Genomic DNA, 139,403 nt, shown 5'->3' on the forward strand with positions numbered 1-139,403 from the left:
GTGTGTGTGTGCGCGCACACGAGTCAGTTGCTCAGTCATGTCTGACTCTTGTGACCCCAAGGACTGGGGCCTGCCAGGCTCCTCTGTCTAGGGGATTATCCTGGCAGGAACACTGAGCGGGTTGCCATCTCCTCCTTCAAGGGGTCTCCCCGACCCAGGGGTCGAGCCTGTGTCTCCTGTGTCTCCTGCTCTGGCAGCAGGCTCTTTACCGCGGTGCTACCAGGGAAGCCCCGTGTTGTATGTATCCTCCTTCAAATAGTGGATACTTCTGCTTTGTTATTGTCAACTTGCTTTGAATACTTTTGGCCCTTTGCACTTCCATGTGAATTTTACAATTGGTTTCTTGGTTTCTACCAAAAAGTCCACCGAGAATTCGCCTGGGATTATGCTGAATCTTAGTAAAATTTGAGAAGAGGCACCTCCACTGTTTCATGTCTTCACGTCTCTACTTTCTTTTAGCAATCTTTGGCCATTTTCACTGGACCAGCCTTGCACCTCTTTCGTAGATTTAGTCTTGCAGGCTCAGATGGTAAACAATCCACCCGCAGTGCAGGAGACCCAGGTTCAGCCCCTGGGTCGGGAAGATCCCCTGGAGGAGGGCATGGCAACCCACTCCAGTATTCTTGTCTGGAGAATCCCATGGACAGAGGAGCCTGGCGGGCTACAGTCAGTGGGGTCGCAAAGAGCTGGACATGACTGAGTGACTAATACTTTCACTTTTTCACTGTTTCATTCTTTTTAATGTTCCTGTAACTGATTGTTTTCAATTCCAGTTTCCAGTCACTCATTGCTAGTGTACTAAAAATGGTTTTATATGAACTTGTATGCTACAACCTTGTTAAGCTCACTTGTCTGTCTTGTTAGCCTTTTTTGTAGATTCTATCAGATTCCATCAGATTTTTTATATAGATGGATGGCCACGGCAAACGTGAAAAAGACAGTCTTACTTCATTTCCGATACGCATGCCTTTCGTTTCTTTTTGTTGGCTCCTCGCGCCGGCCGGCTCTGCAGTACAACGCTGACCAGGAGTGGGGCAGCGTATACCCACGTCCCTGTTCTCAGGGGCAGCCAGGCTTCTTCCGCCAGGGGGTGTTTTCTGTGTGTCCTTTAGCCGAAGGAAGTCACCTTCTATTCCAAATGTGTAACATAAATACTTGGCCTCCTGATGCGAAGAGCTGACTCATTAGAAAAGACCCTGATGCTGGGAAAGATGGAAGGCAGGAGGAGAAGGGGACGACAGAGGATGAGATGGTTGGATGGCATCACCGACTCAATGGATGTGAGTCTGAGTAAACTCCAGGAGTTGGTGATGGACAGGGAGGCCTGGCGTGCTGCAGTCCATGGGGTCAAAGAGAGTCGGACACAACTCAGCGACTGAACTGAACTGAATAAAAATACATGCTGGGTTCTCTCAAAGCTTTTATGGTCTCTATTGACATGATCATGTGATTTTTTTCATTTTTAGCTTTTTTTTTTTTTTTTAGGGACCCCATGAACTGCAGCCTACTAGGCTCCTCTGTCCATGGGATTTTCCAGGCAAGAGTACTGGAGTGGGTTGCCATTGCCTTCTCCTCATTCTTAGCTTATTAATGTGATAAATTACATCAATTGCTTTTAAAATGTTAACCAACTTTGCATTCCTGGGATAAATTTGCCTTGGTCATAATATATGATTCTGTGTATATATTATTGGATGCAATTTGCTAAATTCTTGTTTAAAATGTTTTCACCCATTCATAAGAGAGGTTAATCTGTACTTCCTTTCTGTGATGTCTGTGTCTGGTTTTGGTATCAGGAAAATGCTGGCTAGAATGAGTTGAAAAATATTCCTTCCTCTTCTATTTTCCGGAAGAGTCTGGGTATAACTGGTATTATTCCTTCCTTAGGTTTTTAGTAGAATTTTCCAGTGAAGCCACCTGGGCCTGAATTTGTTGTTTGAAGAGGTTTCAGTTCAGTTTCTCTACTGGATATAGGGTGTCACTCAGAAAAGAGAATCTTTCTCATCTTGAGCTTTGGTATTTCATGTCTTTCAAGGAATTTGTTCTTTGTAGCTAAGTTGCTGAGCTTATTGACATGAAGTTATCCAGACCGTTTCCTGTTTTCCTTTTAGTATCTGTGGGAATCGAGAGTGGTGTCATCTCTCTCATTCCTGATATTGGTAGTACGGACCGGCTTTGCCCAAACATTATCTCCTACAAAACAGTGAAGACGTGCTGAGTCGACGTCTCCAGTAGCTACTTCACGTTCTCTCTGGAGCCCCCACACCCCCCGCCCTCCTTCCCTCTGCTCGTACCATCCGGTCCTGCACCCAGTTGGGCCCCTGGGATGGCTGAGCGAGGTGGGGCCAGGTGTGGCTGCAGTCAATGAAGCTCAGTCCAGTTCAGTTGCTCAGTCGCGTCCAACTCTTTGGGACCCCATGGACTGCAGCACACCAGGCCTCCCTGTCCATCACCAACTCCCGGAGTCTACCCAAACTCATGTCCATCGAGTCGGTGATGCCATCCAGCCATCTCATCCTCTGTTGTCCCCTTCTCCTCCTGCCTTCAGTCTTTCCCAGCATCAGGGTCTTTTCCAGTGAGTCAGCTCTTTGCATCAGGTGGCCAAAGTATTGGAGCTTCAGCTTCAGCATCAGTCCTTCCAGTGAATATTCAGGACTGATTTCCTTTAGGATGGACTGGTTGGATCTCCTTGCAGTCCAAGGGACTCAAGAGTCTTCTCCAACACCATAGTTCAAAAGCATCAATTCTTCAGTGCTCAGCTTTCTTTACAGTCCAACTCTCACACCCATACATGACTACTGGAAAGACCAAAAGACGAAATTAAATGGCTTAAGTAAATCAGCAGTTTACTTTCTCAGGTAGAAGATGTCAGGAGGCATGAGGTCAGCAGAGACCCCAGAGCCCGCTCTCTTTCTGCTTCAGCATGCTCAGTGTGCAGTGTCTGTCTTCAGAGTCACAGTCTGGCTGCTGCAGCCCCAACTAGTGCATCTGCATCCCAGCCAAGAGGAAGGGAAGAGCAGAGGTTAAGGGGTGAGCACCTGCGTCTGTTCCCCTTTAAAGCACATTCCTTAAGTCCTACTTGGGTACCTCCGCTCCACTTCGTGGCCACACCTGCAGCTCCAGTTTCACCTGCTTCTCCCTTCAGCCTGTCTCCTGGGGTCCCACCAAGCCCACTCATTCCTCAGCTCAACTCCACACCAGACTTCTGCACCCCATCTCCTTCCCACCAGAGGCTCAGAGGAGTATCCTCACTCCCCATCACTCTACAGGCCCCAAGAAAAGGGGCTCACCCAGGGTCTCCCAAAGTTGGTGCCCCAGCAGGGTGACCCCCCCCAGCCACTATTCCCGCCCAGAGCTCTAGCTGGCCCCGTCCACCTGGCTCTCTGAAGATGACATTCCAAGAGACTGGTTGCAGGGTCCAGGGCCACCCAGTAAGCAGCTGGATGAGTCATCCCACAGGAGGGTGCCAGGCGCTCCTGGGCCCTGCTGCCCGCGGGGGTTCTCTCAACCACGCCCCCATCACAGGCCAGACATGGCGCCGAGCACGGGGATTCAGCAAAGGGTCCTTCTGTCTGCCGAGAACAGTGCTTTAGTCCCCAGCGCAGTTCCCTTGTCCCCACCTCCCGGAGGGCAGGCACTGCTGACCCTTGACCTTGCTCATCTCCTGGGCTGAGGGCACGCCGGGACAAATGACCCAGAGCACGGGCACCATCCCATCCTACCCTCGGATCGCCAGGCGGGAAAGACCCAGAGGAAGTCCTGGATGATGCTACAGTGGCCCCCCACCTTCTCCCACCACCCCCAGCCCCCTGCTCACAGGCGACAAGACTGAGGGTCCCAGAAACGGCCTGTCCAGGCTGACGTGGCCACAGGCCTCTCTGCGAGCAGAGGGGCGTCCACACCGAAGGCTCCTCTGCCCCTGGTGGCCTCCAGGCCTCCCTGCCCGGGAAGGCCCTTCCTCGCCCTGCAGGTGAGAACTTGTTAAGTTGCTCGAAGGCGCTTCTGTCCTGCCCAGAACCCTCACTCTCCACCCGCGCGCCCCCCGCCGCCCCCCGGGTCGGGAGGACCTTGACAGGCTTCCTGCCCCCGTTCGCCCTAACACCCAGCTGCAACCTGGACAGACAGAGTCAGGCCAGAGAGTCCAGCGCAGGAAAAGGGCGCTGTCGAGGCGAAGAGATTCCTGAATGCGGCTCAGTTCTTGGAAGTCACTTTTTCCTTCCTTCTCCCCAGGCACCCGCCCTCTTCACATCCTGCCAAACGTCTGTGCCTCGTGTAAGCCCTGAGCCATGGAGCCGCCTCCCAACACGGGCTTGCTGTTGACGTGGCCCCCGAGCCTGGCCACCACCAGGAGGGCGAGAGAGCCCACGCAGGGGGACAGCTGAACTGCCTGGGCCCAGCCTCCAGCGGGCAGGTCTTTGGGGGTTTTCTGGGCCGGGGGACTGGAGATGGAGCAGGGCAGACCCCCACAGTGGCAGCTGGGGCTCCCCTCTGTTGTCTGGCCCCAGGGGTGCACAGAGCCTGCAGGACTTCCACCCCAGAGCCCGCCCCCAGCAGGCCTGCCTACCCCCTCCTCCCTGCAGATGGGACACGCTGCCCTGGTACCCACCTGTGCAGGTGTGGGCAGAGGGTCTGACCCAGGTTGCTCAGACCGCGTGGCAAGGCCAGGTGTCTGATCCCAGGGTCTGCATCCTCTCCAGCCGTGGCCTCTTGGGGGCTGAAAACAGGCTCTGAAGGAGCAGGAACCCAGGAGAGTGTCCACATCGGAGGATACCTGAGCTGGAAGGACCAGAGAGGCCCTGGCCCGCGTGGTCCTCAGGAGAGGACTCGGAGGCCCTCTCACGGCAGGCTGGTGGCAGGGATGGGGCTCACCTGCCGCTGACTCCAGAACCCAGGAGACCCCGCACTTGGCCGGCCCCTCCCTCTGCTCCCTGGCGCTGGGGGAAGGGAGACAACTTCTCCAGGGCCTGGCCCTGATCACCGCTGGAGAGAAATGAACTTCAAAGTACATTTGTGGATGAATCATTGCACCAGGAAACCTCGAAAACTGCCCGTGTCTGCTGAAGGCTCTGTCCTGCTGTCTCCTTTATGAAATCCTGGAAAGAACTCTGCTAATGGTCCGTGTGGAACAAACGCTCTGCGGCCACAATGCCGGGGCCACCCAACCCGTGGAGCCGCGCAGAGGGCTGCCCGGTAACGATGGCCAAGCCCCCAGGACTCAGCACCTTCTGCGGTTGCTTTTCAAGTGCGTTCTCTTCGCAGACAGTAACAGGCTGGGTGACAGGGCCTTGCCGTCAAGAAGAGGCTCCGTTCTCACACCAACCGCCTCGTGAAACGTTTAAAACCTGCCAGGAGAGGGAGGCAGAGCTTCTCAAGGAATCGCTCAGTGTGCTGGTCACACCCTTGCAAGATTTGTTGTCAGTCAGTCACCAAGTGATGTCAGGCTCTTCGCGGCCCCATGGACCACAGCACGCCAGGCTTCTCTGCCCCTCACCGTCTGCAGGAGTTTTGCCCAAGTGCATGTCCATTGAATCGGTGACGCCACCCAACCATTTCAACCTCAGTAACCAGCACTACTGAGCAATTTCTTGAGAAGTTGCAAGGTTACGTTATTGCAAATGTCACTAGGGACCCCACACAGGGTAACACAGTGCACGGTACATGAGATGTTCCTGGTTCAATATCTTTTAAAAAGTTTTTTTTAATTTAAATATTACAAAAACAATTTTACAACATTGTGTGGGTTTCTGCCATGCAACAATGCAAGCCACCCGTAATTATACATATGTCCCCTCCCTCCCTCGCCTGCCTCCCCTCCCCCCACCCCAGGTCATCACAGGGCATCAGACTGGACTCCCTGTGCTACATAGCAACTCACCAGCGGCCCAGCTTACGCCTGATGTATATGCTGGTGTGTACGCGTCATATATATGTCAGTGCTACTTTCTCCATCTGTCCCACTCTCTCCCTCCTGTTGAACTGAAGGAAGAAAGCAGGGAGGGTGGCAAAGAGGAAGGAAGGAAGGAAAGAAGGGAGGGAGGGAGCGTGAATGGATGGACGGACGCTGATGGGTGGATAAAAAGATGAACCGATGAGTGGGTGGGTGGATGGATGGGTGGATGGGTGGATGGATGGGTGGATGGATGGATGGATGGATGGATGGTGGGTGGGTGGATGGGTGGATGGGTGGGTGGATGGATGGGTGGATGGGTGGATGGGTGGATGGATGGGTGAGTGGATGGATGGAGTGGGTGAGTGGATGGATGGATGAGTGGGTGGGTGGATGGATGGATGAGTGGGTGGGTGGATGGGTGGATGAGTGGATGGCTGGGTGGATGAGTGGGTGGGTGGATGGGTGGATGAGTGGATGGCTGGGTGGATGGGTGGGTGGGTGGATGGGTGGATGAGTGGATGGCTGGGTGGATGAGTGGGTGGGTGGATGGGTGGATGAGTGGATGGCTGGGTGGATGAGTGGGTGGGTGGATGGGTGGATGAGTGGATGGCTGGGTGGATGAGTGGGTGGGTGGATGGGTGGATGAGTGGATGGCTGGGTGGGTGCATGGATGAGTGGGTGGGTGGATGGGTGAGTGGGTGAATGGATGAGTGGGTGGGTGCATGGATGAGTGGATGGGTGAGTGGGTGGATGAGTGGATGGATGGGTGGATGGATGAGTGGGTGGATGGCTAAACAGGTAGATGAGTGAATGGATATAGATGGATGAATGGGTGGATGGGTGGATGAGTGGATGGCTGGGTGGATGAGTGGGTGGGTGGGTGGATGAGTGGGTGAATGGATGAGTGGGTGGGTGCATGGATGAGTGGGTGGGTGGATGGGTGGATGGGTGGATGAGTGGATGGATGGGTGGATGGATGAGTGGGTGGATGGCTAAACAGGTAGATGAGTGGATGGACATAGATGGATGAATGGGTGGACAGAAGGATGATGAATGGCTGGAAAGATGGATAACTGTGAGGATAGATCCTGTGTCCCAACAATGTGCATTTGTTCATTGAGGCATTCATTCCATTAAAACGAACATTTACTGAGCACCTATTAAGCACTGAATCCATTCTAAACACTGTGGATGCAGGGGTAATCAGGAAAGACAGACACCGTGTCTATCTTTCTGGAATTCACAGCCCGGAGCTTCAAAAGGGGAGCAAGAAGCCAGGCTCCATTTCCACAGAAGAAATGCAGAAGGCAGTTTTCCTATTTACATAAGCCAGTGAAGTCCAACCTTGACTGAGTACATCAGCATTTGTGTCGTGAGCTCAGTCGTAACAAAAGGCAGCGTGGTGCACTGAAGGAGCCGGCACTCTGGGGGCTGACTGGGTTAAATCAGCGCTTTGATGATCAGGTTAAATCAGCGCTTTGACGCTCGCCTGCTGTGTAGCATGGGCAGCTCAGTTCATTTCTCTTGGTCTCAGTTTCTTCACCGACACCATGAAAGTGAAAGTGAAAGTGGCTCAGTCGTGTCTGACTCTTTGTGACCCATGGACTATACAGTCCATGGGATTCTCCAGGCCAGAATACTGGAGTGGGTAGCCTTTCCCTTCTCCAGGGGATCTTCCCAACCCAGGGATCAAACTCAGGTCTCCCACATTGCAGGCGGATTCTTTACCAGCTGAGCTATCAGGGAAGCCCATAGAAGTAACTGTCCCCATTTGCAGGGCTGTCGTGAAACCCCCTGCCCGCAGGCAGCTCACAGACGGAAACCCACTCCAGTATTCTCGCCTAGAGAATCTTTCCGTCCAAGGCCCCCCTCCCCGTCCCCCACCCCGGCAACCATCCAATTGCTTACAATTTGCTGTTTTTCATGCTGCTGGGCTGCCCTGGGCTATCGGAGTGGCAAGGAGCAAGCCCTACTCCCCCTTTCCTCCCTACTCCTCATTTCTCTCGTCGGCCCTCCTGCCCAAGTTGTAAAGAAGCGTGAAACTCCCTCAGAAGGCTAAGAAACTAAAAGTCACGACAGGGTCAAAGGGAAAGAATTGAAACTTGTCCAATCAGTCTGATATCACACGGTCCAAGGGGAGCCGCCTCCCAAAGCTAAGGCCTCTTTCCCACCGTTTTATCTTCGGAGGCAGCCTCTCCGCCTGCAAACCTCTGCCCACGTCCCCACCACCTCTCAGGGTCACACCGGACGCGGCCCCGGCCCTCTCCCGGGAGCTCTGTGACCTGAACTGCACCAGGCCTGCAGCTCTGCAGGGCCCCCAGCCTCCGGGACACTCAGGCCTCTCAGCTCCAGGCAATTCGCCATACTCGGCCAAGGACGAGCCATCTTCCTGAGGCTGACCCCACGGGGCCAGTGTGACCCCGAGTTGGCCCTGGCCCAGAGCCACCTGCAAACCGTTGCTGCTGGTCGGGAAAAAAGACGCAGAAATCAAGAGTCGACAGAAACGTTTGTGACAGTTTGACAAAGTGACCTCATGTCTGTTGTTAAATTTTATTTTCAAATCATTTTTTCTGCTTTTGACAGTGCTGGGTCTTCGTCATTGCAAGAACTTTTCATTGCAGCAAGCAAGGGCTGCTCTCGAGCGGGGGTTCGGGGGCCTGTCATCAAGGCGGCTTCTCGTTGTGGAGTAGTGGACCCTGGGCACGTGGCCTTTGGTAGTCGCGGCTCCGGCTCCCAGCCCTGGTGCCCAGGCTCAGCAGCCGTGGTGCCCGGGCTTCGCTGCTCCATGGCGTGCGGGATCTTCCGGGATCAGGGATGGAACCTATGACCCCCCTACACTGGAAGGTGGACCCCTTACTCCGGAGCCACCAGGGAAGCCCTGTTGCTAATTTTTTTTAAATAACGATTTTTAAATGGGCCTGCCTTTTGAATGACTCTCTTTGTATTTCATTTTCTAACAGTTTATTATATTTTAAAGTATTGGTCTGACAGATTGGGAATTTTTTAAAAATGGTTCTTCCCTACAGATCATTGAGAAGGGCTGGTCAGAACATATGCGGGAAGGAGAGTCTATTTTCCTGAGGGTCTTCCTCAGGGTCTATTCTCCTCCCTGCCACCATGTGCGGACTCAGGGTCTCTCCTTTTCAAACAGAGCCAGGTTCCTTCCTGTCGGCCCACCCCGCCCCCACCCCCAAGCTCCCCAGCTCCAGGACCTACTGGGAATAAAAATCAGCTTAATATCAAGAGTCCTCCTCAACAGCTGCTCCCTGTAACCTCAGAAGTCCCAGCAAACCTTCATGATGACCGTGCAAGAGGTCGTCAGAAGGGCGTGGAGGCCAGGCTGTCAGCAGCAGAGGCTGGGGGGCAGGGTCTGTCCCTTCTGTCTGCAGAGGAGGAGCCGGCCTCTCCACCACTCACTTGACTTCAGTAGAAGAAAAGCAGACTGTTTACAAATAGAAGATAATGTTGGTGCAGATGGCAGCCCCGAGTGGAGCGGGGGTGGGGAGACACAGGCAGCCTGCAGTGTATTCCTGGTCACGAGACCCGAGTCCAAACAAGCGGCTGTGCGGGTCAGCGTGTCAGCCCCCAGGGGTGCTTCAGTCCCCTGCAGGCTGTGGCCGTGGTCCTGCCTGTTGTTCTCTGAGATCCAAGACAGCCCGACCATTTCAATAAACGGTCTCGTGCAAAACAAGCCTGGCGTGCTGCCGTCCATGGGGTTGCAGAGTCGGAGACGATTCAGCGACTGAACAACAGCAAGACAACACTGTCTCCTGCCTGCTCTGAGCTCCTGCCGTGCGCCGGGCTCTGGTCAAGGGTGCGGAGCAGGTGTAGCGCCCTGGAGACACGGGAACGGAGGATCAGAGAAGAGACGTGTTTTTACCCGACTCACAGAGCACGTAACAAGCCTTAGTGCTGAGACTGGGACTCACAGTGCTGGTGGCAAAATCTTGCGTGTTTTTAGCCAAAAGGCCCATCTCACAAGCACAGTAAAGCTGGCCCAGAGCGTGGGGGTCCTGGCTGCGACGTAAGCCAGTCTATCAAGCATCAGCCGGACAAGTGTTTCTTGAGCAGCCAGGACGTGCCAGGCCCTGGGCTGGACCCCGGGGGTACAGGCAGGCAGAACACACCATCCTGCTTCCAGAACCAAAAGTGAACCAGCTCAGACCAACCCACCCAGGGAGGGGATATTTGAGCCAAGGCTGAGGGGAGCAGAGAGTGAGCAGCCTGAGTACTTTGGGAAGATGAATGCGGCAGCGCCAACGCCCAGCCCCAGCTTGAGGTTCATACCAGGGTCACCTCCCCCTGGAAGCCTTCGCTGATTCGTCCCTCCCCAGCCTGGGTCAGGCACTCCTCCGGCCCCCATGGCTCTGTGTTACTGTCTTATTGTCTCTCTGAGTCCCCAGCAGCCTGGCAGCAGCTTGGGGACAGGGGTGCGTCTGCAGTACCGTTTCAGAGCCCGGCGCTGAGCGAGAACCCAGGCTGCCAGTCAACAGGCACCCCTCACTGGTCGGGGAGCTCCTAACGGTCAGCTTGGCAGGGCTCCGCTCGGATTCTTCAAGATCGCTTCCTCCGAGCCTAGAATGGGAGCCAGCCCAGGGCAGGCGTTCCGAGTTGTTGTTCGGTTGCTAAGTTGTGTCTGACTCTGTGTGACCCCATGGACTGCAGCAGGCCAGGCTTCCCTGTCCGTCATCATCTCCTGGAGTTTATGATGCCATCCAACCACCTCCTCCTGCCCTCAATCTTTCCCAGCATCAGAGTCTTTTCCAATGAGTTGGCTCTTCATATCAGGTGGCCAAAGTATTGGAGCTTCAGCTTCAGCATCAGTCCTTCCAATGAATACCCAGGACTGATCTCCTTCAGGATGGACTGGTTGGATCTCCTTGCAGTCCAAGGGACTCCCAACAGTCTTCTCCAAACCACAGTTCAAAAGCATCAATTCTTGGGTGCTCAGCTTTCTTCACAGTCCAACTCTCACATCCATACATGACCACTGGAAAAACCATAGCCTTGACTAGACGGACCTTTGTGGACCTATTTCTTAAGTAGATAGATGGCTTACCCTTCCTGACTGAACAGCTGAATGAGGTCTCATGAAGAGGCCACACGCCTGGAGCCACCACCCACATCAGAAATCACAGACGGGCACCCGTGCTCTGAGGCCTCCGCCCGCCTCCCGCAGGTACCACAGCCCCCCCAAGAGTAAGCGCATCCTTCCCACCAAGATGGCCTTGCCTGGGCGGGACCTTCGCAAAGGCAGCACGTGACATGAGTCTCCGTCCGGCTGCCCACGCAGCCCTGCGCTCAGGACCCGCCCAGGCGGTGCGGGGTGCCAGGCTGTCGCACTCCTTCTCCGCGGTCCTGTGGCAGGCGTGTCAGCCACTCGCCGTTGGGAGTCACTCAAGGGGCTTCCAGTGGTCGGCCGCTGTGCGTGCTTCTGCTGGGCATCCACAATGGGAGTGGACATGCTGAGTCATAGCCCCGCAGATGCTGCCAGATGGGGCAACCCGAACTTTGGCTCAAAGCGCCGGAACCAGCTTCCCCCAGCAGTGACCACCCGTCCGTACATCTCAGGTCTTCATTCCAGCAGGCGGTTACTGACCCTCGGGGTGGTTCGATCTATACTTCCCCAAGGATGAAAAAGCTGAGCACCTCTCCCATTCATCGATCGTCTGAATATCCTCTTCGCTGCAGTGTCTTACGTGTCTGCTTTATCTGCCTTTTTTCCTTCATGATTCACAGTTCTTTATTCTAGATTCAGATTTTGTTTTTTTGGTAACATCTCCATCTTTGGCTCGTGGGTTCCTGGTTCGGAGCCTAGAAGAGGACCCCGCCCGGAGCAGGCGTTCTGAGCTGTTGTTGTTCAGTGGTGAAGTCTAGGCGGACTCTCTGCGACTGCAGAGCCTGCGCAGGGCTCAGGGCGCCATGGCCCCTGCTCACGGCAGGGCTGGGCAGGCCCCGTTCCTCCTCTTTCAGAGGGAATTGCCCTCTTTAGGGCCTCCCCTGGGGAGCCCGTTCCCCCGTCCAGCCCAGGGCACCAGGGGTACAAAAGGGGCCCTTGCTGCCAGCTGGGCTGGCCGGCCGGCACTGCTCTCACAGCTCCCGAGGCCACCCGAGACCCCCTTCTTGCCTGACCCCTGGCCCTGCCCAGTCCTGACATCACCACGATCCCACCTCACACTCCGCGTCTCAGGGCCCCAGACCCCTGCTAAGCCCAGGATGAGTGTGGAGGTTACCAGCGCCTGCCTGGTGTATATTGCATGCCCCTTGCACTGGGTGACCCAGAGATCAGCGGCTGCGGCCGGCCCTCAGCTGTCATGCCCGCCGGGGCACACAGGGCTGGGGGTCAAAATCTACTGAGCAGCACAGGCTGAAGCCGTGGGCGCCCCTCCCGCCTCCCCTCCTTGGGCTCCCTTCACGGGCGGCGCTGGTCCTCAGGGCGGTGCAGAAGCCCTGCTGCGAAGCCTCTAGTTCAGATTTAGGATTGCTTTGTGCTCCTTTGGTTAACGCCAGGAGAGGTGCGATCACAAAAACCTCAGGCTTATCTGCTTTCTGGTTTCCGTGGAAACTCCAAAGGCTCTGGGTCAGGTGCTGCGGACAGAAGTAGCTGTCTGGGCCCCCTCTGAGCCAGCCAGCTGCCAGCCCTTGAGGGCATCGCGGGATGGTGTGAGGCTGGTGGGCCGCAGCCTGGGCTGGGAAGGGGCAAGGGCCCCAGAGGACCTGGGCCCTGGAGGTGACTGGCCTGGAGAGGGGCTCTTCCCCCCACTTTACAGGTGAGCAAATGGAGGCTCAGAGAGGGGAAGGGAAACCTGCCCAGGCCTGGCGGGCTGGTCTCAGGGCCCCGGGGAAGCCCGTGTTGCGAGCACATTGCTGGAAGTCACGTCACTGTGGTTGTCCCTCTTACCCAAGCTGTGTGACCTCGCTCAGGGCTGGTGGGGTTGAGAAAGGCCTCCCCTCCACCTGCTGGGCCCGGGGCTGGAGCGTCCACCTGCACGCCGCTTACCGGAGCCATCTTCCGGTGTGTGGGAGGCCTCACCCTGGCTGCGGAGGGGGCTCTGGGGCTCCTGCTGCCTTCACCCACCCAGTGCCAACCCAAGGCCACTGGCAGAGCCCTCAGCACCTCCCGCCCCCTCAGCCCCCAGATGCAGGTCAGCAGCAGCGTGAGTTGCCGGGACGTCACCTTCTTGCCTCTCCCAGCCCCGTGCAGCTCCACTGCAGGGATTTGGTGCTGGAGGCAGGTGGGCGGTGTGAGGGGTGCGCTGTCCCCGGAAGCGGTGAGGTCACAGCTCCAGTCCTGCTGGGCCGCAGGCTGACCCCTTGACCGGGCGCCGGGTGGGCTCCGAGGGCAGCTCCACCGGCTGCTGTGAGGGGAAGCCCGCTGGCGCCAAGCCTCCCCTGCTCCAGCCCCAGGCTGCAGCCAGGCCCTCAGCGAGCCCTTGAGCTGGGGTTTTCACTGGTGCCAGGGAAGGGCTCCCAACACCCCCAGCTGGGCCCCTGCCGGCGCCTGGGGAGCGGGAGGAGGCGGGCAGGCGCTGAGGTGGGGCTCTGAGAGGAAGCGCCTGGCCTGCTTCCCCGGGCACGTCCCCACTCCCCCGGCTCCACTTGCAGGGGCAGGGACCCCAGCAGGGGGAGGGACCTGAGGTTAAACCAGGCTAAGGGAGTGCTGAGCGCCCTGGGGCGCTGGCCAAGGATGGCTGGCTCTGACCACGGTCCTCCCCGCCCCCAGGCAGCCGCCGGGCGGGCTGAGAGCCGGGTTCTGCTTTGTTTTTAGTGGCGTCGAGACCTCGTGGTTTAAACAGACCGTTTAAGAAACGGGGAGTTTCAGTAAAAGCCGCCTTCTGGGGCACTAATGTTCTAGAGAAATCGTTCCAACCCCCTGCTGTTGAAGTCAAGAACAGGCTGTCTGGCTCTGTGACCACCCCCACTGCCCCCGTGGCTCCTGGATGTCCCTCCGGGCGCCCCTCTCCTTGGGAAGGACCTGTGAGGGCAGCGAGCCCTCTCTCTTCGTGACCTGTGTGCACTCCAGCCAGCCGGCCTCAGTGTGGCCTTTTACTGTGTGGCCTGAGGCAAGTGTCTCACCCTCTCTGTCTCTGACGTCTACAGTGCTACCTCTCCAGGGCCACAGAGGAGCCTGGGGAGGTCCCCGCCCACCCCACAGCGGACAAGCCGGAGCCAAGCCCGCAGCACGGCCGGCTGACCCCCGTGCAGGACACGTGCCCACGAGCTGTCTTCCTGGGCAGGGGAGGCGCGCCCTGCCCCTCGCCAGTGGGCACGGGACGCTGCCCAGGGACCCCACACCCTACATCTCCTGCTGAGTCCCACATGGTGAATCTGTTCTTGAAGCTGGTTCCCTGGGGTCAGATCCTCAGGCCTGGTCCCATCGGCTGTGGGCCAGGCAGGTCTGAGGTTGGGACTCACAGTAAGAACTCCATCAGTGCTTCCATGCTGACTCAAGACAGGCAAGAACGTGACTGTAGTGTGGGAGACCAAGATAGGTCGGAGAAACATCAACAACCTCAGATATGTGGGTGATACTACTCGAATGGAAGAAAGTGAAGAGAACTAAAGCGCCACTTGATGAGGGTGAAGGACAGTGAAAGAGCCAGCTTAAGACTAAATATTAAAAAAATAAACTAAGATCATGGCATCTAGCCCCATTACCGCATGGCAAATAGAAGGGGAAAGGTGGAAGTAGTGACAGATTTCCTCTTCTTGGGCTCTAAAATCACTGTGGATGGTGACTGCAGCCATGAAATCAGAAGATGATTGCTTCTTGGCAGGAAAGCTATGACAAACCTAGACAGTGTGTTGAAAAGCAGAGACATTACTCTGCCAACAAAGGTCTGTATAGTCAAGGCTATGGTCTTCCCAGTGGTCACATACGGTTGTGAGAGCTGGACCGTAAAGAAGGCAGAACACCAAGAGAATTCACGCCTTTGAACTGTGGTGCAGGATTGGACTCCTGAAAGTCCCCTGGACAGCAAGGAGATCAAACCAGTCAATCTTAAGGGAGATCAACCCTGAATACTCACTGGAAGGACTGATGCTGAAGCTCCAATATTTTGGTCATCTGATGTGAACAGATGACTCACTGGAAAAGTCCCTGATGCTGGGAAAGATCGAGGGCAGAAGGAGAAGAGGGTGTCAGAGGATGAGATGGCTGGACAGCATCACCAATGCAATGAACATGAACTTGGGCAAAGTCCGGGAGACAGTGAGGGGCAGGGGAGCCTGGTGTGCTGCAGCCCATGGGCTTGCGGAGGTGGACACGACTGAACAACATCAGTACAGTACATCAACAGTACCTCCACCAGGAGGGAGTACTGAGTCTCAGGTGGCTGGAGGCTGGGCCTGTGCTGGGTGGACCATGTGAGCCCCCACCTTCACACGGCTGGTGTTCACATTCCCACCTCACAGACAGTGAAACTGAGGCTCCCTAGCCTGCTCGAGGCAGAGAGCTAAGAGAGGGGGCCCACACTCAGAAGGTCAGCTTGGGCTGGTCTGGCTTTCTCAGCACTGAGTTGGTGGCCTTTGTGCGCCGAGCCTGTGCCCACTGCCTCTCTGGTGGACGGTACACCTGGCCAATGACGCCCAGGCGCAGGGTAAGCAGCAGAAAGGCCCCGCACCCGGGGCAAACGCCCAGCAGCTCTCACCCAGGTAAAGCTGCCCGGATGCGCCAGGCGGCAGCGGCAGGAACTTCAGCTCTGCGGCCTCGAGGATGGACACCCGCCTCTGGGAACAACAGCTCAGAGGCGGAGCGGGGCTCAGAGACTGAGGACCTGGGCTCCTCCCAGCTGCCCTTGCCCCCAGCAAGCCAGCTCTGCCCATTCCTGGAGCCTGGCCGGGCACCTGCTGGCTGGCCTGTGCTTGACCCCATGGCAGTGGCGGGGACTTCTAGTTGATCAGAGGATTCCTGAGAGCGGGCCCTCACACCTCTCAGCAGCCCCCTCCTTAGGCTGCCCAGAGCGGAAAGCAGTGGGTGCTTTCTCATCCCGTGTGAATGAACCCAGAGTCCTGCATGAGGCACCCTCCACAGGGAAAGGCCGATCGACACGGTCCCTGAAAATCAGGGGGCACAACAGTGTTACTGACACGACCTTTTGTGTAAAACTGTAAACACACTTTACAACAGAAGTACATCATCAGGATCCTTTTTTTACCCCTGGAGTCAAAAGTCAACAGTATCTGTGGGGAGAAGACCTAGAGCAGGAGGAGGCCGACCCCAGAGTGGCTAGTAGTGGGGGCTTGAGGAGCCAAGAAGGCCCAGTGAAGTCCTTCCCGCACCTGAGGCCGTGGCTCTGTCTGCTGTAAAGACGCAGAGAGTGCATAAGAGCGAACCCAGCACTCAAGGCGGAGGGCCAGGAGGATCCCAGCATCGGCAGGGCGTGGTCGCGCCCCGCGAGAACCTGGAGGAAGGAGGGGCCCACGACCTCGACCTCGACCTCGACCGCGGCCAGAACTCAGGGGAGTTGGGAGCTTGCCCCTCGCAGGGTGGAGCCGCTCACAGAGCCGGCTTTTTCTTCCTGGTGCGTGGGGCCGGCCGCAGCTCACCCGGCCCGTGGGCGAACGGGCAGCAGTCTGCCGGCAGGACGCAGCCGTCGGGGTGATGCGCGAAGAACCAGCAGATGCGGGTTTTGAAGGTGTCGGGGGACAGCCTCCGCTTCGCCTCCGGTTCCTCCTGCTTCTGCGGCCTCTCCTCCCTCCAGTCGCGGATGCGCACGCGCCCGTTCAAAACTGTGGTTGGAACAAAGAGAAGAAACGCGCCCAGTTAGCTGCAGGCTCCCAGGGGGATGCGGTGGATGCAGGCATCCCAGAAGGCGTGGCAGGGAGAGGGAGATCAAGCCCCTTACCGCCCAGGCCTGCAGTCTCCCCTAAAGCGGGGCTGGAGGCAGGGGTGAGGGGGAGCGAGGGCAGGGTGGAGGCGTGGGGCTGGGGGTGGTCAGGAGGAGCTGCCGGACACCATGGCGAGGGGTGAGAAGCCTGAGGCCCTGGTGCTGACGAGACCAGCGTGACCACGAGGGCTGACCAGCTGGGTGACCGGCAATGGCACCGACTTGAGGGATGGGGCGACCACGAGCGTGGTCCTGATGCAGGCAGGACGTCGGGACATCTGCCACGCGGTGCTGACCCCTGAGGACCCGCGGCCACATCACAATCAGGAGGCAGAGTGAAACGGGGCAGGGTCCTTTCCAGCAGGTGAAGACCAGGGGTGGGGCTTACAACCAGAGGAAGTGGGGGCTCACGGCAGCCCCGGTGGCAGGGGCAGGGGCAGCATGCTGCGATGCGGTGACGGGTGCTGGGTGGCGGGGCGACCACAGAGATGGGCAGCTGGAGGGCCCCAGGGAGGGGTGCGCCTGTCAGCTGACTGCCCGCCTAGCGGGCTCCTGAGCTGGTGCCCTGACTGGCTGAAGCTGCCCCGGGAGCTTCCCCGGCTGTCGCCCTGTCCTGAGAAGTCAACATCCCCATGGAAATTAAGTAAAGCAGCCAAGCCCTGGTGGTTTCCCCTGGAAGTGCTAAAACCACGTGGAGACGCAACCATTCTGGGAGAAATAAAGGACACTCATTGAATAAATCTGGCTCCCCGACCTCTAAGGAAAACTTCAAAGTGGAAATGAAAGCTTGAATTTCCCCTGCAGATTGCCTCGTGTTATGGTGATGATGGGACTGCCTATCTCTGGAGATTGACGATTTACTAAAACTGTCCTTCGAAGCCAGAGGAAGGAAGCACAGAGGCGCCTGTGTGTGTGGAGGACACAATGGGGGGATTCAGCCTCCGGCATGGCAGGCAAGCACCTCTGAAGGGCCGGGAGGCAGCCGGAGAGCTTGGCTCCCCGGCACGCAGGAAACCACAGCCTTCACGGCGTGCCCACAGCAGCACCTCCTGGCGCAGCTGGGAATGACATGGCCCGGCCGGAGCAGGGTGCCCAGGGCACCCCCAAATTCCAGCAGTGTGCATCTGAAAGACGGGGGGGGTGCCCCTCACTGCCTGGATGGAGTGCAAGGTGCCCCCAGACTCCAGCAGTGTATATCCGAAAGACGGGGGGCCCTCACTGCCTGGACAGGGTGCAAAACACCCCCAGACTCCAGCAGTGTGCATCCGACAGGGTCCCCCCCACTCCCTGAACAGGCTAGAGAGAAATCTGGGGGAAGACAGTGAGGGGTTTGCTTAGACCAAAGCTGGGGAGAGACCCCCACCATCCAGGGGGTGGCTGGTCCCTGCCCCTTAGGGCCGGCCAGCTCAAGGCAGGCCCTCCACTGGCCACGTTTCTGCAGCAGTCCCTGCAGGGTCGGGAGAAGGGGCCCAGCCAGGACTTGTAAGGCTGGGAGAGTGGGCGCTCAGGACGAGGGGCGGCCCTGGAGACGGCAGAGGCCAGGGCGCCCCGGGGGCCGGGATGGCCGGTGGCCCCTCTGCCCCCAGGACACGGCCGCCTCTGTGCCCTCCCGCCCCCTGCCTGGGCGGGCCTGTGCCCCGCGTGTGCGCCCCGCCAGCAGCTCTGGGGCCAGACCAGCAGCCTCTCCCCGGATGGAAACACAGCCCTGATTTTCAGGGCATCACAGGCAGGAAACGCGCCCTGCCAACTCACTCTGCCCCCATCCCGAGCCTGCGGACTCACAAACCCACCACTCCACCCCTCCGCTGTTTCTGACCACAGACGTTGCCTGAACCAAAGTGTCCTGAGGAAGCAGCACAAGAGTCTCCCAGAAACTCTGTGGTGCTTTACTCACTCAGTCATGTCCGACTCTGTGACCCCGTGGACTGTAGCCCGCCAGGCTCCTCTGTCCATGGGATTCTCCGGGCAAGAATATTGGAGTGGGTTGGTGTTTCCTTCTCCAGCAGATCTTCTGGATCTTCTGGACCCCGGAATCAAACCGGGGTCTCCTGCATTGCAGGCAGATAATCTTTACAGACTGAGCTATGATGGAAGCCCAAGAATACTGCAGTGGGCAGCCTATCCCTTCTCCAGCGGATCTTCCCGACCCAGGAATCGAACTGGGGTCTCCTGCATGGCAGGCAGATTCTTTATCAGCTGGGCCGTCAGGGAAGCCCCAGAAACTCTCTGCGGAGGTAAATTTACTGGGTGCTGGGGTGCGCACAGCAGCACCGGTTTTGGGGCCCGTCCCGCCCGGGTGACCAGCCCCCCAACTCGTCGGACACCCTGCGCTGAGGCCTGGTCTCCCCAGCTGGGTCCGCATCCTCAAGGCTGGGCGAGGACTCCAGCCCGGCCCGCGAGAGGCTCAGAGCAGGCAGAACTGAAGGATCCAAGACTGTCTTCACCCCCTCACTCGTGTTAATTGTGACTGGAAAACCAGCCATGTTAGTTTAAAAAAAAATCTCCTACAGAGAAAAGCCTGAGCTCAGGGCATATTTTTTGCGTGACCAGGAGCAGCGTGTTTACTGGGGCTCAATCCCCAGGCCTCTGACTCAGAAGTGTTTCCAAAAATAAATGAACATGCCCCTCAATGCCAACCACACAGAAAGCAATCACGCACACGAGTATTTATGATGGGCGACAAAGGACACTATTTCATGAAATCAAACCAAAAACGCACTGGGAAGAGCAGAGGGCAGAGTAGCACCCGGCACTGTGAGTTCTCAGGTGCCGAAGCTCCGTGCAGTGGAGCCCGGCCAGTGGGAATGCCCCCCGCGTCTCCACTCACCAGTGGCTGCCCGCCACAAGCCCCCCAAGCCGCAGCTCCACTGCAGGGCCCCCAACGTCGCAGCAGGAGCGCTTAGTCCAAGTGGAGATGAAAACAGCCCCGGAACGCCAGCCAGGTCACCCAGAGGCACCACGGGCGTCAACACCCGCGCGCTCCTCCTGGGGGGGCTTACAGGCTGCGGGAGGAGCCGGAGGTTGTGCTCCAGCCCTGCAGGACCCCCCTGCCCACCCCACCTGCACCCCCACCCCCACCCTGTGAGACCTCCTCCATGGGAGGCAACAAAGGTGGGCTGGGAGGGGCACTCGCCCTACCTGGGGCACGGATGGCTGCCGTGTCCCCACCCGGGACCTGCGGGCCAGAGCTGAGGGGGCAGAGGCCCCGGGGGCTGCAGCCCGCCAGCCCCACCCACGCCCACCCCCTGCCCCTTCCCACACGCTGCTCCCCCTGCCCCTTCCCACACGCCCACCCCCTGCCCCTTCCCACACGCTGCTCCCCCTGCCCCTTCCCACACGCTGCTCCCCCTGCCCCTTCCCACACGCCCACCCCCTGCCCAAGATGCTCCTCCTTGTCCCGGTCACCATGACCAGCTGAGACGCCGTGTCCCAAGCTGAAGCCTCCCTGACAGGCCTCCCTGGGCGGGGACGTCATCCACAACACAGGGCGATGCAAGGGGCCGCCCACTGTCTTTAAAGCCACACACAAAGCATTTAGGGGTGGAGAGTATGTCAGCTGGGGTATACTTTAAAATACTTCCAGAAAGACAGAAAGCACACACAACTAACCACGGACCCTCTGGCTGAGGGGTCCGCAGAATCTCCGTCGTGTGGCTGAAGGTGAACAGGCCCCCTCTGAACCCCGGTGCCGTGTACACATCTGTGACGCTCCCCCTAGCAGACCGCAGGGAGGGCGGGGCCGGCTCCCCACCCTGCAGAGCCTGCAGCCGGCGTGGAGGAGCACGCGGGCCCAGGCCCCCCTCCTCTGCTCGCCTGGAACCGGGGCGGCAGTGCAGGGCTGGGGACTTGGGCACAGGGGGTGGGGGGCCCTCTGCTAGGCCCAGGCCTGGCTGGGAGCTCAGGGTGCTTCCAGTCTAGAGGCAGCCAGAGGCCAAAGCAAAGCAGGTACCCAAGCTCCCCCGCAGGGCTGGCGCCGGGGTGCACGGCGCGCCTCACCTTGGAACACCTGCGGGCTGTTCCTCAGCAGCGTCTGCAGGCCGCCGCACTCCCGCTTCAGCCTCTGCAGCGTCTCCCGGTCCAGCTCCCCGGCCACCTCCGCCAAGGACAGGCTCCCTGTGGGAGACGGGGTTGCCCCCAAACACGAGAGCTGTGACTGAGCCCGCAGCTCCTCCGCGGGCAGAGCTGTCGGAACTCCCCCTGCCAGCCTGTGCGCCCCGAGTCTGACCCAGCAGGACCGCCCGGCCCCCGGGCACGGCCAGTCGGCCCGCCGTGGAGCGCGGCTCCAGCACAGGCTGCCGCTCGGGGCGCGGAGGGCAGGCCCGTCCGCCAGCACCCCTCAGGCCCCACTGGGGGCCGGGAGAAATGAAGCACAGGCTCAGGAGGCCCTGCTGCTCCCGGGGCTGCCCTTCGGGGGCTCCCCGATGCAGGCTCACACACGTGGCCCCGCACACCGCCTCTGGCCGGCCCTTCCGTGTGCGTGTCCCGACCCCACCTCGGGGCAGGCCCACCCCCTTCCACCCCGTGTCCCCTCGGCCAGGCTGCAGACGGCAGACACCAGGCCCTGGGTCAACGAGCCCTGGGGACAGACCTACTCACTGGTCACAGAGGGCTCACATACACGGGGGTCCTGGGCCCGGGTCACCAGTTCCCGTGACTAAGGTGGGGAGCCTGCAGCTGCGGGGCTAGGGTGCCCCCACCGACACCAGGCAGACTTCTTGCTGCTGGCCAGGCAGCCAGAACGCCTCAGGGTGGGCCGACCCTCGGAGACCCACGTGGGGAGGGTGGCCGCCTGGCTCGCTGCCATCTCCTGCATGAGGGCAGGCCTGAGACCCCATCCTTGGAGCCACCACCACCCCATATCCCCGCCTGAGCCCAGAAGAGACCCCGTCCTCACTTACTCACAGGGCATCCCACCCAGGCAGAGGCCAGCACCTCCTGGGCACAATCATATAAAAGGGCCCCCCAGAGGAACGGGCCATCCTGGGAACTAAGGGCCAAAAGCCTTACTTTCAGCATGGCCCGCAGGCCTGGAGGCTCTGGGCCCTTCGAGGCCTCACGTGGAGTCCACCCTCCGCTTCCTCCCTCTCCAGCCTGGCCTGCCTCTGCCAGGTGCCCTCAGGAAGGGAGTGCTGACCCCCGAGCTCCTCAGAGCCCCTGGGCCTCGTCTGCAGTTACGTGACGGTCAGCCACCTGAACTGGGCCCCCAAGAGGCTCTCCCAGCCAGACGGCCACAGGGTCGGGGATCCCTGGAGAGGACAGGCTCGATGGTGCGACCACGACGCACAGACACGGGGGATGGGAGGGGTGTAGGGACGAAGAAAGAAACTCAGTGCAACTCGCTCCATGCCAGGGGTCAGGGGAGACCCACTGTTCACCACCGCTGGTCTGGCCCAACCACGGGGCTGGTGGGCAGCACCCCCGACTGATGGCGGGGCCCCGGTCTCCTCCCCAGCAGCCTCGCAGAGCTCTCCAGGGGAGACAGGTGCCTTCCATCAGCCCGTCTGAACACTCCTGACAACCTGATCCCTCGCTCTCTAAGTAAGGAAGTAAGTGCTAGTCGCTTAGTTGTGCCCGACCCCTTGCGACCGAAACCCGGGTCTCCTGCACTGCAGGCAGATTCTTTACTGACTGAGCTACCAGGGAAGCCCCTGGCCCTTTCGAGAGCCACAGATTCCAGCCGGCTACTCACCCTATGAGAGCAATCAGATACAAATGTCTCCCTTTCATCACGACTGACTTTTGCGTTTTGGGATTTCAGAGACAAGTCAATTATCAGAGCAAAACATTTCCCAAATCTTCCCGAATATTCCTGGGGCGGGGGCACTTCTCTGGCAGCCAGCAACCTGGCTTTCTGTTTGGATCATTTCGGCAGACAGAAAAATGAGGACCTCTGGACCTTGAGACTTCCCTGTGACCTCAGCTTCCTCCTCTGAGGCACGAAGTTCTGTGTGTTAATAGGAACTACAAGGAAGAGGGTAAGAAGCTTCCCTGTTTCCTTAAATACACTTAATTAAAACTGACCATACAGTTTCAAGGTGACTCAGATGATAAAGAATCTGCCTGCAATGCAGGAGCTGCAGGAGACGTGGGGTTCAATCCCTGGGTCAGGAAGATCCTCTGGAGGAGGGCATGGCAACCCACTCCAGTATTCTTGCCTGGAGAATCCCATGGGCAGAGGAGCCTGGCGGGCTGCAGTCAGACACAACTGAGTGACTAAGCCACGTACACACGGTTTCTACCACTGAACCACCAATGCAATACACACGGTTTCAAACTTGGTCTGAAGAAGAGAACAAGTTAAGAAGCTCCTGCCTGGCACCCGGCGGGAAGCCCGGGCTGGTGGTTACCTCCTCGATTCCAGGCCTGCGCACTCCCGCCTGGAGGACTTCTCCTTCCCAACAGCAAGTGCGCCACTTGCAAAACCACTCGGTCAACAAACTCTCGAGGAAGGGCAGCACAGTTCCTCAGGCGCTCGGCTTTTTCCCTGGGGTGAAATCCAGACAGCCAGGGTCCTTCGGCCGGGGCTCTGGGCCCTTGCTGACTGGCATCAGCCTCCGTGGCGTGCCCGGGCCGGGCGTCCAGGGCTCCGGGTCCCGGAGCAGCCCCGGGGGGCGGGGGGGCAGAACCCCCGCTGCAGGGGCTCTTGGGGCGGCCCCGCCTACTGCTAATGTAGTGGGTCCTCTCCTCGTCCACGGAAGCCTCTCTGGTGGGCGGGTATGTCCTGGACTTCCCGATGAGACAGACCTGCAGGTGGAGGGCAGAGAAGTGCTGTAACAGGTCCCAGCGGTGCTTCCCCATGGAATCCTCTCGTCCTGGAGAACAAACTCCTCAAGTCTCAGGGACCTATCTTGACAGGGGTCCTTATTTTACAAACGAATACCAGCATCAGTGACCTCAAAATAAACTAAAAGCAAAAGTCCACAGAAAACCTCACCACTCAGACTCCCACAGAGCCTAACAAACACATACAGACCAGGGTTGCCTTTACTGAGCCGACCAGTCCCGCCCCATCTTAAACACTTTGCCCCTCGCCCCACACACAGACCCTGACGGGAACCCCCAGAGCTCGTGAGAGGCAGCCTCGCCGGGGGGGCGCAGGGAGCATGGGTGCTCCCAGCAGAGCACCGGGCACCGCATGGATGGCCCATTCACGCTGCACGTCCCGCCCTGCGCGTCCAGACCCGGGATGCCCTGGAGCGAGAGGCCCGGTCTGCAGATGCCACCGCAGGGACAGCGTCTCTGGACGTCCTCCGCGGGCCTGACCCTGATGCCTCCAGTCACATCGGAGCCCCCTCACTGCTCTGCAGCTGAGCCGCCTGCTAACTGTGCCACCCTGGGCAGGTGACGACCTCTGCGTGCGTGGAGTGAGCGCACCGGACACGCATTCAGTCCTTGATTAACGGCTGCTGCGTGTGGACACCCATGCTTAAATCCAACCCCGAACCACACAATCTATATGGAAACTGAGGCACGGAGCGGTTGAGTGAGGGCCTGTGGTCTCCAGCTGCCAGTAACAGCAAAGGCAAACACCAAAACTGTAGGATCTCCGGAAACACACGACCCAAACTCTGCACGCGTGCGTGCCATGTCACTTTAGTCATGTCCGAGTCTTTTGTGACCCCATAGACTGCAGCCCGCCAGGCTCTACCCATGGAATTCTCCAGGCAAGAACGCTGGACTGGGTGGCCATTGCCTTCTCCAGGGGATCTTTCCGACAAAGGGATAGAACCTGGGTCTCTCATGTTTCCTGCGTTGCCAGGAGGGTTCTTTTACCTCTGGCGCCACCTGGAAAGTCCAAACTCTAGCCAAATTTAACTCCCACCTCAGAAGGCTGTGACTTGCCAAGAAAGAGGGCATTTGAGAGGACGACATGCAGGCTCTCAGGTGAGTCCTAGAGGACGTTTCCAAAAGGATTCTGAGCCGAGATAGCACGGGTGCGCCTGAAGCCGCCTGAGGGGCCCAGCACCCCCGGGGCAGCAGCTCGTCCCGCTGGGCAGTGCCTGCGCTGGGCCTGAGTGCGCTGCCAGCAAGTGCCGGGGCCCAGAGTTAAGCTCCGTCTCCACCCTTTCACTGCTGTCAGGCCACGAAGCTGAGATCTGGATGACTGGGTTTTGTGTGTGTGCTTTTCTAAAAGCACCGACAGCCTAGAGTCTCAAGGAAGAAAGTGGTCAGAGGTTAACACAAACCCGATGTCAACACTTGCCCTGACGCCCAGAGGTTCAAGCCCCCTGAGCGGTGAGCAGGTCAGCCCCGACTGTCTGGTGGGGTGACAGGCAGTGCAAGGGTCAGTTTCTCCCTGAACAAATTCCTTTCAAGTAAATCAGAATTAATGAGGCTTTTAAAGAGAAAATCTGAAATCACTCTGAAGTTCGGAAGCAATTTTAGCCCATTCTTTGGGAGTCTAAGTCCATGGTGTCACAGAGTCGGACACGACTGAGCAACTGAACTGAACTTAAGTCAGAACTTAAAGCGTTCAGCCTCTGGCAGCACCAAGGCCAGAAACCAAAGCCAAGCTGATGCCGACTCTGGGAGGCGCCCTAGGGCCAGTTGCCGCCTCTGGGGAGAAGATGGGGGTCAGGTGAGGGCTCCTGCAGGGGCCACTGGCCTGGAGACGAGGGTCCTGAATGCCTGCGAGGGAGGGACGCAGGCACGTCCACCGCAGGCACAGAGTGGGCCCTGGAAACCGCTGGCGCTGGGGGCCGCCGGGTCAGAACCCACACCTCTGGGGTGACGGGCATCACCGAATTGTCTACGATTCTGTGACAAGGACGGCCCCGGTGGCCGGCACACACCCGCTTGGTGGAAGGGATCCGCAGGCAGTCCTCCTCCACGTGGAAGCCACAGGCCGAGCCCACCTCCGTGATGAAGTCCAGGTACCCGCGGTACTGCGTCTTGCTGCTCTGCGTCCGCTGGAACTTCCCGACGAAGTCAAAGAAGCAGCAGGGCAGGACGAAGAAGCGGCAGTCATAGGAAGACCTTCAGACACAAAAAGTCAAAGTCCTGAAGAGGCCCAGTGAGGAAACGGCCGCAGAGAGCCGCATGGCAAGGTGTATGGGGCAAAACGCAAGGATGTGCTACTGGATGATGATGTTTTTCATGTAAAAAAAATGAACTGCAGCCTTCCCCAGCTTAAATTCTAGACACAATGTAGCATAGTACCTTTTCAAAAAAAATATGAATGTAATTACTTTTATAAAAAATATTTTTTCTATTGCACTTGTGATCATCAGATGGAACCTCAAACTTCCTGATGCACTTGGAGATTGCAGCTGTGGATACGAAACCTCAGAGGTAGGCACCACAAGATTATGGTTTGCTGCTTGGCCGATGTTATTCTTAAAAAGTCCGTATTATGCTTCGTGAAGTAAAGTCGGACAGAGAAAGACAAATACTGTGTGCTATCACTTGTATGCTGAATCAAAAAAAAAATGAAAATAACAACAAAAAAGGCAGACTCACAGATATATGAAACGAAGTAGTGGTCACCACTGGGGAGAGAGCAAGGGTTGGTGGTGGGGGGAGCAAGGTAGGGGTGGGGGAGAAAAGAGAACAGAACACTGTGTACAAGTTAAACAAGAGACAGGATATGCTGTGCAGTACAGCATTTTATGATATTTTATTACATAAAATATTTTATATTTATATAGTTTATATCATATATTTTATGCTAACTACAAACAGAGCACAACCAATGAAAATTTTTAATCACTATGTTGTACACCTGAAACTAGCACTGTAAATGAACTGAACCAACAGAGCGTCTTTATACTGACAGGCAATCCCTCCTGCCATGAGAAAACGTCCCAGGAAAAACACATTTCAACACTGGGTACAAACACGATAGAACAAAGCACAACAAAAATACAATGTGAACGTGTGAACCACCTATGTTACTTTATATTTTTAAATTTAATTCAACATAGCCAATATGCCACCATCTCAACAAGGTGAACCAGCCACGTTTAAGTGCTCCACGGCCACGAGCAGCCAGAAGCTATGCGTCTGGACAGTGAGACTGAGGCAGCGGAACATCCCCAGCCACCACGGTGCCAACACGTCCAGCGACTCACCTGGCCGCGATGACTGGTATCCATGGCGTCAGCTCATCGGAATGATTACCGATTAGCCAGTCGACGTCAGGGAAGAGGGTCTCATCATTTGGTGTGATCGCACTTTCCTAAAAGAAAGACGCAGAGCAAGACTGAGCGTCTGGCCCGCGGAAGCAGAGCTCGGGAGGAGACAGGGCGCAGCCCCTGCAGCACCACAGCTGCCCGGGCGGCTCTCGGCGCCTCGGGGCCGTGGGTCTCCCCTGCAGAAGGTGAGAAGCTGGGCCGGAGTGAGGAACGTGTGTGCCCAGCCCAGGCCCGCCTGAGGGCATGGGAAATGGCAACTTCGAGCATCAGAGCATCAGCACCCGAGGAGCGAACAGCACCCTTCTGAGAGCTCATCAGCTTCTCATAATTAAAAACACCCTTTTCACATGAAGGAGATGGGGGACGTGTGAACTGCTTTACTTTTGCCACAAGATGGGAGCAGGCAAGGCTTCCCGAACCTGCCTGCCAATGCAAGAGATGGACGACACGCGGGCTTGATCCCTGGGTGGGAAAGAGCCCCTGGAGAAGGAAATGGCACCCCACTCCAGCATTCTTGCCTGCAGAATCCCAAGGACAGAGAAGTCTGGAGAGCTACAGTCCACAGGGCGGCAAGAGTCGGACACGACTGAAGCGACTGAGCAGGCGTGCACACCTGGGAGCAAGAAGTGGCCTGAAGAGTGAGCGGAAAGTAGGGAGGTCTGAGGCTGACCTGACGCGCAACCCGGTGCACTTACACAGCCTCCACAGTCCGTCAACCCCCAGTCTGAAGCGCATCGAGGAAAACAGAAAGTGCAGCAAGAAGTTACAGACATGGTGTACGTCGGCCTTTGCTACTAAGACAAGATCCTGCGTGAACACTCAGACGGCAAGCTACTACCCACGGAGCAGGCATGCTCACCACTGTGACAATTTCTGTGGTCAAGCTGGGAACAGCTTGTTTTTATGATTGGAGAACTTTCAGTGAACACCTATCCCTTCTGCTACTTAATTAGCAGGCCTTCATTAATTACTAAAGTCAACAGTCTCAATAGTCAATCTGTCAGTAAGAACTGGAGAGACAAGAGAGTCTATACAGCCACTCATAATCCTCCTAATTTTAAAACTGAAGAATGCAGCCCTCAAGGCAAGCAAGCAAAGCCCCACCTGTTTCAGAAAAAAGCTTTAATTAAAAATTTGAATCCATGGCTAATTCATTTCAATGTATAACAAAAACTACTGTAATGATGTAAAGTAATTAGCCTCCAACTAAAAAAAAAAAAAAAAAAACTAAAAAAAAAAAATTTGAATATAGCAAACTGCAATAATTCTTTTGATACAGAGTTTTATGAACAAAATTAAGACATTTTGTGATCATCACAGTGCTGTTACCAAAAGCACATGCTTTTTCCTTAACCATCTCTTGCTTACAATCCAATGAGGCATCGGAAAAAATGAGCTGTATCACAGACTTGGCCTCTGACTGTTCAGGCTGCACCTGCTCATGGAGATCACTCGTTCACTAGCAAACAGACAAGCGCTGAGCACTTGTGTACACAAACACACACACAGTGAGGTACTAGCGATTAAAAAGACTGAAATAATGCCATTTGTAGCAACAGGGATGGAACTAGAAATTATCATATTCAGTGAAGCAAGTCAGATAAAAACAAAACATCAGGTAGGATCACTTACATGTAGTACCTAAAATACAACGTAAATGAACTTATCTCCAGAACGGAAACAGACTCACGGACACAGAAAACAGACCTACGGATACCAAAGGGGAAGGGGGAGGGGAGGGGGACATTATGAGTCCGGGATCAGCATGTACAGACCACTATGCATGCCACAGATGGACAACAAGGTCCTGTGCATAGCACTTACGTTCAGTATCCTGTAATAAACCATAACGGAAAAGGCTGTGGAAAATATACATATGAATATCCCTTTGCTGTACAAAAAAAAACTAACCCAACGTTACCACTTCCCTGGTGCCTCAGATGGTGAAGAATCTGCCTGCGATGCAGGAGACCCAGGTTCAGTCCCTGTGTCGGGAAGATCCCCTGGAGAAGGGAGTGGCTACCCGCTCCAGTATTCTTGCCTGGAGAATTCCATGGACAGAGGAACCTGGGGGGCTACACTCCAGGGGTTGCAAAGAGTCGGACATGACTGAGCAACTAACACTTTCACATACTTCAACTTCAAAAAAAAAAAAGGCCCCCAAAGACAAGAAAGAAGTAGAATCTTCTACCTGTCCTGCAAGGGGCACAGCATGCCCGCCAGCTTCCATAGAGCCAGGACTTGAACAGAGAGCCTACTCAACTACTGTCTGAACTTTTCATCTGAAGAAGTCATCTTGCTTCTTCACCTGGGACACATGGGATTGTGAAATCAACCATGTTACTCCCTTAACTTTGATCATCAGCCTCGTATTGCAATTCAGAGCCCAACTTCATTACCTATGTAAGAACACATGGTACATGTATGTATCTGCAGAGCCACCCCTAGCAGGAGTCCATCCCCTAGTTTACCAGAGTTCTTCAAGCCTGAGGCTTTTTAGATGTTCTCATGTGTTGTAATGTATGAACACATCCCTGTTGCTAAGTCATGTCTGATTCTTTGTGACCCCATGGACTGTAGCCTGCCAGGCTCCTCTGTCCATGAGATTCTCCAGGCAAGAATACTAGAGTGGGTTGCCATGCCCTCCTCCAGGGGATCTTCCTGACCTTGGGGTTGAACCTGTGTCTCTTGCAGAGCAGGGAGATTCTTTACCCACTAAGCCATCAGGGAAGCCCTGTTTGACTATATAAGCAAGCGCAAACTCTCATAGCATAAAGCAGAGTGTAAATACATAATGAAAACCTGAGCAAGTAAAGAGGTGTCGGGCATCTGCAATGAATGTCCCTGCCTCCAACCTTTTTAATTTTTGGCAACACTACTCTCAACTTTAAAAGAAAGGCGAAGAGAAAATATAGCCTTGAAAACTTTTTTTTCTATTCACAGATGAAACAATATATTGGAGATTTGTTTCAAACACAGTGAGGCTAATGCTGGGGTTCTAGGGGAGGGGATGAGACAGAAGAACAATGCTGAGCGGGCCACTGAGTTTCTGGGATTCACTACAAGCTCCTCTCCACTTCTGCAGGCTTCTGACGTCCTCCACACTGAAAAGAAAATGGTTCTCCTACTTGTCGGTCAGCGTCCTGCCCTTGTGCGGATGAGAGGTAGTGTCTGAGCCACACCCACGCATCCTATCAGCTAGGGGACGAGGGTCTGGAGGCAATGTGGGCAGCTGGGCAGCAGAAGCCCCCACGGCACTCCAGAGCCGAGGACGGAGCCCCAGGACCACGTGCTCCCCTGCTGACCTGGAGGTCTGGATGAGAGGCCAAGGCTGGGAAGCGCTGCAGCCCAGACCTGCCGGGCAGGTGCTGTAGGGGAGCTGCCGGCCTGCCTGCCCCCGAGACCCCTCCCTCTCTGACAGCGTGGAGCTGCTCCGGACCTCAGCGGGGCTGACGGCAGCCCTGTGGCCCAACTGAGATCCAGCCGCCAGGGAGCCGGAAGCCACCGGGCCGTCTCCACGAGACATCCGCACGCCCACAACCCAGCCCTGCCCGTGCTCTGTGCTCCCCTTCCTCGGACTCGCTGCCAACTCGGTCCCTGGCTGGAGGCCTCTCCTGCCCACCCTGCCCCCAGCCCCGACCCAGTCCCCGCAGGGAGGGCACCCACTGCCAAAGGAATGTTTCAACTGCAGCCTGCAGCAGGCTCCAGAGGGGATGCCCCCGAGGCACCCCTGGGGTGCAGACCCGGGGTCAAGACAGCACCTCCGCTCCGGAGGTCAGAGTCCTCCCTTCAGTATAACCGCAGGCGGGGAAAATCTAAGGGGGCGTCCTCCCTTCAGCATAACGGGAGGCAGGGAAGGTGTAAGGGGGCGTCCTCGGTTCAAGCCTCAGAGCAGGGAGCGGAGTGTGGACTGCGATCACCGGCACCTCTGACTGGCCCCCCCACACAGACTTTCTCCTGGAAACAACTGCACTGGGGACACCCGGCTGAGGTCAGGGGAGGGACAGAGACAGTACCTCCAGGCGGGTCTGGGGTCCATACATGTCCCAGATTTTTCTTCTTCGGACGTCTATGCCTCGGCCGGGATGCTGAAATGATGAATTTCAGGAACCAAAGGTTAACGCGGCTATGTCATCATAAATGAGCGAGAACAAATCAGACGCCACAGGGACCACTACCTGAGAAGCGCAGGGACCCTGGGCGGCTGAGAACAGATGCTCTCGGCCTGGGGCCCACACACAATGTGGGCTGCGGCGCCTTCGTGAGGCAAGGCCTGGAGACACTGCCAGGCTCACACAAGGCCCCGGGGACACACCTCCCTTAAAGGGAGCTGCCTCTGAGCTCAGCCAAGCTCAGGTCCGGGCGCGCCTGCTCGTCCAGCCCAGATGAGCCCTGCTCCAGGGTCCTGAGCACTCAGCTCACCCTGACTACTCGCAGCTCTCCCCGGGCCCCAACTCCGGCTCCAAGTCACCGTGCAATGTGCTAACGACTGCAGACAAGCTGTCCCAGGGCCCGCACACTCTATCAAGCACCTCAGAAGGCAGCCCAACAACCTCACCCCAAAGCCCCACAGGGAGGACACGTGCTCGTCTGCAAGGCAGGATGGTGTGGCCCTGGGGGGCGGGGACACTGCTACCCGCGCGCCCGGAACCGCTCCCGGCTCTCACGGCCTCCGCTCCACAGCCAAGAAAACGGTGGCAGAACTGAGCATCACAGTCTCACACACGTGCTCAGCATGCGGGCGCCGGCCAGTCCTCTGAGCCAGACTCCAAGCTCCTCGAGAGCAGAGCTTCCCTCATCCCTTACCCCTCCCTGCGCCTTGAAATGGTGGGTTTTCCAAACAAAGTACCAACAAGAACACCCAGGCTGCTGAAAGGGTGTCATTCGAAGGCAGTCTGTCCCCGAGGACCCTCTTTTCGTCCAGCGAGGCGGCTGCCTCACCTTCCTGGGGACAGGCTGCCTGCTCGATGGTGTCACCACCAGCCACGCGCCAACAGCCCGGCTGCCTCCGAACCCAGGTTGCACCAGCAGAGAAAGGCCTCATACTGGACGTGAAGCCACCCTAGAAAGGTCTAGAAACTGCCCCCAGCGCGCTTTACCCCCTCGTTGCTCAGGATGTGGACCAGGAGGCCATTCCCACAGCCGAGGTCCACGAAGGACTGCCGGGCGGTCTCTCCCCGTTCGGTTCTCTCTTCCTCCCAGAGGATCTAAAGTCAACAGGAAAAACAAGGTCAGTTTGTGATGCACTCTGCCCCGGAGTAATTCAGACACAATGCCACGTGGGACTGCAGTCCTCTCCCAGGAGAGGCGGAGAGGACTCTGGGGCCCGGGGCCTCTACACAGGCGATGCCCAGGTGAGTAGAGGGAGGCAAGGGCGGCCCCCTGCTCACACCCGAGGTGGCCTCTGGGGCTGGGGCCTCCACATAGGCGAGGCCGGGTGAGCAGAGGGAGGTGGGGGCGGCCCCCTGCTCACACCTGAGGCGGCGTGGGCACCAGACCTCCTCCTCTCCCACCCAAAGCCCACGCTCATGTGCTCAACTCTGGGCAAGAGTTTTACAGATCACTATTAGTTCCTTCCGGCCTTCTCCAAGTTCTTCAGGTTTTGTATACTTTGAGAGGCCTTGTTACTTCTAAGATTGAGAAAATTACAGTTGAAAGGAATCATAGCTTATCTCCTCTAGACGTTTCACAGATAAGGAAACCAAGACTATAAAGCTAAAGGGTGTGCCCAAGTCCAGGCAGTCAGCGAACTGGCCAGGAAGGCCCCAAACCTGAATCACCAAACGTGAGGGCGGGAGGCAGGTGCTCAACCTGGCCTTGGGGGCCCCCAAGGGCTCCCCAGGACCAGCCGGCGTCTCAGTGTTGACTAGTAATTTGGAAAAAATCGAATTCCTGTTGGTTCACCATCCACACTTGTTCTACATTCACACAAAAGCACCATGCAAAACTTAAAAAAAAAAAATTACACGCGTAACCAACCCTGAGAAGTGAAAGTCACTCAGTCATGTCCGACTCTTTGTGACCCCATGGACTATATAGTCCATGGAATTCTCCAGGCCAGAATACTAGAGTGGGTAGCCTTCCCTTCTCCAGGGGATCTTCCTGACCCAGGGATTGAACCAGGGTCTCCTGCATTGCAGGTGGATTCTTTACCAACCGAGCTATCAGGGAAGCCCAGCCTTGACAAACAGAACTGGAGAAACCTTGAGCTGCTGCAGGCAGCCTTCCACCCTCCAGCCGCTCAGAGCACACAGTGTCTTACCAGCAGGTAGGCGGCAATGGCCACATCTTCATATACAAACTTCTCAGGGTCAGTGACTTCAGGCCACACCTACAAAATTATCGAGAACATTTGTAAACTGTCACTGTACCTGCATGTAACGGGACACATGGAGAGCAATGGGGTCCAAAGCAAGATTTCAGAATAAAGACACTTAGATGAGGCCTCTGGACACTACAGGAAAAGGTTGAGCTATGCTACCTGCACGCCCCCCCCAACCCCCCGCCCAAGACTGAGTCTGATGAACAAGAAATCGAGCGGTTGGGGTCTCAAGGAAGCCAAGGGGCAGGGGTCATGGGGTCAGGGGTCAGTGCTCCACGCGGTGGTCTGTTGGCGTCTTGCTCTCATTCACCAGGAGTGTCACTCAGCTGTTTCATCCCCATCTCCCTACTTGTAAAGATTACGACTTAACAACCAAGCAGGATGACCATCAGGTCCCTTGAAACTAGAAAACACTGGCTGTGCAAGTGTGAGACCTCACTGTTAATAACAGTAATGTGCAGAACAGGTGTCTTGCAGATGAGGAAAAACACCAACGGCAATGTTAAAAGTTCAGATTTCTGTTTCCAGTCTAGGGTAGACAGTTCACATGAACCATCTCACCAAGGACAATTTCAAAAGCTGGAAGAAGAAAGGAGTGCCTCCGTGAAGCTTCTGAGTAGTAGGATAATGAAGGACCACTAGGCCAGGACCTGGGAAGGAAGGTGGGGCACAGCGAGGTCAGCCAGCCTGGGACCAGTGTGTGATCCCCTAGGAATGAGCAGGCACTGTTCAGGCCTGAGACTTGGAGATGCTTTGTTATGCAGCAACAGCAGATTAAAAAACAAAACAAAACAAAACACTGCAGTGACAAATCGTGGTCACTTCCCGGAGAAGGGAGGGAGACACACTAGGAAGAAGACAAAGGAGGCTCAGCTCCTCAGCGCAGGCGCCTCGGCTCCAGACGCCACAGCAGAGTGGACGCTGCAGGAAGGCGCTTCGTGCGTGTGCTCAGCTGTGCCCAACGCTGCGACCCCACGGACTGTAGCCCGCCAGGCTCCTCTGTCCATGGAACTCTCCCGGCCAGAGAGCTAGACTGGGTTGCCATTTCCTACTCCAGGGGAAGTAAGGTGAGCCAAACAGACTTTTTGGTTTCCAAGTGCATATGAAAGTTACCTTTAAACTATACTGTAGCTTATTGAGTGTGTGGGCTGGAAGAAGCATAAGCTGGAATCCAGATTGCCGGGAGAAATATCAATAACCTCAGATATGCAGATGAAACCACCCTTATGGCAGAAAGTGAAGAACTAAAGGGCCTCTTGATGAAAGTGAAAAAGGAGAGTGAAAAAGTTGGCTTAAAGCTCAACATTCAGAAAACTAAGATCATGGCATCCGGTCCCATCACTTCATGGCAAATGGTGGTGGAAACAGTGACAGACTTTATTTTTTTGGGCTCCAAAATCACTGCAGATGGTGACTGCAGCCATGAAATTAAAAGACACTTACTCCTTGGAAGGAAAGTTATGACCAACCTAGACAGCATATTAAAAAGCAGAGACATTACTTTGTCAACAAAGGTCCGTCTAGTCAAAGCTATGGTTTTTCTAGTAGTCATGTATGGATGTGAGAGTTGGACTATAAAGAAAGCTGAGCACTGAAGAATTGATGCTTTTGAACTGTGGTGTTGGAGAAGACTCTTGAGAGTCCCTTGGACTGCAAGGAGATCCAACTAGTCCATCCTAAAGGAAATCAGTCCTGGGTGTTCATTGGAAGGACTGATGTTGAAGCTGAAACTCTAATACTTTGGCCGCCTGATGTGAAGAGGTGAGTCATTTGAAAAGACCCTGATGCTGGGAAGATTGAGGGCAGGAGAAGGGGATGACAGAGGATGAGATGGTTGGATGGTATCACCGACTCAATGGACATGGGTTTGGGTGAACTCCGGGAATTGGTGATGGACAAGGAGGCCTGGTGTGCTGCGGTTCATGGGGTCGCAAAGAGTTGGACACGACCGAGCAACTGAACTGAACTGAAAATTACGCAAAATAAAAAAAAAAAAAAAAAAAAAAGGAGGTACTTTAATTAAAAAATACTTTACTGTTGGGGTTTGTTGGCAGTCCAGTGGTTGGGACTCCATGCTTTCACTGCTGAGGACACAGGTTCAATCCCTGGTTGGGGAACTAAGATCCCACAAGCTGCATGGTGCAGCAAAAAAAAAAAAAAACTTTATTCCTAAAAAATGCCAACCCTCATCTAAGTCTTCAATGAACTGTAGTACTAACTTCAAAAGGTCACCATGATCACAGGTCATCATGACAAATATATCATAGTGAACAAGTTAGAAATACTGGGCAAATTACCAAAAACAGATCTAGACAAACGAACTGAGCCAATGCTTTCAGAAACCAGTGCCCACAGACCTGGGGCTGTCACGAATCTTCAATTTGTGGAATATACAATATCTGCAAAGCACAGTGTGCCGAGATATGCTTGTAATGCTTTCTTTCTTAAGCTGGGTGTGAATACACAGATATTTACTGTTATCTCTCCCCCCTCCCCACATTTTAGATACAAAGTTAAGGACATTTTATAAAATTGATCTTTTTTGAAAGTATATGCTTTTGTACTTTAACTTTTCATATGTTTTCTCCAGATGACTTTTTGGTTATACTCAAGAATTATGGCAATTTAGTAATTAACTTAATATTCAATTATTTTTAGCTAAAAATACTTCCTTTTTGTTCTCTTGGGAAAAAAAAATTAGTGACATGCCAAAAAAAAAAATCTTTTTCCATAACATAATTGCCAACGTTTTTATGGTTTACAACCCTAAATATGTCAAAGTACGGGTTGTATTGGGGGCCACAGGTGGGTATATTTTGACTTAATATCTGTGTCTCTATGAAACTAAAAGGCACACAGGAAAAACGATGTTAGCTGGAGTAGTCTGCTACATCACCTCTTTTAAATGGGGGTGGGGGGGTCCCAGACGTCTTTCCCCAGAATTACCTTGACCATGTCCTTGTACTTCTCTTTAAGCGCCTGGTAAGCCTTACTGTACTTCATGATGGAGATGAGGGACAGGGTGCTTTTGAACCCACTCTGCCTGCTCTCCACACACCACCTGGCCAACTTGGCCAGCAACTCTTCTCCAAGCCAGGTGGGTTTGGGATACACAGTGCCATCTGAATGCCATCGTTCTGGACAGAAAATTAAAACAGATATGAACCTTTGAAAATAAGAGAAATATGAATAAGCAGAGCTGGTTTCAAGTCTTATTTTTAAACTCTACATTTATTTACCAAAAAAAGAGAGAAGTTAAGGGAACTATCTATGATTTCCAAATATAGTACCCAAAACACAAAACAATCTGCAACTAGTTACAGAATTTCATCCTGTAGAGAAAAACACATTTAAAGAGCAAAAAGAATTCCTCCTCCCTTGCAAATGTTGTTAAACATGCATTTACACATCTTAACAAAGCCCAGTAGGAGGGACAAACAACAGGGTTCCTCTCACATCCCACTCACACGTTAACCAGCCAGATTCTAAAGTATCCACGGTTTAATTTTTCCAGGTTTTATACATTTCACATGTGCATCCCAGATACACAGCGTTGGTTCACCAAGTATTCCCTGGCCAGAGAGGTGATGTTCAGTCACCAAACTGAGGACACACAGGCAGTCGCTGGGCCCCCAGTCCATGCAGACCACCGTGCGTCCTCCGCCAGAGGAGTGCAGGGCGGCTACCGGCCCGGTCTGTCCAGCTCGCAGCGTGACCCGGCCCCAGCAGCACCTGGTCACGGCAGGTGCTCGCTCCTGAGGACCCAGGTCAGGACGACATACTCTCTAGGGCTGCAATCCAGGCAGCGTGACGCAGGGAACTGTCAAGTTTGTCGGGCTACAGAAAAGGAGGTGGCGTTCAACAGGGGCCCCTAAGAAGAAGCACAGCACAGGCAGCTGGGTGGGGCAGGGCACGGGGTAGGCTGGCGGGAGGGGAGGGCCGGCAAGGAGTCCCCGGCTGGGGAGAGCTGGGAGAGCTGTAACTGTCAAGGGGTCCCGTCTGGTGAACTGTACTGTCAGGCTTCTGCCAACAGCACGTCAGAGGACACAGGTCACTCTCATAAGAAACAGGAGTCTCCACTGAGAGGTGCAACCAGGTGAATGTCACCAGGTGGGCGACAGGCGGGGAGCGCGGAGGGGGAGGGGGAGGGGCGGGGCGGGGCTCCAGGAAGGACTGGGTGCTCCCCTCTCCTTCCCTGCCCTTTGACAGCGATCCTGCTGGACTCACGCGGGCCCTTCCCCTGCTCTCTCCCAGGTGACGCCAGGGCCCCCACACTACCCCTCACCTGCTCAGGCCTCGGGGTCCTCCCCCGCCCACGCTGGTACAATGAGGGGCCCAGCCCTGCCCTGGTCAATGAGGGGACTCCTCTAGCCCTGCGCGTGGTAGCACCGGCCTTAGAGCATTCACCTGTCTTCTCTCTGGGCCGTGCTGACTCCGGGTACCCAGTGCAACCACATGGTGGGGAACCACAGATCCTGCTGAATCGAGGTGCTGACCAGGAGCGCCACCAAAAGTCCACTAACTCATGCTCCAGCCCCACTGTGACCCGTGCTCAGCGGGGCAACAACAGGAAACATCACCCGGTCAGGATGCGGAGCGGCCAGCCGAGTGCTCAGAGCTGGTGGAGGACGGGGGCGGGTTTCACCACGTCAACCACGCTGAGTGCCTGCCACGGCCAGGCCCTGGGCTGGGCTTCCCCACCAGGGCCAGCGGACAGCGGGCTCCAGGGCTCACCCCCAAGCTCCCACATCAGCACTCGCTGGGCAGCCCCCAGGGGCACACACAGCTTTTCCCGCGTGTCTGCCCACACTCTCCAGCAGACAGGTAGGGGTCCTCGGGGAACGTTTAACACCTGTCATGAGGCTCCCCGCCGGGGCAGACCCTGGCTATCCCACTCACTGTCTGACCTCTGACAGGGCCCTGAGAAGCCTGACCCAGCCCTCTCCTCAGGGGCTCAAAAGGATTAAACCTGCTTCAGAGGTGAGAAGAGTGAGGGGCAGAGGTGACACCCCCAAGGTCGCGCTACTGGCAGGACCCGCGTCAATGAGGCTGCCAAACCAAGCTCTCCCACTGTGCCCCTGGCTCTTCGTGAAAGCACGCGCACAGCTCACGGCGGTCAAACAGACACACTCCAAGGGCTGTCAGGGAAAAAGAGACCCATGCAGATTTCCAGGAAAAGAGCAGAAGAATAACGCGTGACCTCCCTCTCCTCTGACTTTTCCATTTAAAAAGTACCAAATGGAAGTAAACCAAATTTCACACTTTCCAGACAGGGCCAAACACCATGTGGATTTAAGGGAACAGATTAAACTGCTGCATTTAGAATAAAACATCACTGAATACTCACTACATCTAAGACCACGTGAGCCTCAGCAGGAAATACAAAAACAGGCTTCCGCCTACCCCTGTTACCAAGGTGTAAGAAATTACAAAACAACAGAAGGATTGTGTTTATTTGAATTCGGTACTAGAACCAGGTGCTGTGAACCACCAAGGCAACATGGATAGTAGGGGCCAAAGACTTCAGCCAGGCTGTGACCACCCAGGTGCCAAAAGGAATAAGGATGTATCTGGCTAAAACATCAACCAGAAAGCACAGCCCACAAACCTGATCTGCCTGAGGGCGAGTCCCTGTAGCTCCTTGGGGACCCAGAATCTTACAGCTGCCCAAAGAAATCACTGCTTGAAACCAGAGATCATCGAGAAAGAGGAATCAGTTATCCAGTACTTACCATTCTCCTTCACTGTGACTGAGCTGGATTTGATACACGTTGCTCATCTTAACCTTTCCATTCCCTTCATCATCCTCTTCCAAAGGTAAAAAAGTTACAGCTCCATTGAGGACATCTGGGGAGACAGAAGATAGGGATGATCAATCAAACCTGCTTAGTTCAGAGTCTCACCGGAAGTGGTCTTTAACACACAGCACTGAATCCACCCCCATTACTGTGCCTTCAACCCCCAGGGCTTTTCCTCACTTGACTGACCACAGTGACTGTCCTGGTCACGGCTGTATCTCCAAGCCTAGCCCGCCCCGCTCTTCACTGAGATCCATGTGTGCACGCAGACATCCATGTCTGAAGGCCTTGTAAGCATGGATGCACTCATCCCCGCAGACCAGGAGAGCTCAGTTCAGTCTCTCTGTCGTGTCCGATTCTTTGCAACCCATGGACTGCAGCACACCAGGCCTCCCTGTCCATCACCAACTCCCAGAGTTTACTCAAACTCATGCCCATTGTGTTATTCACGCCATCCAACCATCTCATCCTCTGTCATCCCCTTCTCCTCTCGCCTTCAATTTTTCCGAGCACCAGGGTCTTTTCAAATGAGTCAGTTCTTCACGTCAGTTGGCCCAAGTATTGGAGTTTCAGCTTCAACATCAGTCCTTCCAATGAATACCCAGAACTAATTTCCTTTAGGATGGACTGGTTGGATCTCCTTGCTGTCCAAGGGACTCTCAAGAGTCTTCAACAACACCACAGTTCAAAAGCAGAACTGTAAGAGGTGTTGAAAGCCGAGGGCTCCTAGTCTAGTTCAGCCATCAGGATCAGGTCTCTCCTTCAGGAGGATGGGACCCCTGGGAAGAGGCACAGAGGCCAGGAGTATTGGGGGGCGGGGGTGGAGGTACGAACCCACCATTGACTCAGCATCACTGCTTCCGCACAGAGCCGCGTCCAGAGCAGCCCACACCCTTACACCCAGAACCTGTGACCGCACGGTGTTACACAGTAAAAAGGGACTCTACACATGTGAGAGGGTTACGGTACAGGCCTTAGGAGAGAAAGAGGGTACCCTGGATGGTGTGGGGGCGGGGGGGGGGCACCAGTCTGCCACGACGGCACCAGAAGGCTGAGCCGTGTGTCCAACTAGAGGCAGAAGAGATGCGGCAGCGGGAGAGGTCAACGAGGCTCCACGCGCGAGAAGGATCCGGCACAGCTGCTGGCTCTGCCGTGCTGGGAGGCCGTTTCCCTCACCCCTTCACCTACTGAAATCCTCCGGCCACTCATCGTCCTGCCCTCCCTCACCTTCTCCCCCAGGCCTTCCAGACCACACTCCAGTCAACAACCCCATCCTCTGCATTTAGGATCCACATTTCCCCTCCATAAACAATCTACAACCTCCCGAGGGCATCATGAATTTGAGCAAACTCCGGGAGATGGTGGAGGACAGAGGAGACTGGTGTGCCGCAGTCCACGGGGTGGCAAAGAGTCAAACAAGACTTGGTCACTGAACAAGGCCATCACAAGGAAACAGGCAAGCCAGGCGCCTTTAGTCCTTTGCACTTACTGCCTGCTTTTTAACTTAACTGTATCCCCTGCCAAAGACGCCCTCCTGGACCAAACTCTGGGCAAGCTCCTCTGGGACCTGTCTTTGTTAGGGTTCAGCCGTAGCCCATGAATACTGGAACAAACACTGTCACTGTTCCCAAGAACTCAAGACCACATCCCGAGCACGACTCTGGGCCCCCCTGAAGTGCCCACTTGGGAAAACTCAAGGCTGACAGAAGAACAGACTGTTCCAGCCCATACCTGAAGATAGGGTTGCTATGACCCCGGCTGGGAGGACCTAACTTTTGAAGGCACCAGTTAGCAAACCCCCGATGGACTCTGCACGACCTATCACCCCACCTTTCCTGCTTTTTGTTACTCTTTCACCTCCCTCACAACACTGCCCTGGTCTCTTTCACTCTCCCTGTAAAAGACCCAGTCTCTTCTGACACAAAGCAGAGTGGAGTTAGGTTCACCCTGGACCCTCCTCCCTACCCTGACCATGTGCCTTCTCAGTCGCTCAGTCCGTGTCCAACTCTTTGCGACCCCCATGGACTGTACAGCTCGCCAGGCTCCTCTGTCCACGGGGATTCCCAGGCAAGGATCCTGGAGAAGGGGTTGCCATTTCCCACTCCAGCGCCTTAACAGGCTATCACCAATTAAAACTCATCCCTGCCACTGTAACTGGTGCCTGGCTCTGTGGGGAATCTCTTGAGAAACTGCCACCATCAGAAACACACTCTTTATACCTTGCACGACCATTTCTCTCCTCGGACCACGAAGCGGGCAATTCGGGTTCGTTTTGGGGATGACGGTTCTGAGCACCAAGTCGAGCTCGAGCCGACCCTCTGGTGGCGATCCTGCCCCGGGGCGGGTGAGGAAGGCTAGCACCTCTCGATTTTCGCCGGCGAGGCTCCGAGCGAAGGCGTCCCACAGAGAACCCAGGTTGGCGGCGGGGAGGTCGCCCTCCCGGGCTGCAGCCTTGCTGGGTTGCCCAGAGGTCCCTGAGAGCTGAGGCGTGGCGGCGGCGGCGGCGGCTGCGGCTGCTTCCCCGGGCTCCTCCTCTGGCTGGCGCCGGCCCTGGGTCTCCTGGCGGCCCTCCTCGGGGCCCGCGCTCGGTCCAGTGCCCGGGCCCCCGTCGAAAGAACGCCGGATGGGTCCCGGCCCCAAGTCGGGCCCACATCCTCCCGCCTCCGCAAGACTCTCCGGCTCTGGGCCTGCACTGGGCCTGGGGTGGGTGTGCCCGGTCTGGGGCAAGGAGACGCTCCGCCGGGCCTCCAAACGGACGCCACACAGCCGCTTGTTGGCCACCTGCGGCTTCTCCACCCACACGGCCACCGCCGCCCAGAAGCCGCCCGGGAGCATCCGCGAACCCGGGTCGCTCACCACAACTCTGCCCACCTCGGCCATGACTAGACCGAGGCCCCCGGCTCAAGCGGCGCGCGGCGATGACGCACGCGGCCTGGCGCGAACCTTTTGCGTCACGGGGCGGGGCGCTGGGGACCGGAAGTGAAAGGGAAGATGGTGGACCCTATCGCTTCTCTTGTTTTGAGTTCCTTGGCGCGTGGTTCCGGTGGAGAGTTCTGAGCTGAGGAATATAACGTTTGCTCAAAGGTCCTCCTAGTCAAAGCTGTGGTTTTCCCAGTAGCCATGTAGGGATGTGAGAGTCGGACCATAAAGAAAGCTGAGTGTCAAAGAATTGGTGTTTTCGAACTGTGGTGTTGGAGGAGAGTCTTGAGAGTCCCTTAGACTGCAAGGAGATCCAACCAGTTCATCAGAAGATCAGTCCTGGGTGTTCATTGGAAGGACCGATGCTGAAGCTGAAGCTCCAATACTTTGGCCACCTGATGTGAAAAGCTGACTCATTTGAAAAGACCTTGATGCTGGGAAAGATTGAAGGCGGGAGGAGAAGGGGATGACAGAGGATGAGATGGTTGGGTGGCATCACCGACTCGTGCACATGAGTTTGAGCAAACTCCAGGAGTTGGTGATGGGACAGGGAGGCCTGGCATGCTGCAATCCATGGGGTCTTAAAGAGTAGGACACTACTGAGAGACTGAACTGAACTGGGGGTACATTCAACGGTGTCGGTGGGGACAGTAACATGACCCAAGTTGACTTTTGGAGAATTCTGGCTGTGGTGTATTTATGGAATCATTAAAATCATTCCTGTGTCTGGAATCTGGTCTCCATACTGGTTCCTGATCAAAGTCAAGGAGCCCATGTTTGTGAATGTTCAGGATTAGTCCTCTTACGAGAGCTCCTGCATCTGTATTTCACTCTGGCCTTGCTTTCTTGTGTGAGAAAGTTGCAGCCAATGCATTCCTGCATCTGAGTGCTGCCCTGTGGGGTTTATTAGGACAGGTGGCCAGCTGTCACCTGCCTGTCCCCAAGTGAAAGTGTTAGTCGCTCAGTTGCATCTGACTGCGACCCCCATGGACTGTGGCCCTCTAGGCTTCTCTGTCTTGGAATTCTCCAGGCAAGAATACTGGAGTGGGTAGCGATTCCCTCCTGCAGGGGATCTCCACCCAGAGATAGAACTCTGGTCTCCTATGTTGCAGGCAGATTCTTACTGTTTGAGCCACAGGGGAGACGCTGTGTCCAAGGAGGAGAAAAGGGCAGCTACTGCCAGGGTAAGCGAACATCAGCTTCACAGTCTGTAGAATCTAGTGATACTGAAACCATTTTCCACAGGCTGGGACTTGAACACAGCCAAACCCCTGCTTGTGACTTGAACCCACATGTCTGGGACTCGAACCCAGCCAAAACCACAGTACCTGGTTTCAGGACCTAATGAAGCTCAGGTTCTTGATGTCTCATCACAGAAAGAATTCAGTGAGAGACAAAGTGATAGGTAAGAAGTGGATTTACTCAGATACAGAGAGAAGCACACTCCACAGACAGAGTGTGGGCCATCACAGAGGGCAAAGGCGGTCATGAAGCATGGCCTGGTGTACTAACACATAGATATGGACTTTAGAAAGATGGTGACGATGGCCCTACATGCAAAACAGAAAGAGAGACTCAGATGTATAGAACAGCCTTATGGACTCTGGGAGAAGGCGAGGGTGGGATGTTTCAAGAGAACAGCATTGAAACATGTATATTATCTAGGGTGAAACAGATCACCAGCCCAGGTTGGGTGCATGAGACAAGTGCTCGGGCCTGGTGCACTGGGAAGACCCAGAGGGATCTGGTGGAGAGGGAGGTGGGAGGGGGGACCGGGATGGGGAATACATGTAAATCCATGGCTGATTCATGTCAATGTATGACAAAAACTACTGCAATGATGTAAAGTAATTAGCCTCCAATTAATAAAAATAAATGGAAAAAAAAACATGGCCTGGTTAGTTTTTATAAGCTGGGTATTGTTATATGCTAATGAGTGGGAGGACTATTCCAACTATTTTGGGGAAGGGGCAGAGATTTCCTGGATTTGGGCCACCACCCACTCCTTGGTCTTTTAACAGTCATTACACTTGCTGATTCAGGATCAAGGTCTAGTCTTGTCTGCCATCTTGGCCCCATTTGATTCTAATCAGTTTATGTTGTGTCCTTGGGCTATGTCATTCTTTCAGAAGTTGTGCCTTGCCCCTTTCCCTCCTGTTACAATACTCCAAAAAACCCTCAAAGATTCTTCCATCTTTTTGAGCATTAATCCCTCAGTTGGTATTTTTTTCTAAAGGGTCTCTATCAGAATCAACGATTGAAAACTAACTCAAGTCATGTAGCTTATCAGTTCAGTTCAGTTCAGTTGCTCAGTCATGTCTGACTCTTTGTGATCCCATGAACCGCAGCATGCCAGGCCTCCCTGTCCATCACCAACTCCCAGAGTCCACCCAAACCCATGTCCATCGAGTTGGTGATGCCATCCAACCATCTCATCCTCTGTTGTCCCCTTCTCCTCCTGCCCTCAATCTTTCCCAGCATCAGGATCTTTTCCAATGAGTCAGCTCTTTGCATCGGGTGGCCAAAGTATTGGAGTTTTAGCTTCAACATTAGTCCTTCCAATGAACACCCAGGACTGATCTCCTTTAGGATAGACTGGTTGGATCTCCTTGCAGTCCAAGGGACTCTCAAGAGTCTTCTCCAACACCACAGTTCAAAAGCATCAATTCTTTGGCATTCAGCTTTCTTTATAGTCCAACTCTCACATCCATACATGACCACTGGAAAAACCATAGCCTTGACTAGACGGACCTTTGTTGGCAAAGTAATGTCTCTGCTTTTTAATATGCTGTCTAGGTTGGTCATAACTTTCCTTCCAAGGAGTAAGCATCTTTTAATTTCATGGCTGCAATCACCATCTGCAGTGATTTTGGAGCCCCCCCAAAATAAAGTCAGCCACTGTTTCCACTGTTTCCCCATCTATTTGCCATGAAGTGATGGGACCAGATGCCATGATCTTAGTTTTCTGAATGTTGAGCTTTAAGCCAACTATTTCACTCTCCTTTTTCACTTTCATCAAGAGGTCCTTTAGTAGTTCTTCACTTTCTGCCATAAGGGTGGTGTCATCTGCATATCTGAAGTTACTGATATTTCTCCCGGCAATCTTGATTCCAGCTGTACTTCCTCCGGGCCAGCGTTTCTCATGATGTACTCTGCATATAAGTTAAATAAGCAGGGTGACAATATACAGCCTTGACGTACTCCTTTTCCTATTTGGAACCAGTCTGTTGTTCCATGTAGTTTATCAGAGAAAAGAGCAAAGACCAATGTGTATGGAATTAACTAAGAGATAAATGATTGCTAAACCTCATAGCCTTTGATCATGTACTTGATTTTCATGCTGTTTTGGTTTCCTAGGGTTGTCACAACAAATTACCACAAACTGGGTGGTTTAAAACTGTAGAGATTTGCTCTCACAGATCTGAAGGCTTGGCGGGAGAATCTATTTGTTGCCTCTCAGCTTTTGGTGATTGCCAGCAGCTGTAAGTGTTCCTGGGCCTGTGGCCATATAACTCCCATCTCTTCCTCCATGATCACTTGGCCTTCTTGTGTTTCTCTGTGCCTCTTCTCTGGCAAATACCCGACTTCCAAGTAAGGTCACAGGTACAGTGGGTCAGGACTTTGGTATGTCTTTGGGGGTAGACATAATTGAATCTCCAATGCTGTCCAAATATGTTTAGCCTGTGGGGGAGCCAAAAGATTAATCATTATAAGCCTTCCTAGTTGCTCATATGTGAAGGGACCTGGACTTAGCACTGAGGATGCAGAGCTAAATGAGACCCCAGCCTTGAGGAACCTTCAGGCTGATTAGAGGCAGAGAGGTGAGACAATGATTGTGGAGTGTGAAATGTGCAAAAGTCAAGACACAGGGCACAGAGGCTGCAGAAGGAGGAAGTTTTTGTTTCACTTGTTTGTTTCATACGATAAAACTCCTCTGATCTGGAAGGAAAGGTGTTGTAAAAGGAGGACTCAGTGATAACTGAGCTAAATAGAACCAATTGTGGGGGGGGGGGGGGATTCTTCAAGGGAGTCCTGACTTCAGAAGACCTGGCTGTCCAAATACAGAAAACAGAACAAAACAGAAAAGTTCACAGGGGCACAGTTTTGTCTACCCTGGGGTGGGGAGGGAGGGCAGCCTTCTCCCATGTTTCTCAGCTCTACAGAGATCACCGCCTTCTGCAAACATTGGTTTCACCAAAGCCAAGAGCAACATTTTCATTAGGAACTTGGCCTGAATTATATTAGTGAGGCTCAGGATGGAAAGTGCCTTTGTTTTCTCACTCAACTTGTTATGTAATGTCCATAATCAAAACAGCATTGAGGTAAGGTGTCTACTTGGCTTCTCGTGTGTAACAAGCATGTTGTTTGATTTAAATGTGGGCTCAGTTCTTCAGAAACAAAACAAAATGCCTGTTTGTCAGCCTCTGTGCTCTTAAGCTTCTGGGCCCTGAGGCTGTCCCCTTGCTGGTCCTGACTGATTTGGTCCCTGCAGTCCTGGCGCATGTCACACGCTCAGATGAGAGAGTGATTGCTGAGCAGAAACCTGGATGTCAAGGCCTTCGGATAAGAATGAAACAGAGCAGGACCCTTAAGTCTTTCCCCTCCGTGTCCGCCTGCCTTTTGTCTGTAGAAAAACTTTAGCCAAAGAATAAATTAACCAGAGAAATAAGAAAACACAGAAGCAAAGGAAAGCAGCCAAGCAAGACCAAATAATAAGGGAGTTCCCTGGTGGTCCAGTGGATAGGACTCAGAATTCTCACTGCCATGGCCTGGGTTCAAACCCTGGTTGAGGAACTAAAATGGTGCAAGATGGATGGCATGACCAAAAAAACATAAAACAAAAAACTTTAAAAATACCAAATAATAATAATTTAGTCATTAAACAAAGTCAAGGACCTTTAGTTCCTCCTCAAAGGCTATAGATAATATTCTGAGCTTTATCCTCTGAGCTGTTTTGCAGAAAGTGAACGCCCCACCACCATCAAGTGGAAGAAGTTAAGCTACACGATGACCGGACTGTGGCCATAACAAGCTGCCACAATTCTGAGAACCTGGCTCAAGGAAACGGGAACAAACCAACCTTGGAACTGAAGAGGAACTGTACTTGAAACAATCAGGACCCCACTGAGCAGACAGTGTGACGTGAAAGTCACTCAGTCATGCAGAGCTGCCCTTTGCAACACTGTGGCCTGCACAGTCCGTGGAACTCTCCAGGGTCGGGGCCAGCCCAGGGACGAACCAACCTGGGGAGCAGTGCCGCCGAAGATAAAGGAAAAACAAGACTCAGAAATAAGGTGGGGACCAGGCGGCTGATGCCATTCGCAGGCAAAATCCCAGGTCCTAATCCTTGCATGCCTTTTATTGCTAACATCTACTTCCTTGTACGTGCTCTAGAGATATCTGTTTTTTACAATCTCAGATCAGGATAAAGATATACAATGCACAGTCCTCAATGTCAAACCTTCAGGCCGTCAACTAGTGACGACCTTTCTCAGCAACTCCCTCCCAAGTCTTTGGTTATGAGAACAGTCACTAATGGTTTTCCATCAGTCACATCAGTACTTCAACATCTTGTTTTCAAGATGTTTTTCCACGATGTACTTTTTACTGCTCCCAGCCCTTTGCCTGGGGGTGATGAGAAAGTCATTCTTATTTTTCAAAGAAGCCCTGTTAATTATAGTACAGGCCTGTGCATAGCATATTCCCTACATATCCCCCTTTTTTATTTTTTGAAGCTTATTTTTGGTGATTATTGTTGATCATAGAAGCTAAAGCGATAGTCGCTAATTGCTGTTGTTGTCCATTGGCTTTCTTGGTGATTCGCTGCCAGACGTGGTAGTTACCAGAGATAATATAGCCAAAAACAAGGTAGTCAGGTCAAAGGCTGTCCCTGTCCTTTGACCAGTTTTTCCCCTCCAATGGTCAATTTCTTCAGCTGACCTCAAGTGGGCGGCTGCTGACCATCAGTCTTCTTTCCCCATCACTGGCGGCTCTCCAGGAGGGTTGATGTCAAACCATGTCCTCTTCTTTCCTTTCTTTGACATGCCTTCCTGGTACCCCGTGGTGTTGTCCATCATCTGAAATGACAAGAGCATAACCTCATCCTTTCCTAAGTCTAAGGCCCTTACACCAATTGTTCATAGCATTTTTCCACCATACAGGAGTATTATCTGCAATCATTTGACCAGGAGTGTAATTTTCACTAAGAATGGTGTTCTGAAAATGCAGTGTTGCTGCTGGTGTTGTATGATCCAATTGTAAATCCAAAAAATTTAAAGTAAATAAAGCTTGGGCTAATTTCTCTTTTGGTGTCATCAATATGCCATACTTTTCTCCCCCTTTCTGTTTAAATAACATATATTTTAGAGTACAATGAGTGCATTCAATAATAGCCTGGCCTTGAGAATTATATGGAATACCTGTAGAATGAGAAATATTCCAATCAGATAAAAATTTTGCAAAACCATGACTCACATATGCAGGGCCATTATCAGTTTTAACATGTTTTGGTATGCCCATGTAAGAAAAGGCTTGCAAAAAATGTGAGATAACATGAGCAGATGTTTCTCCAGAATGAGCAGAAGCATAAATCATGCCCAAATAAGTATCCACAGAAACATGAATAGCTCCCAAATGTCCAAAAGAAGGGACATGAGTAACATCAGTCTGTCAAATATCGTTGGGATAAAGGCCTCTGGGATTAACCCCTGTAGTAGTAGGAATGTGGTGAGTAAGAGTATATGTAGGGCAGGCAGAAACAATATCTCGGGCTTCTTGTCTGAACAGCTGAAATTTATTCATCAAGCCACATGTATTTATATGTGTGAGTTGATGAAATTTATAAGGAGTAAGAAAAGCAATTAACAAAGAGTCGATGGAATCATTGCCCTTTGCCAATGGTCTGGGCAAATTAGAATGAGATCTGATATGTGTAATGTAAAAAGGGGCAGAACAAAGCCTTACTATATTTTGTAATTGAGATAATATTGTAATAATAGATGATTTAGAAGAAGACTTTGGTAGAGATATGGTTTCAATAATTTGTGTTATCCATACAGCATATTGAGAATCTGATATAATATTTAATGCTGTAGAAACATCCTGTAATAAGGTAGCAATAGCCTCTAATTCAGCTTGTTGAACAGAGGTTAGGCTAGATTGCCACACCTTTGTTGTGGGTCCAGTATAACCAGCTTTGAGAGTTTTATTTGTGTCAGTAAAATACACAGGAAGCATTAGCAAGAGGAATTGTTTTAGTAATAATAGGAATTATCCATTTGTGTTTAGCAGCAATAGTAATCAAAGGTGACTTTGGAAAATGGTTATGAACCTCACCTATGAAATCAGCAATGGCAATTTGCCAATCCATACTGGTAACAAATAATCTATGGATTTGATCATTAGTGAAAGGAAGAACAATTTCATATGGATCATAACCAGAAAGTTGTATACATCTGGATCTCATTTTTGAAACAAGAAAGGAAATAAGCATTATGTAAGTAGTCATTATTTTCTTAGGAGTGTGGGATAAAAATCCCCATTCAAGGATACCTTGTGGTTGCCATAATATTCCTGTAGGGGAATCTAAAGTAGGAAGAATAAGTAAAGAAATTGGCACAGTCAAATCTACTTGTTTAAGTTGTCTTTGCTCTATAGCTTGATTTACAAGATCCAATTCCTGTTTAGTTTGTTCTGTTAGTACCTGGAGGTTATTTAAATCAGAGTCTTCTTGTAGGATTTGAAATAGGTGTGTTAAGGAATGATTAGGAATTCCTAAAGATGGTCGTAACCAATTTATATCTCCTAATAATTTCTGAAAATCATTTAAAGTTTTCAAGGAATCAGTTTGAATTTGTATTTTTTGTGGTTTAATATTTCTTTGCAATATATATCCTAAATAGGTATATGGTTCCTGCTCTTGTAATTTATCAACAGCAATATGTAACCCATATTCTTTTAATTTAATCTCTGTATTTAAGAAAATATGTTGAAGTTCCTCAGCAGAAGGAGAAGCTAAAAGAATATCATCCATATAGTGGATAATATAAGCATGAGGGAATTGTTTTCTAATAAATTCAAGTGGTTGGGAGACATATAATTGACATAATGTAGGACTATTAAGCATTCCTTGTGGCAATACCTTCCAGTAATATCAAGACACTGGTTTTTATTATTAATTGATGGTACAGTAAAAGCAAAATGGATAGCATCAGATTCTTGTAGAGGAATAGTATAGAAACAATCTTTAAGATCAAAGATTTTTATTTTCCAATTTTGTGGTATCATAGAGGGTGATGGAATGCCTGGTTGTAAAGCACCCATAGGTTTGATTATAGCATTAATTTTTCTTAAATCAGTTAACATTCTCCATTTCCCAGATTTCTTCTTAATAACAAAGACAGGAGAATTCCAAGGACTAGTAGTTGAGGCAATATGATTAAGAGATAATTGTTCCTCTACTAGCTGTTCAAGAGCCTGTAACTTTTCATGTGATAGGGGCCACTGCTCTGTCCAAATAGGCTCATCAGATTTCCATGTCAATTTAAGTGCTGTTTTTTGTTGTTTGGCAGTGGCCCCCACTAAAAAGCCTGTGTATTTTGAACAGGATTATATCCCATATTTGCCATAATTTGTTTAGCTTGAGAAGATATAGTAGGAATTGTTACATAAGCTCCCCATTGCATCAATAGATCTCAGTCCCCATAAATTAATAGGGATATCTGCAACTAAAGGTTGTAAAGTTGCAGGTTGTTGTTTGGGACCTGAACAGGTCAAAATATTAGTACTTTTTTGAATATTTTGCATAGTTCCAATTCCAGTTAACATAATAGGAACATCTGTTAAAGGCCAAGAAATTGGCCAATGCTTTTTAGATATTATAGAAACATCAGCTCCAGTATCTACAAGTCCTGAAAATTGCTTATTATTAATATATACAGATAATGTGGGTCTAGAATCAGATACAAAAGTTTGCCAATATACCTGTTTTCCTGTACTTCCAAATCCTCCAGTTCTTTTAATATGAGATTTACTAGTAGTGATATAAGGTAATAATAACAATTGAGCTATATGATCTCCTTTTATTATTTGATAAGGATACTCTGTTTTCATCATAATAGAAATTTTGCCCTCATAATCTTCATCTATAATCCCATTAGGACTTGAACTCCCTTACTTGTTAAACTACTGTGTCCTAATAATAATCCCACACTTCCTTTAGGTATTGGACCTTTAATTGTGATAGGGATTTTATAAATTCTCACAGCTGGCATAAGAAGTAAACTGTCAATGGCGGGGATATCTACTGCTGCGCTCCTGGAGGTTGTAGGAAGGAGGTCAGTAACCCGGGTGTATGGTTTGGAAGGGCTGGATGAGGTGGTTGTTCGCTGGCTGGGTACACAAAAGGAAGAGCATTCCAGGTTTGTTGAGAGCTCATATTGTTTAACAGGCCCTGAGTGGGGCCCTTCTTCCAGTTTCCCAACAAAGGGGATCCATTTTTATGAAATTTAGATCTACACTGATTAGCCCAATGATTGCCTTTATTACAGTGAGGGCATAATCCAGGTGTCTTTTCATTTGTGGGAGTAGGCTTATTAGGTGTATTTTTATTAGTCTTGCAATTTTTCTGCACATGTCCTCTCTTACCACAACTAAAACATTTAACCTGCTGATTCGCTTGTTGTTTCAAGCCCGTAATGGCTTGAGCCAACAATTGCATCTTATAGGGTTCTGATCCAATATCATGACAAGCCTTACAGGACTGGAAAAGGTCAGTTTTCATTCCAATCCCAAAGAAAGGCAATCCCAAAGAATGCTCAAACTACGGCACAACTGCACTCATCTCACATGCTAGTAATGTTCAAAATTCTCCAAGCCAGGCTTCAGCAATATGTGAACCATGAACTTCCAGAGGTTCAAGCTGGTTTTAGAAAAGGCAGAGGAACCAGAGATCAAATTGCCAACATCCGCTGGATCATTGAAAAGCAAGAGAGTTCCAGAAAAACATCTATTTCTGCTTTATTGACTATGTCAAAGCCTTTGACTGTGTGGATCACAATAAACTGTGGAAAATTCTGAAAGAGATGGGAATACCAGACCACCTGACCTACCTCTTGAGAAACCTGTATGCAGGTCAGGAAGCAACAGAACTGGACATGGAACAACAGACTGGTTCCAAATAGGAAAAGGAGTACGTCAAGGCTGTATATTGTCACCCTGCTTATTTAACTTATATGCAGAGTACATCATGAGAAACCCTGGGCTGGAGGAAGCACAGCTGGAATCAAGATTGCCGGGAGAAATATCAATAACCTCAGATATGCAGATGACACCACCCTTATGGAAGAAAGTGAAGAAGAACTAAAGGGCCTCTTGATGAAAGTGAAAGAGGAGAGAAAAAAAGTTGGCTTAAAGCTACAACATTCAGAAAACTAAGATCATGGCATCTGGTCCCATCACTTCATGGCAAATAGACGGGGAAACAGTGGAAACAGTGTCAGACTTTATTTTGGGGGGCTCCAAAATCACTGCAGATGGTGATTGCAGCCATGAAATTAAAAGACGCTTACTCCTTGGAAGGAAAGTTATGACCAACCTAGATAGCATATTAAAAAGCAGAGACATTACTTTGCCAACAAAGGTCCGTCTAGTTCAAAGCAATGGTTTCTCCAGTAGTCATGTATGGATGTGATAGTTGGATTGTAAAGAAAGCTGAGGACAGAAGAATTGATGCATTTAAGCTGTGGTGTTGGAGAAGGCTCTTGAGAGTCCTTGGACTACAAGGAGATTCAACCAGTCCATCCTAAAGGAGATCAGTCCTGGGTGTTCATTGGAAGGACTGATGTTGAAGCTAAAACTCCAATACTTTGGCCACCTGATGTGAAGAGCTGACTCATTTGAAAAGACCCTGATGCTGGGAAAGACTGAAGGCGGGAGAAGGGGACAACAAAGGATGAGATGGTTGGATGGCATCACCGACTCAATGGACATGAGTTTGAGTAAACTCTGGGAGTTGGTGATGGACAGGGAGGCCTGGCGTGCTGCAGTCCACGGGGTCACAAAGAGTCGGACACGACTGAGCGACTGAACCGACTGACTGACCCACGCCAGTGGGAGAATTCCAGAGAATTCCTGGAGAAGGGACAGGCTACCCACTCCAGTATTCTTGGACTTTCCTGGTGGCTCAGCTGGTAAAGAATCCTCCTGCAATGCGGGAGACCTGGGTTCCATCCCTGGGTTGGGAAATCCCCTGGAGAAGGGAACGGCTACCCACTCCAGTATTCTGGCCTGGAGAATTCTGCTCTGGTCGCAAAGAGTGGGGCAGGACGGAGCAACGTTCACTTCCACTTTCCAGCAGCAGGGCTCGCGCAGGCGTCCTGCGTCTCCCGGGTGACAGGGCGCAGCGGCGGCCGCGATGACGTCAGGCCCGGGGTCGGGACGCAGGGCCTGTCTGCGGCTGCGCGCGCGCTCCCCAGGTTCCTGGATCCGGGTGGTCTTCCGGGAGACCGGCGTTGGGAGCCTGCCGTGTGTTCGCGGGGCGGTGCGGGGACCGCGATCGGAGGGCCCGGCGACGTCTGAAAGTCCAGCCCGCCTTCGCCCAGAGGGTACGCGGGGGTGGCGCGTGCAAAGGTCGGGGTGGGGTGGGGGACAAACGCGTCTTCTTCAGGAACTGCTGAGCGCAGAGGCTGCGAGGGCAGGCGGCCGGGCAGGTAAACGCGCGAGATGTATATTGAGGAGTTCAGACACTTGTCCCCTGAGGTCAGAGGACAGCTGTCACCTAGCGGCGGGAGCATGGTCGGGTCTGCATGTTAGGGCCCCTTCTGAAATTGTCTGAAGGCGACTGTTGCGCCCCCCCAAATGGTATAGATGCCTCCGCCCCCCCACCCCCCAAATGGTATAGACGTTCCGTTCCGTTCCGTGCCTGTAAATGCTCTAGGCGTCCCAGTGAGTGGTAACAGCCGACCGGCCATGCAGGATCAGCCTGGCCCTTGTCACCACCCGCCAGGCAGGTGAAGTGACTTTGCCAAGTTCGCTCCACGCCTAAGCTCTAAAGTTGGAATCTGACGCCAGGTGTCTGGCTTCAGATACTTGTGTGTAACATCATGCAGTAATGTCGGTGGCTTAGGATTCTGGAGTTTGGACTGAGGTCGTTAAGGCCCTGGACAATCTTCTTTACTAACACATTTGCTTTCATCACCTGGAAGGTGAGAGTACTGATTGTTCTGCGGTTCCTAGCATCTGGAAAGCAGCTGCTCCACCCACAGTCAATGTTTGCTCAATAACTGGAGGTTGTTAGAATAAGATTTCTTGAGCTCAAAGAGAAAGGATAGGATTTATTTGGTATTCAGTTCAGTCGCTCAGTCGTGTCTGACTCTTTGCGACCCCATGAATTGCAGCACACCAGGCTTCCCTGTCCATCACTAACTCCCAGAGTTTACTCAAACTCATATCCACTGAGTCCGTGATGTCATCCTCTGTCGTCCCTTTCTCCTCCTGCCCCCAATCCCTCCCAGCATCAGGGTCTTTTCCAATGAGTCAACTCTTCACATGAGGTGTCAAAGTATTGGAGTTTCAGCTTCAACATCAGTCCTTCCAATGAACACCCAGGACTGATCTCCTTTAGAATGGACTGGTTGGATCTCCTTGCAGTCCAAGGGACTCTCAAGAGTCTTCTCCAACACCACAGTTCAAAAGCATCAATTCTTTGGCACTCAGCTTTCTTCAGTCCAACTCTCACATCCACACATGACCACTGGAAAAACCATAGCCTTGACTAGATGGACCTTTGTTGGCAAAGTAATGTCTCTGCTTTTTAATATGCTATCTAGGTTGGTCATAACTTTCCTTCCAAGGAGTAAGCGTCTTTTAATTTCATGGCTGCAGTCACCATCTGCAGTGATTTTGGAGCCCCCCAAAAATAAAGTCTGACACTGTTTCCCCATCTATTTGCCATGAAGTGATGGGACCAGATGCCATGATCTTAGTTTTCTGAATGTTGAGCTTTAAGCCAACTTTTTCACTCTCCTCTTTCACTTTCATCAAGAGGCCCTTTAGTTCTTCTTCACTTTCTGCCATAAGGGTGGTGTCATCTGCATATCTGAGGTTATTGGTATTTCTCCCGGCAATCTTGATTCCAGCTTGTGCTTCCTCCAGCCCAGCATTTCTCATGATGTACTCTGCATATAAGTTAAATAAGCAGGGTGACAATATACAGCCTTGACGTGCTCCTTTTCCTATTTGGAAGCAGTCTGTTGTTTGGTATTAGAGAGGTGCAATGAGGGAGGGGTTTGGTAACTAATTGGATTCTGGGACGGGGGCAGAGAGGACTTCCAGGCTGGCACTTGGGTTTATAGGTCAACTAACCCTAAAAAAAAATGTTTTGTAGTTTTCTGAGTATAAGTTTTACACTTGTTTTGTTGAGTTTATTCCAAGTATTTTATCATTTTTGATGCTGTCATAGATAGAATTGTTTTCTTAATTTCATTATTGAGTTGTTCACTGTTAGTGTATAGGAATCAGCTGAGTTTTGCTTACTGATCTTGTTCCCTGCAAACTGGATAGACTGATCTATTAATCCTAATAGTTTTTTAGTGGATTTCTTAGGAATTTCTGTACAAAATCATGTCATCTGCAGGTAGAGATAGGTTTCTAATCTGGATGCCTTTTATATCATTTTTTGCTTGATTGCATTGGCTAGCACTTCCAGTACAGTGTTGACTAGATGTGGTAGAGTGGACATCCTTGTCTTATTCCTAATTTTGGGGGCAAGGCATTAAGTCTTTTATAGTTAAGGACAATGATAGCTAGAGGGTTTTTGTAGATGTCTTTTATCAGCTTCAATAGTTTTATCAAACTATTTCTAGTTTGTTGAGTTTTTATCATGAAAGGATGTTCGATTCTGTCACACGCTTTTCTGCATCTATTGATATGATCTTGTACTTTTTGTCCATTTATTTTGTTGATATGGTGTATTATGTGAATTGATTTTCAAATGTTGAGTCAACCTTACATTCCTGGGATATATCTCATATGGTTGTGATGCATAATCTTTTTAATATGTTGCTGGATTCACTTTGCAAGATTTATTGAGGATTTTTACATTTATATTCATGAGGGATATTAGTCTGCAGTTTTCTTGTCATCTCTTTGGTTTCAATGTAATACTGGCTTAATGGAGCGCTTTATAGGTGTGTTCCCTCCTCTTCTATTTTTTTGTAAGAGTTCGTAAATTTTTATTTTTCTTCTTTAAATATTTGGTAGAGTTCACACTGGAAGCCCTCTGGCTTTTCTTTGTGGGTATTGATTCCTAATTCAGTCTCTTTCTTCTTAATGGATCTGATCTCATGTTCCATTTCTTCATGAGTCAGTTTTGGTAGATTGTGTCTTTTTAGGAACTTGTCAGTTTCACGGAAGTTATCTTACTTGTTGGCATACAGTGGTTCATAGTATTCCCTTAGAATCCTTTTTATTTCTTTAAGGTTGGTGGTAATAGTCCCGCTTTGGTCCCTCAAGTTAGGAATTTGTGTTTTCCCTCTTTTTTTTTAACTGGGTCAATCAAGCTAAAGGTTTGTCAGTTTTGTCAGTGTTTTCCATGAACCAACTTTTGTTTTTGCCGATTTTCTCTTTTCTAGTCCATACTTCTTGCTCTAGTCTTTTGTCTACTTGCTTTCTGCTTGCTCTGGATTTAGTCTGTGCTTCTTTCTCAGCATCTTTTTTTTTTTAATTTATTTATATTTGGTTGTACATATCTTTAGTTGTGGCATGTGGGAGCTAGCTCCCTGACTGGGAATCAAACCCATTTCCCTTACATCAGGAGCATGGGGTCTTAGCCACTGGACCACCAGGGAAGTCCTCTCAGTATCTTAAAGTGATTGCTAAAGAGCTTGCCCAGGGCTCGTGTTCTGAGCTTCCCCCTCTGCCACTTCTCAGTGGTGGGAGCTTACAAAAGACAGCGAGCTTCTCTGAGTTGGGGTTCTTGCATCCTTTAGAGGGCCAGTAGAACCTGCTCTACAGTTTAAGAGATGGAATAAGCTGCTGTCTGTCGAGGGCACAGTCTCTGATACACAAGGTATAAAAGTGGCTCAGTTATGTCCGACTGTTTGCAACCCCATGGCCTGTAGCCCGCCAGGCTCCTCTCTCCAGGGAGTTCTCTAGGCCAGATACTGGAGTGGGTAGCCATTCCCTCCTCCAGGGGATGTTCCCAACACAGGGGTCGAATCCATTCCCTTCTCCAGGGGATCTTTCCAGCCCAGGGATCGAACCCAGGTCTCCTGCATTGCAGGTGGATTCTTTACTGTCTGAGCCACCAGGGAAGCTATCTGACTCGAGCAGGTCCTCACGTGTGCCCTGCGGATCCTTCCCCCTCACCCGGAAGACACAAGGGTCTCGCCAGTCAGACTGACCACTTTCCCATTGTGTGTCAGCAGTGTTGACCATCATACTCAGAGTTCGACCTCCCAGACTATCCTCATGTTTAACTACAGGATTTAAATGTTCTCCTGGACCTTAAAGAGTTGCCCTGGGGGTCCACACGCAGGACTCTGCTCTCTTGGTGTCTCTCTGGGTCTTTGTTCACAAGCCCCTCCCATCCCTGCCTTCATTGACCCAGACACCAGAGAAGGAGCTAGTCTGCTCAGTAAATTCCAGAATGATCCTTTGGTCAAGAGAGCTAGGTTGCTCTGTTAGTGGGAAGCCAGATGCTTCTGTGTCAAGTAGAGTCACAGACTCTGAAGACATCCCCCGTCCAGGTCGGCTCAGGGGGACTCCAGGGGTGTGGCTGGAGCGGGCCGGCCAGAGCTCCAGGGTGAGGCTTCCCGGGCTGCGGGTCTGGTGGCTCTGGGCAAGTGAGGCATCCTCTGGCCACGCTGAGCGCTTCACAGGGCCGGCCATAGGGCTGCTCTGGGCCCCCGTCTGACTCTTGGTCACCTCGTTGCAGGAGTGGAGGCCAGAGCACTCGCCTCCCGCCCTCTCCTGGGAGAGTGGACACCAGCTGTGTGGGGTCGTCCCCACTGCCCTTTCCTTTGTGATCAGAGCTGGTCTGTCTGTCTTTCGCATCCCGCGGCACGGTGATGGCGTGAGAAGGGCGCGCTGACTCGGGCCGTGTGTCTGTGCAGGCGGCGGCCGGGAACGATGGTGCCCGTCAGGGAGAGCAGTGATGGCCCCATGCTGCTGGACCCGCCCCAGGGGCCCCTGCACGTGGCCCGCGCCCGCGCTTCGTTCCCCTGGAAGGAGCTGGTGCTGTTCTGGGAGGGCGAGGACATCCTGCGCTACAAGGTGAGGCTGGGCTGGTGGCCGCTGGGGGCCTCAGTGGCGCGGGGGGGCTCTGCTGGGCTCCTGGTTCATCAGCAGAAAGATGGCGGGGTCCTCGGGGAACTCTCGGGAGCCTGGAATGAATGGACACAGACAAACTGGGCTTCCTAAGCCTGGTACCTTCCGCTCTCCCCTGAGAAGGAGTCTCATCTCTGTTCCTGTGTTTCTGGGTTAGACTGCCCACCCGAGGCAGCCCGTGGCCTTGAGAAGGCCATGTAAGCCAGAGCTTAGTGAAAAAATGACGTACTTTGCCTCCAAATCCACTGTTCCCTGCCTGCTGCATTTCCAGAAAACCATCTTCTCAGCTCTGGAGAACGACCCCCTCTTCGCCCATCGCCGTGGCAGCTGGCTCTCTGTGGAGAAGTACCAGGAGCTGAACTTCCTGCGCTGTAAGAGGATCTTCGAGTACGACTTCCTCCCCATGGGGGACGTGCTGGGCAGCCTGCCGAAGGTCCTGGCGCTGATCGAATGCCTGGGCATGTACGACTGGTCCCTGGCCTCCAAGTTCTTCCTGCACGTGCTGGTGAGCTGCCCCGGCAGAGGGGAGGAGCGGAGAGGGGCCCGTCCCACGCTGTGCCGGGGCTCAGCAGCGCTCCGTCCACCGAGCCTGAGATGCGCTCGGCAGTTGCCTCTGTGGTTTGCTGGTTGGCAGCATTTGCCCACTTCTAGAGCTCTGTGAGACTTGTGCATTTGGGAAACGTTCACTTAAAGAGATTTCTAGAAAATGATAAAGGAAACAGAAGCAGAGATGAGGGACTTCCCTGGGGGTCCAGTGGCCAAGACTCCATGTTCTCAGCGCATGGGGCCCTGAGTTTGATTGCTGGTCAGGAACTAGATTCCCACAAGCTGTAACTAAGAGTTCGCGTGCTGCACCAAAATAAATAAAGAGGAAAAAAAAAAAAAAGAAAATTTGTGAAAAAACAAAAGCAGAGATGAAAATATGTGGGTAGACCTTGTGACTTGTAGTGAAAAAAGCCCAGTTTTTTTCAGCTGTTTATGCAGACTTACACACGTCAGTGCTTGAATAATGCAACGCAGTTAAAACTCGATAGAAATAGCAGCTCTGGGACTGTTATATGAAAAATCATGATAAGTGGAAGGAAGGGAAGGAGGGAAAATAGGTCAAAGGTGAAGCCTGTTTTTCTGCTTCTTTGATACGCGGGTGGAGATAAACTTGGGAAGGTGGTGTCATCCATGTGCTGTCTCAAAGAAAGGTGGGCTTGCCTTGCCCATCCCACACTCTCGTCCCCCCGCCCTCCACTCCCACCCCCTTGGTGTTCATGGACCCTCTCCTGGTCCTGTTCAATGCACGTAAATGGCTTGTGACAAGGACCCGGGTCTTGTCACTCTGTGAGCGCAAGGCCAGGCAGCTGAGTCCTAGGGTCTACCTTGGGCCGTGGACCCCAGTGCTGCTTTGTCTGGGAAGCTGGAGCCCTTCCTGGGGGCTGGTGTGGTGCCGGGGGCTGGGTGTGTGTGTGTGTGTGTCAGAGTAGGAAGTGGGGGTAAAGTCCCAGAGTGGCAGCACGCCTTAGCTTCCACCTGTTTACATGGTGATGTTGTATTTTCAGACTTTTGGATTCGCGATTTACAGCTCCGGTTCCGAACAACACTTCAGATACCTTCCGAAGGTCTTGAGTATGGAGGTTAGCTGGGGTTCACGTGTGAGCTCGTGTCCTGTCACCTGCTCTCCTTGGAGATGGGTGGGGAGGGCGCACTGCCGCAGAGGGTCTGCACGTGGGGGGCCTCTCCTCTCCCTTCATGCTGTGCTGGGGCTGCTCGCCAAACAGTTCATGCTGTTCTCTACCAGACTGGGCCGTGCCGGATTCCTAGCATGATAGGAACTGAACTTTTTCTTATCGAAGTAGCACCTTCGTTTTCTTCTGCAGCTGAGAGCTGCCCTTAGCCACTTTGCTGACTTAGCCAGGCCCCCATCAGCCCTCTGCCGGCTGCCCACCCCCCAGGCGGGAGCTGCAGCCGGTGGCAGGCTGCCTCAGTGAGCCTGCTGGGCGTCAGGCAGGAAATGGAAACTGAGGGCTTTGGTTGGTGGTCTGGGCCAAAAAGGAGGCCTGGCGGCAGGATCCCTCCAGGAAGGTGCAGAAAGGGCCTTTTCACCTGACCACATTCTCTGTTTCCATGCTAGATTTTTGGATGTTTTGCTCTGACGGAAGTGAGTCATGGGAGTAACACCAAGGGCATGCGGACAACCGCTCACTACGACCCCACCACCCAGGTAGGTGATACCCACCCGTGCTGTCTCTAGGCTTCGAGCACGTGAAACCTGGTGTTGTCACATAATTAGACCAAGAAACCTGGCTCTTGCCTAAAAGTGCACTCCGAGATCCATCACGCTGTGAACAGCAGAGCTTAGGAGATGAAGGTTGTGAGCGGTGAAGCCTGGCCGCACCCGGGCGTCTGCTGTGGGTTGGACTTGGGTAGGTTGTGAATGAGGCGAGGGCGCAGGCTGTCTTTTTATAAAATCTGGGTTTACCTGGTGTGCGATTCGTGAACATTGCAGCTGCTCGTGTTTTATGGGGCAGACAGGAACACAGGTTCGCCTTGAGCGTCGTCCCTCTCTAGCGGCCTGCCCCCTGTGCCCCGTGTGGGGCCAGGCTCTCGGGACGGCAGCCCAGCCCCTCTGGTCCCGTGGCCGCTCCTGCACCCGTGGACGCTCCGTGGCCCCTGTGTGGCCGGCCCCGCTTCGCGCTGTGCGTTGAAGGCCGCTCTGTGCGGGCTCGGTCCTTAGTGCCGTGGGGACCCGGCAGTCCTCGGGGAGGGAGCTCGTGTCCCAGAGGAGGCCAGTCCGTGAGCAGACAGCGGCGTGGTGTGTCGGCTGGTCTGTGCAGCAGGGCGCGGGGGAGAGGACGGGCCGTGCGGGGAACCCGTGGTCTGTGCCGCTCCCCGTCCTGCCGCCCCTCTCCCGTCACTGGTGTTGGGCTTCTTGGCCCCCACATCTCCCAGATGGCCACATCCTCCTGCCCCTTCCTCAGGGGTCCTGTGTCTTGGGAACCTGCGGCCCTTCCGCCGACTGGTGCGTGTGGTTTGGCTGAGTTGCGTGCAGCAGGGTGAAGCCTTGCCCAATGTGTCTGCTCACCGTGTGTTTATTCATGGGACAGGTGGGCTGGGTGTGCGGAAGGCGATGTGGGCAGGGGGTGTAAGAGGATGAACCTGAGAAGCCCCTGGAAGAACAGGGGTGGTGGGGGGCGCGGGTCACAGTGGGTGCCCTGCAGGCTGCTGGTGGTGCCTGGGAGCAGAGACAAGGGTCAGCCACACCCCACGGGCTGAGAGCAAGCAGTCCCATCACCAGCGTGGAGAAACTGGCTGTGCCAGGGGCTGTGGGGCAGGGATGGGATGGGACCAGCACGACCGGTCCCATCTGGGAGCATCACTACCTGATGTCACGAGTGACAGGGAGATGCAGCGTGTTGATGGGGAGGAGAGAGCAGTGGTGTGTGCTCGAGGGAGCCAGCTGGCTGGGTGACACCCACAAACAGGTGGGACCTCCCCGGGGGGCAGCCCCCAGCCCTGCTTCCCTCTGCTCCCTCCTGCCTCCCCAGGCCCCGGGCCGTGTCCTCAGGGGACCTGTCCTCTCCTGTCTGCTCCTTCTTAAATTTATGTGCTTGTCTACCTTGTGCTTCTGGGCTCCCGGGGAGCTTGTGGGGGGATAGACAGGAGCTGAACTTGGCGAATCAGCAGTGGGTGGGGAATCAGGCAGGTGTGAAGGCGAGGAGGGGTCCCCCGCCCCGATCTGTGCTTGGGGAAGGCTCCCTGAACGGGTGAACTCTGTCGGGGTGTTGGCAGCTTGCAGCGTGTTTTACTGTTTGCCATGTTCATCATCATCTTCCATAGGAAGGTTCTTCTTTAAGTCATAAGACCCAGGATATGCTTTTTTTTTTTTAAATGGGGCTCCCCATGCCATACAGGAAATAACCTTCCATCGTTCTTATTCACACCTCCAAGGTTTCGAACAGAGAAGACTGAGTGTGTCAAAGAGATGCAGACTCCAGCGTGCGTCCGTCTCTAACGTCCATTTTTTTCCCTCTCATGCAGGAATTCATCATCCATTCCCCCGATTTTGAAGCTGCCAAGTTCTGGGTTGGCAACATGGGCAAGACTGCTACCCACGCAGTGGTGTTTGCTCAGCTGTACACGCCGGGGGGCCAGTGTCACGGGCTGCACCCCTTTCTCGTGCAGGTAGGGGCAGGCTTCATCCCCGGGGTGGGGGGTTCTGGCCACATCCGGAGATGTTTTCATCACAGCTGGGGGCAGGGGTGATTCTGGCATTTAGGGGTACAGACGCATACTACATAAAGTTCAACACTATAGTGCACAGGACACCCACCCACCACCCCCCCGCCCCCGGAAGAATGATCAGCCCCATATGTGAGGTGCTACCGCTGAGAAACCCCAAGCCCAAGCTCATCTCGGGGAGAGTCTCCATCCTGCTGAGCGCCAACGCCCAGGCTCTGGCAGCTGGTCTGAGGGGCTCCAGGAGTTCTGAGGCGAAGTCTGACTTGAGGGTTTTCATGTAGCCCCTTCCCAGGTCACAAACAGAGCTCTGGCTGTTGGGGGTGCCTGGGACAGCCGGCTGACCCGTTCCCCACTGCCCAGGGTGGCTGCAGTGTCCACAGACCTGGAGCCCCCAAGTTCACCCAGGACCTTTGTGCACGGGCCGACTGGATACCGAATGAAACCCAGCTCCTGCCATCCCCAAACCCATTCTGACATTTTTTATTTTTATTCTGAGACTTTCCTGACGGTGGGGAGGCTCTCACGAGAGAAGAATTCGTGTCACATACACAGGCTTCCCAGGTGGTGCGGCAGTAAGGGATCCGCCTGCCAACGCAGGAGACGCGGGTTAGGTCCCTGGGTCGGGAAGAAATGGCAACCCACTCCAGTATTCTTGGCTGGAAAATCCCAGGGACAGAGGTGCCTGGCAGGCTGTACCATCCGTGGGGTTGCAAAGGGTCAGATGCGACTAAGCACGCACGACTAGCCATGTGAAAGTGAACAGTTTAGCGGCAGTGAGTGCGTGCACGACGTCCTGCTGTTCTAGTTTCAGAGCATCTCCTCTTCAGAAGCCCCACACCCAAGGAGCACGCCCTCCCTGCCACCCCCTGCCCTGGCCTGGCAGCCCTTTGGCTGCTTTCTGCCTCTGCCTCTTCTGGATGTTCTGTAAGAAAGGAGTCACGCACTGTGTGACCATTTCTGCCCGACCTCGTCCCCTTTGCATGTCTCTGAAGTTCATCTGCGCTGCAGCCTGCCCCAGAGCCCCCTTCCTTTCTGAGGCCGAATGATCCATTGTGTGGCTGCTCCACAGTTTGTGTGTCCGTTCCTCCTTTGCTGGACGCTGGGCGCTTTCTACCTTTTGGCTGTTGGGAGTGGTGTTACTGTCAACATTCATGAGTCCTGTCTGTCTGTACATGGGTCCTCAGTCTTTTTTGGGGGGTTGGTACCCAGGAGAAGAATTGCCGGGTCTTATGGTCACCCTGCGTTGAACTATTTATGGAATCCCATACTGGTTGCCAGTGTTTTACATAATCCACCAGCAGGGCTGAGGGGTCTAATTGTTCCACATCCTCACCAACACAGGTTATTATCCATTTTTTTTTTTTTCCGTAACTACCCTAGAAGTTGTGAAGCAGTATCTGGTTGTGGTTTTGATTTGCGTTTTCTTAATAACCAACGGTGTGGAACATATTTTCACGTTCCAGTTGGCCGTTTCTGTATCTTCGTGGTAGAAATGTCTGTTCAAATCGGGATGGTGAAAGCAAAGGCTATTTGCTCAGAGCTGGCTGAACTTGTGCTTGGCAGAGACTCAGAGGCAGGCGGAGGGCTGTGCGAGCTTCCTAGTGGAGCAGAGGGTAGCTCAGGGCGCCTGATGGGGGCTGGGGACCTGGGGGGAGCTGGGCACGGCTGCCAGAAGAAGCGGCATCCTGGGGACTGGTCAGGTGGGGCCTTCTCTGACTGAGTCTGTGTCGGAAGCAGGACGACGACGAGGGAGCCGTCAGTTATTGATCGAGTCCTGGCCTTGTCCGGTTATTGATCCAGTTACTGATCCAGTTACTGATCGAGTCCTGGCCTTGTCCGGTATTGATCCAGTCATTGATCGAGTCCTGGCCTTGTCCAGTTATTGATCCAGTTACTGATCGAGTCCTGGCCTTGTCCGGGTATTGATCCAGTTACTGATCGAGTCCTTGGCCGGGCCTTGTTGTGAGTTCCTGGGCTCTGCTGTGGGCTGATGGTCAGAGCGCGGCTTTCCCACGTGGTCTGGCCATTGTCCGTGTGTGCACTGAGCCTCTTGGTTCACTTCTGAATCGGGTGTTTCTGTTGCTGAGTCACGAGGGTTCTTTACGCGTCCGCACAGGCAGCCTTCTCAGACAGAGGGTGTGCAGATGCTTCCTCTCGATCTGTAATTGTCTTCACGTTCACAGCATCGTCCTCTGTGCGCTTGGGTTTGAGTTCCATGGCGTCCGCTTGATCCATTTCCTCCGATGCTCATGCCCTTATTTTTATTTCATTTTGGCCACACCACGTGGACTGTGGGGTCTCAGGTCTCCGCCCGGGGATTGAACCCCGTCCCTCGGCAGTGAACGTGCAGCGTCGTAACCACTGCACACCAGGGAGCTCCTTCCTGTCCTTAGTTTTCAGCTTACAGTGATCGCCGGCAGACCGTGTGTATTTTTTGATACCTGAGGCCACCAAACCCTGCTTCTGGAGCATAGGAAACCGGACCCGAAGGCAGCGTCTTCCGGTGCGTGTGTCTCTCAGATTGTGGAGCCGCGCATGATGTTCTGCATGCCCTTACGCGTTGCCCTGTGAGCCCTCAGGAGGTGTTGTTGCCCCTCCATCCAGCCCATGCTCTCCGGGCACCTAGCCTGTCTCCCGTGCAGCCCTGAGGGCGGCGTGAATCCTGTCCTCGTGGAGCTCACCGTCTTCTGGGAAAGAGAGGGTGAAATAAGTCATCACAAGAATGGCGCTAATGGCAAAGAATTCACCTGCCGGTGCAGGAGATGTAAGAGACGCAGGTTCGATCACTAGGTGGGGAAGATCCCCTGGGGCAGGGGATGGCAACCCACTCCAGGATTCTTGCCTGGAGAATCCGCATGGACAGAGGAGCCTGGTGGGCTACAGTCCATGGGGTCGCAGAGTTGGACACGACTGAGCGACTGAACACCCCCCGCCCCCCCCGACACATGCTATATGTCATTAGCTGATAGGTGGAAGAGTGTAATTTTTTTTTTAATTTAACAGAATTAGTTTAATACATTGTAGTGACTTACACTCTCTAGGTACTAATACTCGGTTTTTCTTTTTTTTCTGTGGCAGGAAACAAATTTATTACCTTATGTCCAGGATGTCATCAATTGTAAAATACACCATTGGTTAGAAAACAGCTTTTTGAGAGACAGGGAGAAAAAGCAGCCTGGTTAATGGACCCATCAGTTTTAAGACATATTCTGATTCATTAAAATGGGAGCAAGTGTGTGTCTGGCAGTGGAGGAAGTCCGCCATGATAGTTGCTGGTTCCCACTTGTAAAGCATCTGCTGGGTGCCAGGCCCCACTTGAGCTGTTTCACTAAGTCCCTGACTTGTTGGGTCACCCAGAGGCAGACGTTAGTCCCAGTTCATGTTAGGAAACGGAATGGGGAGGGGTCCATGTCACTCTCCCAAGGCCACACAGTCAGGAAGCTGGGCTTGGAAGGCAGGTCTTCTGAATTCCAAAGTGCTTTCCCCTGTCAATAGCTTCTTCTATGGGCTAAGGAGTCACAGGTGAGTTCTCTCCGGAAGAACAGTTTGTGCTTGTAATACTTGGAATATATCCTGAATCTGGCAAGGTGACCGGGAAGGGCAGAGGTAACACAGAGCTGTCATCTGATCGGCCTTCAAATGCTGGACCTTAGTGGTGAGATGATAACTGGAGAGAGGATTACTCAGTGTCCAGATAGAGGATAGCCAAGAATGAGCCTGAGTGAAGGTTAACCCAGCCCCTTGCTGGGGGCTGGACGGAGGTGGTGACCAACCACCAGGCTCGTTCTAGGCCTGCGGACACTGCAGCAAGCTTTCATCCTACAGACCATCCTGTGTCTTCCTCACGGTCATCCCATGTCTTCCTCAAGGTCATCCCTTGTCTTCGTCTTTGACTCTTTGCTAAAGAAGAAGTAGACACCTTTGGAGAAGAATTGAGTTTTTCCCAAAGCCTTTCTTAAAGAGGGAGAGGGGTTCTGATCCATCATCACGAGCCAGCTAGCAGTCATTTAGTGCCGGAACAAGTCATAAAGCAACAAGTTGGGCGTGTGGTTAGTGGTCCAAGATAGTTGCCTTGTGCCTGACTGTGGGGCTGAACATTTTGCTCTGTGAGCTGTGGATGTGGCCCTTCCTCTGTGGTCACCCCAGGGCAGCCCCTCTCAGGAGCCTGTCTTGACCCCTGACTCCTGACCAGGAGGCTCCCGGGCTATCTGTCTGTCTGCCTGCCCGTCTGTCTAGCTGTTGTGTTTGGAGAGACAGCGAAACCCCGATCAGTGGATTCCCAACGTAGCACAGCTTTTTGGAAGGGTGGTGGCAGGGATCTGGACAAAGCAAGGGTGGAGTCAGGCAGGATGGGGCTGGGGATGTGGGTTTGTGAAAGAGATGTGCCCCCTGGACCTAACTGGAAGGAGCTCACAGAGAAACTGCCAGAGGAGGACTGTGCTCAGTCTTGACGGAAAGCTGTTTGGACAGTGGCTGAGACAGCATCAGGGCGGGGGCCCCCGAGTCCCCGCCTGGACGTCTGCAGGGCTGAGGGTCACGGCAGCGGGGTGCCGGCTGCTGTGGCTCTTTGGGCCCGGGGCAGGAGGGGCGGCTGGCTCGGGGCCCTGGGGCTCCAGCTCCTGTCTCGCCCTGGTTGTCCTGCTGTACCTCTTTGGCAGGATCGGAACCTCGGGGATGGTGGAGGCCACCACGATGGCAGCAGCAATGGCTCCAGAAGCCTCACACACAGTCTTCTCCCTGGTGGTCGTGGTCCATGAGGATGAGGTGGTACACCCCCCGTCCCCGCCACGGGGCGGCTGTGGTCATCGTGACCCACCGCTCAGGGGAGCCCTGCACGCCAGCTGCCTCCCATCAGCAGCACCACCACAACACTTCTTCTTCTTTGGTTAAAAAAGGTGTTGTAGATTGAGGTGTAATCGGCTTACAGTGTTTTATTGTTATAACTGTATTAGTTTCAGGTGCACAACACAGTGATTCGAAGTTTATAGATTATACTCTATTTAAAGTTATCAAAGTCATGGGCTTCCTTGATAGCTCAGTTGCTAAAGAATCCACCTGCAACGTGGGAGACCTGGGTTCAATTCCTGGGTCAGGAAGATCCCCTGGAGAAGGGATAGGCTACTCACTCCAGTATTCTTGGGCTTCTCTGGTAGCTCAGCTGGTAAAGAATCCGCCTGCAATGCAGGAGACCTGGGTTTGATCCCTGGGTTGGGAAGATCCCCTGGAGAAGGGAACAGCTACCCACTCCAGTATTCTGGCCTGGCAAAGAGTCGGACACGAGTGAGCGACTTTCACAAAGCTATTATAAAATATTGGCTCTATTCCCTGTTCTGTGCAGTGTCTCCCTGTAGTCTGTTCACTTTCTAGGGAGCAGCGTGTATCCGAGGGCGAGGTCGTATTTTATTGCAGGTTTATTGTATCTTATATGATTGACAGTCTCCAGTTATTGTGGGAAATGTTATATGTACGTTGATACAATTAAATATGTTTGAGAGGAGGATAAAATTACCTAATTCTGCTTTTGACTTTAGTGAGTATCCTTTCCTTGGTTCCAGAGGTTAACATGAAGTTTGTAAGGACTTTGTTATTTATTTCTAGATGAACTGAAAACTGGCATTAGCAGTAGTTTTCTGTTCGATTCCTTAAAAATCAGTCTCTTTTTAAAACCATTGTCTACTTTATAACGGTTTTTAAAATAATTTTTATATTTTTAATTTTTTTCTTTTTTTTTTTAACTCTCTGCACTGTTTGTGGGCCCTTAGTTCTCCAACCAGGGATTGAACCCATGCCCTGCAGTGAAAGCGCAGAGTCCTCACACTGGACCCCCAGGGAATTCCCAAGATTTTTTTTTTAAGAGTTTTTATCTGAATCTTTGCCAAGCCTTATTGTTTGTTACTGGCATTCCATTTCATTTTAATTATCAGGATTATAAAGTTCAATGAAGATAACTAACTCTTCCACTGAAGTGAACAAAAGCCAGCAATTCATACAAATAGCTAAATTCCAAACAGTACAAATTCAGTGCTTCTTTAATGCAGATTTTTTCGCAGCCTGGGTGCTTTTGACCCTGGGAGCAGGCTAATTCCACACTGCGAGGCTGTCCTGTACCTGTGAGGTGTGGGCAGCATTGCTGGCCCTCCCCCGGTAGGCATCTGCAGTGACCCCACTTGTGACCACCAGAAATGGTGGCTGAGGGCCCTTGGTCAGGAGGGGAGGGCGATGGAGTCGGGCCTGGTTGGGAATCACTGAGCGTCCCCGAGAAGGACATTGCATCCCACCCGCAGAAAGATCACGCCGTGTGTGAGGACCGGCTGGCCAGCCGTCTCTGTGTGTGTCAGTGACTGTCTTTGTTGGCAGCTCATTTGGGGCTTCCCTGGTGGGGCTCAGCTGGTAAAGAATCCGCCTGCAATGCAGGAGACCCCGGTTCAATTCCTGGGTCAGGAAGATCCCCTGGAGAAGGGAACAGCTACCCACTCCAGTATTCTGGCCTGGAGAATTCCATGGACTGTATAGTCCATGGGGTCGCAAAGAGTTGGGCAACACTGAGCAACTTTCACTTTTGGGGCAGTGGACATTTACAAAAATAATCCCCACATACATGTGCCCGGCCCTTTGTCATGCCCGTTTCACCCCATGGAAAGTCCTGCATCTAAAGCCTGGATAGGCAGTGCCTGGGGTCTTCCAGACAGCACACTGACCAGTGTTCTGGGGCCATGGTGACCAAGCACAGTACCACAGACGAGGGGCCAAGTCGGGGTGTCACAAAGGCCACACGCTGCCCAGAGGCTGAAAGGGAGGGTCCCTCCCGCCTCTTCCCGCTTATGCCAACACCCCCGATGCTGGGCTGCAGCCGATTCCGACCAGTCTCCACCTCCGTCCGCACGTGGCCCCCTGTCCCCGTGTCCTCTCCTCCTCTGACCCTCGGAGGACGCGGGCCGTTGGATTCAGGCCCCTGCGGGTAACCAGGGCAGTCTCCCCTCCAGATCCTCACTTAATGCCTGCAAGCACCCTCCCTCCCAGCGGGGCCACGTTTCAGGAGGTCAGGTTAACCCGCGGCAGCTGCACGCAAGCACCCCGTGGCTCGTTCACGGGGTGGGGGGAGGTCTTGGACATTTCCATCTGCTTTTCCATGTGGCCCTCACAGCTGCCGTCTGTCATCTCTGTGTGTGTGGTCTGTGCAGATTCGGGACCCGAAGACCCTTCTTCCCATGCCAGGAGTGATGGTTGGCGACATTGGGAAGAAGCTGGGGCAGAACGGCCTGGACAACGGGTGAGTCTGGGCCTTGAACTTGACTTCAGTGCCGCCCCCACGCCCTGCAGGACGCGCAGCACTTCTGAACGACAGGCTGTGTCCGGACGAGCTGGGTTCTGCTCCAAGGCCAGCCTCAGGAGCTGTTAAGTGGCTCTGCATGCCGAGCAGCGAACTTGCCTCTGGCCCGTGGCCATGCCAGCTCTCAGCCCAGAGTCAGGGTCTGAGCCCCTGAGTCCTCAGCCCATGGCCCCGGCATGCTCCCCCAGCCCGGAGCTCAGGCGCCCAGCCCGCGCCCAGCCCGCACCCGTGCCGCTCTGCGGGCAGAGCTGGGCTCGGGGTAGTGGGGGCAGTGTGGTCTGAGACGAGACCTGGGCTTGGGGAGCTAGACAGGGAGCAGGTGGGCAGGGGAGCCATGTCAGGAGGGGCCTTGCAGCCTCCCGGAGGGATTCTCCGGCTCATTCAGGGCACGAGTTTGAGAGTGAAATGAGTTGGGTCCAGATCCCAGGGCCACCTCTGCCTCTCGGGCTGACCTTCAGCAGCTTTCCTGGCCTACCTGCTGGTCCGTGATGTCCCCGTGGTGGCCCCCTGCCTGGGGGCCGGCTGTGTCTTCCCAGCTGTGTGCCACCTGTGGTGCCCCTCAGCTGAGCGTTCGCGCAGGACTCACCTGTCGTCTCCCAGAAAGCCTGGCTGAGATGCTTTGCGCCTTCTGTTCTCCTGAGATGCTTCCCTGTGGGGAAGCAGAGCTGGGAGATTCCTTAGTCCTGTATGTCACGTTGCATCTTAGGAGCGTCTGTATATCTGCCACTTCGTGGGGAGCCAGAGAACAGAGGAGCATGTCTGGCCATAGTTGGAGCCCTGTGGTCACCCTGACTCTGGTCGTCTTGAATATAAATCAGGAGGCAGGTCGTCTCTCAGACAGAAGCCGGACCAGGTGGTCAGCCTCCCAGCACCCTGAGGGTCCGTTCAGCTATCCCTCCCTGTAAGCTGGGGAGCTGGTGGCCTGGGGAGTGTCTCAAATCTCCACTCGGACCCTCAGAACAGGTGAGGCCCCAGCCTGTGCCTGAGAAGGGGAGGACCATCGATTTTTCACTGTAGCTAGAGGAGAAGACGGCAGGACATTGTTAAAAAGCAAAACCAGGCACACGCACGCACAAGCCGTCTAACTAATTCCCGTCGAGAGTTCTGAGCGTCTCTCTCACTGGCCTGTTCGAAGACCTGTTAATTACCTGGTGGGGAGGGGGCGTCGTTCTGTCCATCGTGGCTTGGTGCGGGCGCAGGGGGCCCCTGGCAGGGACAGGCTACTTGCCGCTTAGTCCTCTGGGCGGTCAGCGGCATCAAGGGGGCCATGCGAGCGGCGGGGTGGAAGGCCCTGTCCCCTTTTGAGCTCCGCGTGCCCTAGCGCGGGGCCCAGAAAGTGTGTGTGCGGCCACTGTGTCTACAGCGGGTCTGTGTGGCCACATGCAGCCTGGCGGCGGGAGGTGACCCTCCAGCCGTGCACATGCGCCGCCGGGTCCCTGCAGTCTGTGGGCGGCATCAGGTGGTCTCATGGGTTCCCGGTCCTGTACGTCTTGGTTTTTACGAGTTAGAACCTTTACCCTTGTTTTAGGACATCAGTGAAACGCTCTGCACTTGGTTCCCCCCCAGTCAGCTCCTGCTTTAGAGGCAGTACTGTGTCTAACTACAGCGCCCCCACCTCCGCCCCAGGAGACACAGTCACACCGACAAAGCAAAAAAAAAGCTCAGTTGTATCCGACTCTTTGCCACCCCATAGCCTGTAGGTCTGCAGGCTCCTCTGTCCATGGGATTCTCCAGGCACGAATACTGGAGTGGGTCGCCATGCCTTTCCTCCAGGGGATCTTCCCCGCCCAGGGCCTGAGCCCCGGGGTCCCACACTGCAGGCAGAAGCTTTCCCCCCCGGCCACCAAGGCCCTCCTCCAAGTAAACGCGTCACGTGGGAGGAGCCAGCGCCGGTAAGTCTCAGCCGTGCCGGCCCGGGGGGCCGCCAGGGGGCAGCATGGTGACCACCGCGAAGCCGGGCCCAGAGCGGCTCCCCGAGATCAGAGTCGCCGTTCCGAGCCGTTCCAAGGGGATGCTCGGCGGACAGGACGTGGAAGCAGCCGCACTCGGTCCCTGAGCCTTTGGAGGTTCTGTAGCGCCTGGGGCCCCTCAGACCCCCTGCCCTGGGCTGGGGCTGGGATGGGGCCAGGGGCCCGCCTTGCTGGACACGCCGCTGTCCCTCCTGGCCGGGGGGCACATGCCCAGCAGAGGGCGCCCGGGATCTGAGTCCCTGCTTCCCCCACTTGCCCGCTGCTTGCAGGGCAGTGCTGTGATGGAGTGACTTTTTGTCCAGAGACCTCTTGTTTTTTTTTTTTTTTAAAAGCAGTAACAATGTGTAGGTGGATCACAGGAGTGCATGAGTCTGCAAGAAGGCTGTCTAGAAATCAGCGAAGTGAAAGTCAGTCATGTCCGACTCTTTGTGACCCAATGGACTGTACAGTCCATGGAACTCTCCAGGCCAGAATACTGGAGTGGGTAGTCTTTCCTTTCTCCAGGGGATCTTCCCAACCCAGAGGTCGAACCCAGGTCCCCCGCATTGCAGGTTGATTCTTTTTTTCTTAATTATTTGTTTTAATTGGAGGCTAATTACTTTACAATATTGTGGTTTTTGCCATACATTGACATGAATCAGCCACGGGTGTACATGTGTCCCCCATCCCGAACCCCCCTCCCCCCTCCCTCCCCATCCCATCCCTCTGGGTTGTCCCAATGCCCCGGCTTTGAGTGCCCTGTTTCATGCATCGAACTTGGACTGGTGATCAGTTTCACATATGGTAATAGACATGTTTCCATGCTATTCTCTCAAATCATCTCACCCCTTCTCCCACAGAGTCCAAAAGTCTGTTCTTTATATCTGTGTCTCTTCTGCTGTCTCGCATATAGGGTCATCGTTACCATCTTTCTAAATTCCATATATATGCATTAATATACTGTATTGGTGTTTTTCTTTCTGACTTACTTCACCCTGTATAATAGGCTCCAGTTTTCATCCACCTCACTAGAACTGACTCAAATGCAGGCAACTTCTTTACCAGCTGAGCCACAAGGCAAGCCCAGGAACACTGGAGTGGGCAGCCTGTCCCTTCTCCAGCAGATCTTCCCGACCCAGGAATCAAACTGGGGTCTCCCACATTGCAGGCGGATTCTTTACCAGCTGAGCCACAAGGCAAGCCTGTCTAGAAATCAGAGGCAGGTGTTAATTACGTGGATTACTTTTAGTCAAATAACTCTGAAAGTAAGATAGTAAAGACCCCTCGGGTGAGCCGTTGAGCCTCACCTTCAAGATGGGCTGCAGGCCTCCTCACGCCTGCTCAGTGGCCTCTCGGGGAAGCATTTGGTCCCAGCTGGGGCTGGGATGGCCTCACGGAGCAAGGAAATTGTTAGGACCTGACGTGGGGGGTCCAGGAGGGAAGGGGTGCAGGGCCAGGGAGCCAGACACACTGCATGTTCATATCCCCATGTCATACCCGTTGCCACCCACCGCACGCGCATACACACACCTGTGTCCTCCATGGACACGGGATTCCAGCCTTCAGGCTGGCCAGCGTTGACTGTCTGTGACTCAGAAAAGAACGTGTGAAATTCTGATTTCGGTTAAACCCCAGGCGACTCTTTTTGCAAGTATAAATACATTCAGCCTGGTTCTGTCCCCCGAGTGGCAGGGGCGGGTGAAGATTTTCCACTCCTTAAAAAGGGTGCTGCGAGTTCACAGCAGCAGACTTGGAAGAGCATCCCGCGGCTTCCCGTGGCTTTCCAGTAATGGGCTGGACCACACGGGGGGCGTCGGCACTGCGGCCAGGTGTTCTCAGGACGCAGGGGTCTGAGCCCCACAGACGCCTGCCGCGTGGCCGCCTCCAGGCCAGCGCGTTCAGACGCGCAGGCTGGGCCTGTGTTCTGGACATGGGAGGGAGACCCCTTGCCTGGATGCTGGCGGAGGCCTTGTGGCCTGAGGTGCAGAATCCTAGGAGATCCCGAAGGGATTTGGGAGGGGCCTCCAGATGCCCCGCCCCTGGCCTCGACTCTTCCCCGGGGCACGGGCTGTGTCAGCCCCAGGCTCTCCCCTGACTTGGGGGTCTGTGCAGACTGTACCGGCTCCCAGGGGATGAAGTCTCACTCCTGGCTGGCTCATCCATGACCCTGATTGCTTGGTTCCGGGCACGTGGCCCCTTATAACAAGTTGGCTTAGCTCCCATTGAGAAGCAGGTGACTCAGCGAGCAACGTGGATGGGACCACCGTCTTGTGGTGCTGTGGGACCACCCAGGGCTCATCATTGGGAGGGGTGGGGAGGCGTGGCAGGCCTCTCAGAGGAGGTGGCAGTGCTCAGAAGACCCACCTGCCTGTCTGGAGAGGGCCTGGCCGGCTTGAAGGTTGCACGCAGATGCTGCCTGGCGGGGGGCCACGAGGAGTGGGCAGCGGTCCTGTCGGAGGGCTTACCACATCCTCCTGCGGGTTTCGATTCTGTTGGTCCCAGGGATCCAGGGTTCTTGTGCCAGGTGTGACCATCCCTAGCTGAAGTTTGCAATAGGCCTTTGCCCCCGTGTGCGGGACGGGGTGGGGACGAGGTGGGGCCTGGAGAGACCAAGGTGGAGACTGTTGAGGAAATCAGGCCAGAAGAGGCACAGACCGTGAGGACGTTGGGTCGGAGGTGGAGGTGAGCATGCTGACTGGATGGTGGGGGGGGTGCCGTGCGTGACCTGGGGATCTGGGGAGGGGCTGGGGGTGAGCTGGGGGCGAGGAGCCGTCCGCCTTCTCCGAAGGGCGCTGCTCTCCCTCACAGAACTGCTTCCTGTGGTTCACTAAGAGAGGGTCGCGTGTGGCACTGAAAATGCTTAGAAATCCGATAAGGCGCTATGCTTGTGTGCATGAGTCGTGTCCGCTTTAGTCGTCCGACTCTTTGTGACCCCATGGACTGCAGCCCACCAGGCTCCTCTGTCCATGGGATTCTCCAGGCAAGAGTACTGGAGTGGGTTGCCAGGCCCTCCTCCAGGGGATCTTCCCAACCCAGGGATCAAGCCTGTGTCTTTTAAGAGTACTGTATTGGGCTTCCCTTGTGGCTCAACTGGTAAAGAATCTGCCTGCAATGCGGAGACCTGGGTTTGATTCCTGGGTTGGGAAGATCCCCTGGAGAAGGGAAAGGCTACCCACTCCAGTATTCTGGCCTGGAGAATCCCATGGACTGTATAGTCCATGGGGTCGCAAAGAGTTGGACACGACTGAGCGACTTTCACTTTCCTAGATCACTTTGGGCTTCTGTGGTGGGTCAGAGGTAAAGCGTCTGCCTGCAATGCAGGAGACCTGGGTTCGATCCCTGGGTCGGGAAGATCCCCTGGAGAAGGAAATGGCAACCCACTCTGGTATTCTTGCCTGGAGAATCCCATGGATGGAGAAGCCTGGTGGGCTACAGTCCATGGGGTTGCAAAGAGTCGGACATGGCTGAGCGACTTCACTATCTTGGAGGCGAATTCTTTCCCACTCGTGCCACCTGGGAAGCCCAAGCTGCTATAGCAAGTGTTGACATAGATGGTTTGGGGTGTTTGTTTGGCAGTTTCTGCACCACGCGGTACTCTGCACAGCCTTGCCCCTGGACTACTGTGAGGTAGAGCTTCCTTCCTGACAACCATAGAACATACCTTTGACTACTGACATATGCATGACCCCTGGGTATGTGTGCGCAGGCGTGTTCTCCAGCTGCTCAGGGGAGCTGACCCCTGCATCTGGAGCCCCGACGGGACAGCTCATCCTTCTGCTTGACTTGGGAGGTCTGAAGCCCAGTTTGCTGGCTCTGTTGCCCCGTGTGGGGGACTCTGGTGCGGGGTCCAAGCGCGAGAGTCAGAGATCCTCACATTTGGGAAGAAGGTCCGCGTTTCCTACTGAAGGATGTCATCCGGGCTTGTCCAGCCACGCCGAGGGCATTCCCTCCCAGCGTAGTAGGAGCCTGTGTGCGGCCCTGTGACCTGAGTGTCCAGGGGCAGCTGGGGGTTGGGGGTCTCCATCATTACCAACAGACAGCGACCAATTTGTTTCATATAGAACCCACCACTCACACTACAGTTTTTGTTTAAGCTTTTTTGGGGAAAGCTAGGGCTGTCCAGTGGTTAGGACTCCATGTTCTCACTGCTGAAGGCCCGGCTTCAACCCCTGGTCCAGGAACTAAGATCCCTCAAGCCATGCAGGGCAGCAAACAACAACAACAAACTACAAAAAATAAAAAACCAGATAGAGCCTGCTTTCACAGATAGAAAGATCTGTTGAGACACCCGGTCTCCCGTGTCTTCCCTCCTGAGTTTGCTCTCGGGGTTTTCTGGTCTCTGGGGGGTTACATCACCTTCTGAGCTGTCCTTCACTTTGATTTGACTGGGTTTCGGGAGGGGAAGGTGAGCCCTGGGGCCATCCCCCCATTTAACCAGAAGCCGTGTCCCCGCACAGGTTCGCCATGTTCCATAAGGTCAGGATTCCGCGCCGGGACCTGCTGAACCGCTCGGGAGACGTCACCCCTGAGGGCGCCTACATCACCCACGTCAAGGTACCGGAGCCTCCAGGCCGGGGTGGGGGAGTCTGTGGGTGAGGAAACCGGCCCCTCTGGGTCCACAGGACATGCACCCCGCTGGTGGGGGAGGAGAGTCGCCACGGGAGCCGGAGGCCTGTGCCAACCTCTCCAGGCTCAGGTCCTGGCGCCTCCACCAAGGAAGGGGGCGCCTGGGTCCACCGCACCCCCGGGGTCCCAGGCATGAAATCCCCCCACAATCCTCACCAGCCCCCTGGGGTTACAGCTGAGGAGGCTGCCCCCACCAGCGCTATTCCCCACAGCGGGGAGAGGGAAGGGTTGCCCGCTGGGCCGGGCACCCGCGGGGGCGACCGTGTCCTCTAGCATCTGGGACTGACTGCGCCCGGAAGTTCATTGAGGGTGGACGTGTAGGGGCCCGGCTCTGGGCCCTTCCAGACCTGGCCAGGTCAGGGTGGCTGAGCCCCCCCGGTCCTGAACCCACGGCCGGGATGACCCAACGCCACACGTAGGCTGCTCGGAGCCAAGAGCAGCGCTTCAGTGAACGTGACAAGTACCTGCTGATCAGGAGAGAGGCTGGAAGTGACACAGGAGGCCATTCAGAAGAGGAAACAGTGATATGAAGCCCGGAAGTGTGGAGGCAGACGAGAGAAGCCAGCGGAGGGGGTCGACCCAGCGGGGTTGAACTTCAGTGAAGCAAGCGGCAGGCAGGGATGCAGAGAACCCAGAGACATTTCCTAGAAACAGCGGAGACAGAGGGCTCAAAATTATGGAAGGAAGACTATCTCGACTGCGGGGGTCCCATACAGGGGGTCGGGGCTCTCACCCCAGGCTCACTGTCAAGAAATACCAGAACCTCAGAGAGGAGACCCCGAGCCCTCCCCGGGACAGGAGGCAGAGCGGCTCCCGTGGAGTCAAAGCCCCTTGACCTCCGATTTTCCCGGTGTGACTCTGGCCAAAAGCAGTCAGGGAGAGGATGCTTCTCACCACGGAGGGAAAACAGCCGTACACGTGCTTCTTCTAAACTCAGCGAAGCTGTCATTCGTGCGTGAGAACATAGTAAATATTCATGGCCAGGGGCTTGGAAGGCTGCCGCACAAATACCAAAGTGGACATAGTTTTGGAAGAAAAGCCTGAATAATAAAATAAATGAAGCGGGAGAAGGAGCACGGGATGAGGCAGGCACACATGATCACGTTGTTTGGTGAGACTGTCAGGCCGATGTACCCAAGCGCCACCAATGGGCCTGAAACCCAAGCTGCTATGAGGGACCATGGTAAGCACCTTGAAACTTAGAACAAATTGAAGATAGATGCACACAGACAATTGCTAGTTTTAAACCCTGATGTTGGAAAATATTGAGGGCGGGAAGAGAAAGGGCCGACAGAGGATGAGATGGTAGGATGGCATCACCGACTCGATGGACGTGAGTTTGAGTAAACTCCGGGAGGTGGTTATGGACAGGGAGGCCTGGCATGCTGCCATCCATGGGGTCACAAAGAGTCGGACACGGCTGGGCAGCTGAACAACAGCAAACAACAAAAGATCACAGAGAACAACGGATGACTGTCCTGATGACTGTCACAGCCCTTGGGATGGTGGCTCGACAGGGAGGCAGGAATCCCGGGGGAGCGGGGTGGGAGCCCTTTTTACGAAGAAGATGTTGGCACCAGTTGTGTTCTCCGCCCTCGCCTCCAGCCTCGCTCTCGGCAGAGCTGCGTCTGGTCCTCGGTGAGATCGAGAGCAGGGCTTCCTGCCTCCACGTGGCAGCTTGTGGGTCTGCACAGATAGCGAGTCTGCCCGGGGCCCCTTCCTCCTGTGGGCTGGGTGTCCCCCGTACCGTCCTGTGATGGGCATACCGCACCCGCCCCCCGTGCCACTCAGCCCCAGGGGGGGCTGTGTCTGGGGTGCCCCAGGGGCTGGGCCTGGAGTGTTGGTCGAGGACAGGCGCGCCCCTCCGCCCCCGTGCCCGTCCCCGGGGTGGCCCGCGGGTCCCGGGTCCACCGCCGTCCGCTCTTCTTCCACAGGACGCGGGGCAGCACTTCAGCAAGTCCCTGGGCAGCCTGGCGTTCGGCCGGGTCGCCATCGTGGCCATGTCCGTCGTGAACCTGAAGCTGGCCGTGTCCATCGCTCTGCGCTTCTCAGCCACCAGGCGTCAGTTTGGGCCGACCGATGGGGAGGAAGTCCCGGTGCTGGAGTACCCGATGCAGGTACAGTGTCTGCGGGCGTGAGTTCGCTGTCGTTCCGTCTGTGTGCAAACACGCCGCTTCTCTCAGGCCTCTGCAGCTGGGTCATGGGGGGCTGACCAGGCCTCTTCTGGAGTTACAGGGTGACCCGTAAGGAGTGTGGCCTCGGGGGCCACAGATGGTCTCCACGATGGTCTTTAGTTGAAAAGAAATGAGGGGCCTGGAGGAGGCGGTGGAGGGGGGCGGGGGGGGCAGGTGTGCACGCTCACCCCTTCTACAGGGTCCTGCGTGTCCAGGCCGCGCTCTGACATGCCCGTTCATCCTGGGATGCCGTGGCTGAGTGTGCAGCGGTGTTCATGATGACATCCTTTAGCAGAGGGGACACTCCCCCCTCCAGGTCCTCCAAGGTCGAGGCAGCCCCGGACAGCAGGGGGGCACCCCGAGCTGAGCATCACCTGGGCGCCTGGGCGCCTGGTCGGGGCGGGGGTGGGCGTGGCATTTGATCACAGGGCGCCTCCACCAGTGTCTCTGTATCCCCAGCCCTTCCATGCCCACCGCGCAGCTGCCCTGCGTACCAGTGGGCTGGTAGTTGTCCGCAGGTCACAGGTGGGGCCCCAGAGGCAGCAACTAGACCGAGCCCCAGTCTTGGGCCCAGCGATGTGTGAGCAAAGGCATGTTTGAGTGAGAGTTTCAGGACATTGTAATTGGATCGAATTTGACCCTTAGTAGGACAACGAACCTGGTTTAATACCAAATGAGCAAGTGAGGAAGAGCCTCATGCCTAGCTTGTGCCTGGCTGGCACGCAGCATCCACTGCGACGCTGGACCCCGTAGTCCTCGTGAGGTCACAGCGCGCCCCCTGCCTGGGCTTGAAGCCTGGCCTCAGTGGTCACCAGGGCCCACCCGAGCCCCACGTGTGGGCTTCTGACCCCAGGTCCACCCCGCCCTGCTGTGCGCCCGTGGGCGAGGCGCTGAGCCTGTCTGTGCTCCAGTTTTCTGCCTTGCACGTTGGAGTGGTGATCACACCCCTCTGTGGGTGGTTGCAAGGATTAGCCACGTTCAGGCCTGGGCACGGTGACCGCACACAGGGATCGCAGATGACGATGGACGATGGAGCTGGTGGCGGTGGTGCTGACTGTCTTCCAGGTCCTCTCAGCCTCCCCCTCCATCCAGGCAACAGCCGACTCGCGCTGGTGAAACACACGTGCTCCCTCGGCCTCTGGGAGCCTGTTTCCCCTCCTGGCTCGGGGGCAGTCGCTGTCTTCCTCCTAGGATCACAAAGGGCAAGGCGTGGCCAGGTCGGCCCCGCGCTTGGGCACGGTGACATGGCTGTCTCAGTTCCCTGTATCATAGTTCACGTTTACTCTGGCTGAGGGACCTCGTGGCTGGGACAGCAGAGAGCGCGGTGCAGGGCAGTGCCCATGGGCGCTTGCCCCTGCGTGGGCCTGTCGGGATGGCCGGGAAGACCAGCCGTGCTGGAAGGGCATCAGGGGCAGGTGTCATGGGGGGGAGGTGGGGGGCTCCGGGAGAGATGCAGGGCCTTGTGCATTAACATGGGGACCGTGGGGGTGGGTTCCTGCTGCCCCCGCCCTGTCGTCTTGCCGAGGATGTGCGGGTGTTCAGGCGGGGATTTGTCCGTTTCAGCAATGGCGCTTACTGCCGTACCTGGCCGCCGCCTACGCCTTGGACCACTTTTCCAAGTCACTCTTCCTGGATCTGGGGGAGCTTCAGCAAGGCCTCCTGGGGAAAGACCAGAGCGTCAGGCAGGTGAGAGCCCCTGCTTTTCTCTGCTGTGTTCACCCTCATTTAAATCTCACTGGATTTGAACAGGGCAGGCTCAGCCTTTCTTTCAAAACAACCTGGGTGTGTGGATCTGCAGGGATGATGCAGGCTCGTCCGACTTGGCCCCTGGGCGTGTCCTCCTGGAGCCCGTCGTGGGGATGGGGGCCGTGTCGGCACGTGTCCGCACCCCCCATTCTCGAAGACATGCTGACACGGCTCCTGGTTCCCGTCTGTGAGTTCAGCTGTTGTTCTCCTCTGGGGAACAGGATGCTTTTGCAAAATCCACATTACCGGCCCCCTCTGTGGATTTCACGGCTCTGATCCTTTCATAAACAACCCCACAAAGGTCTCCATCCAGCTGACTGGATGTGAGCTGACAGGCGCGGCTTTGTGCCAGATGCAAGCGTGCAGACCTGCTGAGATCAGCCCCTGTGCCCAGAAAGGGTCTTCTGGTAATTTCCATGGGTGGACTCAGAATCACATGGAAAAATCACACGTTGATTTTTTTTTCTGCTTCACGCTGCCTCCTGGGCAGAGCGAAAAGGCACAGTGCAAGTGCCTCTGAAAACTCATCAGAAATGCTACAGAGAGCGGGCTTACCGACCACGCCCTGAAAAGCCTGTATCAAATTAGCACATTTTGGAATATCCAGCATAGACGCCCAGGCGTCAAGAGGCGGAGGGTGAAGGGGTAGGGGGCTGGCAGGGTGCACAGCCATGCAGTCAGGCTGACGTGACCCCGAGGACCATTTCATCAGGAATGTGGAGCTAATGCATTTTCCCCCTGGCCTCAAACATGAGTCACTGAAGTTTTGCCAGCTGACAATGGAATTGTCCTGCTAGTAATGTTTTCAAGGGTCACCATGGTCTATTTTTTTTTCTTTCTGAAGCTCAGAAAAAGTAGTTCAACCCAGGCATGGGTTACAAAGTAGCGCTTCTGTGAAGCTGAAAATGCCGGTAAAGCACATCACCTTATTCAGCAGGTGTGTGTAGGTGTGTCTTACTTGTAATTGTTGCTGCTAACGATCACATTGAAGTAAAACAATATTTACTAGATGTGTTAAAACTAGGGACCCTGAGCGGGGCCTGCACAGGGGGTCCTGAATGGCCAGGGCTTTGCAGCCCTCTGGGGCTGCCCCCTGCCCTCTCCCCTGGGGGCAGCGTGTGAGCACTGCCTCCCACCCTCGGGTTTCTTCCTCGTCTGCCCGTCTGCCCGTGAAGCACTGGAGCCTGAGCAGCCGTCGGGTAGACTGAGTCATGAGCGTGTTCTCCCACGATCACCTCCCACCAGGGTCTACCCGCTGAGCAGCTTCAGGTGTTTATCTTCAGCGCTAGGAAGTCGCATGACTAGAGCGGGGGGTATCCACGCGTAGATGAGCCGTTTCTTAAGCTAAAACCGGGTCTCCTACTGTAGTGGTTGTCAGCCACCTGGGTGAGACCGGAGGCGGCGTAGGCCTTTGAGGCTGAGCTTGGCCTGGCCCCTGACCTCTGGGGTCGGACCCTCTCTTCCCCCTGATCTTGTTGGCTTTTCTCCCTCCCAAGGCAGAGCTGGGACGCGAGATCCACGCCTTGTCGTCGGCCGGTAAGCCCCTGGCCTCGTGGACGGCCCAGCGGGGGATCCAGGAGTGCCGCGAGGCGTGTGGAGGACACGGCTACCTGGCCAGTAGGTTCCAGAGACACGTGGGCTGGTTTCTGTCCTCATCCCTACCATGTGACTCACACCCGACCGGGGGTCAGCACACGGCCAGGGGTCAGCGCACGACCAACCAGGGGTCAGCGCACAGCCAACCAGGGGTCAGCGCACAGCCAGGGGTCAGTGCACAGCCAACCAGGGGTCAGCGCACAGCCAGGGGTCAGTGTACGGCCAACCAGGGGTCAGCGCACGGCCAGGGGTCAGTGTACGGCCAACCAGGGGTCAGCGCACGGCCAGGGGTCAGCGCACGGCCAGGGGTCAGCGCACAGCCAGGGGTCAGTGTACAGCCAACACGGGGTCAGCGCACAGCCAGGGGTCAGTGCACAACCAACCAGGGGTCAGCGCACGGCCAGGGGTCAGCGAACGGCCAACCAGGGGTCAGCGCACGACCAACCAGGGGTCAGCACACAGCCAGGGGTCAGCGCACAGCCAGGGGTCAGCGCACGGCCAACCAGGGGTCAGCGCACGACCAACCAGGGGTCAGCGCACAGCCAGGGGTCAGCGCACAGCCAGGGGTCAGTGTACGGCCAACCAGGGGTCAGCTCACGACCAACCAGGGGTCAGCGCACAGCCAGGGGTCAGCACACAGCCAGGGGTCAGTGCACGGCCAACCAGGGGTCAGCGCACAGCCAACACGGGGTCAGCGCACAGCCAACACGGGGTCAGCGCACAGCCAGGGGTCAGCGCACGGCCAACCAGGGGTCAGCGCACAGCCAGGGGTCAGCGCACGGCCAGGGGTCAGTGCACGGCCAACCAGGGGTCAGCGCACAGCCAACCAGGGGTCAGTGTACGGCCAACCAGGGGTCAGCGCACGGCCAGGGGTCAGCGCACAGCCAGGGGTCAGCGCACAGCCAACACGGGGTCAGCGCACAGCCAGGGGTCAGTGCACAGCCAGGGGTCAGCGCACAACCAGGGGTCAGTGCACGGCCAACCAGGGGTCAGCGCACAGCCAGGGGTCAGCGCACAGCCAGGGGTCAATGTACGGCCAACCAGGGGTCAGCGCACGGCCAGGGGTCAGCGCACGGCCAGGGGTCAGCGCACAGCCAGGGGGTCAGCGCACAGCCAGGGGTCAGCGCACAGCCAGGGGTCAGTGTACGGCCAACCAGGGGTCAGCGCACAGCCAGGGGTCAGCGCACGGCCAGGGGTCAGTGCACGGCCAACCAGGGGTCAGCGCACGGCCAACCAGGGGTCAGTGTACGGCCAACCAGGGGTCAGCGCACGGCCAGGGGTCAGCGCACAGCCAGGGGTCAGCGCACAGCCAACACGGGGTCAGCGCACAGCCAGGGGTCAGTGCACAGCCAGGGGTCAGCGCACAACCAGGGGTCAGTGCACGGCCAACCAGGGGTCAGCGCACAGCCAGGGGTCAGCGCACAGCCAGGGGTCAATGTACGGCCAACCAGGGGTCAGCGCACGGCCAGGGGTCAGCGCACAGCCAGGGGTCAGCGCACAGCCAGGGGGTCAGCGCACAGCCAGGGGTCAGCGCACAGCCAGGGGTCAGCGTACGGCCAACCAGGGGTCAGCGCACGGCCAGGGGTCAGCACACAGCCAGGGGTCAGCGCACGGCCAACAAGGGGTCAGCACACAACCAACCAGGGGGTCAGTGCACGGCCAACCAGGGGTCAGCACACGACCAACCAGGGAACAATGCACAGCCAGGGATCAGCGCACAACCACCAGGGTTCAGCGCACAGCCAACCAGGGGTCAGCGCACGGCCAGGGGTCAGCATATGACTGGGATCGATACATGGCCAGGGGTCAGCACATGACCAACCAGGGGTCAGTGCATGACCAGGAGTCAGCATATGGCCAGGGGTCAGCACACGATCAACCAGGGGTCAGCACACAGCCAGGGGTCAGCACACGACAGCCTGTGGGCCAAAGGCTATTTCTGTGGATAAAGATTTTTGTAAATAATGGTTTATCAGCACATAGCCGTGACCATTCATTTACACGCTTCCTGTGGCCATGTTCCTGCTCCCCCCACAGAGCTGAGATGTCTCTGCAGACGGCATTTACCATCTGGAACTTTCCAGAGCAGTTTGGCCGGGCCCTGCTCTCCCATCCCATCCCTCGGTTCCCTGCCACCTGATGCTCCCTGGCTGAAACCCGGGGGTCACGAGGTAGCGTGGAGACCGAAAGCCAGAACAGAAGAGAGCGTATCATCCGTTCATCTGAGTTGGAACTTTCTGGTTAATGACTTGGCAGGATCCTGGCCCCGCGTTTTGTTCCAATGAGACACTCTGAGACTTAGCGTCCACTTCTGTCGTTACTGGCGGCTGTTTGAGCAGCTGATGGGTGGTGCAGAGAGCAGGTGACTGACAGGCCGGGCCCAGACCCTGCCTCGTCTGTCTCTGCTGGTCGCTGGCTGCGTATCTGAGGGCGAGCTGACCCGCAGCCTGCTGCTTGGTGTTCTTCTCCACAAGGTGGGCTGATGATAGCATGGCACGACAGGAGTCCTTGCAGCGAGTGAGTGGATGAACACACTTGAAGGGCTTAGAGAGTGTGGGGCAGGTGGCCTGTGCCCCGTTACTCTTATTATGAAAGTGAAAGTCTTACTTGCTCAGTCGTGTCCAGCTCTTGGACTGTAGCCCTCCAGGCTCCTCTGTCCATGGGCTTCTCCAGGCAAGAATACTGGAGTGGGTGGCCATGCCCTTCTCCAGGAGGTTTTCCCAACAGAGGGATTGAACCCGGGTTTCCTGCACGGCAGGCCAATTCTTTACCGTCTGAGCCATCAGAAAAGCCCATTATTATTATGATCACCCTTATTATTTGCCGCTTCCCTGCCTAACTTCCCATGTGCCAACCTTCAGTCACCAATGGGTAAAGTCTGGTGACTCAGACGAGACGGCAGAAGAATTGGCAGAGACCTTCCTGATGGTTTATTCCTTTGGAGTCTTTTAGGCACCGGTTGAGTCTGAGCATCTCGGCGACACTCTGGAGATAGCTGTGTGCTTTCGGTGAAGATGCGTCCCAGTTACTCCTCGTGCGGTGGGGGGCAGGCGGGGGGGCCCTTGACTTCTCCACTCTGCGTTACTGACGTGTGGGTAACCATGGCGCCGCAGAAGTTACTCACCCGTGTGTTTTGTCTTCTGTGCAGTGTTCTTTGTAGTTTTTGTTTGTTGTTATAGCTCATAGAGACGCTATAAATAGTTTAGAATGAGGAGCTTGAATCATGAAGCCCGCAGACAGCAGAAACGACCGAATCAAGTGTCATCACATAATTCCTTCTGGGCTGAATCCAGTGTGGCCAAACTCAGGGATAAATGTAAAGCCCTTTATCTAGATTTGAATATCAGTTTCTAGTCATCTCTCTAAGGTCGCTCTGAGATCTTCATGTTCGGTGCTCTAACTGTGGCACAGGGCAGCAAGTCAGCGGAAGACGATCAGGGTGTCACAGGTGACCACAAACCTCGTATCTGCTATGGAGCACCTTAACACCCTCTTGGGCTGTCCATAGCAGTATGTGAGTGTGAGAAGTTGGGCGTCCTACCCATTCCTCCATCTCAGCCTCACATCTGGAGAACATTCTGTTAATATGCTGGAGACCCAGGTGGGGAGGGTCTGGGAAGAATCTTATGAAATCTATGAAGGAGTTGGGTTATTTCACTGGTAGGAAAGGCAAGAGAAAAAGAAGCACTGTCTTCAGATATTTGAGACGTCGCATGTAAAGAGAAGGGTGCCTTTAGTTGTATGAGGAAGAAGGGCGCCCGCCCAGGTAGTCCGCTCCGTCAGTGGGCCCCCCGGAGGGGGCTTTGCCAGGCGATCCGTGAGACTCATGATGGTCACAGGATGCCGGTGGCAGTGGGTGCTTCCCGGGAGCCTTGCAGGTGTTCCCAGTGTGTCCTTGAAGAGGGAGCAGCCGGATGGATAGGGCGCGCTGCTGGCTGGGGGCGGAGCTGGGCCTGGAGAGGGCGGGAGGTGCTTCGTCCAGTCAGACTGGGCCTGGGACCTGACCTCAGAGTCCCGGATGGCAGGGGTGAGGGCATCTCTCCCGCCCGCACCCCCAGTGATGAGCACGCCTCCTTGCAGTGAACCGTCTGGGCAACCTCAGAGACGACAATGACCCCAACTGCACGTACGAAGGTGACAACAACGTCCTGCTGCAGCAGACCAGCAACTACCTGCTTGGCCTGCTGGCTCACCGGGACCAAGGTGAGGTGGCTGGCGCCCCTGCAGCCCTGCGGGGTGAGGGGGTTCCCAGGGCCCCCTGAGCCAGCTCTTCTGTCAGAATGGACTCTGTGTTTGCAGGCAGGAAACACATGATCAAACAGGGCTGGACCAGCTTCTGAAGTGATGGGCTGGGGCGGGTGGCGGTGAGGGGCGATTTGTCCACCAGACACGCCCGGGTAGGGGTCCTCGGCTCTCCCTGGAGTCACCGGCTCTGCCCCTAGGCGGTGCCTGCATCCAGAGCCCCCTGAAGACCGTGGACTTTCTGGACGCCTATCCAGACATTCTCGGCAGGAGGTTCGAGGGCTCCAGCCCCGAGGACTTGCTGGACTCCTCAGGTAAATGCCCTTCCCTGTCTCCAGGTGTGTCGTGCCCGGCGGGAAGCAGCCTGTTGCTTTGCCGCCTCATTCTTCCATTGATGATTCATCCATGGACACCTCCCTGTGTCTCACGCTGACGCCAACAATGGAGACAAAGGATCTTGCTCCCCGCTCCCTGGAGTCCCGGCTCCCACCCGCCTCCCTCCCCCCACTTCACAGTGAGTGGTCAAGGAGAGACGTCACAGAAAGAGCAGGGGTGGTCACAGCCCCTCCCCTCCGCACCGCGTGTTAATGACGTCTGAAGGATGCGCCTTCCTCCCCCAAGGGCCCACGCGTCTTTCTGTCAAATCCGGTGCCAGCCGTGGCAGCTTCACGCCACAGCGTAGCCTCCTGAAGTGATCACCGCCCCCTTCGTGGGTTTCAGTGAGCGTGTGTCCCTCTGCTGCCTGTAACTCCTGTGGCCAAGCACCTCGGGGCCCCCTGTGTGGTCCCACCCGACCCCCAGGCACACATGCCCCCACCCAATAGGCGGGCAGAAGCTGACCCTCTGGCCAGTCACCCAGGAGCCGGGAAGGCAGCCCACCTGCCAGAGATCGAGGGTGCTGGGCCCGCTCCTGGACCCGCACCCGCTGTGGGGTTTAGGGTGCGTCCCCCATCCGCCTGCCCTGCCGGATGGGGACAGCACGGTCTGCTGGCTGGTGAGGATGCGGGCGGGGACACGCGGGTGCACCCAGCACAGTGCTCAGCTCAGCCCACAGTGTGCCGACACCCCACCCTGCTCCAGCCGCAGCTTTCATCACAGAAATTGCTGTCAAGATGCCGTACGTTCCCCCAAGACTGTTAGCAGAGAGCCTTTGGCGTGGCAGGAGGGCACCTGGCTTACAGAGCGTGCGCGTCCCCTGCGGTCCTCTGGGTGAAGGAGCCACCCCCATGTACCCGAAGGGCACATGGCCCATCACAGCATCCCAGGCTGTGGGCTGTGGGGAGTGTGTGTGAGTGTGTGTGCATGTGTGTGAATGTGTGCGTGTGTGTGAGTATGTGAATGTGTGTGTGGGGGTGTGTGTGTGTGTGAGTGTGTTTGAGTGGTTGTGTGAATGTGTGTGAGAGTGTGTGAGTGAGTGGTGTGTGTGTGTGAGTGTGCATGTGTGTGTGAATGTGTGTGTGTGGTGTTGGGGAGGGGGGGCCTGTCAAGCTGCACTGCCGCCCAGGTCTCCAGGAGAGGAGCTTCGGCCTCCCAGTCCATGTCTGGGGCTGGAGCGAGGGTGGGACCCAGGCTGGGCCCATTTCCCAGCGGTCTCTCCTCCATTTTCATCGACAGCAGCAGCCAGAGACGTTTCTGCTTGTCACTGCTTCAGTTCCCTCACCACCCTTTGTTACAGCTTTTCTGACGATGCACCTTCTTCATCTGTCTTTTTAAAGAGCTGGGAGGACGCTGGGACACACCTAAAGGTCTTTCTGATGGTTCCAGAGCCGCCAGATGTTGCTCCAGGAAGCCCAGGAAATGACCTCATCATTCTAGTAACATCCACCCCACCGGAATTCCACCCCCCACAAAACCATCCCCCATGGTAAAATCAGAGCGTAAACACATGGTCGGCCAGCTCTCGGACATGTCACGGGGCCTGCCGTGTCCACCCCCGGCCCAGGCCTGCCACGCACCCCCCGCCCCCGCCCTGCTCGCTGGCGCTGTGGACGCAGAAGCTGTTTTGTGCACAGCGGCAGGAAGGACGCCAGGGCAGCGTCATCTGTTTTTCCTGCGAGTGCTCTAATTTTCACTCGTTCCAACCAAGTGAAAACATTTTCTGGAGGGAAGAGCGCAAGCAAAACTCATCTGGCAGAGAAGGCTTGGCGTGGAAGGAACCCTGACGACGTTCTCCACGGGGAGAAGGGAGCCTGAAGCTCGCAGCCCTCCGTTCATCCACAGGGTGCTCCGTCATTTAAGCCCCAGACCCCGGGCCAGGCCTCGTCTCAGCTGCATCTCTGGTGAAAGTCCACGGGCGACATGGGACCCTGGGCTCTGCAGGACGGGACGTGCAGGGCCTTCCAGGGTTGAACGAGGCCTGCCTGCAAGGCCAGGAGATTTTTTCTTCCCTTAAGGAATTAGAAGGTTCATTCGGAGCAGGAGGGGCAGGGCAGCTCTCCACCCGGTGCCTCTGATTTATGTGCTGTGGATGCGTGTGCGCCCAGGATGCGTTTAACAAATGGGCCTGAGCGCTGGGGAGCCACACATCACATGATCACGTGAGACGCAGTCCTCTCCTCTCGTTGGCTCACTTGCAACAATATGAGCTAATTGGAGTGCAGTGGATTGGCTGGGCTCTCCCGGCAGCTAGGACGGTGAAGACTCTGCCTACGATTCAGAAGACCGGGGTCCAGTCCCTGAGGTTGGGAAGAGCCCCTGGAGAAGGAAATGGCAACCCACTGCAGCATTCTTGCCTGGAGAATCCCCGTGGACAGAGGAGCCTGGTGGGCTACAGTCTGTGGGGTCGCAGAGTCGACGCAGCTGAGCCACTAACACTAAGTGGGTTGGCTGCACTGACCGCTGTGTGGGTCAGAGGGTCACAGGGCAGTGGGGTTGCGTCGCATCCTGTGTTCAGAGAAACTGGGGACTCAGGCTCTGGAGTGAGCTGTGTGACCTTGGGCTAGATGCTTACCCTCTCTGATCCTCCGTTTCCCTGTAAGGTATTAGGAGGAGGTGCCCTCTCTCCAAAGACCCTTTGCCCAAGTGAGAGCACACTCCCAGGTTCAGGGGGTCGAGAGATGGACATGACTTTGGGGGCCCCATTCCACTCACCATACCTGGCAGAACTGTGGGAGGGGTGCCCCGTGTCAGGGTCCACACCCCGCAACCTGCCTCACGCTAGGCTCCCTGAGACATGCTGTGGGAGCTGGTCAGGCTGCTTGCAGCCTCCGAGCCCTCGACTCCTCAGGCCTCTGAGATGGAGCGTTTGCTCGATAATGAAATGCTCAGCTGTGCTGTGACGTTTGTTAGCAGATACGGCAGCACGAAACGGCTGGAGGTCTGCAGTAGTGGGTACCACGGGATGTGCTCCCAGGGAACAGGCTGTGCCACCCGGGGGGAAGTCCCAGGGCCCCTGCGTCCAGCCTTTGGGTCCAGGCCCAGTGCCCTCAGGTCGGTCCTGCGGCTCCAGAGCCCAGACAGCTGCAGGTCCCACAGGCCTGGGCCCTCTGCCTGGGTAGCAGATGAGCGCATGGACCCAGAGCCTCACAGCCAGCTCAGACCCCACACCCGCCCGGCTACCTCGCCGTGTGCCCGGGCGCCTCCTTGTCCCCTGGTCCTCACTGGAGGGGGCAGGAACAGCCCTGCCGGGCTGGGTGTTCTGAATCACCCACGTCCTGGGAACCCGTGAGGTGTGATGACAGAAGGACCCACAGAGGCAGGCACAGCCCTGGGATGGGCTGGGAGGGTGGGGGTCTCCCTCCATCCCCTTCCAGCTGGTCCCTGTCCATCCGCACCCCTGTCAGCAGCTTCCTCTCCTCTCCCCTGAGGGCCGGAGGAGGGGGTGAGGTCTCAGCAGAGCTGATGTGAGGCCCAGGGCCTGGCCGGCCAGGTGGACAGAGCACCACTCCTCCACCACCTGCCAGAAAGTCGCCCTGACATCGTGCAGGCCTGAGTTTCATCTGGACTGTGTATCCTCATCGTGAATGAGGTGGTTACCCCCAAAAGACCATAAAGAAGGCTGAGTGTTGAAGAATTGATACTTTCGAACTGAGGTGCTGGAGAAGACTCTTGAGAGTCCCTTGGACTACAAGGAGATCCAACCAGTCCATCCTAAAGGAAATCAGTCCTGAATATTCATTGGAAGGACTGATGCTGAAGCTGAAGCTCCAATACTTTGGCCACCTGATGCGAAGAACTGACTTCACTGGAAAAGACCCTGATGCTGGGAAAGACTGAAGGTGGGAGGAGAAGGGGACGACAGAGGATGAGATGGTTGGATGGCATCACCGACTCAATGAACATGAGCTTGAGTAAATTCTGGGAGGCAGTGGAGGATGGAGGAGCCACGGGGTCACAGAGTCGGACGTGACTTTTCTACTGAACAACAGCGACCCCAGAAGGGGCTCTGTGACCTCGTGGACTCTGGTTGCTGGAACCGTGTAGAACTCAGGCCGGCCTCACAGCAGAGCCAGGAAACGCCCTCCCCCTCTGCCTGTCTCAGCCTGACCACCACCGAGGGGTGGGAGTCGGGTGGGCAGCCCTCGTCCCCGGGGCGCAGATTCCAGGTCTGTGAACTGGCCCTGTCTCTCTCACTCAGCATGAGGGTTGAGGCCCTGCACTCACGTGTCTCTCTGTCTCTCACTCTGAAGTCCCGCTGGCGGCATACGAGTGGCTGGTCTGCTACCTGCTCAGGGAGAGCTACCAGAGGCTCAATCAAGAGAAACGCTCAGGAAAAAGCGACTTTGAAGCCAGAAACAACTGTCAGGTACGTGTTTGTGTCAGAAGTGGCTTCTTCGTGAGCTGCTCCTGATCCCCCACTGCCGTGTCCTCTCTGGCTCTCTGCTGCCGGGATCAGTGATGCGCCCGAGCCACCCGCACCCCGAGCCCAGCCCTTTTGCTACACCGCGCGGCTGGTGTCCAGGCTTGGGCAGCTCAGAGTCTGTCTCTGCCTGAAGTATTCGTAATTTAGGCTTCCCTGGTGGCTGAGCTGGTAAAGAATCCACCTGCAAGGCGGGAGACCCAGGTTCTATCCTTGGGTCGGGATGATCCCCCAGAGAAGGGAATGGCTGACCTGCTCCAGTATTCTGGCCTGGAGAGTCTCCATGGACAGAGGAGCCTGGTGCGCTACAGTGCCTGGGGTCGCAAACAGTTGGGCACGACCGAGCGACTGACACTTATTCGTAACTTGTTAAAATGAAAATATACTCGGAAATCAGAGCACACCAGAAATTGATACCTGGGTTGGAATGTTTTTCCTGGGACTGGAGGTTTGTCGGGGGTGAGGATTTGTGAGAGAGGGGCCTGTGCAGGGAGCAGGGAGCGGGCCTTCCTGGCCTGCGGTGTCCTACTGCCGGCCTCTCTTGGGAGCTCTTCGTGATCACGGAGCAGCTTGGGCTGTGCAGGCTAGGACTGTCCCTCAGAGTTTCTGTTCTGTGCCCCCCACCCCACGGCCCCAGCATGGGCACCTCATAGGACCCCTCATGGGCGCTGGCCCAGGTCTGTTAATACGGTGGGCAGATCTCTGATGGCACGGGCAGGCCATCCGGGAGAAGTCAAGGGTGGGCACCAAGTGTGAGGACTCGGGAGGGAAGCGGAGGGTGCAGGGGCTGGAACCAGGCTCTCACCCCTGTGGGTGTTGGAGCTGCGTGATTTGGGGGTTCTGTCTGTGCACTCTGGGGGGCCCAGCAGCACTCAGGCCTCTGCTCACTAAGATGCCAACAGCACCTCTGAGTTGTGACAACCCCAGACTATCTCCTGACGGTGCCAGGCACCCCGGGGGTGGGGGAGCTAACTGGGCCTGGTCGAGAGATCAAGAACCCCTGAGCCAGTGCGGCCTCCGGTCTGGAGCGGGGAGCTGCCGGGGAGCAGGTCCACTCTCTGTGGCTCCGGGAATCTCCGTTCTGCCGTGTCTCCCTTTAGACACTTCCTCTGTGCCCGTGGCCTGGTGTGGCTGCCTTCCTGGGTCCCTGTGACCCTCCAGGCCCTCCACGCACCACCTTCCTGGGTCCCTGTGATGGTCCAGGCCCTCCACGCACTGTGGATGCGTGTGACGGTCCAAGCCCTCCACGCACTGTGGATGCGTGTGACCGTCCAGGCCCTCCACGCACTGTGGACCCGTGTGACGGTCCAGGCCCTCCACGCACTGCCTTCCTGGGTCCCTATGACCGTCCCGGCCCTCCATGCACTGTGGATCCGTGTGACGGTCCAAGCCCTCCACGCACTGTGGATGCGTGTGACCGTCCCGGCCCTCCACGCACTGTGGACCCGTGTGACGGTCCAGGCCCTCCACGCACTGCCTTCCTGGGTCCCTATGACCGTCCCGGCCCTCCATGCACTGTGGATCCGTGTGATGGTCCAGGCCCTCCACGCACTGCCTTCCTGGGTCCCTATGACCGTCCAGGCCCTCCATGCACTGTGGATCCGTGTGACGGTCCAGGCCCTCCACGCACTGCCTTCCTGGGTCCCTATGACCGTCCCGGCCCTCCATGCACTGTGGATCCGCGTGACGGTCCACGCCCTCCACGCACTGCCTTCCTGCGTCCCTATGACCGTCCCGGCCCTCCATGCACTGTGGATCCGCGTGACGGTCCAGGCCCTCCACGCACTGCCTTCCTGGGTCCCTATGACCGTCCCGGCCCTCCATGCACTGTGGATCCGTGTGACGGTCCACGCCCTCCACGCACTGCCTTCCTGGGTCCCTATGACCGTCCAGGCCCTCCATGCACTGTGGATCCGTGTGACGGTCCACGCCCTCCACGCACTGCCTTCCTGGGTCCCTATGACCGTCCAGGCCCTCCATGCACTGTGGATCCGTGTGACGGTCCAGGCCCTCCACGCACTGCCTTCCTGGGTCCCTATGACCGTCCCGGCCCTCCATGCACTGTGGATCCGTTTGACGGTCCAGGCCTTCCACGCACTGCCTTCCTGGGTCCCTGTGACTGTCCAGGCCCTCCATGCACTGTGGATCCGTGTGACGGTCCACGCCCTCCACGCACTGCCTTCCTGGGTCCCTATGACCGTCCCGGCCCTCCACGCACTGTGGACCCGTGTGGCCGTCCAGGCCCTCCACGCACTGCCTTCCTGGGTCCCTATGACCGTCCAGGCCCTCCATGCACTGTGGATCCGCGTGACGGTCCAGGCCCTCCACGCACTGCCTTCCTGGGTCCCTATGACCGTCCAGGCCCTCCATGCACTGTGGATCCGTGTGACGGTCCACGCCCTCCACGCACTGCCTTCCTGGGTCCCTATGACGGTCCAGGCCCTCCATGCACTGTGGATCCGTGTGACGGTCCAGGCCCTCCACGCACTGCCTTCCTGGGTCCCTATGACCGTCCCGGCCCTCCATGCACTGTGGATCCGTTTGACGGTCCAGGCCCTCCACGCACTGCCTTCCTGGGTCCCTGTGACCGTCCAGGCCCTCCATGCACTGTGGATCCGTGTGACGGTCCACGCCCTCCACGCACTGCCTTCCTGGGTCCCTATGACCGTCCCGGCCCTCCAAGCACTGTGGACCCGTGTGGCCATCCAGGCCCTCCACGCACTGCCTTCCTGGGTCCCTATGACCGTCCAGGCCCTCCATGCACTGTGGATCCGTGTGACGGTCCACGCCCTCCACGCACTGCCTTCCTGGGTCCCTGTGACCATCCAGGCCCTCCACGCACTGTGGACCCGTGTGACCGTCCAGGCCCTCCACGCACTGCCTTCCTGGGTCCCTGTGACGGTCCAGGTCCACCATGTGGGCCTGATTCCGGGGACTGAGACCGGGAAGAGGAGCTCATGGGATGCGATGCAGGCGCTGGACACGTGAGGTTCCGTCTGCTGCTCCTCACGGCAGCGCCCGCAGGCCGGCTCCTTCCTGCTTCCTCTTCACAGACCAAGAAGCTCGGGCCGGGATGGGAGCCACTTGCTCCCATCCCACTGTGCGCACACGCTCGTAAAAGCCGAGTGGATTCGGAAGCTGGCCCCTCGACTCCGAGAGCCGGGCCCTGAGCTGGTCCACTGGGGACTCAGAGCACAGCAGGACGCAGGATGCGTTTTTAGGGTGGCCACGTCAGAGGTGGGGCCACGTTTCCAGGCCCGCACCAGCCGATGCTGTGGCTGAAACTGACCCGTGTGCTGTCTTCACGTAAAGATAGGACGAACACACCATGACTGACTCTAGAAAATGCACGTGGTTGAGAAGGAGCGAGCAGAGGAGGGCAGAGTTTGGACTTGGTCCTGGGCTGGGACTCGCAGGGAGAATCTCCCCAAGTGGAGAGGAGCCCACAGCTCTCGGGCACGTTGGGGGGTGGGGGTCCATTCAGTGACACCCGCTCGCGGAGAGGTTGAGGGCGCACACGGGGGCCGGCCTTCCTGCGCCGAGTGTGTCTCCACCAGTCGCCGATGGCGTGAACTTGTTTCACCCTCGGGGTCCAGGGCGGATTGAGGTGATGCCTTTGGGGGGGCTCTTAGCTTAGTGCCTAGCCCGTGTTGTGGGGGGCACTCCCCACCCGCCTCCATTATCAGCTTCGTCGGCTTCCCCCCTGTGAGTACCCCCTCTCTGGGTCTCTCTCCCTCCAAAGTCAAGGACACCACCACACGGCGAGCATGAGAGGGCAGCTGCTCTGAAGGCCCGGCTGGCCCTGCAGGCAGGACGCGGGGATGCAGGCCGTGTGACCTGGTGGCGTCAGAGGCGCAGCGGGGTCTTCGGATCAGACCAGGCAGACTGGCATGAGGCCGGGGAACATCCTCCCCTGAATTCCCTCCTGAGGGTGCCTGGTTCTCAGGCAGACCCTGGGGGAGCCTTGGCCTCGGAAGTGAGGACCCATTGCTTGCTCTGAAAGTCAAGAGGAGGCCTTGAGCTCAGAACCGTGCCCCACTTGGCAACCACGCCCCCTGCCTCCCCGGAGCATATTCTGGACCCTGCCCTGTGGATTCTGGCTGATGCATGTGTATGCTTAGTCGCTTCAGTCGCTTCCAACTCTTTGCGACCCCATAGACTGTAGCCCACTAGGCTCCTTTGTCCATGGATTCCCCAGGCAAGAATACTGGAGTGGGTAGCCATTCCCTTCTCCAGGGGGTCTTCCTGACCCAAGGATTGAACCCAGGTCTCCTGCATTGCAGGTGGACTCTTTACTGTCTGAGCCACCAAGGAATTCTGGGGCAAATTCATGCAGACATTGAATAGGGGTCTCTTCCCACCCCCATCCCGGGTCACCTCTTTGCTGGATTATTTAATTTCGAAAGCAACACATGCTCATTATAACAAATGAGGAATGCATGTGTAATTGTTTTAATTAAAAAAAAACCAGTAAACTGATAAACTAGAGATGGGGAAAGAAAAGCTGACAAGCAAAGCTAATGATGAGCAGCAGATGTGTTGGCTATTGGTTAAAAGAGAAAAAGCCCGGGCCAGAAGACCCATGGTGACTTCCTGCTTCCACAAACCGAGCCAGCATCGGGACTCACACGCGAGTGCAACCCGGCTGGCCCCCCGGTGAAGCCCTTCCCTCAGTTTTGGATGTGATGGGAGTGGGAGAGAGGGGCTGTTTCCTTGAGAAACTTGGGGGGCGCGGGCGGAGCCAGGCCCCGGGAGGGGCTGAGGTTGCTTCAAGGTGAGTCCAGGGAGCATGTGGGAAACCTTCTCTGTGGTTCCCAGTGCAAGAGAACCGACCTTGTGCCTTTGGGGATCCCACCACCCAGGGGACGCCCCAGTCCCTAGTGCCAGGATGACCTGGGCGATCCCGTGGCGGCTGTGTGTCTGCTGTGGGGTCACCGAGGCCCCAGACGGCGCTAAGCGGAGCACGGTCGCTGGGCCCGAGGCCCAGAGCAGCGGCTGCAGGCGGGCTCGCGTCCCTGCCGGCCTTTCCCCGGAGGCGCTGCCCAGCCCCGGCTGGCTGTGCCCGCTGCCCGGGTGCTGCCGGGGCGCAGACCCCGGTGTGCCCTCCCGAACGCTTGCGCCGCGCCCTGTTGCAGGTATACCACTGCCGGCCCTTGGCCCTGGCGTTCCTGGAGCTCACGGTCGTGCGCAGGTTCCACGAGCACGCGCACCAGCCCGGCGTGCCGCCCCCGCTGCGGGCCGTGCTCCGGCGGCTCAGCGCCCTCTACGCCGTGTGGTCCCTGAGCCAGCACACCGCCCTGCTCTACCGAGGTGAGACCCCGCTCCGGGGCGCGTGGGGCGCTCCTTCCGCGCGGCTTACTGAGCGCTCATCACGGGGAGCAGATGAGCCCAGAGGCCATGGCGGGGGCGGGGGGGGGGACCAACAGGGGGCACGGCAGCACCAGGGTGGTGCCCGTAGGGCTGAGCCGTGGCGGGCAACCCGGGAGGGCTTCCTGGAGGAGGTGATGAAAGGGCTGATCCTGGAAGATGGGTGGAAACGGGATAAACCTGAGTTTTTTTTCAAACTTTGTTTCACTATCTTTCTAAGGAACATTTTTTAGATGTTTTCCCAAAGCATCCCCATGACATGTTAATACTAGAGCTGTCCTGTGTACCTACTCATGCCCCAGGCGTGTATCTGTGCTGTCCCAGGAGTACGTTTTCCCCTCCCCTTGAAGAGAACCCACATTTTCCTCCTTGGGGCCAGTGTTGCCCGCCCCCCCCCCCCCTTTTTTTGAGTCACTCAGTCGTGTCCAACTCTTTGCGACCCCATACACTATACAGTCCATGGAATTCTCCAGGCCGGAATACTGGAGTGGGTAGGCGTTTCCTTCTCCAGGGGCATCTTCCCAACCCAGGGATCGAACCCAGGTCTCCCGAATTGCAGGCAGATTCTTTACCAGCCAAGGTATACAAGGGCTCCCTGGTGGGAGCAGTGGGGTGCGGAGGCAGGAGCCCACCCTCTGAGTGAGCAGGCGCTGTTCTCTATGGCAAAGATCAGACAGCAGCCAGTTCTGCAGCAGACTTGGGGCTCCCTCTTTGAGCCTGTGAGACAGCATAACACAGTGTGCGTGGGTGTGGGAGGCAAGGCCAAGGGGGCGGTTCTCCGGCCAGTTGCCTGGTGACTCCAGACACCCCCACGTGCCCCCAGGCGCCGCTCTGAGCCTGCAGCCCTCGCCACCCCGCCCAGTGCTCTGCTTGAGGTCTTGTCCATTCCCGTGGACCCCAGCCCGCCAGCCCTGCCTCCTCCTACCCCCTGGCCCCCTGTGGCCGCCCTTCCTGAGCTTCAGCATCCCCAGCTCCCGGCTGTGACCCCCTCCCCCCACAAGCAGCACCTGCTCAGTGAACCGGCAGGGAGGAGGACAGGGACCCCAGGCCCAGCCTCACCTTTCTTTAAAGGTGGTCACAGAGGCAGCGAGACGTCTTCACACAGAATGGGCTGTTTCATGATGTGTGCGCTATTTGTGGGTAACTTGGGGGTTTAAAGGGCTTCCCCAGTGACTCAGATGGTAAAGAATCTGTCTGCAGTGCAGGAGACCCGGGTTTGATCCCTGGGTCGGGAAGATCCCCTGGAGAAGGGAATGGTAGCCCACTCCAGTATTCTTGGCTGGGGGACTCCGCGGACAGAGGAGCCTGGCGGGCTACAATTCATGGGGTCCCAAAGAGTCGGGCCCGACTGAGCGACTGATCCTTGGGGGTGAGGGTCCCGGACCCCGGAGTCACCACACTGTGCTTCCAGGTGGGTACTTGTCTGGTGAACGTGCGGGCAAAGCGATGGAGAGCGCAGTCCTGGCCCTGTGTGCGCAGGTGAGTTGTGACCCCTTGTGTCCGTATGTGATTTACATGTGATGACATGTATGTTACTGTCCGGTGACCTTGGCCTCCCATTCATTGGTGTGCATGTCACCTTTCAGTTCAGTCACTCAGTCGTGTCCGACTCTTTGTGACCCCATGGACGGCAGCATGCCAGGCCTCCCGGTCCATCACCAACTCCCGGAGTTTACCCAAGCTCATGTCCACTGAACCAAAGCAGTGCCTCCATTGGCACACCCCAGAAAACTAGAGAGAATGTGCTTATGGCAGAAAGGTCAGGAAGCGCCACTCTCAGGGGCCCCTACACATCCAGCTCATTCTAACGCTTTCTACAGCGACTTCGACCATTGCTTCAGGCCTTTCAAGTTAGCCTCCAATTTAAAATCATCTCGTGGCATTTTCTTTGGTTTTTTATTGCGTCCTTCTGCCTTCATCACCCAGAGGAGTCAGGTGGCCCCACGTCGTGTCCTGCTGGTGCTCCGTCCACTGGAGCTTCGTGCAGGGAGGGACAGGTTCCAGGGCCGTGCTCTCCCGTGCGGTTGCCGCCGGCCATGTGGGGCTGCCGGTGGTGGAACCGCAGCGGGCGCGAGCGAGGATTTGGGGTTATCTTTAGTTTTAATTCAACCGTCAGTGTGTGTGCCGGCTGCTGGATTAAGCAGTGCAGTTGGAGGCGCTTCTCTGCTCTGGGTGATCAGACATGAACCAAAGCCCCCCAGCACTCTGTCCGTGGTATGTCTGTGGTGTACACAGCAGATATATGTACACAAGTGTCTCCATTGACGGATGAGGGGCCGCTGGGCTCCTCTCTGTGCTTCCGAGCTGAGGCAGCTCCGGGTGATGTCCTTGTTGGCATCAAGCCTCTCTCTCCCTACGTGGGTTCAGGGTAAGGGTGTCTCTGGGGTCATTCCGTCTGCTCTGGCCATGTCGACTTAAACAGGAGGGGGGTTTTCCCTCTTGTGTTTTGTGGGGGTGAGTTGCCTTTATAAAAAATAACAGCAGTCGTTTCCCTTGCTCTGCAACGTGACACTTAGACCTTGGAGCTGGTGGCTGGGGTAGGGTGGAGGGGCAGTACCTGGGCCCAAGCTGCCTGGCGGATCTGAGTCCTGGTCCTGACTCTGGGGGATGGGGGCTCCTTCCCTGCTCCAGCCCGGGCCTGGAGCAACATCGTCTGTCGGGGTGTCCTCGCTGTCTCACGCTCACCTCTGCTGAGACAGTGACCCCACAGCCCGCAAAGACGGGCTCTTTCCCATGGGCCCCCTGCATGAAACGCTGGCCAACTCCCGGTCTAGGGCAGGACCTTGCTCTACTATTGTTTCTCCTTGAAGCAGGGCAGGCTCATACCCCCGACCCCCTGGGACCTCGGTGCCAAGGGTGTGTGGGACTGTGGAGCAGCGCCTGAGCCACGAAGCTGGGCTCCTCTCCTCTCGTGACTCTCTGCCCAACAATTGTTTTAATCGGCCTTGTTTCAGTCACCCTGGCTCCTGTGTTCAGTTCAGCCCCGGGGCCTGGATAGCTCAGTCAGTGGAGCACCAGACTTAACCTGAGGGTCCGGGGTTCAAGTCCCCGTTCAGGCCTGCTGTCCTCTGTTTTATCTTTGTGCTTCCCCGGTAGCTCAGACGGTAAAGAATCTGCCTGCGATGCAGGAGACCCCAGTTCGATCCCTGGGTCGGGAAGATCCCTTGGAGAAAGAGATGGCTACGCACTGTAGAATTCTTGTCTGGAGAATTCCACAGGCCAGGGGAGCCTGGCGAACTGTTAGTCCTCGGGGTCACAAAGCGTTGGACACAGCTGGGTGACTAAGCACACATACCGCATATGGCATTTCACAATTATTTTAAGTAAAAAATGTATTTTTGCATTTCAAGAAAATTCTTAGGAGTCTACTCATATGAATTCCACTTGTCATATTGTAGAATAATTTGTGTAACGGGATGGGAGAGTAATAAAACTACCGTGAACCAAAGCACATTGGGATGATGGCTTTTCCAGGGGCTTATAAATGCTTTTACTCTTACTTTTTTTTTTTTCTGGACATATTTCCCTCTGTTGGAACAGTAATTGCCCCGATCAGTCAGGGTTCAGAGACAAACCTCTGAAGACAGTTGCCAGTTAGTGAGCCACAGAATCATCAGTTTTACGAGCAGTCCCTACCATGTTGGAAAAAAAAGAAAATGTTGGAAGTCTTGAGTGGATAGCAACATGGTGAAAATATTCAGACGCACACTTGGGGAACCTGTAACCCAGGCCTGTGAAAAGATGACGCCTGAGGAATGGAGCCTTGCGCCTGCTGGGGTTACCATTGCTCGTGGGTTGCAGGCTCTGTTGCTTGGTGGTTGCCATGGAGATGCCGGGTGTTGCCAAGGGTACGGACTTTGTTTTCTAACAGCTGAAAGATGATGCTGTTGCCCTGGTGGACGTCATCGCCCCTCCAGACTTCATCCTGGACTCACCGATTGGCAGAGCTGATGGCGAGGTATGAAGAGCAGCCTTCTTCCCGTGGGCGGCAGGAGGCACTCTGGGCCCCAGGGCAGTCATGGCAGAGCTGAGATGGCGACAGGGCTCGGGGCGGGGTGGGGGGGTGGTCTCCAGTATCACGTGGCCAGCGGGGAGGGAGTGGCTGGGAGAAGTTGGGTTGGTCGTGGACGGGTCAGCCGCCCCCCAGCCTGCCCTTCCCTGAGAGACAGAGTGGCCCCGCCACTCTCTTAGGAGGCCTCAACACCAAGGTCAGCGTGGGCCTGTGCAAAGCTGTGGTCTCTGCACACTCTCCTGAGGGCCCGCCCCACTCCTGGGTCTTCTGACCCCCTCACCCCTCTACCTGGGCTTCCAGGGCAGCCCCCAGGTGGCTGCCCGAGCTCCTCTCTTGCCCCCACCCCTCCCCATGCTCCAGAACGATTGCTTCTCAAGCTGCCCCAAAGTCCCCCACACCAAAGCAGTACCAGATCCCTCCCCGCTCCCGCCCGCCCCTGTGGCTGACCTCTGCCTGGTTCTGCGGGGTCATCGCACACCTCCTCCCACCCTCCAGACTCCAGCCTCACTGTCCTTCTGCTTCTCTATTGTACTGGGCTCACTGCCACCCCAGGGCCTTTGCACCTGTGCCCCCCGCTACTCGGGAGCACTTCTGCTCGTTCCGAGTGGACTGTGCCCCCCGCTACTCGGGAGCACTTCTCGTTCCGAGTGGACTGTGCTCCCCGCTACTCGGGAGCACTTCTGCTCGTTCTGAGTGGAATGCCGTTCTTCTGGGAGGCCTCCTCCAGCTTCTAGGTGAAGCGTCCCCCCTCTTCCCCTGGCAGGTGGGTCCCCCACTTTGTCCTGTGGTGTGAGCCTCGCCATTCTCCTTTCCAAGCCCACGGGCAGCCTGGTGTGACCTCCACCACGTGGAGAGGCCTGTGCGGGATGGCGCCCGCGGGCCTGCTCAGCACTCCCAGCTCCCCACCACCCGTGGGTGATTGTCCCCATGTTTCCATGGAGACTGTTTCCGTGGAGACGTGGCATGTCAGTGTTAAAGTCACGTGGTGAGGGCCCATGGCTATCATGCTATTTCTCCTGAGGCTTACCTTGCTGACCCAGGAGATTGAACATCAGGGGACGAGCACCTTCTCTCTATCCCCAGGGGACATTCCAAGGGGACAGGAACCTTCTGTCCTCAGGAGACACTGTCGTTGGTCCAGGGGGCAGATGCCTGGACCTCTGCCCAGCCCAAGCCACCCCCAGGGTTGGGATGGAAGTGCAGGCGCTGGGTTGGGCAGATCAGAAGAGCCCCCCCATCGAGTCAGGAAGGCAGGGACCACACGTCTGGGGAGGGCCGGCTATCCTCTGGCTGTTGAGCTGGGCCAGGCATCTCCCTCGAGGAGGCCGCTTTGCCAGGGAGAGACCCAGCCTCCAGGAGGACCAGGCAGGTGGCCTGAGTTGGCCCAGCTGGGAGGCGGCAAAGATGGACTGTTTGGAGGGAAGGCGGGAGAGTGTGAACCTTGGTCTCTGGTGTGGCCGGGGCCCAGCAGGAGCATGAGGAGGATGTGCTGACCAGCCCACGGGCGGGGAGCTGGCCTCTGGGACATGGGCTCCCGGCAGCGCTAGCCCCGTATGGGCAGGCGGCAGCCCTGATTCATGGGCGGGCAGGCAGGCAACTGTGGAGTAGGGGAGGCCATGCCATCCTGCCCTGGCCTGAGGTGGGGCCCTGGACTCCACACTGAGACCAGAGCAGCCCCGGGCCTTGCCCGGCAGGATTTACACGGTGCGTGTCTCTCCCAGTGTTACGGGCTAAGGTCTGCACCAGGTACTATGAGGTGGGAAATCCATTTTAGACGGACAAACACAGCTGTCAGAGGCCGAGGCCATCTTTAAGGGAAGCGCGGCATCCAGGTTGTGTGGTGTCACCTCGGATTTATGACCTGCGGGGAGAGAGCCTCGTCTGCGTTTCCCTGGGAACCGGGAATAGCAGTACGCGTGGGTGGAATCGCTGAGCACGTTTAGCAGGTGCGGAGAGAGGGCAGCTTCTTGAAAGTGACACCTGTCAACGTCAGCCAGATGTAAAACTGGCTCCTTTCCTGCCTCCGTGGACCTCGGCCTGGATGCTGGCCGTGCTGGGAGCAGGGACCGGTCAGGCGACTGCCTGCACGCTCACGACCTTCCTCTAGGATGACTAATGAGAGCAGTCCAGCCTGGGGGCCCGGAGGCGGCAGCTGGCCGGCCTAGGGGGCTCAGTCTGGCGGGGTGGGCAGAGAGGGGACCAGGCCTGCCCAGGCCCGGGGGCCCAGAGGACCAGCCATCAGGCTGCTGCTTGGCTGTGCCACCACGCGCCAGCCGCCTGGCTGCAGAAGGACAGATTTCAGAGCAGATGATCAGAGTCAACTTGCAGGATCCACCTTCCGTGAGAATTTCCAAAGAGAAGGCCAAGCAGGATGTTTTCAACGTAAGTGTACATTCTGTGAAATCGCTTAAGTCGTGTCCGACTCTTTGCGACCCCATGGACAGTAGCCTGCACCAGGCTCCTCTGTCCATGGGATTTTCTAGGCAAGAGTACTGGAGTGGGTTGCCATTTCCTTCTCAGGGATCTTCCCAACCCAGGGATCGAACCCAGGTCTCCCGCGTGGATAGACAGGCGCTTTACCGTCTGAACCACCAGGGCCGTGTACATCAGGGACCTTGATCGTTGTATTTTCCCAGTTTTCCTCTGCTGACAAAGAAAGGGCTTATGCAAATTGAATTTAAATCATCTTCAGACGCTTCCAGGAAGTGACGGCGCTTCGTGTTTTGCACAGTTGCATTGACATGCTCAGAGTCTTTCTTATTCCATCTGTGTATATCATGTATTTTTTAACAGCTCTATAAAAACCTCTGGACTGCCGTCCTTCAGGGAAGCAAGGTGCTGGAGAGGGCATCATGGTGGTCAGAATTCGCGGTCAACAAGCCCGTCATAGGAAGTTTGAAATCAAAGCTGTAGTCGAACCGGCTAAATCTGGCGAAGCCATGAGGACCTGGACCTCAGGTTCACTTCTGGAAGCCCCAGACCCGCAGTTCTTCCTGGCGGCTTGTCCTGTTGAGTCCAGGGCTGGACCGGCTGATCCTGGCCTGGCCCCCGCCTGCCGCCCCGAGTCCTAGCAGGACGGGTAACCTCCAAAGGGTAGGACTGATTTGGGTCATCCTGATTTGCTGGGTGAAAACAAAGTTTATATATAGGATCATGTCTTCCTGAGAGACTGAACACTTTTGGATAATTAGAGCTTTAGCATAATTCTGTTTTCATATGCTGATTATGAAGCTGACTGCTTGTAATCTGGGATTTTTCTGGCCAGGTGATCTTTTGCCTTCATCTGAGATTTCTTCCAAGACTTTGCTTCACTAAGCCCTGAACGATGCCAATCCGACTCTTTTTTCACCCTGGTTTGACTTTCTCATGTCATTAAATTATATCATAACTTTACTAATTTGCGCTGTGGACCACCCGAATGGCATAGCTGAAGATTTTGAAGGAAAATAAAATCAGTTTTCTTACTTTCTTATGTGGAACTAGAAGTTTCCATTAAAGAAATGTTTCCAAAGGGGGGAAAAAAGTGCATAATGATTTGAGGATCTGGTCATCCTTACGTCCTGACCTCCCTGTTGTATGCGCATTACGTCGTCACTTTGTTACTTGAACGAGTTTGTTTCTCTAGGAAGTGGAGCTCCCAGGCTGCCTGCCCCTGTGTGGGGTTTGTCCCACGCTTCTGCACACTGTCCACCCTCAGGCCCGAGTGCCCTGCGGACAGCGGGGACTGATGGAGGAGGCTGATGGCCACCTCCACCCATGATTCCTTCGTCCCAGGTCAGGACAACGGCTGGTGGGTGGGCCCTCTCTCCGTCTCCCGCTCCCCCCCAGCTTCTGATCTCCAGGAGGTTCAGGACCTCTGTCATCAGCAGCCCCCTGCACTCCCCACCCTGCCGAGGTGCCCATGGAACACGCTGGTACTGAACAAAGGTGGCACTTATTTTCCAAAAGAGCCCAGAAAACCTCTGAGCACGTGAAGGGCCTGAGAAAGAATTATTTTTTTAGGACCTTCCCCGGTGGTCCAGTGGTTAAGACTTCACCTTCCAATGCTGGGCAAGGGGTACAAGTTCAATCCCTGGTCAGGGAGATAAGATCCCACATGCCTCGTAGCCAAAAAAACCAAAACATAAAACGGAAGTCACATTGTATTGAGGTTGGTGCAAGAGTAACCTGTGGTTTTGCACTGTTGAGCTCAGCTGTTTGATACTGGAATACATTCTTAAATAAATGTGGTTAGATTATGCTGTTGTTCAGATGCTAAGTCATGTCTGACTTATTGGAGCTGATCTTCCAACTACACCGGACGCTGTCAGATAACTCAGTGTCAATGAGTTGATGTCAATGTCAACTCAATGCTACTCTATGGTCATTCGGCGCTTGAAGCAAATCGGAAAGGTGAAAAAGCTCAATAAGTGGGTGCCTGGTGAACTGACCGCAAATCAAGAAAACAGTTTTTGAGATGTTGTCTTCTCTTATTCTATGCAACAACCATGAACCGTTTCTCTGACTGGATTGTGATATATGATGAAAAGTGGATTTTATACAACCGGCGACAACCAGTTTCAGTGGCTGAACCGAGAAGAAACTCCAAAGCACTTCCCAAAGCCAAACTTGCACCAAAAAAAGGTCATGGTCACTGTTTGGTGGTCTGCTGCTGGTCTGATCCACTGCAGCTTTCTGAATCCTGGCGAAAATGTTACACCTGAGAAGTACGCTCAGCGAATTGATGAAAAACTGCAGTGCCTGCAGCCGGCCTTGGTCAACAGAAGGGGCCCAGTTCTTCCCCACGACAACACCTGACCGCACATCGCACAACCAGGGCTTCAAAAGTTGAACAAATTGGGCTACGAAGTTTTGCCTCATCTGCCATATTCACCTGACCTCTCGCCAACTGACTACCACTTCTTCAAGCATCTTGACAACTTTTTGCAGGGAAAACGCTTCCACAACCAGCAGGAGGCAGAAAATGCTTTCCAAGAGTTCGTCAAATCCTGAAGCACAGATTTTTATGCTACAGGAATAAAAAACTTACTTCTCATTGGCAAAAATATGTTGATTATAATGGTTCGTATTAATGATTAATTAAGATGTGTTTGAACCTAGTTATGATGATTTAAAATTCATGGTTCAAAATTGCAGCTACTTTTTCACCAACCTACATAACAAATGTAATAAAGACTTTAAAAATAGTCCACATCAAAAAACAATCATCTTAAAAAAAAAATTGGCTTTTAAAGACTGAATTACATAGGTAGAATTATGTGTGTGGTTCCTTAACTTCCCAGGCCTCAGTCTTCATGCCCAGGAAAGGGGTGCACACACCCCCGCCAGAAGCATCCGAGTGGCTGGCAGGTTAAGATTAAGGACCACTCACCGCTTAAGGTTAAGGAGCACTTAACACTTGCTAGGCCTTTTTGTTCATTGTTCACAAGGCCCTGTGTGAGAGGAGTTGTACTGTGCCCATTTTATAGACAGGAAAACTGACCCTGAGAGGCTGAACCACTGCCGTGGACCAGAAGGCCAGGGAGCGGCAGAGCTGGGCCAGGCCCTCAGTCGGGACCCAGGAGACCTGGGTCCCATCACATGGTGGGATGGGACCACCACCTTGTGGGTTTCCTGCCCCGTCCCTCCTCCTGACGGAACCCTAGCTCTGGCCAGGCTTCTGCTGTGGGATTGGGCCCATCTTGGCTGAAGCGCCTCGGCCCCCGCACCCTTTCGGGGGGGACCGTCCTGTGGCCTTACAAAGAAGCTAAGGTGGAGGATGGAGACTGACCAGGAGCGGTGCCCCCAGCCTGTGTGTGCCTGGAACCGACTCTGGCCTCGGCCCCCAGCCCTCTGGCCTGGGTGGAGGGTCTTGCCCCGGGAACAGTGGGGCCATAGGAGGAGCTTCGCGGGGCTCCAGGCCAGCCCTTCTCTGCAAACCCTGAGCTGCACAGAAGCTGGGCCTGCCGGGGGGGGGCCCTGGGCACGTGGTCTTCATGTGTGAGGGCCCTCAACAGCTGGCCGTCAAGGGCCAGGGGCCCTGTGGACGATTCGCCCCTTCCCTGTGCTGCCCGCTGCTGGCTGCCCCCCTGGCGTGCCCTCCGCAGGATGGCCGCCGGGCCCTGCTCTGAGCCTGGCTCCCTCCGTCCTCCCTTGGCTCATCCCCAGTCCCCTGACCAGCCGGCGGCCTGTGTGTGGCCCCAGGGGTGCTGCTGGCAGCAGACTCGCTTCCCACCTGGTGTCTGAGCCGGGCTGGCCTGTCCCTCGTCCTGCTGAACTGTCCCTCATCTGCCAGAAGGTACTGCATGACACACGGCTGCTCACACATCCTGGGCCCCGGACAGCACTGACTGCTTTGTAGTCAGTCTTCCCACTGGCCTGGAAGCTCTTTGAGGTCAGGGACTAGGTCTGAAGCATCTGTTTCCAGCTCCCGGCTCAAGGCCACACACAGGGGAAGTGCTAGGCAAGCCCTGGAGGGAGGTGTGGATGGGTGGATGGGTAGGGGAGTGAGTGGGTGGGTGGGGGGATGGGTGGGTGGGGGGATGAATGGATGGGGGGATGGGTAGGGGAGTGAGTGGGTGGGTGGGGGGATGAATGGATGGGTGGGAGGGTGGGTGGATGAGTGGGTGAGTGGGGGGATGAATGGATGGGGGGATGGGTGGGAGGGTGGATGGGGGATGGGGGATGGGTGGGAGGGTGGGTGAGTGGGGGGATGAATGGATTGGGGGGATGGGTGGGAGGGTGAGTGGGTGGGTGAGTGGGGGGATGGCTGGATGGCTGGATGGGTGGGAGGGTGGGTGGGTGAGTGGGGGGATGGCTGGGTGGGTGGATGGGTGGGTAGGTGAGTGAGTGGGTGGGTGGGGGGATGAATGGATGGGGGGATGGGGGGATGGGTGGGTGGGTGAGTGGGGGGATGAATGGATGGGGGGATGGGTGCGTGGGTGGATGGATGGATGAGTAGGCAGGAGGTGGGTGGGTGGATGGATGGGTAGGTGGGTGGGTGTGGGGAGGGTGGGTGGGTAGATGGATGAATGAATGAGTGAATGACTTGCATGAAAAAACAAATGAGTGAAGAAAGAATGAATAAAAGGGTGATTTGGGTGGCGCTGGATGCTGCCGAAGGAAGGAGGGCCTACGGGCCACTACCCAGTGATGGCGCACGCAGCTGTGGTCCCTGTCGCTCCATCAAGTGGGGCTGCTCCCCCTTCCTGGATGAGATGTGGGCCAACCATCCTGTCTCCACCCTGGGCTTGTGCTGTTGCTCTGAGCCCACGCTGACCCCCACCCACCTTTCCAGCTCCACTACTGGCTGCCTGCGGCTCCCGGTCAGCCCAGACCCACGGCAGGAGGCAGGGGTTTCTGCCCTGGGTGGGGGTGCCTCCTGCCTGGATCCGTGACCAGGGATGGTCTCCTAGCTCAGCTCCTCACAGGGCCCTGCCCATGAGGTGCTCCGTGGAGGGAGAGATGAGTGGAGGAGTGGACACGTCCCTCACACTGAGGACCAAAGCATCCTGCCTACAGCAGGCAGGGTGTGCAAACCACCTGAGAGCAATGCTGGAGTGCAGTATGGCATGGTGGAGCCCTCTCGCCAGGGAAAAGCCCATTTTTCACCTTGTAATATCCTTGCGGTGGAAACTCTTCAAAAATCATCACAAGGAAAAGAAAAGCCAAAGCCGCTGTTCCCCTCCGGCCCTGTTAAATGAACAGATGCTGTTTCCAGAGCTGCTCCTCGCTTGTCAGCCTCAGTAACTGAGGATTTTTCTCAGGGTGTGCACTTCCACTCCCATGTAGAAAATCATGCCTCTCACGACAGAACACTGGGTACGGGCCTCGTGAACATGAGCTCTGATCTTGGCCAGGGAAGCAGCGATGGTCATGCCCAGCCCTGGTCATTCAGGGAGCGGATGCAGGCTTTGCACGGGAACTTAGAGGAGGGGAAATGCAGGAGGGAGTCAGTGTGGGAGCGGCGGCCCGTGGGGAGAAGCAGCCTCGGGGTCCTTTGAAGAGGGGGTGCTCGGCAAGGAGGACTTGGGGTCCCGGGGCTCCCTTGTGGCCAGACTGCTCCTGTGTCTCGGATTTGATGTCCTCCTTCCCTAGAGTAGGGCTTCCCTGGTGGTTCAGACAGTAAAGAATCCACCTGCAATGCGGGAGACCCGGGTTCAATCCTTGGGTTGGGAAGATCCCCTGGAGAAGGAAATGGCAACCCACTCCAGTATTCTTGCCTGGAGAATTCCGTGGACAGAGGAGCCTGGCGGGCTACAGTCCATGGGGTCAAAAAGAGTTGGACACGACTGAGCGACTAACACTTTTCTTTTTCCCTGAAGTTGGGCTTCCCTGGTAGCTCAGATGGTAACTAATCCACCTCAATGTGGGACACCTGAGTTCGATCCCTGGGTTGGGAAGATCCCCTGGAGAAGGGAATGGCAGCCCACTCCAGTATTCTTGCCTGGAGAAGCCCATGGACAGAGGAGCCTGTCGGGCTACAGCCCATGGGGTCGCAAAGAGTCAGATACCAGTGAGCGACTAACACTTTCACTTTCACTTCCCTAAAATAATGACCACACAAGGTGTTAGGCCTGAATTGTGCACCCCTCCCTCAAATCCATGCACCAGAGCCCCACCCCAGCACTCAGATGTGACCGTACTTGGAGATGAGCCTTTACCGAGGTGATTAAGGTAAAATGAGGTCATGCACGTGGGTCCTAATCAGACCACCGTCCTCGTGAAAAGAGGGAATCAGGACACAGACACACACAGAGGGTTGACCACATGAGGACCGGGGAGAAGACAGCTGTCTACACACCAAGAGAGAGGCCTCGGAAGACACCCTCCCTTTGATCTTGGACTTCCCGCCTCCAGGGCTGTGGGAAGTCAGTCTCTGTGGTTTGGAAGCCCAGGCAAGCTAACACACAGGACCCATTCCCATGCGATGTCTGTGAGCCCAGCCAGCGGCCAGGTGGTTCCACCCGTTTCAGAGGGTGGTTGGGTGGCTGGCCCAACAAGGTCCTTCTGACAGCGGGCACTCTGCACCCGGAGTGTTCAATTTTCCACTTCTGTTACTGCTGCCCGGAGGGAAGAGGCTGAGGGGACAGGGACGATGCGTGTCCAGGGAATTCCCGGGTGTGTGGATGCTGGCCAATGGGGACGTTGAAAGCAGAGCCGGGACGAGGTGTGTGTGAGCCTAGCTTGGGGATTGAGTCCAGGTGGTGCCCGACCTTCAGCCAGCATCCCCCTGCCTACAGCCGGGGGTGGGCATGGTGGCCAGAGCGAGGAAGTGGGCTCTGGGGTCAGCAGTCCACGGTCAGGGCCAGGGGTGCAGACTCAGGTCCTCTGGTCCACAGCGTGCTGGGCTGCCTCTGGGGAGAAACCACAGCCACCCGATTCCAGGGGTGGGATTGTCCCCACTTTCCGGGTGAGGACGTGGCTCCTTGAGAGCTCAGGTGACCTGCCTGCAGCCCCAGGTGCTTCCACAGCCCCTACTGGGGCTGTGGGGTTGGGGGGGAGGTTCCTGGCTGGGGACTGAGCACCTCCCTTGAAGGCTAATGTTTGTGGGGTCGAAGGAGGCCGCAGGCCCGCTGCCCGTGTGCTAAAAAGGATGTGAGAGAGGAAACCGGCCTCCTGGTGTTCTGTCTGGGTGGTCTGCTGTGAAATTGTCTTTCCAGAAGTTTCCTTTCTCCTCCCTCTCCAGGCGATGGAGATAGCAGGGGCCTCAGGACCAGTGTGGAGGTTCTGTCCAGAGCGCTGGGTTGGGTGGGTGTTAGGAGTGGAAAGGACGAGAGACTGTGATGACGATCTTCCCCAGGACCACAAGGAACCAGGAGCATTTGGCCAGCCCCCAAGGAGTGTTCCAGGCCCGAGGTCAGGAGAGTCTCGCCCGGAGCCCAGGTTGGGGGCCAGGGATGACATCACTGATGAGATGGACATGAGTTTGAGCAAACTCTGGGAATTAGTGTTGGACAGGGAGGCCTGGCAAGCTGCAGTCCATGGAGTCGCAAAGAGTCGGACACGACTGAGCGACTGAACTGAACTGAGGCTTCCTCCCAGAGAGGGTGGGCTGTTCCAGGAAGGCGCCCTGCCCCCCAGGGGTGTCCTGAGGAGGGTGAGGGCTGCGGGCTTGCTGGCACGTCTGCAGGAGCCTCACTCACCTCTCCACGTGCAGCCTCAAAGGCGGTGACCACTCTGCGGACGGGGCCGCCCCACCCCTCAGGGGCCACAGGTACTGGAGCCAACAATGCTCAGAGCTGTGACACGGGTCCAGCCAGGGGGACACAGGGCCCTTTGTGGGGACGGGAGGGAAGCAGGTGCGGGCGGCATGCCCAGCTGCCGGCCTCAGACACTGTCTGGTCTGTGTTTGCTCCATGTCTTCCCACAGCCAGGCTGCAGAAGCGCCCCCCGTGGTCTGGCCACAGGGGAGAGATTTCCTCTCTCTACTGTGCTCCAGGGCCACAGGGGTCTCAACAGCCCTCAGCCTTGGACCAGGTGCCACACTTCCCTGAGGCAACCTCGAAAACTCCAGGGTGATAAGCTCTGTGTGAGAGGCATGAAAATCACTGCAGATGGTGACTGCAGCCATGAAATTAAAAGACGCTTACTCCTTGGAAGGAAAGTTATGACCAACCTAGACAGCATATTGAAAAGCAGAGACATTACTTTGCCAACAAAGGTCCACCTAGTCAAGGCTATGGTTTTTCCAGTGGTCATGTAGAGATGTGAGAGCTGGATTATAAAGAAAGCTGAACACTGAAGAATTGATGCTTTTGAACTGTGGTGTTGGAGAAGACTCTTGAGAGTCCCTTGAACCTCAAGGAGATCCAACAAGTCCATCCTGAAGGAAATCAGTCTTGAATATTCATTCAGCTGAAGCTGAAACTCCAATACGCTGGCCACCTGATTTGAAGAACTGACTCATTGGAAAAGACCCTGATGCTGGGAAAGATTGAAGGTAGGAGGAGAAGGGGACGACAGAGAGTGAGATGGTTGATGGCATCACCGACTCAATGTGCATGAGTTTGGGTAAACTCCGGGCATTGGTGATGGACAGGGAGGCCTGGCGTGCTGCAGTTCATGGGGTTACAAAGAGTCGGACATGACTGAGCAACTGAATGAACTGAGAGGCATGGAAAGGACCGGCGCTGCATCCGCCAGCCCCCACCTTCGTCCAACTCCACCCAGCCCCGCCCACAACCAGCTGGCCCCGCCCCGCCCCGCCCCCAAGTCACCCAGGCCCACCCCACCTCCATCCAGCCCCGCCCACAACCAGCTGGCTCCGCCCAGCCCGCCCAGCCCCGCCCCCAATTCACCCAGGCCCACCCCCACCTCCATCCAGCCCTGCCCACAACCAGCCGGCCCCGCCCCCAAGCCACTCAGCCCTGCCCCACTTCCATGAAAAACTCGCCCCACTCCAAGCCCTGCCCTCACCACTCAGCCCCGCCTCTTGTACCACCAACCGTTTATTTAACAAACACCTACTAAGCATTATTTTGGTCTTTGTTTGTAGGTCAGCTGGTAAAGACTCCGCCTGCAATGGGGGAAACCCAGGTTCAATCCCTGGGTTGGGAAGATCCCCTGGAGAAGAGAATGGCTACCCACTCCAGTATTCTGACCTGGAGAATTCCATGGACTGTACAGTCCATGGGGTTGCAAAGAGTCAGACACGACTTTCACTTTACTAAGCATTTTGGGCTTCCCAGGTGGCACAGTGGTAAAAAACTTGCCTGCCAATGCAGGAGACATAAGAGACGCAGGTTCAATCCCTGGGTTGGGAAGATCCCCTGGAGAAGGGAACAGCTACCCACTCCAGTGTTCTGGCCTGGAAAATCCCATGGACGGAGGAGCCTGGCGGGCTACAACCCATAGGGTCGCAAAGAGTCAGACAAGACTGAAGCGACTTAGCATGCAATAATCCTTTGCTGTGTGATCTCTGCACAGGCGAGTACGTGGGGATGCTGGCTGGTCACTGTGCTCAGAACCGCCCAGCAGAGGGAGGGCTGGCCACCCCGGTGCTCTTTGCTGCAGCCTCATGCATGCTCTCGGGCGCTGTGGGGACAAAATCTGGGACGCAGAGCAGTCCAAGTGCCCCCAGCAGGGTGGCCGGGCCTAGCAGCGCTGCAGCCCTTGGCCGGGCAGGTCAGCGCAGGCTGCTCCTGTGTGCGTGGCTCCCCCGCACGGCTGCGGGCACCCTCCAGCCCCGGCAGCCTCTGCACCCCTGACCTCGGGCGCCTGGGGGAGGCCGGCTCTGCCTGCCTCCCTGCCCCCCACCCCCCCTCCCCCTCCCACCCATCCCCCCCACCCCCGCACTTCTCACACCCATGCCCTGGCGGCTCATCTCCGAGGCCCTCCTCCCGGTGGTCCTGGCACTCACGGCTGTCCCCGCAAGCAGGGCCGACTCTCCACGGCGGCTGATCCATCCCAGATGCGAGAGCCTGTCCGTCCCTTATCACCGAGCCTGGGCGTTGTGCGGAGCCGCCCTGTGAGGCCATGACTGTCCAGTTAATCAGCCTGCCTGTGAGTCAGGCCCAAGCCTGGGAGGCAGGCGGGCTTCTGAGATGGCCCACGCCCGCGGGAGAGCGTCTTGGGACAAAAAGCCCCTGGTGAACTCTGACAGCACTCCTTTGGCAAACTCCCTGCCTCTCACCAGGCGGCACGTTAACCACTCGGGCCCCCCGAGCTCACTGTCCACAGTTGAGCTGCAGGAGTCAGTCTGCCCCTTGGTGAGCGCCCACTGTATACTGCACCCCGAGGCTGGGCCAGGCCCCTCAGTTACGTGACCTGTTGAATCTCCCGCTTCCCCAGATTTCGGTAGGTGGGCTCAGCAAGGTCGTGAGCCTCACCCCAGGTCACGTGACAAGGCAGTGGGTCCCGTCAGACCCGCTGTCTTGGGCCCCCTTCACTGCCCTGGGCAGACCTGTGGGCCCTCAGTCTGGAATCAGGATCGGGGCAGGGGTGGAGGAGGGGTGGTGTGCAGAGCCAGGCGACTTGGGTCTCCCTCCCTCCCAGCACGAGGAGAATGGACGACCATGGTGAGTGGACAGGTGTGTCCCCCACCAGCAAAGCCTGCAGAAGCAGACTGAGGGCCCCAGGCAGGATGGGGACTGTCAGGGTGAGGGGGGGAGCTCTATTGCCCTGCTGGGCTGGCAAGCTGGGGGCTCTTAAGGCAATTTTTAAAAATATAAGCGACAATGACTGTGTGTCCACTGACGCCACTCAAGTAAGTGGCGTGTCCTCCGGGTATGTCCTCCCTGCCTCCCTTCTCACTGCAGCCGCTCGTGGTTCTTGCCCAGTGTCCCTGGTGTCAGCCTCAGACCCTCCCTCCCCATGGCCCCCCACCGACTCCTGCCTCCCCAGGGCTTGCCCTGCCTGCCGGCCCACACCTGAGCTTCCAGCCCTGTCCGCTGCTGCCTGCAGCCCCTCTGCAGGTGGTTGGGGCTTCAAACGGTCTGTTCCCCCTGCCCGGGACACCCTTCCCTCTGCCCTCTGGACAGTGGATCTGCAGGAATGTCACTCCGAGGGACCCTCCTCTGTGTTCCCAGCCCCACCGCCATGCTAGGCACACGCCAGGGGCACTGTCGGTGTCAGCAGAGCTCCAGAAGCCCTGGCCTGGAGGAAGCGATGGCCTTTCCCAACCTGCTACCTTTGTGCAGACATCCCGTCGTGGCAGAGCACGTGCCTATTGTCCAGCTGAAACAGCGGCAGGAAACTGAGCCCAAACAAGTCAGCAGTCAGCCTTGGGGGTGGAGGGTCACACGGACACACCGGGGGGGGGCCCTCTGTGCCCTTCCTGCTTCCCATGTCCCCTTCGCCAGCCTCGGGGCGGGGCGGGGCAGCAGACTCGCGTGCATCTGGTCTGCAGCCATTTCCTTCTCTGTGTGGCTGGGCCTGACCGGCCTGCTTTCCCAGCCTCCCTTGCAGCTAGGGGCGGCCATGTGTTACGGGCTGGATGGTGTTCCCAAATTCAGCCCCCACCCCAGTACCTCGGAGTGTGCCTGGCAATTGGAGTTAGGGCCTCCAAAGAGGTAAAACGAGGTCCTGAGGGTGGGCCTTCGTCCAGTGTGGCCGGTGTCCTTTCAAGGAGAGATGTGCTCATAGGCATGGACTGAGGGACAAGCCGTGAACACACGGGGAGAAGGTGGCCGTCTTCAGGCCGAAGAGAGAGGCCTCGGAAGGAACAGCCCTGCCCGCGTCTCAGACCTGCAGCCTCCAGGACGTGAGGAGATGAACTTCAGCCTGGTCCTTTGCTCCGGGGGCCCCAGGACCACTCAGCTCAGATGGAGCTTGCCTGCCTCCACTTGATGGGAATGGAAACACGGGGTGTACCTGGTGTCCGGCCCCCTCTGCCCAGTGCTGCATTTGAGGGCATCACCTGCTGATGTGCCTGGTTGCGGATGGCTTGTCCTCTCGCTGTGTGGTTTTCCATCACGTGGTTATCATGTGGTTGGTCTGCGTTCCCGATGATGGGCATCTGGGCTGTGTCCACCTTGGGGCCATTGTGAGCAGAGCTGCTCTGAACATGTCCCGTGCCTGCTGGATGTTCACCGAGGGGACCAGCGTCTGCAGGCGATCCTACCGGACGGTCTACAGCGTGGCTGAACTGATTTCTGCTCCCAAAGCCTCACCCACATGCAGCCCCATCCTTGCACTCCAACCCCCCTGGTGGTCCAGAGGAGCGGCTGGCTGGGGGTCCAGTCTGCATTCCCTGGTGGCCCCAGGGAGGGGGGCGGGGGTGGCGCGTCTCCATGATGGGACGTTGGGACACCTCCTCGTGTGGAGCGCTTGTCCGCCTCCTGGTCTCTGCAGCGGTTCTGTTCCACGGCCCATCATGCTCTTCCATCCGGGCTGACAGTATCTGTACTGGGGTACTCAGCCCACTTTCCTTAAGGATTTCAAGGTGTAGACTTTCGTCCCTGGAGAACCCAGCTTGTGGAGATGGGCTGGGGGAGGAGGGGGTCTCTAGCTTCATCAGTATCCGGGAAGTGCACGGTTCCAGGTTGTGGAGAGCAGGTTCCTGGGAGTGCTCATCTCCACCTCGGAGGCTGTCTCCTAGTCTGCCCCCCTGACCCTGTCTCTGCCTCAGAGTCAGATCCCCCTGGAGCCCTCACAGCTCCTGGTCCAGCAGGGGTCACCTGGGCTTGGCGGACCTCACCTCGCCTTCTGCACACCAACTTCCGCATGGACTATATGTGCGTGTTCAGTCACTTCAGTCGTGTCCAACTCTGCGACCCCATGGACTGCAGCCCACCAGGCTCCTCTGTCCGTGGGATTCTCCAGGCAAGAATACTGGAGTGGGTTGCCATGCCCTCCTCCAGGGGATCTTCCCAACCCAGGGATCAAACCTGTATCTCCTGTGTCTAGCTGTAGCTGGGAAGTGAGTGTGAACTCAAAGCTCCATCTTGAGCCTTCCAGCTGACATCATCTCTCCACTTAGGGATTTTAAAATCAGAAAAACAATATAAACACATTGCATAACATTTTCAGCTCAAGGAAGAGTCGCCTGGAGCCCCAGTCACTCACCTCCAAACAGCAAACCCGTCATCATGGGACATTCCACTCCACACCTTTACCCGCAGTGAGTTTTCTGAACATAGTTATGCTCCTGGGCTCACCTGATTTTTTCCTCATTTCCTCTGTAAATATTCAATACTCAGTATTCCCCATGGCACCATGCAGCACCCACATCCGTCTTTTTAAAGAGCTGTGTGGTGTTCCGTCCAGCGAGGCGGGCCATAGTCGCCATTGCCATTTCCCTGCGGTTGGACAGGAGGCTGTTTCCTGGTTCCTGCTACTGCTGGCGGCCCAGACCGGGGTGGACAAGGCTGTGTGCGTGTCCTCTGCTGTGTGTTTGGGATTATTTCTTTAGGGTGCCCTCCCAGAGTGGGAGGTCTGGGTTGCGGTTGGCGCACACTCTTGATATTTTCATGGCCCGTACGGCTTTGCTTTTCACACCCGCTACCCCAGTCCGTAAAGTCAACAGGCAGGCTCGGGGATGCGGCTGCCAGCTCACTCCCCAGCACGGGCGACACTGCTTTGGGGCATTTAACCGTAATAGACGGGAAGAGAACCCGCCCCCGCCGCCATGGCTTTAACTTGCTGTTTCTTGGCTCAGAGGATCCACACTGAATGCAGGTTTTATTCCGCACTCTCCAGTGACTGACCCTCATTCCCATGGCGTGGCCAGGATTCGGGGGAGATAGGCTGGACGCAGAGAGCTCCGGGCAGGCCAGGAGCTGGGGTCTGCGTCTCACCACCCCGATGACTGTGGTCAGCTTACCCCTCTGTTCCCCAGGTCTCCCTCCAGGGAAGGGCACGGCCATGGGAACCCCCAGCAAGACATCCCGGGCTCACTGCCGGCCCCTAGGACCTGGTTCTGACAAGGCCCTGGGGGGCCCCTTCCCTCAGAAGGCCCATCTCCACTCCCACCCACAGCCCTCCCCAGCAGCACTCATCACCTGGGCCTGAGGCAGGGGCCTCTTTCCGCTCCCCACCCCTCCGGGTCAGGTGGCAGGTCCTTGGACTGGCGTGCAGGGCCCTTCATGGCAGTCTGTGGAGCCCCCACCCTCCACCTTGTCCCCCCACCACCCAGCACCAGCCATCCCAGGACACTCACCACCCCCTTGGCCAGCTCCGCTTCGACCCTCTCTGGAGCACCGCCTGCCTCCTTCCCCGCCCAGGGAGGCTCTGCTTCACCTCTGAGGCACATGGGGACCCTCCTTCCTGCCCTGGGCGTAGGAGGGCAGCGAGTGGAGGGTGGAGGAGGTGGGGGCCCCACCCTCAACCTCTCTGGGCAGCACTGATGTGGTAACCCAGCCTGCAGTGCCAGCCTCTGTTCCCAGGCCTGCACTGTTCCCTGAATCTCACCCCTTGTCTAGGCTGGACCCACACACCGGAGGGGAGAGAACTTGTGCGCCAGCGTCAGAGGTGCTGACCCCCACTCTGGGGTGCAGGCAAGTGACACAAACTGATGGTGCCTCAGTTGCCACACCTGTAAAATGGGCGGCACCGCTTACCCAGCAGGGTTTCTGTGAGGACTGGGGAGAGAGTGGGCCTGGCTCCTAGGACACGTCCAGGAGGTGGTGACCGGCCGCCACTGTGCAGGGTCACGGCGGGGTGCACGGTGCTGTCTGGGACTCTGGGGGCATGCAGGGTGGCCCTAGGCCCAGCAGATGTTCAGGGTGGAGCCCCGGGTAGGGCAGCTGAGGACTCGGACCTGGGCTAAGCCCGGCCAGGTTGAGCTGGGCTCCCAAGAGCGTGGGAGGCACATGGAGCTGCTCTGCCTGGAGGGAGACCCTTGTCTTAGAGGCCAGCGTCTGAGGCCTGCTGGGGCAGGGCTGTCACCCTGCCTGGCGTGGCAGCGGGCCAGCCCTCCCGGGTAGCCCTGTGCCCAGGCCCACGGGAGTTGGGGGCGGGGGGATCCAGGGCTGGCCGGGCCCGTGGCCTCAAGAGTCTCTCCAAATGTCCATGCTCTCCTGGCCTCCCAGCTGTTTCTCCTTAAAAAGAAAACACAAGCCCAAACCCAAACAATGAAGCAGGGTTTCAGCGGCATGTTTGCCAGGCTGCTGGTGGCCACATGAGGGATGCCAACAGCTGTGTTGGAGAAAGTCCGCTTGAAAGGGCCCTGCACATACTCCTGCCCTCTGGCTGGAACTGCTGTCCACCCCCACCATCCCAGCACATCCCTTGGAGGACAGAGGGGCAACCGGGGCCTTCTGCTCAGAGCCTTTGCATGGGCTGTTCCCTCTACCTCCAACACTGTTCCCCTCATTGTCCTCCCAGCAGCTCCTCTTCCCCAGACCCACCTTCACCACATCTCTGCACCCCAGGTGGCCTACCTCTGTTCCACGGATGTGCTCTCTTGCAGAAGTGGGCTCTGTGGTGGCCCCTCCAGGCCCCTCAAACCTCACACCTATACAACAGGGTCCAGTCAATACTTGCTGGGCGGACGCCTCACTGCATGGATGCCTGTAGCTCCGGAGGCCCAGGGCCACGTGGCAGGGCCTCATCCGATGCTCCTTCAAAACTGCGTCCTGAATAGCAGAGCTGAGGCGCCTTCCTGAGAGCCCTTGCCCATATGAGCCACTGAGTGTGGGCGACTAAGCCCACGTGACCGAGCCCCACCTCCTTCAGCAAGCCCTCCTGGGCCCCTGGGTCAGCACCCTTCCGTTCTGCATCAGAACACCCTGCTCTGGGTGGGCCTCCCTGCCCATGCCTGCCCTCTGATGTCTTTCTGGAACAGGGGTGCCTGCGTAGGGAGGAAACAGAGAGCTCTGCTCCTGGGGAACTGACGTCCTGTGGGGAGAGGTCAGCTAAAGCACAGACAAGGTACACAGACTGCTGGGCTGCGTGTTCCGGGGAGAATAAAGGCAGGACGGGGCCGGGTCGTGGGCCAAGAGGGCGGGAGCAGGGAGACAGTCAGAGGCACCAGCTGATGGTGGCTCCAAGCTGCCAGGGAGGTGGGCAGGTTCTAGGTCTGCTGGAGGTGGAGCCTTTGCGACTTCCTGGTCAGATGCTTGAGATGGTGGGAGAAAGAGGGGTGACAGCCAGTCTCCGGACCGCCAAGCCCGAGGGGGTAGATTGCTTTTGAAGGTGGCGGGGAGGCAGATTCTGATGGGCCTGAACCCAGCCCTCTGACCCCATGACTTGGGACAGGTGGCAGGGCCTGAATCTGCTTCCTGATGGTGGAGGGGGCATCCGCCGCTGGGCAGGTCTGGGTGCAGCCGCTGCCCTGAGAGCCTCCGACCCGCGGGGCTGTGCTTGGGGCCGTTCCCGTGAAGGCTGGTCCTCTGCCTCGGCCCCGGGCACTGCTTCCGGGGGCGCTCCGGGGCTCTGCCGCCCTGGCCCCGCTGGGCTGCTGCACAACCCCCCTGTCCCTGTGCGGCCCGGAGCCTGCGGCCCTGGACCGGGTCACGCTGAGCGGCAGGCCCCGGGGGCCCAGCAGAGGGTCCCGCCCGTGGAGCCGCTGAGCCATGCCCCTGCCCGGCGCAGGGCACGGGGCCGGGGGCGGGACGGAGCCCTTCGGGGGGCCCTGGGGTTCACGGGGCGTGAGAAGAGTGTTCACAGCTGTTGTCACAACTGGAGGATCTGACAGAAGCTAGCCTGAAGCCTGAAGGACAGATGGGGCCTAGGACTGTGATTCTCTGTGCACACGCACACGCGTGCGCGCGCGCGCACACACACACACACACACACACACTTCGAGGGTTGTTTGTTCCCACGCTCAGGGCAGAGGGACCAGATATTGTATTTTTCTCAGAATACAAAGGAATCTCGGCCCTCATTCCCACGTCCTCCAAAGGGCAACAACCCAGTGCTGACTTTGCATCTGGTGGAAGCAGGAGGGCAGAGTCCCCGTGGCCCCCAGGGTGGCTGAGTCAGCTCAGTGAGGGATGCTAGCAATCGCCCAGGCCCATGTCATCCCCCCGACCCCGAGGGTCTCCAGTTAGGACGGAAGGGCAGGCGGGACCAGAGGGGGAAGACCTGGGTCCCGTCCCACAGGGTCTTGCCGCTCTGACTCCTTGAAGGCCTCTGGGCCCCTCAGCCGAGGGTCTTCCCCCGAGCTGCGATGGGAGGGGGACACACCCCCCGGAGCAGGTGCCCCTACACCGCCTGGTGGTCTCTGAGACCTCCATCTCCACCAGGGAACCCGGGGCCCTGGGATCCCCCTCCTCCTCCCTCCCGCCTGCCGCTCAGGTGAGGCCGGGTCTCTACCCACCTCCGGGGCCAACTGCCCCCTAGCCGCAGTGAGCACTCCTTTCCTCCGTGGTTCACAGGAAAACCTTGTCTTTACGGCCTTTGAAATCTAAATTGTGTGTGTGCATAATCTGATGAGTTAAGTAATTCCCAGGGCTTTTATAAAAGCAGCCATCCCCTGCCCCCACCACAGTTATTCTTCCTCAGAGGCGGCCACTTCCTCTTTCTCAAAAAAAAAAAAAAAAGCATTTCTTTTGGTATTTATGTCTGTATTCCTAAATAACATTCCTAAATAGCATTCTCCTATTTCTCAATCTCGTTTTTATCAGCTTATGTGATATCTACTGACATGCCTTATGGGGGAAAGGCATAAATTTTCTCTTATCCATGGCCCCTTCCCTCACCAGCTCCTTCCCATTGCCAGTCTTGCAATGCAAAGAATGTGGCTGAGTTAGATTTACAGGACTGGGTGAATGGAACTCTCAGCAGAGCCAGGTAATACACTATGATTACTTTCCTGCCTTGTCTTTCTCCGCCTGCAGTTATCCATGGCTGCTTTGTTTGTTCTGCTCTTCCCCCCTCCCCATTATGTGCTTATTGTTAATCCAACTTCAAATCCTCTGCCCCTCGTCTGAATCTCCAGACCTCAGGCACATGGGGTGTGTCCTCCTTGGTCTGGGTTTATTCCCTGCTCTGAGGAGCTTGTACTCTGCAGGCTTTCCAACAAGAGAGCTGGGGAGAGCGCAGCTGTCTGAGAAGCCTCGGCCTTTCCTACGCTTGGCCAGGGGTTTGGTGGTCCCCGCGCGTCTGTGCTGCTGCAGCAGAATGCCACCGGGGGGCTGAGAAACAACGAGCGCTTCTCTCTCACTTTTGGAGGCCGGAAGTCCAAGATCAAGGCCCCAGCAGACGCAGCATCTGCTGAGTGAGACCAGCTTCCCACTTCGCAGATGCCGTCATCTTGCTGTGTCCTCACACGGAGGAGGGGCGAGCGAGCTCTCTGGGTCTCTATATGAGACCACCAGCCCTACTCACGGGGCCCCACCCTCATGACCCAGTTACTTCACGGAGACCCCACCTCTCAGCACCAGCACGTGGGAGGTTACGATTCCAACATGTGAATCTGGGGGCAGGGGACACTCCCAAATAACATCCAGTCTATTGCACTGGGTATAAAATTCTAGTTTGGAAATCATTTTCCTACAGGAAAGGGTGGGTGGACAGAGGCCCATTTTGCAGGAATTTCTCCATTATCTTCTGGTTGCCGGTATAGCCACTGTCAAGTCCAAAGCCATCCTGATTCCTAATTCTTTATGTGTGACCTTTCCCTCTTGTCTTCAGTTCAGTTCAGTTCATTCACTCAGGTGTGTCCGACTCTTTGTGACTCCATGAACTGCAGCACGCCAGGCCTCCCTGTCCATCACCAACTCCCGAAGTTTACTCAAACTCACGTCCATTGAGTCGGTGATGTATTACAAGAGTCCCTCTTGCATTACTTATTAAAAAATGAAAATAAAGTCATTTTTAGAAAATAAAGTAATTTTGAACAGTCTCGTTGGGTCCTCATGCCTATCCTTCAAACAGGCAAAAGCAAGTCTTGGTTTCCCGTATGGTCATGGGAGCTGACTTTGCGCTCCAGAGAAATCTTAGGAGTAAGTCTTGGTTTTGTTTCCCATCTAGTGTGGAGCCACTGGGCACTGTGATGCGAGGGGGGTAAACCTTATTGCCACAAATCTTATTCCTGGTCTCTGTGCTGTGGAACTGGCCAGGGATGCCGTGTGGAGGGCCTGACATGCAGTGGGCCCTCATCGGGGAGCATCCAACATCAGGTCATCCCCTGCACCAAGGCACTGTCTCCCGTCCCCCTGCAGGAACACCCACCTCTGCACCAGCCCCCACCTGCATCCCTGTGGCCTTCAGGGAGCTGACTGTGGGCATCTCTCCCAACTCAGGGTAGAGTCGGGGGCATGTGAGACCCCCAGTGCTGCAGGTGACCCTCTGAAGCAGGCGGACTCTGTCCCCTCCTCCTGTCGACCTTGAGTTTGAGTGGAATCGCTCTGGCTTGAGAGTCCCTTGGACAGCAAGGAGATCAAACCAGTCAATCCTAAAGGAAATCAACTCTGAATATTCATTGGAAGGACTGATGCTGAAGCTGAAGCTCCAATACTTTGGCCACCTGATGCGAAGAGCTGACTCACTGGAAAAGACCCTGATGCTGGGAAAGATTGAAGGCAGGAGGAGAAGGGGGCAACAGAGGATGAGATGGTTGGATGGTGTCACTGACTCAATGGACATGAGTTTGAGTAAGCTTCAGGAGATGGTGAAGGACAGGGAAGCCTGGCATGCTGCAGTCCATGGCGTCACAGAGTTGGACACAGCTTAGCCACTGAACAACAAAAATGAGCATGGATTAGAAGGTTAAAATCACAGGGCTGGGACTTCCTGATGGTCCAGTGGTTAAGAATCTGCCTTATAATGCAGGGCATGTGGGTTCAATCTCTGATCAGGGAACTAAGATCCCACAAGCCACGGAGCAACTAAATCTCCATGCCGCAGCTGGAGAGTCTATGCTGCAGTGCCCCCGCATGGTATAGTTAAGACCCCAAATTGCCCAATAGATACATAAAATAAATATATTTTAAATAAAAAATAAAATCACAGGGCTGCCATCATATCATGTAAACCAACATTAGGGGCTTGATCCCTTGGGCCGTGGTTTCCACACGTACAAACCAGGGAGAAGAGAATATTTTGAAAATTGAAGCGGTGATGAGGTGAGGTTCGACGTGCACTGAGGGGCACCCAGCAGGGCCTTGCACTCGTGGTTGGACTGTCTGCCCAGGAAACTCGGGCCCTTGCTGGGCCCAGCACTGCTGATCACAGAGACCCCCTTGGGGCTTCACCCAGACAGGGTCCAGGCTGGCCCCCAAGGAGAGGGCGTCTGAGGCAAACCACAGCCCCCGTGCCCCCAGCCCAGAGCTGTACGTACCATTCTGGGGAGTGGGGACTGCCGCCAGGATGGGCCAGGCACCAGCTCCCTCGGTTCCCATCAGGACCCGACAGCTCCCCGGCCCTCCCTGCCGAGCCGTAGTCTGCCCAGAGCCCCCCTTGAACCGTCAGAGCCCAAACCCTGGTGGCTCTGCGGGGTGAAGTCAGGGGACCCGTGCCTTCCAGAGAGGAGGTGGAGGAGGGCCTGCCATGGACTCAGGGTCTGTGAACAGGGCTGGGCCGGGCCGCGTGCCCAGCCAGTGAGCCTTCCACACGTGGCTGAGGACCACGTCCGAAGCCCCTCTTGGCAGGTTAGCGTGGCTGGAGAGGGCGGCCGGAGGGCAAGCAGCTGGTTCCGGGGTGGGTTGCCTGCTCCCTTTGCACTCACTGCCTCCCGACAGCCACGGGCAAGGGGTTAGCTGAGGGCGGCCCCCTTGGTTCTGACAGCTTCTGGGTGGGAGGTGGCTGTGCGTGTCTGCAGCAGTGAGGACAGGTCCCAAGGCCCGACTGAAGTGGACGTGGTGCGCTCCCTCCCTTCCTCTGGACGGCGGAGGCTCAGAGGCTGCGTGTGGGACTCCATGCCAGTAGGAGGTTGGAGGAGGCTTCCTGGTGAGCTGAGATGGGGGAGCTGCCCACGCCTCTCCGGGGCTTGGACTGCATGGGTGTGCATGAGTGCACTGCATGTGCACGGACAGGCACGCACACACACGTATGTACATGTTACAGTGTGTGTTCATACATGTGTGCATGTGTCTGCACGCATATCTGTGCATGTGTATACTGGTGTGTGAATGTGCGTGTTCATGTGCGTTTGCTCATGCCTGTGTGCGCATGTGTGAGCACCTGTGCATGTGTATGCATGTGTGTGCGTGTGCATGCATGTGTGTGCATACGTGTGTCTGTGCGTGTGTGTGCTGGTGTGTGAATGTGCATGTTCATGCCTGTGTGTGTGCATGCGTGTACATGTGCACATGTGTACCCACATGTATTTGTACATATGTGTATGTGTACTAGTGCGTGTGCATGTGTGTCTGTGTGCGTGAACATGAGTTCAGTGGTTGGGAACTTGTGAGTCGGCTGAGTACAGATGTGAAGCTCAGTTTGGGGGGGGGCTGTCACTTCTTGGCTGGCAGCCTCCTCGCTGCCCACTCCTGCAGACCCCAGACTCACCAGCCCACCCCTCTCCCCAGGTTGCCAGGGAGCCCAGGCCCCCCAGACACCAGCCCCTAGACCAGGCCTCCTGGTCACCTGCTCCCACCTAACATATTTCAGTGGCTCCTGCCTTAAAACAGGAGGGGTGGGGAATTCCCCGATGGCCCAGTGGTTAAGACTCTGCACCTTTGCTGCCCAGGGCCTGGGTTCATTCCCTGGTTGGAGCATTAAGATCCTGCAAGCCGTGTGGCATACCCAAGGAAGAAGAAACAAAACAAGCCAGGAGGGGTTGGCGCCTCCGCGATCTGGGGCCCTGGTTGCCCGGGGAGACAGAGGCCTGTGGTCCCTCTGAGACCTTCAGGGTCCGCTGGGCCAAGCGGCTGACGCCCTGACAGCCTGCTGCTCACAGGTGACGCGTGTCACCTCCTTGCTGTCCAGAGAGGCCCGCTGGCTGACCACTGAGGCCCCGCCTGGTCCCTCTGCCCAGGGCTGCCCGTCCGCAGGCCTGTGCATGCGGCTCCCCAGTGTCTCTGTTGTGGGTGATTATAAACAAGTGATGTTCTCTTTCCCCATGACCTCATCTTTCTGCCCTCATCCCTCCGTCCCCTGGGCAGGAGGCCAACTCCATTCTCTCTCCTGCCACCCAGGTGGAGGCCGGGGTCCAAGCGGGGAAGCGGCTGGGGGCTCGCTGCACCTTCATCTCCCCCAGAGGCCTGCTGTCTGCATCGCCCAGCCCCCTCCTGTGCCCACACGGTGCCCCCTGGAGCCGGGCCGACACAGACACTATCTCACCCACCCAGAGCTGCCAGCTGTGGGACCGTGGCCACAGCCAGCCGCTGAGAGGGGACGGGAGATCCTGCGTCTGCTGGGAGCTGGCTGTGGGATCCGGGGGGTGTTCCCTTCGCGTCTCAGACTCATCCTGCTGCTCACCGCCTGAGGACAGAGGGGCAGGAGGTGTGTGCAGCCCTGGACCGCTTGCCCGAGGGCGCTCCCAGACACTCTCCACAGTGACCCTGTGCAGTGGAGCCTGTACCCATTTAACAGATGAGAAAACGGAGGTCAGAGAAGTTAACTGACTCGTTCAGGGTCTCAGAGTGGTGGCTGGAGGAGTCAGGCTGCACTTCTCTCTGCCTGCCGATGACAGGGAGGCCCAACCACTTCCTGAAACAGCACCCTCGAGACTCAGGCTGAGTGTGGAGCCCGCCGGAGCCTTTCCTGCCGTCAGGAGGGGACAGGTCACTGTCTTCTGTGGTCCAGAAGTCCAAGGTTGAGGCCTGGGCCAGGGTGGGACCGGGGCCAGGAGGGACAGGGACCAGGGTGACATTAGAGGGAGCCCCGTGCTCTCTCGGGTCTCAGCCTGAGAGCGACACCTCCTCCAGCACTGCTCCAGGCACCGAGATTTCCTTGTCTGGTCCCCTCCAGGCAGAGGGTGGGGCGGGGCTGGAGGTGTGGTTTGGGTAACAAGGACCTGCCTAGAACGTGAGGACAGGGAGCTTCCCTGGAGGTCTGGTGGTCAGGACTCCACACTTCCAGTGCGGGGGGCTCAGCTTTGATCCCTGGTTGGGAAACCAAGATCCCACATGCTGCATGGCACAGCCAAAATAATAATAATAATAAACAGAATTCGTGGGCAGGACGAGGCGTCCGACTCCTGGAGTCGATGTTGTAGAGATGGTTCAGTCTCAGTCTGGAGAGTCTGATCTCTGGTTCTTGGAGTGATTCTCCCTGGAGGGTTCCACTGCTAAAAACATTCTCAGATTTTAGGTTTTGGTTAAATCCAATTTTTTCCTTCCTGGTTTGAAGACAAATGTAGTCTCATCAAACGTGCTGCCTTCAGGCCGTGAGAAACAGCTGCTATCCCGTTCGGCCTCCCTGGCTGACGGGGACGGGGGCCTGGGACCACCCCATCCTCCCCACCCCACCCTCAGTCGCAGCCCATCCGCTCCCTCTGGCTTCTGGGGAGACACCGACGTGCCGGAAGTTCCCAGGTGTCCCCACCACCTGACTCCCTCACATGCCAGCTCCGTGCAGGGCACTGTCCTGCTGGGCCTGGTGCTTGGGAGGTGGGCGATGGGTGAGGCCCTGCCCAGGGTGCCCCAGTGCCCACCTGTGGGTCCCTGTGCCCACAGGCTTACACGGGGCTGGTCTAGGGCGGGTGCCCAGGTGCCTGCTCTGGGTGGGGGGTGGCATGCAAGCCCAGGGACATGATTCAGGCTTCACAGGTGCAGCCTGATGCTGCTGGGCACCCCAGGGGCCATGGGGCTCGGAGAGGGCAGAAACACCTGGCCTGGGCTGCCAGGCAGCCTCCAACCTGCCAGGAGTGTGGATGCCAGGGACCCAGCCAGGGAGTCCTGCTGATCAGCTAGCTGCGCCGGGGCTCTGAGAGGCTCCAGGCTCCCTTGCCTCCCCCGGACCCCGTGTGCCTGCCTGGCCCCTGTTCCCAGCACCCGCTCCCAGGGCCATTGTCTGGCCTCCAGCTTCCCTGAGACATCACTGCGTTCCGTTCCCTCCCAGTCGACCCAGTTCCAGCCTCCTCCCAGGCTGGTCCTCCTCCCACCCCTCCATCCGCTCCGGCTGCTTGCTCCCCAGCCGCCGGCAGTGTCGGTGTCTGGCCATCCTCCTGTTTCCAGGTCGGGCTCTATGCGGGGGGTCTTGGGGGCGCAGGCCTCCTGGGTCCATCTCTGGGGTGCCCAGCATGGGAGAGTCCCTGCTGCGGATTCTCTCCTCTGCTGGGGTGTCCTGCTCCTCACAGGGGCCTGGGGCACAGTGTCTCTGCTCCCTTCTAGAACCCCCGACTTGGGGGCTTGCCTGGTGCCAGGGCCCTGTCAAAGGTGGGACCCTGGTGAGCGTCCTCTCGATGGGCGTCATGCCTTCAGTCCCTGACCTCTGCGTCAGGCACTGCTCCGACTCTGGGCCAGGGAGGCGGGACTCCTGCTCAGGCAGGGTGTGATCAGAGTCCAGGCTCGGTGACTGGGGAGGACAGAAGGAGCCGAGGGGAATGGTGACCTGACTCCAGGAAGACCCAATTGAACCAGAGTTGGTTGTTGGATCAGTAAATTATCTGCCTGCAATGCCGGACACCTGGGTTTGATTCCTGGGTTGGGAAGATCCCCTGCAGAAGGAAATGGCAACCGACTCCAGTACTCTTGCCTGGAGACAGAGGAGCCTGGCTGGCGATGGTTCATGGGGTCCCAAGAGTCGGACACAACTTAGCGACTGACACCAACCAGAACGAGTCTATGCAGTTAGAAATTAGGATGGACCGGAGCGGGGTCTCCCAGCCTCGGCACTGCGGTCACTGGGGGCTGGGTAGCCCTCCCTTTGGGGGCCAACCTGTGCAGAGCGGGGTGTTGAACCACGTCCTAACCAGCTTGATGCTGGCAGCACCCTCTCAACGCTGACAAGTGTCTGCACTCACTGCCAGGACCTGCCCTGGGGGCAGCACTGCTCCAGGCAAGAGCCTCTGGACCAGAGATGCCCCGGGCATCCCTGGTGCTGTCCTGTCTCTCTCTGAGCTGGTCTGAGTGCACGGCACGGTCAGCTTGTGGAAAGCCACCAGCTGTGCCTTTGGGATGAGACCTGCCTTGCGCGTACATGGCAGCCAGGAAAAGGTTCATCAACAAAGCAAGCACAGAAAAATAGGACGAAGGATGTGGGGCAAGGGTCCTGGGTCTTCATCCCTTCCCTGACAACGAGCTCTGAGGGTGTCCACGGTATGTGGAGTCTCCAAGAGCCCCCGGGACTCAGTCTGGGGCACTTAGGAAGCAGAAGGGTCTAGACCCAGGCGGAGGCGAGTCCCAGCCCCAGGCTGCCGCGGACGGGGCTCCAGTCCTGACCGCGTGCTCTTAGGGCCTCCCTGCTCTCTGGGGGCCCTGGGCCTGCACACACCGCGTCTCAGCACAGACCTGGGGGTGGGGGTGCAGCTTGCAGAGTGAGGGGACAGCTGACAGAGCGCGCGTGAGCTGTTCACTGAGCTGCTTCCAGGTGTTAGTGAACAGAAGCGCTTCTTCATTACTGCTGTTTTCAGCGGCTCAGTCGTGTCCAGCTCTTGCGACCCCATGGACTGCAGCGCACCAGGCTTCCTTGTCCTTCACCATCTCTCAGAGTTTGCTCAAACTCATGTCCATTGAGTCGGTGATGCCATCCAACCATCTCATCCTCTGTGGTCCCCTTCTCCTCCTGCCTTCAATCTTTCCCAGCATCAGGGTGTTTTCCAGTGAGTCGGCTCTTCCCATCAGGTGGCCAAAGTATTGGAGTTTTAGCATCAGTTGTTCCAACAAATATTCAGGACTGATTTCCTTTAGAATGGACTGGTTGGATTTCCTTGCTCTCCAAGGGACTCTTAAGAGTCTTCTCCAACACCACAGCTCGAAAGCATCAATTCCTTGGTGCTTAGTCTTCTTTATGGACTAGCTCTCACATCCATGCATGACTACTGGAAAAACCATAGCTTTGACTATACGGACCTTTGTCAACAAACTGATGTCTGTGCCTTTTAATATGCTGTCTAAGTTGGTCATATCTTTTCTTCCAAGAAGCAAGCAACTTTTAATTTCATGGCTGTGGTCACTATCCACGGTGATTTTGGAGCCCAAGAAAATAAAGTCTGTTGCTGTTTCCATTGTTTCCCCATCTGCTTGCCCTGAAGTGATGGGACTGGATGCCATGATCTTCATTTTTCTGAATGTTGAGTTATTAAGCCAGCATTTTCACTGTCCTCTTTCACCTTCATCAAGAGGCTCTTTATCCCTCTTCACTTTCAGCTTTAGATTGGTATCATCTGCATATCTAAGGTTGCTGATATTTCTCCTGGTGACTTTGATTCCAGCTTCGATACTGTTTTTATAGTTCAAGCCTGGAGACAATCTAGAGGTGCAATCATAGGGGATGACAGGTGCACTACTGTCTCCTTGGGTCAGAAAATAAGGTGAGAATTAGCATCTGCGCTTGAAGAAGGCTTAACATTAAATAATGTGAAGTGGGTGAGCAGGGCTGAGATTTACCTGCAGCATGATCTCAATGCTACAAGGTTTAGAAAAAAGACGAACATCAGGGAAGAAAGAGAAATTTTCCATGTTCACGGAAGAGAAGCCTCAACAGTGCCTAGATGTCAGTTCCCCAACTTGATCTATAGACTCAAGGCAGCCTAGTCAAGATCTCAACCTGTTTTCTTCGTGTGTGTGTGGACGTTAATCAAAGACTCGGAAAGACACACAAACGTCAGCAGGTATTGCCACTGCATCTTGACATTAAAAGTGATTTAAAAAAATTTTTTTTGTGTTTTAATTTTTACAGTGTTGTGTTGGCTTCTGCCGTAGAACAATGTGAAGCAGTCATAATTGTATGAGTGATTTTAATTTCTTTTTCTTGTGTTTTTCTGGGTTTTCTATAGTGAGCATGTATTACTCTTAACAAGAGAAAAGAGCATTGAAGTTATATACATATACACACACATATATATACACACACACATATGTATACACACACATATATATACACACATATATATTTAATTGGAGGATAATTGATTTACAATTGTGCTGACTTCTGCCATGCAACCATGGGAATCCGCCTTCCCATCCACCACCCTCTCCCACCGCTCACGGCAGAGCGCTGGGTTGAGTTCCCTGTGTTATCCTGTAGCTTCCCACTAGCTATCTATTTTACACACGGCAATGTTTACGTCTCAAAGCTACTTTCTCCGTTTATCCCACCCCCTCCTTCCTCCTTTGTGTCCACAGTCTGTTCTCTCTATCTGCCTCTCGGTCCCTGCCCTGCAAATAGGTTCGTCAGGACCATTTTTCTAGATTCCGCATATATGAGTTAATACGGGATATTTGTTTTCCCCCTTCTGACTTACTGAAGCAATATATTTTTTTAAAAGAAACAAATGCAGAAAGAAGAGGGAGCAGAGAGGGGCCAGGCAGATGAGTTCAGCAGCAGAGCCTTTTGGCGTGGGCCGGACGGCACGCAGGAGTGTCACGGGGGCTGGCTGTCACACGTCTCCTTCCCAATGCTTGGGGGCCCGCCCCACGCCCCCCGGCCAAGGGCTTTGCTGGGGAAACAGTCCCCCAGGCCGGCCGGGGTCTGGGCCTCCCTGCATTTTACATCTGCGGAGATGGAACACCTGGGAGGCATCCATTTTCTGTGGTCTGGACGGGCCAAGAGGGGGTTATTTCTCCAGCTGGGGTCCTTTCTTCTAAAATAGATGATGGAGCAGATAGTGTTGAAAAGGCCAACTGCAGTTCCTCATGATCAAGTCCCCCATCCCAGAGCCCGCAGTGCAGAGGCCCCAAGGAGGTCCAAGGTCTGTTAGGGGCTTGCTTCTGACTCTGCTCAGCCTTTCAGGCCTTTTTCCAGTGCCACCTTCTCCAGGAAGCCTGCTCTGGTTTCCTGGGTCCACAGAGCTTGCTCCTTTGCCTGGAGTCCTAATGCACGTGACCAGCGTGTCTTGGGTCACCGAAGTCTTTCTCCTCGTGGAGGAGCCTGGTGAGAGGGATCAAGCCTTGCCAGGGGAGTGGGAGAAGGAAGGCGCGCTGAGCGTCACGGCTGTGGACTCAGGGGCTCAGTCCCGGTGGGGTCCCAGAGAGACTGTGGAGCACACCCCCACCAGGCCATGGTGATGGCGGTGATGGTGGGATGGTGATGGCGATGATGGCTCCTAACACTTGGGGGACACCTACTCGGTCTCAGGCAGAGTTTTAATTTTACTTGATTTATCTCATTTTGGCTTCATGAACCCTCCCTAAATGTACATCATTATATTCCCATCATGGGTCCCTTGTTCTTGTTGCTCCAGGTGAAAGAGCAGCTCATGTAAGCCTGAAAAAGTCCAAGGGCAGTGTGGAAGGGGGAGCCTGGAGAGACTGAGCCTCACAACTAGCTCCGCAAGGAGGAAATGCTCTCTGTCTCCCATGTGCAGACAGTGAGACCCGGAGCGGGAGAGCCTGGGCCTGAGGTCACAGAGCTGGAGATGCAGAAACAAGATGAACACTCACATGGGCTCGACCTGAAGCTTTCACTAAACACCTAGACCAAGAGCTGGGAAGGGAAAGAAGAAGCAGGTAGACTCAGTCATGTCCCTGTGGAGCTCACAGTCTCATGGGGAAGACAGTAAGCTGATCACAGAGGATGGAAAAAGGAGGCCACTCCAACTGACAGGCCAAGAAAGCTTCCTGGAGGAGGTGGCTCTCAGCCCCGGGAAGATGGAGCGGTGTGCTCAGATGGTGGCCAGGGGAGACCAGCAGTCAGGGTCTTGTAACTGCTCCCCTCACAGTCTCCCTCCCGAGCCCCCAGGCCTGCCTCGGACCATGCAGAATGCTGGCCTCAGCAGCCATCTCTCCCAGACCTATTTTTAGACCCAACCCAGCTCTAAACGCAAACACATTGTCAAGATAGTGGCCAAGTTGGACCCTGTCCACAGAGCCTTCACTGTGACACCAAAATAGAAAATGGCTCTATCTGCGGATAAGCTGAGCTGTTGGCGGAGGTTTCGCCTGCAGCAACGCAGCCAGACCATGGCCCAGCCCTTGGATGACCCGGACGCATCGATGCTTCCTACCCAAATACAGTATAAAAATGCTCATAGAAATGTGTCACGGTTAACCTCACAGAAAGGCAACATCTTCCTGAGGCCGATCTCGGGGCCAGGCATGTGGGAACAGGCAGACCTCGGTGAGAGAGCGGGTCCTCCTCACTAAAGGGAGTGTGCTCAGGGTCGTTCACCATCATCATGGGTTCCCAGAGTTAGAAAGCCATTGGAGGCAGAAACAAGGAGTTTGGATCGTCTCAGGAACACACAATCATGATGGCCCCTACTTACTCGCCGCATCTTGCTATGGGCCAGCTGATACCCCACCTGCAGCCTTTCTCAAGCCACGTAACCACCCCATGAGATGGACATAACTCCCATTTCACAGGTGAGAAAACGGAGGCTCAGACAGGAGCCTCCCCCTCCTCCTTCTCCTCCTCCTCTCCCTGCCCCTTCTCCCCCAGGAGGATCATGCCCCAGGTGCCCCTTAAATCACAAGCTTCTTGGCTTTTTCCTGTCCCGACCTGTCTCAACTCCACACTCTCTGCAGTGCTTCTGGGGGTCACCTGTACCTGGATCTGTGGCTCAGAGTCAGCCCCTGGGGACCCGGCCTCAGAGACCATGTGTGTAAATGCTTCCGCGTGGGTATGCCTGACCCTATAGCGTGCACATATGGGAGCTTGGGTTCTGACAAAGGGGGAAAGAATTGCCTTTTATGGGACGGTGATATCTCCAGATGTCCAGATGGAAAACGTCAACTTGACTTGACCCCTCCTTTGCATCACACACAAAAGGCAGTTCCAGCTGGATTATGCATCTAAATGTAAGATAATAAAGCTTCAGGAAGGTAGCGATCCCGAGGTAGGAAGATTCTTTCTAAATCAGACATTAAAAAGTACTAGCTAGGGGAAGATCCCACATGCATTGGATCAACTAAGCCCAGATGCCACGACTGCTGAGCCCGTGAGCCTGGAGCCTGTGCCCTGCAACAGAAGTCAACGCCGTGAGAAGTCTGCACCACAACAAAGAGCAGCCCCCGCTCGCTGCAGCTGGAAAAAGCCTGCATGTGGCCAAGAAGACCTCAGTTCAATTCAGTCGCTCAGTCCTGTCCAACTCTGCGACCCCATGGACTGCAGCTTGCCAGGCCTCCCTGTCCATCCCCAACTCAAACTCATGTCCATCAAGTCGGTGATGCCATCCAACCATCTCATCCTCTGTCGTCCCCTTCTCCTCCTGCCCTCAATCTTTCCCAGCAGCAGGGTCTTTTCCAATGAGTCCGTTCTTTGCATCAGATAGCCAAAGTATTGGAGTTTCATCTTCAACATCAGTTCTTCCAATGAACACCCAGGGCTGATCTCCTTTAGAATGGACTGGTTGGATCTCCTTGCATCCAAGGGACTCTCCAGAGTCTTCTCCAATACCACCGTTCAAAAGCATCAATTCTTCGGTGTTCAGCTTTCTTTATTGTCCAACTCTCGCATCCATACATGTCTACTGGAAAAACCATAGCCTTGACTAGATGGACCTTTATGGGCAAAGTAACATCTCTGCTTTTTAATATGCTGTCTAGGTTGGTCATAACTTTTCTTCCAAAGACCTAGTGAAGCCAATAAATAAACAAACACACAGACAGTAAATACCACTAGCTAGGAAGAAAAAGATGGGTAAATTGGGCTATTAAAACAAACCCTCTCTTCATCAAAGCAGAGTGGAAATGAAAACTACAGAGACAGGCAAAGTATTTTCAGCACAAAAAAGGCAAAAGCGGGATCATTTCTACAGGGCACAAAAGAACCACCAAGCCATAGGAAAAGGCCATTCTAGAGACTAACAGGCAAGAAGTGGAAGGCCCTGCACCAGAGAGAAACGTAATCGACCAACGATGTGGGCAGAGCTGCCCTGCTTCCCAGGAGTCTCGGATTCACAAGCTGAAACCCAGAGCTACGGCTCCGTGACCACAGAATGCCTCCCATTCAAAGCTGACCACATCAAGTGCTGCCGAAGGTGTGAAGCAGCAGGAACCCTTGTACACACAGCGGGGGAGTGCAAGTTAGTAAAACCACTCGGAAAAGCTCGTACTTCTACCCAAAGGGGATATCCATGCATCTGATGACCTTGAAGTTTTTACTCCTAGAAATGCACCCAACAGAAATGAATGCCCAGTCATCAGAGACACACATTCACACAGATGCTCAGGGCTGTGTGGCCTGGGGGTGGGGGCTGGGCATGGCCCGCAGCTGCAAACAGCCTGGGTGTCCATCATCAGGAGGCCGGAACTCATGGACCAGACACTCTACAACAATGAGCACTGGTAACTACTGTGGATGAACCTCACAACACAGCATTCCGCAAAAGACGCCCATGAGGACACGCAGTGGGATCCCATTTGAATAGTGAAAGAAGCAGGCAAGACTCACCTCGCGTGAGCGACACAGACGGAGGAGGTGACACCTCAGACAGAGGGAGGAAGCAGTGACCACAACGTGGTCCAGGGGGCGTCCAGGGAGGGGCTGCGGGCGTCTGGGGGCCGGCGGGGCTCTGCTCCTGACTCAGGGGTGGGAGGGCGGCGTGGCTTCGCCTTCAGATGGTGCACTCCTCCGCAGGCGTGGGTCCTTTCCTGTGTCACACTTCACAGGGAAAAAATTTTGAAAAAATTAAAACATTTCAAGCATGTCAGCTCCCCTTTCACACCTTGTGCTTCTTTTAGAAAACATTTACTTGAGGAAACATTTCAAAGAAAATGAAAAAGAAATTATAAAAGAAGACGACATTGAATCCAAGGTGGGCGTAACGTGACATGTGGTATGAAAGGAGTTGTGTACAATGACCCGGCATGCTGACAGATGGGGCAATGGGGAGAAGGGTGGGCACGTGGGTGTGGGCTGTGTGTGCATGCACATGTGCCTGTGTGTATTCACATGTGTGCTGTGTGCACAATCATGTGTGCTGTGTGTGCATGCACACATGTGTATTCACATGTGTAACATGCCCATAGTCACGTGTATGAGTGTGTGCTGTGTCTGCATGCACATGTGCCCATGTGTGTATTCACATGTGCGCTGTGTGCATAGTCACATGTGCAGTGAGTGTGCTGTGTGTGCACACACATGTGCCTGCATGTGTATTCACAAATGTGCTGTGTGCATTGTCACATGTGCAGTGAGTGTGCGCACACACATGTGCCCGTATGTATATTCACATGTGTGCCGTGTGCATAGTCACATGTGCAGTGAGTGTGCTGTGTCTGCATGCACACGTGCCCATGTGTGTATTCACATGTGTGCTGTGTGTATAGTCACGTGTACACTGAGTGTGTGCACACACATGTGCCTGTGTGTATAATCACACATGTGCTGTGTGCATAGTCACATGTGCAGTGAGCATGTGCTGTGTGCATGCACACATGTGCCCATGTGTGTATTCACATGTGTGCCGTGTGCATAGTCACATGTGCAGTGAGTGTGCTGTGTGTGCATGCACACGTGCCTGCGTGTGTATTCACACATGTGCTGTGTGCATTGTCATGTGTGCAGTGAGCACATACCATACATCCTGGTTGTGTTTGCCCGGGTTTGGAGAGACTGGGGTGCAGGGGGTCAGGCCTCCCCTCGGAACCTGAGAGGTAGAGGGCAGCTGTTTGGGAACAGAAAGCTGTGTGTGGCTTGTGACCACCCTGTGAGGAGACACTGGACATCAGAGAGGCCTTGGGCGATCAGTGGGTGAGGGGTAGGGTGAGGGGCTCCCCCTTGGAGCCCTGGGGGGGCCCAGAGTGGGCGTCTCCTTTGAAGTGGGGGGAGGGAGTGGGGCAGAGGCTGGGGCTGGCGGGTGTGAGGAGGAGGGTTCACTCCCCCTGGAGGCTCCCTGGCCGGGGGCATCCCTGGAAGCTGCAGCGGGTCTCGGGCAGGGCTTGGTGACCCCGAGCGGGTAAGGGGACAGCATGTGGCCTGCTCCATCTGCAAGGACGCCTGCAGGGGGGCAGTGCTTGCTCCTGGGATTTAGAGAAACGCGTGGCAATGAGGAAGGTGGTGCCCTTCCCTCCCCTCCCTGGGTCCTGCCCTGGCACCTGGTCTCCCCTGATGTGGAACTGGGAGTCTGGTCTGCAGTGACGCGGCAAGTATGGGTTCTGGAGGGTTCTCCCTAAGCACCCGTTCTGCTGCGGGCACAGAACTGGCTCTGGGGACACGGCTGGGATTTCAGAGACGTTCACGGTTTGCCTGATCCTGGAGCCGGCCTTCTAGGGTAGGAAGTGGTCGGCATGGGGCTGATTAATGGGACAATCGGGATGCGGGAGAGGTGGACGGGCTTCCGAGATGGTTTGGGCTTCCTGCTCTCAGGGGTCACAAGTACGCTGTCTGAACAAAGCCACTGACTGTCATGAAGGGTCAGGGTCAGGGTCACCGCTGGAGCCCAGGTGTGGGCGGGGCTGGTTCCGCTGGGGGTCTCCAGGGGAGACCTCGTTGTCAGCTTCCAGAGGCGTCCGCAGTCTTCAGCCCCTTCCTCACGTCACCCCGACCTCGCGTCCACTGTCTGACTCTCCTGCCTCTTTCTCTAAAGACCCTGTGGTCTTGTGTCCCGGCCCTGGAGAATCCAGGGTGGCCTCCCACCGCAGCATCTTACATCGGATCACACCTGCAAGCTTCTTTGGGCCAGGTGAGCTGACAAGACAGGTTCTCGGGGGCTGTGATGTGGACAGTTTGGAGACCACTTCTCAGCCAGTCACGGAGAAGATGGTCAGTAGAAAGAAGCAGACACAGAGCAGCCTGGAGAGTGCCCTCAGAGAAGGGCAGCTTCCACAGAGGCGGGGAAAGCGCAGGAGATGGGAACAGAGCCAGACCCCGAAAGACCCGAGAATCGTGGACCGAGGGCAGGGCTGCCACGGGGGCAGCAAGAAGGGGGACCAGCGTTCAAGCCTGCAGGGGGAGGGGAGGTGTGGACGGGGGCGGGAGGCTGCCTGACACAGACCCGGAGCTGGGCAGTGTTGGCAGGCAGGCCCCAGTCGTTCCCTCCAGGTGCCGCTGCCCGAGATTGGGGGAGCCGTGCCAGGCCCCCTGCTGTTTCCCTCTCATCTGACCCAATCCAGAGCTTCCATCTTTGGTCACTGTGTTCTGGATTCACTAATCCCGGAGGGGGAGGGGAGGAAGATGCCCTGCAGGTCTGTAGCTCACAGGAACAACAGCCATCCACCCCCAGAACGCTGGCTCCTGGAGCTCCCGGCCTGGGCCGCACACACTCGGACAGATGGATGTTTGTCCGGATGCAGCTGCGGCCACAGCTGTCTGCTCCGGCTCAGCCCGGGGCCCTGCAGGAGCCAGTCCCTGGCTCACGTTTACCCTGTGCGTCCTTTTCCCCTCTGGGTCTCAGTTTTGGCCTCTGTGCAATGGGTTGTTCGAACCAGGGAAGCTGTGATGCCCCCTTCCAGTCCAGTCCATCTAGAGATCCAGGTGTTTGGGTGGGGGAAACCCCAAAGTCAGAAGTGAGGGGTTGCCTTTGACCTTCTGAGAACCCCGCTTGCAGCTCCCAGGACTATGGGCCCAGCCACCAGGGGCTTGCGTCAGGAGCCTGAGGGTTGCACAGTGGCTCTGGCGGCGGCTGGCGGGCTCTGAAAAGTTGTTTTTCACCAGGAGCTGCTGAAACAGCTGCGGAGAGGCCAGGTCTACCCGGCTGGGGGTGGCTGGGGCTGAGTGGCGGGTGGGGGTCAGAGGCCTGGACCCCCACAGAGCCTACTGCTGCAGAGCCAGCCCAGGGCAGGGGAGCGGGCTGCTCCCATCCTCAGATAAGGGGTCCCTCTGCCCCAGAGGTGGTATCCGTGGGCCTCCCTGAAGCCTGAAGCACAGAGTCAAGGGCGCCTGCAGAAGTCAGGCAGCGAGGGGCCTGAGCTGAGACCCTCGCATCCCACCCCCATTTCACACACAGATGGCCTGAGGTCGCAGAGGGCAGGATAGCCCTGTCCCCCAGGGGCTGGTGCAGGAAATGACCGGATATGAAGTGATGTTTTGGGCACTCGGGGGCCAGACTGTGAGTCAGGAACCTCCTTTGTGACTTTTTTTTTTGGTTACACACAGGGCTTGCAGGACCTTAGTTTCCTGACCAGGGACTGGACTCTCACCTCCTGAGTGAAAGCTCTGAGTCCTAACCCCTGGACCACCAGGGAAGCTCCCCCCACTTTGGGCCATAACCACGACTCCCCTCCAAATATGAGGGTTTCCGGGTGGCGGTGGAGGCGGGGGGGGATGCTGATGGGCTGGTCATCATCAACACCCGCAGAGGCCATGTCAGGGAGCCTGGTCCACCCCAACGCCAGACCTCAGGGGAAGATGGTTCCAGAAAATGCCTGGAGGGCACCGGCAACCCATCCTAGGCACTTGCAAGTATGTGACCCTGCTGGACCTCTGGGCAGGTGCTGGGCATGCCGCTGTCTGTCTCTCCAAGTCTCGGGCGGGAGCGGCTGGCCATGTCCCCCCACACCCACACCTCTGAGGACACCTGTAGCGGCAAGGGACAGTTCTGGGCTCAGAGCTCCCTCTAGGCCTGGGGGTCCCCTCTGGGCCCAGGGGACACTAGCTACGCCCCCTGGAAGGGGGGCAGGCGGGACCACCACTGCCACCAGCTTTCCACCTCACAGCTCTTCAGAGGGGCTCAGCCGGCTTCGTCATCCCCTGATCCCTCCACTGCATCACCTGTTGGCTTCTCTCGCTTCCCCCTCTGTTCCTCCCCCATCTGCGCCGCTGTGCTAAGGACTGGATGGTGTCCCCCAATTTCACAAGCGGAAGCCTTCCCCTCAGTGTCATGGGAAGTGGAGGCGGGGCCTTGGGGGAGAGAACAGGGTTAGATGAGGCAGGGAACTTCACGGTGGCCTTGCCGGCCCCGGGCCCCTGTAGGAAGGGACTCCAGTCCTCTCCTGCCCCCTCCCCACCCCGACCCCGCCTCCTGGGCATAGAGCCATCAGCTGCCTCTGCCAGGCCAGGAAGCAGCTCTCACCAGGAATCGAACTGACCCCCTTGACCGCGGACCCCAGAGCCCTCTCAGACACATGGCCCTGCTCAAGTCCAAGGCTCCGCCCGGAGTGCCCTACTTCCAGCTCATCGTTTGCCTAAGCCCAGGCCCCCAGACCAGCGGCCTTGACCCGAACAGCTGCCCCAGCTCCCCCGGGCTCCCTACCCCCGGGGAGGATCACGTGGCCGCTGGGCACACGGTCAGGGGGCCAGAGATGGAGAACAAGGACTACGCTCTGTGTGCCGCCGTGGGTGCGCAAAGCAGGGGCCTGCCCAAGGCGGGTGAGACAGAGACCTCAGCAAGCTGACCGACCCTGGGCATCAGGACTGTTCCAGGTTGGGCAGTGGACGGGGGAAGGGGCGGGGGGATGAGATGGCACAGGCCTGCTCTCTGGGGGTGGTCTGGTCCACCCTGCATGGGCGAGGGGCACGGGGGCTCCCTGCGAGGTGGACGGTCCCACCGTGTGGGCTGGGCCAGGCTCTGGGGCGGTGAACTGACAGGGACCACCGCGTGGTGGGGCTGGGAGGCGCCTTGCAGGGTGGCCTCTGTGCCCGGCCCCTCCTTCCCCAGCAGGGCCTGGACGTGGCTTGTGGTGGGGAGCGTGCTCAGTTCTGTGATCGCCTGAACCCTGGGATCGCAAAGCTAGGATGGTGAACCAGATCACGGCATCGTCAGATGGTCTTGGGTTCTTTTCTGGCTGTGGGTGCTGAGAGCTCTTCAGTCTGATTCCCCATCCCCCACCCCGACCTCATTTGTCCAGCTGGCCCGCAGCCACACAGTCAGCCCCACTTAGCAC

The 139,403-nt window shown here is 55.9% G+C and overlaps 2 protein-coding genes across 4 annotated transcripts; one reads left to right on the forward strand and one right to left on the reverse strand.

The window, feature by feature from the left end:
• Window positions 1–15,985: 15,985 nt before the first annotated feature.
• On the reverse strand, window positions 15,986–42,321 carry TRMT44 (tRNA methyltransferase 44 homolog). Its single transcript, XM_020914561.2, has 11 exons — window positions 41,192–42,321; window positions 38,907–39,021; window positions 36,121–36,340; window positions 33,115–33,183; window positions 31,952–32,059; window positions 30,869–30,940; window positions 26,790–26,896; window positions 25,512–25,695; window positions 23,067–23,463; window positions 20,716–20,832; window positions 15,986–16,621 (listed from the first exon to the last, which is right to left on the reverse strand). The coding sequence occupies exons 1-11, from the start codon at window positions 41,850–41,852 to the stop codon at window positions 16,389–16,391; spliced, it is 2,283 nt and encodes a 760-aa protein (XP_020770220.2). The 5' UTR covers window positions 41,853–42,321; the 3' UTR covers window positions 15,986–16,388.
• An 11,014-nt stretch (window positions 42,322–53,335) lies between these two features.
• On the forward strand, window positions 53,336–103,766 carry ACOX3 (acyl-CoA oxidase 3, pristanoyl). 3 transcript variants are annotated; one of them, XR_011485979.1, is made up of 19 exons: window positions 53,336–53,494; window positions 58,004–58,163; window positions 58,489–58,722; window positions 59,768–59,842; window positions 60,340–60,429; window positions 62,247–62,390; window positions 69,629–69,717; window positions 76,184–76,280; window positions 78,287–78,469; window positions 80,090–80,212; window positions 81,769–81,889; window positions 85,949–86,071; window positions 86,311–86,424; window positions 90,739–90,854; window positions 96,044–96,218; window positions 97,687–97,754; window positions 100,147–100,233; window positions 102,062–102,669; window positions 103,081–103,169. XR_011485979.1 is itself a non-coding variant. In XM_070462446.1 (18 exons), the coding sequence occupies exons 2-18, from the start codon at window positions 58,020–58,022 to the stop codon at window positions 102,099–102,101; spliced, it is 2,076 nt and encodes a 691-aa protein (XP_070318547.1). In that variant the 5' UTR covers window positions 53,336–53,494; window positions 58,004–58,019; the 3' UTR covers window positions 102,102–102,187. The 3 variants fall into 3 exon arrangements, 2 of the variants coding, with proteins under 2 accessions (XP_070318547.1, XP_070318546.1); XM_070462446.1 differs by lacking the exon at window positions 103,081–103,169 and having other exon boundaries at window positions 102,009–102,187; XM_070462445.1 differs by lacking the exon at window positions 102,062–102,669 and having other exon boundaries at window positions 53,339–53,494; window positions 103,081–103,766.
• The last annotated feature ends 35,637 nt before the right edge of the window (window positions 103,767–139,403 follow it).

This window comes from Odocoileus virginianus, unplaced genomic scaffold (assembly GCF_023699985.2).
Source record: "Odocoileus virginianus isolate 20LAN1187 ecotype Illinois unplaced genomic scaffold, Ovbor_1.2 Unplaced_Scaffold_5, whole genome shotgun sequence".
NCBI lineage: Eukaryota > Metazoa > Chordata > Mammalia > Artiodactyla > Cervidae > Odocoileus > Odocoileus virginianus.

Excerpts from the sequence above, each read along its gene's own strand:
- TRMT44 (XM_020914561.2), bottom strand. The coding sequence starts at position 41,852 with ATGGCCGAGGTGGGCAGAGTTGTGGTGAGCGACCCGGGTTCGCGGATG. Across the intron at positions 33,184-36,120 it reads AGTACAAGGACATGGTCAAG|GTGTGGCCTGAAGTCACTGA; the intron begins GTAATTCTGGGG and ends ATAATTTTGTAG. Across the intron at positions 23,464-25,511 it reads GGATCCCTTCCACCAAGCGG|GTCTGTCTCATCGGGAAGTC; the intron begins GTGTGTGCCGGC and ends CTCCACCTGCAG.
- ACOX3 (XM_070462445.1), top strand. The coding sequence starts at position 58,020 with ATGGTGCCCGTCAGGGAGAGCAGTGATGGCCCCATGCTGCTGGACCCG. Across the intron at positions 81,890-85,948 it reads AGGACACGGCTACCTGGCCA|TGAACCGTCTGGGCAACCTC; the intron begins GTAGGTTCCAGA and ends GCCTCCTTGCAG. Across the intron at positions 86,072-86,310 it reads GCTGGCTCACCGGGACCAAG|GCGGTGCCTGCATCCAGAGC; the intron begins GTGAGGTGGCTG and ends CTCTGCCCCTAG.